The sequence below is a fragment of the Salmo salar genome, chromosome 21 (assembly GCF_965601325.2).
Source record: "Salmo salar chromosome 21, fSalSal1, whole genome shotgun sequence".
NCBI classification, from domain to species: domain Eukaryota; kingdom Metazoa; phylum Chordata; class Actinopteri; order Salmoniformes; family Salmonidae; genus Salmo; species Salmo salar.
This window is the reverse complement of record NC_138311.1, coordinates 13,370,187-13,514,365: the sequence shown is the minus strand read 5'-3', so window position 1 is coordinate 13,514,365 and position 144,179 is coordinate 13,370,187. Positions and strand designations below refer to the sequence as shown.

The following is a 144,179-nucleotide window of genomic DNA, read 5'->3' as shown; positions in this document are numbered from 1 at the left end:
ACTAGTTCAACATGCTTGCCGATTCAAGAACAAATTGTAATGTGGTTTTAAGTCACATGAAATAAGAAAACTACATTTGTACACTTAGTTTCACTAATGCCACATATCTCTGAATGCTTATGTAAAGCCTATGCTAGCGACCTTTAATTAAATGTGACCAACAGGCTCAAATCGGTCTTATGTAGCGAAATTTGAAACTGTTATTTTTTTACATTGGATAAAAGAAGAGACTCAGAGCTACAAAATGGTATATCATACACTACAGTTGAGGAACAATGGGAAAGTAATTTTGCTTTGAAAGTTGATAAACTTGTAAACTCACTTTTGAGAAATGGCCTTTCAATGTTTTGGTACTACTATTGGAGAGCCCTTCTTTGTCTACACCCATTCAACATCGTTCACACCCTCTTAAGCTTTAGCCCCACCCATCTCTTTAAAGGTTGATCCGAATGTACTAACAGCAGCAGTCAAGCATCCAAGCCAACCTGCTAGCTACTTCCAGACATCTAAGTGAGAGAGAGAACAGCTCACTGAACATGACTCGCCCTAACAGAGCTGGTTAGGCTGTTATGTTATCCAGAGCGTTGGTGACTGCAACTGTGCTGTCAGATTGCCTGTTTGTAAATTCAGAGCGTTTTGTGTTCAGAGCGCACAGTGGACGTTCTGGCCGATGAGTTTACTGACACCGGTCATATTCAATGGGTGTGGAGCATTCGTAAATTCATCAGTTATTCTGCACCTCTCTGGCACACTCAGACGAGAGTGCTCTGAAATCGGAGTAGATGGCCAGACTGAATTTACAAACGCACCCGAAATGTTTACTTGCATAGTGGAGTCTTTTGTTAATTAAGACATGTAGCTAGCTACCTAGGTAAACAATGAACCATAATCACAACTCATGACATTACTACCCTGCATGAATCTGCAGGTAGCTAACCAACCAGGTTCAATGTTAGCTAGCTAACATTAGGCTGTAGCTAGCCATGCAAATAGCTCATACATGTAACGTTAGCTAGCGAGCCAGCCAGCTAATGTTAGCTAGGTAAACAATGAACCATAATCACAACTCATGACGTTATTACCCTGCATGAATCTGCAGGTAGTTAACCAATCAGGTTCAATGTTAGCTAGCTAACATTAGGCTATAGCTAGTTAAGCAAATAGCTCTGAGATACGAATAATAATGTCATACACGTAACGTCTAGGTAAACAATGAACCATAATCACAACTCAGGACGTCACTACCCTGCATGAATTTGCAGGTAGCTAACCAACCAGGTTAAATGTTAGCTAGCTAACATTAGGCTGTAGCTAGCCAAGTAAATGGCTCTTTCTGTCAAAATTAGAAACATGTAATATCTGATAATGTAGCTATTTTACCCGTATACATCATTCATGGTTGGACGCGTCTCCTGTTAGATGCCATGGTTGCCCTTAGTTTGAAGATGTAATCCAGAAGCTATCATACTCGAATTCCACTGATTTCAAAACTCAGTTTTTCAGAAAGTGGAGAGCAACACTTGTGCAGTTTTAATACACAAGACATTTTTTTAAAAGCTGTGTTAGACAGGATTACCTAGACATACTGACCAGCTCAAATAAAACAGAAGCGTGCTATATGGCAGAGCAATCCAAACTCCTCTCTCGGCATGTCCAGCACACTCATTATCTCAGCCAATCATGGCTAGCAGGAAGGTTGCTGACTTTTTCTTAGGATAAACCAACTAGGCTCGTAATTTAACAATTTTATTTGTATTTACAGATGGCATACAAGTTTGTTATTAAGGCACATGAAAGTTCACAAGTTCGAGAAGACATTTCTGCCAAAAACGCATTTAGATTTTTTTTTTACGTTTACGTTCAAACGGCCCTCCTTTGAAACAGTGACCTGCGACATACGCCTAGTTTCCTGAAACGGGTCACAAATACCTAAAACAGGAATGGCAACCAAAAGTTAAAATAGAGACATTTGTACATGGACATATTTTACTCACTGGAACCAGCCAGTGGAGGAAACCATTTGAAATGGGTAGAGTACAAGACGAGACATGGTTTGTGTTCAAAGTTGACATTTTCAAGCTTCTTTAGAATACATTAATGCGTTACACAGAACGTCCTCTGTTAACACACTTTCCAATAATTTGCATCTATACAAAGCCCATTAGTTCATGCATTACTTAGCCACAGACTAGTGAATAGGCAGCTTTTATTGGCCTAACTAACACAGAAACACACCTCAACAACTGTTTGAAGCAATCAATATGCCATACAGTGTTTTGAGTCCAGACCTGGGTTTAAATACTACTTGAAATCTTTCAAATACTTAGTGTTTGCAGAGTCTGCCTGGAGTGCCAGATGGGCAGGGTTTGCAACTGTGTTGAATATTCTAATGGTTCTATTAAGCCAGGCAAGCTCAATCAACCACAGATAAAATATTTGGAATAGTATTTGAACCCAGGTCTGTCTGAAACATGTCCATCCCAAATGTCATTCATAACCTCTCTAGGCTAGGCGGGACGAATTCGTCCCACCTACGTAACAGCCACTGCTATCCTGTGGCGCGATTTTCAAAACCTTAAAAATCCTATTACTTCAATTTCTCAAACATATGACTATTTTACAGCCATTTAAAGACAAGACTCTCGTTAATCTAACCACACTGTCCGATTTCAAAAAGGCTTTACAACGAAAGCAAAACATTAGATTATGTCAGCAGAGTACCAAGCCAGAAATAATCAGACACCCATTTTTCAAGCCAGCATATAATGTCACCAAAACCCAGAAGACAGCTAAATGCAGCACTCACCTTTGATGATCTTCATCAGATGACAACCCTAGGACATTATGTTATACAATACATGCATGTTTTGTTCAATCAAGTTCATATTTATATCAAAAACCAGCTTTTTACATTAGCATGTGACGTTCAGAACTAGCATACTTCCGGGGAATTCGCTAACATTTTACTAAATTACTCACGATAAACGTTCACAAAAAGCATAACAATTATTTTAAGAATTATAGATACAGACCTCCTCTATGCACTCGATATGTCCGATTTTAAAATAGCTTTTTGGTGAAAGCACATTTTGCAATATTCTAAGTACATAGCCCAGGCATCACGGGCTCGCTATTTAGACACCCGGCAAGTTTAGCACTCACCATAATCATATTTACTATTATAAAAGTTTGATTACCTTTTGTTGTCTTCGTCAGAATACACACCCAGGACTGCTACTTCAATAACAAATGTTGGTTTGGTCCAAAATAATCCATCGTTATATCCGAATAGCGGCGTTTTGTTCGTGCGTTCCAGACACTATCCGAAATAGTAAAGAAGTGTCACGAGCATGGCGCAATTCGTGACAATAAAATTCTAAGTATTCCATTACCGTACTTCGAAGCATGTCAACCGCTGTTTAAAATCAATTTTTACGACGTTTTTCTCGTAGAAAAGCGATAATATTCCGACAGGGAATCTCCTTTTCGGCAAACAGAGGAAAAAATCCCAAAGGCGGGGGCGGTCGGGGTCATGCGCATAAGCCAGTGTCCCTTGATCGGCCACTTGAGAAAGGCGATAATGTGTTTCAGCCTGGGGCTGGAATGACGACATTCTGTTTTTTCCCGGGCTCTGAGCGCCTATGGACGACGTGGGAAGTGTCACGTTAGAGCAGAGATCCTTAGTAAATGATAGAGATGGAAAACAAGTTCAAGAAATGGTCAGACAGGCCACTTCCTGTAAAGGAATCTCTCAGGTTTTGACCTGCCATTTGAGTTCTGTTATACTCACAGACACCATTCAAACAGTTTTAGAAAATGTAGGGTGTTTTCTATCCATATGTAATACGTATATGCATATTCTAGTTACTGGGTAGGAGTGGTAACCAGATTAAATCGGGTATGTTTTTTATCCAGCCGTGTCAATACTGCCCCCTAGCCCTAACAGGATAAACTGACTGGTCATCACTTAATTTACCCACCTGACCACTGCAGCGGACTGAAACGCTGTATGCTGAACATACTCAAACCAAACACTCTTGTTTTCGTCCAGGTTCACTGTCAACAAACCAATGTTTTGAGTGCCTTCTATACTTAAGATCTGCTTGAATCTCTCTCCTTTGCCTTCTTATCGACCATCCCCAAGTCTCACACAGCTTTTTAAAACAGCACTTGTAAACTTACCTGCTCCAACTCCCCTGGGTGCAGTCGGTTCATTTAAAACCCATTGAATTAATTATTCAAGGGTATTATTTCTCACATTGAATCTATTTCCTGCATCAGCGATGCTGATAATGGCTCCCAGAAGATTTGGGGGTGCCACGCATCCCTTGTTTATTACACACACTGCCTTCATAAAAGCACCACTGATAAATACTACACACTAAAATCAATGTTCAAAGGTCCAGCAGTGTTAGACATGCTCTGGAATTTTGGCGACTACTAAGTATGTTTTTTAAATCTTCTGCTTTAGGCTGGTTGTGTTAATGTGTAGTTCATACATGCATAATCTATGAGCAGAATTACTATTACCTCAATTTGCCACAAAATCGCTAAAGGAATAGTTTGTGATTTTGGCAATGAAGCTCTTCCCCAGAGTCAGATGAACTTGATACCATTTGCATGTCTCTGTGTCCCGTATGAATGAAGTTAGAGGTAGTTTCACAAACCAATGCTAACTAGCATTAGCACAATGACTGGAAGACTAAAGGAACAGCTAGAAATCTAGTCTTTGAACTAACGCTAGTTAACAATTGCGCAACTTCCTTCAAACTGTATGCAGACATAAAAATAGTATCCACGAGTTCATCCGACTGTAGCGAAGTAGACAAAGGGCTTCTTGCAGACAAAGTCCTGAACAAACCCTTTAAGACAGGTATTCCCAAACTGGGGTACGCGCAATGCCGTCGGGGGTACGCCAAATTAAAATATATATATATATATATATACTGCTCAAAAAATAAAGGGAACACTTAAACAACGCATCCTAGATCTGAATGAAAGAAATAATCTTATTAAATACTTTTTTCTTTACATAGTTGAATGTGCTGACAACAAAATCACACAAAAATAATCAATGGAAATCCAATTTATCAACCCATGGAGGTCTGGATTTGGAGTCACACTCAAAATTGAAGTGGAAAACCACACTACAGGCTGATCCAACTTTGATGTAATGTCCTTAAAACAAGTCAAAATGAGGCTCAGTAGTGTGTGTGGCCTCCACGTGCCTGTATGACCTCCCTACAACGCCTGGGCATGCTCCTGATGAGGTGGCGGATGGTCTCCTGAGGGATCTCCTCCCAGACCTGGACTAAAGCATCCGCCAACTCCTGGACAGTCTGTGGTGCAACGTGGCGTTGGTGGATGGAGCGAGACATGATGTCCCAGATGTGCTCAATTGGATTCAGGTCTGGGGAACGGGCGGGCCAGTCCATAGCATCAATGCCTTCCTCTTGCAGGAACTGCTGACACACTCCAGCCACATGAGGTCTAGCATTGTCTTGCATTAGGAGGAACCCAGGGCCAACCGCACCAGCATATGGTCTCACAAGGGGACTGAGGATCTCATCTCGGTACCTAATGGCAGTCAGGCTACCTCTGGCGAGCACATGGAGGGCTGCGCGGCCCCCCAAAGAAATGCCACCCCACACCATGACTGACCCACCGCCAAACCGGTCATGCTGGAGGATGTTGCAGGCAGCAGAACGTTCTCCACGGCGTCTCCAGACTCTGTCACGTCTGTCACATGTGCTCAGTGTGAACCTGCTTTCATCTGTGAAGAGCACAGGGCGCCAGTGGCGAATTTGCCAATCTTGGTGTTCTCTGGCAAATGCCAAACGTCCTGCACGGTGTTGGGCTGTAAGCACAACCCCCACCTGTGGACGTCGGGCCCTCATACCACCCTCATGGAGTCTGTTTCTGACCGTTTCAGCAGACACAGGCACATCTGTGGCCTGCTGGAGGTCATTTTGCAGGGCTCTGGCAGTGCTTCTCCTGCTCCTCCTTGCACAAAGGCGGAGGTAGCGGTCCTGCTGCTGGGTTGTTGCCCTCCTACGGCCTCCTCCACGTCTCCTGATGTACTGGCCTGTCTCCTGGTAGCGCCTCCATGCTCTGGGCACTACGCTGACAGACACAGCAAACCTTCTTGCCATAGCTCGCATTTATGTGCCATCCTGGATGAGCTGCACTACCTGAGCCACTTATGTGGGTTGTAGACTCCGTCTCATGCTACCACTAGAGTGAAAGCACCGCCAGCATTCAAAAGTGACCAAAACATCAGCCAGGAAGCATAGGAACTGAGAAGTGGTCTATGGTCCCCACCTGCAGAACCACTCCTTTATTGGGGGTGTCTTGCTAATTGCCTATAATTTCCACCTGTTGTCTATTCCATTTGCACAACAGCATGTGGAATTTATTGTCAATCAGTGTTGCTTCCTAAGTGGACAGTTTGATTTCACAGAAGTGTGATTGACTTGGAGTTACATTGTGTTGTTTAAGTGTTCCCTTTATTTTTTTGAGCAGTGTATATATATATATATATATATATATATTATAATAATAATAATTTCTTCCCATTTTCAAACAGTCCATTTATAATTTTAAACCATTTAAACCAATAAAATTAAACCATCTAGTGTTCAGCGAAATAACACAATGTCAAATACAGGTAGCTTAATGAAATAATTAACATCCAATCACATTAATCATTACTCTCTCGCAGGAATTCCACTAACGATCCATATGTAGCCAAACGTTGCTGCTGCTCATGTTGGTTTCTGTACTGATGGCGCAAAGGCCATGACAGGGAGACATAATGGAGTGGTAACGCGTGTGCAAGCAGTTGCTCCCGACGCCATTTGGGTACAATGCAGCATTCACCGAGAGGCTCTTGCTGCCAAGGGAATGCCTGACAGCTTGAAAGACATTTTGGACACTACAGTGAAAATGGTTAACTTTGTTAAAGCAAGGCCCCTGAACTCTCGTGTATTTTCTGCACTATGCAATGATATGGGCAGTGACCATATAACACTTTTACAACATACAGAAGTGCACTGGTTATCAAGGGGCTTAGTATTGACACGTTTTTTTTTTTAATTGAGAGACGAGCTTAAGATTTTCACAAAACTGCTTGTTGCAATTACGCAGGTTCTTTCTCAAAACGGATGACACAAACAACTGGATTCGTTATCCCTTTCATGCCCTGCCTCCAGTCCACTTACCGATATCTGAACAAGAGAGCCTCATTGAAATTGCAACAAGTGGTTGTGTGAAAATTTAATTTAATCAGAAGCCACTGTCAGATTTCTGGATTGGTCTGCGCTCAGAGTATCCTTCCTTGGCAAATCGCGCTGTTAAGACACTGATACCCTTTGCAACCACGTACCTATGTGAAAGTGGATTCTCGGCCCTCATTAGCATGAAAACTAAATACAGGCACAGACTGTGTGTGGAAAATGATTTAAGACTGAGACTCCAATACAACCCAACATTGCAGAGTTATGTGCATCCTTTCAAGCACACTCTTCTCATTAACCTGTGGTGAGTAATTCACCATATTCAATGAACAAATAAGGTTTTATATGTAAATGGTTAAATAAAGAACAAAATTATTGATTCTCATTATATTATTATTTGTGCCCTGGTCCTGTAAGAGCTCTTTGTCACTTCCCACGAGCCAGGTTGTGACAAAAACTCACACTCATTCTTATGTTTAAGAAATGTATAGTGTGTGTGGCAGGCTTACAATGATGGCAAAAAAACAACATTTGAGAGTGCGCTGACCCTGGTGCTAGAGGGGGTACGCAGCTGGAGGTTGAATGTTTGATGGGGTACGGGACTATAAAACGTTTGGGAACCACTGCTTTAAGACATAGGCTGAGATATTAGGCCTAACACTACTCAACTTGCATCAGTTGCCTAGCCTAACCAGACATTTTTACAAAATACTCTGTTTTATACAAAACTGATTATTGAAGTGCATTGCCACTGATAGCTACTGGCTGAGACAAACAATATAGCAGAAATGTATATACTGAAGGTATCATTTGATTACAGATGGTTGAGATTGTGTTAATGTCCAGTCTGAATGCTTCATAACACTAGACTCTCTTAGGGCCATGTTCTTCCTTTTATTTAGACTGTGTGCTTTTGACTGGATGGGACAACAGTTTAAATGAATTATGAGGACTCAGCGTGAGAAATGAGGTGGTCAAGACTGTTGAATCACTGAGGCGAGAAACAGAATCTGCCCAAATGGAGCCTCATTACTAAAATCATCTTTAAAATATGCATGTGAACATGTGACTACCAAAAGACTGCAGAGTATTGCAAACATGGTTGCTTACACAGGGCTATATCTTGTGGTAATTTCAAGTAAGTTTAACCTGTGAATAGTTTATTATACTTACTTATAGCATCTCCCTAAAGTCCAATTCCTAAATTTGAAAGAAATCAATCAACAAATGGTGGAACTCATAATATAATAGAAAACAAAATCCCATATGAACTATAAATGGTATGCTTATGATGGAGCAAAAACGACTTTCTCTACAAACATTAACAGCAATAACGTGTGTTAATCCGAGGACAATCATTTGCAATGTCAATTTCCAACACAAATGAAGGCTTTCATAAATTAATGCATGTTTTCTCCAAATGAACGTACCAAATGAATCGAATGTCTTATCACCAACTGATTATTTTAAGGGTTTTCAGAACAATGCAAATAGGAATACACCCCGGAGAATAAGATTTTGCATTAAACACAACATTCCCGATCAGAATAACATTTTTATCAACAGGGCACGGGGAGAGCATTTCATTTAGAGAGAGAATCACTCCATTTCTAAAAATCACACTGGAATTATATGCAAAGGGTGGAGAGAGAGGGGGGCACAAAGAGAATAGAAGTGTGTGACAGAGTGGAAGCAAAGATAGAGAAATAGTGGTGGGTAAAAGAGAAAGAAATGAGAAATTGCTTTATACAAAGGATTCATTAAAATACCTCTAGTCTGTGCTCGTTCAAATAGACAGCTAGAATGGGTTGGCAATGTAGGAGTGCGAGTGGGGGCTCACCTACAAGATTAGGCCAACATTATCTTACTCCCAGATGTAGCGTCCCTATTTGCATCACAGAAAGTAAAACATTTGCATCTTATACAGTACCTTTTCTAAAATGTTGTTAAAAATCTACTCAGCCTTGTGTTGAATATTCAAAAACATTTACGAATGCACTTTTGCTAGGCATAGGCCATATCAATAAAGTGTTTTTCCATTAGTTCTCACCAATGTACTTTTCTTATTTTAAAATGTTTGGTACATTTTGTGTTATGAGGGAGACTAGCCAATCCTTATTATTTTGTAAGTGTTACAGTAACCAGGTTTCCATCCAACCATTTCATGCAGATGAAATTTGTCGTTAGAACTTCCTAATGTCGACAAAACAAAATAAGTTAGACAAGGAGGGATATTTATTTTGTTGGTGAAGTAGATTATGCGACAGTGGAAACTCATTTATGAGCAAATAATGATAGAATGACATAATGATGCAGTAAACTTGGGAGTCACGAGATGTTGTAGCCTACTACTACCACCACGACATGGAAAAGCATGTCGAGTTTTTTGTCAGATAGAATAAGTTATGATGAACTACATAACCACCATAAGTTATGAATAAGTTAAGTGCACAATGATAAGCTTCAACCAAATTTCCAATAGAAGCCTACCTTCTATCATTTGAATGATGCTGGTGACATGATCTGTGCTTGGGATTATTGACTTTTTTTTATTACAAAAAGGGATCTTGGTTTTATCCATCATATAACCAAGCCTGTCCACTTTACCAGCAAACTTGTCTACAGAGCATGCGTCAAATCGAGATTGGGCAAGTATGCCATTTATCGCAACAGTTTGCGACAAAACCATCCTTAGAGTTGAAAATGCAATGGATACATATTTGTTTACACAATCCCCCTGCCGAGAATGCTAATGGACATTATGTCACTGTTTGAATGACCATTTGTTTATTTGCTTTCTGGAGTCATGCTGTCTGACTCTCACACATCCTCGCCCTTTCATTGTAAGTAAAAATGTATTCTTAACTGACTTGCCTAGTTAAATAAAGGTTAAATAAAATAAATACCTAAAAATTATCCCCCTCACGTGAGAGATTGATATCTCCTCCAGCTCATGGCTTCAGCCAATTGGACAATAGCCATGTGTCTCACCCCTGTACACGCTCTAGCCATGCATGCAGTCTCTCCAGGTCCTGATTGGCTAGCCAGCCTGCCTCACACTCTCCAAGGGAGTAAATATTGCCAGGTACGGTGTTATTCCAGTCTGTGAGTGTGGGTGTATATATGTGCATGGGATGCGTGGACACAGAAAACATACCCATGTTCATCTTCTCCTGTGTGTGATTAAAGTTCCTGTGTGTGTTAACTCTTGGGCTCCTTTATTCCCCTCTAACCGGGGGCGGTGTCAGTGAGTCACAAACCAGTAAAATGCGTAGAACTGGGTCGCTGTCTTTCAACATTAAAAGTCTGTTTGATGGAAACACGTCTGGTGGGAAAATGCACATATTTTTCTATGCAGACTTTAGAATATTCTCGCCAATTGGATGGAAACCTAGCTAGTGGTAAACTTTAATTCCTAGGTAAAATCTCTACAAATGTCTCAAAGAGGCTTTCTAATCCGTCTAATAAATGGTGTTATTGACTTAAAGTCAATAATCCAAAATCGATATAAACAGGATAGTAAGACCCTGGCAAAACATTCTGTTCAAACTAATAAAGTGTTCAAACAATGTCTGAGCTTAGCTCCAAATGAACAAATGATGAAGGCACACCTGTATCTCAAATTTAGAACTAACCAAACAGGGAGGCTTGAGATCTGACTTATACTCTAAGGTCTCATATCACATCAGAATTTGGGGCTCTAAATTCAACTGATTCAGAGCCTGCTAACTACAGTTTGTGTAATAGAGTAATTCCAAAAATGAGGGTGGGAAAAGCCTTTGATACCAGCAAACATGTTATTTTTTATTACGAGTCGCGTAACGTCAACCAGACACAACAAAGGTTTGAGCAAACATTGTCCTAATCACTGAGACCACACAACCACACACTAAAACAAGGTACTGACACCCCTAGAATAAATAGGCCTACCACAGTGTCCTCTACTGGGTGAAAAAACTATATCCCACATCGCCTCGGCGCTACAGGATCAGTATGCACATGTATGGAGCTACAGGATCAGTATGCACATGTATGGAGCTACAGGATCAGTATGCACATGTATGGAGCTACAGGATCAGTATGCACATGTATGGAACTACAGGATCAGTATGCACATGTATGGAACTACAGGATCAGTATGCACATGTATGGAGCTACAGGATCAGTATGCACATGTATGGAACTACAGGATCAGTATGCACATGTATGGAGCTACAGGATCAGCATGCACATGTATGGAGCTACAGGATCAGTATGCACATGTATGGAACTACAGGATCAGTATGCACATGTATGGAGCTACAGGATCAGTATGCACATGTATGGAGCTACAGGATCAGTATGCACATGTATGGAGCTACAGGATCAGTATGCACATGGATGGAGCTATGCAAACGCCATCTGAGGGCAATGATTTAAAAAAAAAGACCACAATTAAGGCTGCATTATTAATCAAACAATAAGCCCTGCTCTGGCAACTTTCTAGAGATTGAAACATCAGATTGGTTTGATTTGGTTTTGTATGCCAATGTTGAGAATCAAGAAACAATGTACAAAATGATTTTATAGCCTGTAAAATGCACGGTCAATGACTATTATGTCATCACCCAAGATATTTCATGCAGTCAATACAAAGGCTATAGAAGTAGCCTAGCTGGGTCAACATCAGCCTATCCCAGTTCCAATTTATCAAAATAGCACAGTATGTTATACATTTGTCTAGGGTTTGCAACTATTTCAAAGTCTTAAAACAATAAGGCTCCCCCAGTTTGCCTCTCTCACAAGGCTTATACAATATGTTTTTTAGGGTGACGTAGACATTTCATATTTTTCTGCAGGAGATGTAGGCGTATGAACAGTCAGGTTATAGGGAAAATAGCATGGTCACTTTGCTAAACGTGTTATCCAGGCGCCAAGGTGTAGGACCTCAAAAAGCGTTGCTTCTTGTTAAAAAATATGAAGGGATTTTGAACATACCCCTTGTGCTCAATCAGAGCAGGGTAGCTGAGATTTGTTAGTGAAGATAACTATAGTTTGACAAGGCATCAATATAACACTTATCATATAGGGTCTGTCTGACAGCTGCTGCCAGCAAAGAAGAAAAATACATCTCAGAGGACACCAAGTTCCTACGATGCTTTAATCTTAAAATGTAGAGAATGTACAAAATGATGATCTTATGGAAATGATGCAAATAATAACACTACCATCTCCTATAAAGAAGTGACAGCATTACATTCTGCAATCAAACTAATGGTATTCCTTCTTAAGAATGATGGTGTGCATGCATTAAAGCAGCATACATTAACATCTGCTTATAAGAACATCCACCAAAGGAATTACAACCCTTGCATTAGGCCAATTTACAATTCAGTTATAGGCTGCTATGCTGTTGTAACCCCTCTGCATCTGCCAGTACTATGGATATGGAAGAAAAGACTCAAAACCTCACCAAATTAACCTTAGACTAGGCCTACTGAGTATGTTTACAGGTTCACAGCCAACCTACATAATTGAACACTAGACCCCATATTTTCTTGCACTGCAATAATGCCCATTATAACATAATTCATATAGCAAACAAAAACAATGTAGCCTGCATATTTCATTTACCCTTACCTGATTTGGTGGCGGGAAGAGTAAGATGTTTGCGAAGTTAGTTTCAATCCCAACAAGGCTATTAAATACTGCAATAGATTTTTGTTCATCTCCATAAGAAGTGCTTGTAGGCTAATAAATATCCTACCTTTGTAGACTCCTCGCGGTTAACGCAGAGCTGACTGACTGGCCTAGCTTCCAGACCTCGTGGTACAATGCGAGCTGACAGTTCTGGGTCTGTTAATAGCTGTTAATACAGGTTAGTAAAATCATAGGCTAGCTAGCCATTGCAATAAAAACTGTTTTCCAGCTACACGTGGCAACATGAGGAACACGGGGTCAGTGACTACAAATAAAAAATAATCTGAAGACCAACTAAAAAAAGTAACTTTTCTTTACAAAAAATTGGAGGATATTGTCATAGATTGATTCTTTTGGGATAATGGTGCCATTTGACAATACGCATTAGCCCAAAAGCCGGCAGGTGGCGATATTGAGTCGCGTCATTTTACATGATTCAATCTCGCCATCTGCCGGCTTTTGGGCTAGATACCCACTTGGACGTCACTAGTTACCACAGTCAGTCATAAACCCCGCATATTTCTACAATTTCTCTTAAAATGTGATTTTAAACCTAACCATAACCACACTGCTAACCTTAAATTAAGTCCAAAAATAAAATGTTGGTTTTCATGAATTTTGACGATAGCCAAGTTTGACTTTGTGGCTGTGTTATTTAGTGGAAACCTACGCACTGGGGACGGGGATTTTTCGGCACCAACCGTTTGTAAATGTTTGTTGCAGCTGTGTAAACTAAAAGCATATTTCTTGTCACTTCGATAATATCCAGCAGCAAGGGCGTGCGCTTTGTAGTTATAACGTTGTATGTTGAGTGGTGAATTCCTAATATGTATTCGTCATTAATGTGATATTATATCCGCATTTGTGGACATGTTTTATTTGTTAGCCATCGATATTGAAACAAGTGAAAAGTAGGCTATTTTAAGGAATAATACATGCGAGGCCATGTGTTATGACATTTTTTTATTAAAAAAAAGTCATAGCACATGGCCTCGCATGTATTATTGCTTTTATATAACGGTTACCAGCATAAAACATCTAGATTATTTCCCAAACCATCAATTTTTCAACAAAACGTGATGCTACATTCACTAACACTGCTTTCTGCATGTATAACATTAACGCTGGGCTCAGGTTGCTGGTCCACTCTCTCTCCTTGTTTAATATCTTTAATATCCTCCTCTTCTTGTTGGCACAATTCATTAAACGTTAGTGGATAAAACAAATCAAAAATAACTTTAAAATCATCCATGACGAGTTACAGGTGCTAAGAATAGTAGCTGTAAAAGTAGTAGTGTGTTGCTAGGTAACGATGTTAAGACGATGTAAAGATGCCACTTTATAAGAAGGTGGCCATGTGTATGTTGTCTCATATATCATGGGCAGGAGAGGCTCCAGCAATGGGAATTCCAAACCACTTGTTGTATAATACAATATTAATGTTCATTCATGAAATAACCTACTTGTTCAGGTGCATTTTGGATTATCCCAGTGTTAGGGATGGGCAAAGGGATGGGCCAGAAACATAAAACATCTATTTTCTATTTTTGTTTTAAATGTTTGAATGTTCTAACTAGTTTTCATTGGAAAGACATGAAGTGTTTTTATCGAAAGCAAGCACTTTTGCATGGGAAAACAGAATCCTATAAATTACTACACATGCTTTATTATGTAACTATTGTTTTGAGCCGACTTGGACAGAGCTGGGCAAAACACCCGCCTACACAGGCGCCCAGGCAAGATGAATCAAACCCTCTTATTGGTTCCCTAAAGCAGGTATTGCTGAAGTATCCTTCATGTGTATTTTACCAGTAGGTCTATGGTCTCATGAGTCTTCTTAAGTATCCCCTGTGGATAGGCCAAGTACCCCCAGGGGTCCTAGTACCCTTGGTTGGGAACCACTGCCCTAAAGCATGCTCATTTGACAGCATGCTTCCTACCTAAAAGGTAGAATGTTGAACTATTGTTTGTTTTAGGCCATTGCCCTATGCTTCTCTGAATTGAGAATTAATTTACTTAGATGCATACTTTTCTATCATCAGTGAGAACAAGAGTTTCTATTGGACAAATTCAGGTAGGCCCCTCCTCATTTCGTTCTGATTACTTCCGTTTGGTTCTGTTTGGTTCCTAGTGAATACAACCCTGATGTTAACTTTCCATAAGCTAATGCTGAGTTTGCAACCAAGTGGGAAGTGGGGAATTTAGCACATATAGGACTGGGAAAAGGCACCTCGAACGGCCCTCCAACTGGTAATTACTAGTGAGAAAACTCATTTATCATCCTGAGCTCATATTTCTCCCACATGCTGACCTCACCTACTAAGGTAATTACCTTGATAAAAGCATTTTCGGCAGTTAAATGTAACAGCAAAACATTATTTATAAAAAGCAAAACATTATTTATAAAAAGCAATCTATTAATATGCACTCTAAAAAGAAAAGGTTCCTGGAGTATCCTTTAGGGGTTCTTCAAATTGAAACTGTGGGGGAACCCCTATAAGTTCCTGAAAGAACCCTTTAAAAGAAAAAGCCCTTTTAATGAATCCTCAAAGAACCTTTTGAATAACCTTTTGGAGGTAATTTTTGAACAACCCCCCTCCCCTATTATTATTAATAATAATACACATAACAATAGCACAATATTTTAGTTGTCAGTGTTTATTATGATTTTAGTGGCAAAGCAGAAAAAAATTATATGTGGTAAACTCCCAGCAGAGCACCATGTCCAATATATCCTCTGGGGTATTGATGTTAATGTGTTGTTGTTCTCCTTATCCGTAGCCAGAATGATTTTGCAGTAGAAGCCTATGGGATATTAATTTAAGAGGTTCAGTAAGGGAGGAGGATGGTAAATGTGCTCTGCATAACATACCAATAGACCAAAATACAAAACAATAAAGAATAAACGAACCGTGACGACAATGCAGTGCTAACCCCCCAGTCACGCCCTGACCTACTCGACCATAGAAAATAAGGACTCTCTATGGTCAGGATGTGACAGTACCCCCCCCCCCCCCCCCAAGGTGCGGACTCCGGACGCAAAACCTGAAACCAAAAAGTGAGGGTTAGGGGGGGTGTCTAGTGTCGGTGGCGGCTCTGGTGCAGGACGAAGAACCCTCTCATCCCGCGGATCCGCCAGCATCGGAGGCGGCTCTGGTGCGGGACGAAGAACCCGCTCATCCACCAGCATCGGGGGCAGCTCTGCTGTGGGCCGAAGAACCCGCTCATCCTACGGATCCAGCCCTGGACCCAGACTGGATGCTTTGCCTAGACTGGGCACCAACGCAGAAGAAGACTCTGGCCTTGGAGCTGGAGGTCCCAGACCGTTGACCGTCTCAGGATGTTCCGGACCATGGGCCATCTCAGGAGGTTCCGGACCGTGGGCCGTCTCAGGAGGTTCCGGACCGTGGGCCGTCGCTGGAAGCTCTGGACTGGGAACTGTCGCCGGAAGCTCTGGACTGTGAAGGCGCACTGGAGGCATGGTGCGTGGAGCCGGGACAGGTGGCACCAGACTGGTGACACGCACTTCAGGGGCGAGTGCGGGGAGCAGGCACAGGATATACTGGACCGTGGAGACGCACTGGAGGTCTGGAGCGTAGAGCTGGCACAACGCGTCCTGGACAGATGCCAACTTTCGCACGGCAAGTGCGAGGAGCTGGCACAGAACGTACCGGGCTGTGGATGCGCACTGGAGACATCGTGCGTATCACCACAAAACATGGTGCCTGACCGGTCACACACTCCGTACGGGGAGTTGGCACAGGACGTACTGGGCTGTGAAGGCGTACTGGAGACCTGGTGCGTATAGCCGGCATCAATTGTACCAGAACTTTAACACACTTCTCAGGACGAGTACGAGGAGCTGACTCAGGTGGCCTCGGACGGCTAACACGCTCCTCAGGGCGAATGCCGTGCATACTACGCCAAACCAACAGCTCTCTCATCACTCTCCTCAACTTTCGCCACCCATTCCTCGCTCAATCTGTCCCAATATTCCTCCTCGGTCTCTGAATCACTCCTCGGCTCCGCCGACCACTCCATGTGCCCCCCCCAAAAAACTTTTTGGGGCTGTCTTTTGGGCTTTCTCTGTGGCCGCGAACCCCGGTGTCGTCTCTGTTCTCCCTTCTCTCCTTGCGTCTGCTGTGACTCCTGCCAAGGAAGGATCTACTGTCCTTCCATTATTTCCTCCCAGGTCCAACTTATCTTCTCCCTGATCTCCTCCAAAGACCAGGATGCCATTTCCTCCCAGACACGCTGCTTGGTCCTGGTTTGATGGGATATCCTGTCACATTCGTTGGAATGATCGGACCAAAGCGCAGCGTGAGTAGTGTTCCACATAATTTATTAGAAAGTGAAACTTAGCAAAATACAAAACAATAACGAATAAACAAACCGTGACAACAATGCAGTGCTAACAGGCAACTAAACTTAAACAATATCCCATAACCCACAGGTGGAAAAACATGCTACTTAAGTATGATCCCCAATTAGAGACAACGATTACCAGCTGCCTCTAATTGGGAATCATACACATCACCAACATAGAAAAACATAGAAAAACAAACCTAGAACCCCACATAGAAATAATAAACTAGACTAACCCCCCATTCACGCCCTGACCTACTCTACCATAGAAAATAAGGACTCTCTATGGTGAGGACGTGACAGATCTTTACATTGTTCAGTTAAATGCCTGCACCTGCTGTCCTTTCAAATTCAAATCTAAATGTTTCAGTTGGGCAGTTAGGTTCCTGCAAGAACCCCCACCGACTAAGGAGGTTCCTCGATGAACCCAACCTCCTATGGGGTTCTTGGAAGAACCTTTTGGGGGTAATTTTCAGTACCAAGAACCCTAAGCTTCTTCAAGAACTTTCAGGATCTTAGAAAAACCCTTGTTGAACACCACATTTTTTGACAATAACAATAATTTGTTTACAAGCATGACAGCTGTACTTTTAGTTTATGGTTTACGCTGCTTGTTGGCCAATCGGCATTTCTCAATGAGTTCAAAGCACTTGAATATATAAAAGCATTATTTACGACTTCACTGCTGGTAAATTCCCACCTCCCACTTGGATACGAATGCAACATTAGCCTGGGACTTGTAAATAAGTGAATGCCCAGTTAAATTAATGTTTGTGTGTAGGCTACAGGATTTAAATGTTGGCACACTACTCCACTATGCCATTTTGCTTTTGTTCAGTTCAGAACATTACAGCCCCTAAAAAGATGTGACAAGACAAAATGTTGAATGGTACACATTATGGCTTCAGACATGTCACTCGAGACACATTTGAAGATGCATTCCATTCTAATGCGTCAAACTAAAAGACATGTTCATGTGTGAATGGTCGTGAGATGTTATGGCCAAATCTTGCAATTCGCATGTGCACATTTCATGTCATTGTATATTCTCTTTTTTTGTTCTCTCATTATACACATTTGGAACATAGAATGATGTCTAACACAAGCCTTGTCACTTTGGTCTTTTCTTCATGCCAGAATTCATTGAAGTAGTGAAAAACTATGATGCCACCAGGAAGAAATGGCTACATGCGGAGCTGGAGCTGAAGAGACACAAGGAGCTGCTGGTGAAGTCAGACATAGCCCAGGCTGCCCTGGAGGTTAAACTGAAAAGAATGTCGCAACCAGGTCAATGTGGAGATTAAGAAGCGCTATAAGGCTGAAGCAGACTTTCAGCACTTGGTATGGATCCATTTAACTTTGATAGGCTGTCCTATTGGAGCTCATGATTTAGACTTTGAGGTCAAGAATGACTGCCACATTATCATGGTACGTGTCCGATTGTTATTAGCACCATCATCTCAAACTTCCCAACATGCTTCTCATAAACTGAAGCCAGTGACAGTTTGTTGATCAACAAATGCATGGTTTATTTGGTAAATGTTGTACTTTCTGCAGTCTGTAAGATGATGGGATAAACTTTTACTTTAAATGTCATACAGTACATTCGGAAGGTATTTACTTTTCCCACATTGTTAACTTACAGCCTTATTCTAAGATGTATTAAATCGGTTTTTTCCTCATCAATCTACACACAATACTCTATAATGACAAAGCAAATATCACATTTACATAAGGATTCAGACCCTTTACTCAGTACTTTCTTGAAGCATCTTTGTCAGTGATTACAGCCCCGAGTCTTCTTGGGTATGACGCTACAAGCCTGGTACAAATGTATTTGGGGAGATTCTCTCATTCTTCTCTGCAGAGCCTCTCAAGATCTGTCAGGTTGGATGGGGAGCATCGCTGCACAGCTATTTTCAGGTATCTTCAGAGATGTTTGATCTGGTTCAAGTCCGGCTCTGGCTATGTCCTGTTGGAAGGTGAACCTTTGCCCCAGTCTGAGGTCCTGAGAGTTCTGGAGCAGGTTTTCATCAAGGATCTCTCTGTACTTTGCCCCGTTCATCTTCCCCTCAATCCTGACTAGTCTCCAAGCCCCTGCCGCTGAAAAACATCCACACAGCATGATGCTGCCAGCACCATGCTTCACCGTAGGGATGGTGGCAGGTTTCCTCCAGACGTGACACTTGGCATTCAGGCCAGAGAATCTTGTTTTCTAGGTCTGAATGTCCTTTAGGTGACTTTTGGCAAACTCCAAGCGGGCTGTCATGTGCCTTTTACTGAGGAGTGGCTTCCATTTGGAAACTCTACCATAGAGGCCTGATTGGTGGAGTGCTGCAGAGATGTTTGTCCTTCTGGAAGGTTCTCCCATCTCCACAGAGGAACTCTGGAGCTCTGTCAGAGTGACCATCGGGTTCTTGGTCACCTCCCTGACCAAGGCCCTTCTCCCCCAATTGCTCAGTTTGGCCGGGGGGCAAGCTCTAGGAAGAGTCTTGGTGCTTCCAAACTTCTTCCATTTAAGAATGATGGAGGCCACTGTGTTCTTGGGGACCTTCAATGCTGCAGACATTTTTTTGGTACCCTTTCCCAGATCTGTGCCTCGACACAATCCAGTCTTGGAGCTCTACAGACATTTCCTTCGACCTCGTGGCTTGGTTTTTGCTGACATTGACTGTCAACTCTGGGACCTTATATAAAACAGGTGTGTGCCTTTCCAAATCATGTCCAACCAATTGAATTTGCCACAGGTGGACTCCAATCAAGTTGTAGAAACATCTCAAGGATGATCAATGGAAACAGGATACACCTGAGCTCAATTTCGAATCTCATAGCAAAGGGTCAGAATACTTATGTAAATAAGCTATTTCTGTTTTTTATTATTCATAAATATGCAAACATTTCTAAAAACCTGTTTTTGCTTTGTCATTATGGGGTATTGTGTGTAGATTGATGAGATTCTTTTAATTTTTTTATCAATTGTAGAATAAGGCTGTAACTTAACAAAATTAGGAAAAAGTGAAGGGGTCTGAATATTTTCAGAATGCACTGTATACCCTCACAGCAGCGACAATTGCAACTGATGTGTGATATACTGGTCCACGACAGCAAGTCCAATGCATTCCAGAATGATGAGCAGGGATCCATGCTGGCCAACTTCAACCACAGGGGAGCCAATGTCACCCAACATAAGAGCAAACGATAGGCTACTACAAGTATAGTCATATCCCAGTTCTTTTTTAAATGACCTCATACTTTATTCATTTGGGTTTTGTTTCTATTGATTTCTCATTCGATTATCTGTCATCGACGAGTCTTCATTCCCGTCTCACTCTGATATTAGTTATGATAGAACTGATGATGACACTTTATCACTGAAAATCCACATTTAAAGCAAGATTAAATTATTTTATATGTACCCTATATGACAGTGTAAAAGCTTGTGGCTTGTGGATGGTCCGTGTATCACTCTTTCACGTAGTGTTTCAATGTGTACAGGTCCTGGATGTAACAGTGGTAAACCACTTAAGTCGAGGGCAAGAGAAAAAAGGGTAGGTGTGGACCAGAGGAGGCTAGTGGGAGGAGCTATAGGAGGACGGGCTCATTGTAATGGCTGGAATGGATTTAATGGAACGGAGTCAAACGTTGTTTCCATATGTTTGATGTGTTTTGTTACCAATCCATCCTCCCACCAGCCTCCTATGGTGTGGACCTCTTGAGGTTGAAGTTATGATTCATTTTGATAGATCTTTGACCCATGTTCTGCACTTTTGGGCATTTCAAGCTATCTTCCATGACACCGAATGCAGGTGCTCCCACTGGAAAGACAGGAAGAGTAGGTGGTCGCTCAGAAGATCACCTTGGGGGAAGACGAGTGGAAAAGGTAAGCAGAGGCATAATGTGGATTTGACCCATACTTTTCATAAAAACAAGGCTGCAACATGGAGGTCTATGGATTGGTTAACTTTAAGAATTAGAAAACAATTCACTGGGGTTTCAGTTTCAACCACATAAAAACGATTAACTGAATTGTTCAAGTTGAAAATCGATTCTTTGTCCTTTGTTTCAAAATTGATGCTTCTGCTTTTACACTAAATCTTTTACTAATAAGTATTGGCCTTCACAATGCAATAGCAGTCCAGTTATCTGAATGTTATTTGAACCACCTGGAGTGGAACTAAGTTATTTTATACCAGGGAGACAGTTACTTGGTTCAGCCAGTCTATCTTAAGCCCTTGGCCAAAAACATGTATTTATTTTTTGTTCAAACGTATAGATTCATTTGATCAGCCGGTCGTTAGAATTTACGTGTCTTTGAAAATAAATCATTAGACATTGTGTGGGATAGAAAGAACCTTACTGGATAATCAATTAACAGAGAACCCTTAATATACACCATGATTTGTCTAGTGTTACAGTTACCAAAACATTAATGCAGAATCATCTGATGTGTTCCTGGCCATTGTGTCCCTGTAGTTGGGCCTAGTGTGTTGTCACTTCCTATTAGCTGGCGTATTCATCAGGCCCTCTGCTCAGTGCACAGAGCAGCACACCCATCTGCTCAGGTGGAAATAGCACAGGACCATTCACATTGTCTGCATCACAAATGGCACCCTATTCCCTATATAGTTAACTACACTATATATACAAAAGTATGTGGACACATTTTTTACATTTTTTTTTTTTACATTTTAGTCATTTAGCAGACGCTCTTATCCAGAGCGACTTACAGTAGTGAATGCATACATATCATTTTATGCATTTTTTTTTATTTTATTTTTTTATTTTATTTATTTATTTATTTATTTATTTTTTTTTTTGCACTGGCCCCCCGTGGGAATCGAACCCACAACCCTGGCATTGCACACACCATGCTGGCGTTGCAAACACCATGCTCTACCAACTGAGCCACAGGGAAGACACCTCTTTAAATTAATAGATTCGGCTATTTCAGCCACACCCATTGCTGACAGGTGTATAAAATAGAGCACACAGCCATGCAATCTCCATAGAAAAAACATTGGCAGTAGAATGGCCTTACTGAAGAGCTCAGTGACTTTCAATGTGTTACCGTCATAGGATGCCACCTTTCCAACAAGTCAGTGCCCCACTCAACTGTAAGTGCTGTTATTGTGTAGTGGAAATGTCTCGGAGCAACAATGGCACAGCCGAGAAGTGGTAGGCCACACAAGCTCACGGAACGGGATCGTCAAGCGTGTAGCGCGTAAAAATTGCCTATCCTCGGTTGCAACACTCACTACCGAGTTTCAAACTGCCTCTGGAAGCCACGTCAGCACAATAACTATTCCTGTTTCCTGTTTCAACATGACAATGCCCCCGTGCACAAAGCTATGTCCAAACAGAAATGGTTTGTTGAGATCGGTGTGGAAGAACCTGACTGGCCTGCACAGAGCCCTGACCTCAACCCCATCGAACACCTTTGGGATGAATTGGAATGCCAACTGCGAGCCAGGTCTAATCGCCCAACTTCAGTGTCCAACCTAACTAATGCTCTTGTGGCTGAACGGAAGCAAGTCCCCATAGCAATGTTACAACATCTAGTGGAAAGCCTTAACAGAATAATGGAGGTTGTAATAGCAGCATAGGGGGGGCCAACTCCATATTAATGCCCATGATTTTGAAATGAGATGTTCGATGAGCAGGTGTCCACATACTTTTGGTCATGTAGTGTATATACACTGGGTGTACAAAACATTAAGGACGCCTGCTCTTTCCATGACACAGACTGACTAGGTGAATCCAGGTGAAAGCTTTGATCCCTTATTGATGTCACTTTTTTAAATCCACTTCAATCAGTGTAGAGGTGGCAGGTAGCCTAGCGGTTAGAACATTGGGCCAGTAACCGAAAGGTCACTGGTTCGAATACCTGAGCCATCGAGGTGCCCTTGAGCAAGGCAGTTAACCCTAATTTCCTCCAGGGGCGCCTTACTACTAAGGTTGACCATGTAAAACAACACATTTCACTGCACCTATCTGGTGTATGTGACAATAAAACAAGTTTTATTAGAGGTTTTTTTAGTGCAGGAAGGAATATGGTATCCTCTGGGATGTAGCCTTTCTGACTGCCTCGGTCACATTTTTTCTCCTCCCACATGCACTGTAGAGATCACTTCACTCTGAGGGAGCAAAGACTATTCAGCACTGTGTGACTCACTCCATTAGCATGGGATCACCAGATTAGCTCATTAAATATGAGTAGGCCCACTCATTAATCTTGAAAATGGCAAGTGTTTCATACTTTTATTCAGGAAGTTGAGACCACGATTGTGAAAGCAACCCTCACAAACCCAGACACTTTCCGGCAAGAGCATTTGGAAAGGACAATAAAGCCTGCTTAACTCAATCCCTGTGGCTCAAGCTGTTTTTCTCCAATTCCCATGCAATAAAATTGTCAATGTTTCTGACTCCCAATGATGAAAGCACTGATGACCCTGAAACCACTGTGGAGCTCGACACCATAGCAGAGATGGAAATGACCACCACCACAGAGCCCACACTCAAACGGGTCTTCACTCCCACTTTGAGACACTACTTCCTGTCTAAAACAGCAAGAACTGTCTCATAGATACCATCTTCTCATGTTAAACTACAGCAGAAGTCAGAAGTTTACATACACCTTAGCCAAATACATTTAAACTCAGGTTTTCACAATTCCTGACATTTTATCCTAGTAGAAATTCCCTGTCTTAGGTCAGTTAGGATCACCACTTTATTTTAAGAATGCGAAATGTCAGAATAATAGTAGAGAGTGATTTATTTCAGCTTTCATTTCTTTCATCACATTCCCAGTGGGTCAGAAGTTTACATATTAGTATTTGGTAGCATTGCCTTTAAATTGTTTAACTTGGGTCAAACGATTCGGGTAGGCTTCCACAAGCTTCCCACAATAAGTTGGGTGAATTTTGGCCCATTCCTCCTGACAGAGCTGGTGTAACTGAGTCAGGTTTGTAGGCCTCCTTGCTCGCACACGCTTTTTCAGTTCTGCCCACAAATTTTCTATAGGATAGAGGTCAGGGCTTTGTGATGGCCACTCTAATACCTTGACTTTGTTGTCCTTAAGCCATTTTGCCACAACTTTGGAAGTATGCTTGTGGTCATTGTCCATTTTGAAGACCCATTTGCAACCAAGCTTTAACTAACTGACTGATGTCCTGAGATGTTGCTTCAATATCCACATCATTTTCCTCCCTCATGATGCCATCTTTTTTGTGAAGTGCACCAGTCCCTCCTGCAGCAAAGCACCCCCACAACATGATGCTGCCACCCCCTTCCTTCACGGTTGGGATGGTGTTCTTCGGCTTGCAAGCCTCCCCCTTTTTCCTCCAAACATAACAATGGTCATTATGGCCAAACAGTTCTATTTTTGTTTCATCAGACCAGAGGACATTTCTCCAAAAAGTACGATCTTTGTCCCCATGTGCAGTTGTAAACCGTAGTCTGGCTTTTTTTATGGCGGTTTTGGAGCAGTGGCATCTTCCTTGCTGAGCGGCCTTTCAGGTTATGTCGATATAGAACTCGTTTTACTGTGAATATAGATACTTCTGTACCGGTTTCCTCCAGCATCTTCAGAAGGTACCTTGCTGTTGTTCTGGGATTGATTTGCACTTTTCGCACCAAAGTACGTTCATCTCTAGGAAACAGAACGCGTCTTCTTCCTGAGCGGTATGACGGCTGCGTGGTCCCATGGTGTTTATACTTGTGTACTATTGCTTGTACAGATGAACATGGTACATGCAGGCATTTGGAAATTGCTCCCAAGAATTAACCAGACATCTGGAGATCTACAATTTCTTTTGATTTTCCCATGATGTCAAGCAAAGAGGCACTGGTTTTGAAGTTAGACCTCGAAATACATCCACAGGTACACCTCCAATTGACTCAAATGTTGTCAATTAGCCTATCAGAAGCTTCTAAAGCCATGATATAATTTTCTGGAATTTTCCAAGCTGTTTAAAGGCACAGTCAACTTAGTGTATGTAAACTTCTGACCCACTGGAATTGTGATACAGTGTAATAATAATAAGTGTAATAATCTGTCTGTAAACAATTGTAGGAAAAATGACTTGTGTCATGCACAAAGTAGATGTCCTAACCATCTTGCCAAAACTATAGTTTGTAACAAGAAACTTGTGGAGTGGTTGAAAAACAAGTTTTAATGACTCCAACCTAAGTGTATGTAAACTTCTGACTTCAACTGTACATAGTGACTCTTGAATAGAAATTGTTAATACTATTTAGAATATGTATGTAACTTTTAACCGTCTGGGCTCTATTCAGTTGATTAGTCCAGAAATGTGTGAGCCATGTCGGAAGAGGATCCGGTTCAGATAGATGGCCATGAAGTCCAGGGACTGCTTTGTGGTAGCTCATCCCGAATGTAAACAGGGGTGCCTGGACTACTCAGTCTCTGCCTCATGTGGAGCTCATGGATCTGAAGTACCTCAACTCAATATTCCCAAAAGTTCCAACCTTGCTTTGTTCTGTTTGTTAAAAATAAGCATTTCTCATTCATTTGCAGGACACGTTAGAGAGCTTTGCCCCACCTAGCCAGCCTAGGATCCATCAGATAATTGTTCAGTGCGTGAATGAAATTGAGAAAAGAGGATTGGAGGAGCAATATTATTCTCAATCTGGAATAGTTTCTATTCAGACACATTTATATTTGACTAGTTATCAACATGTTTGACTTCCTCCTCCCTCTGTTGTTGCAGAATGGCATTTAATGTGTTGCTGGGGGTGAGCGTATGGTGAAGGAGCATGCCCAGAGTGGATGAGATCCACATCATTTCCTGAGGAAACTGAAGGAGTCTCTCATCACCTTCAGGCTGCATAGAACCTTCATGGAGACCTGTGGTATGTGATCACTTTTAATGACAGGGTTGGGGTCAATTCGGAATTACTGAATTTAATGAAATTCAAACAATGAATTTGAATTGGCTACACCTCACAGCAAGCATAATTTGAATTGCATTTAAATTGAAGGAAACAGAATTGAATTCAAAGCAATTCAAACCAATTTAACTGAGATGTGAAACATGAAAGTCTCATTCAGTTGACAAATCTTTTATCACAAGGATAGGCCACAAGGATAGGCCACAACAAATATAGACTATGATGATGTGTAGAATAAATATGCCTTTTGAATTTTGTTTTACAGTCATCAGGGAGTTGTCAGATATTACAACAATAACCATCTACCCTAAATGGATCAGGTTAACGCATTCTCCAACACTTGGTACCTAAAGGTTTGCGAGGCGATTTTGAGATGCTCATTAAAAATCCATCCAAATGCACTGCATCAATCATTATATTCATGTAGATGACATAGCTCAGATACTTTAGTGCGGCTTCAAACCAGAGGCCAAATCACTGTAAATGTTTGAGTGCAACACTCAGAAATACTGCTTTACACACTCAGGGTCGAGTCCTAACTTCCACTTAATTCAAATGTTCACTTAGTCTCTCAGTGACATCCAAATGCATGGTTATAAAGTGAAAATTCTACTTAAGTGGAAGTTATGCTTTGGCCAACACAATGAACAGCCACAGGGTAATTTCTTAGGGTGTGACCAATTCAAAAATGTAATTGTAATTAAAGGACCCCCCAACCAGAGGAAGTTGCCGCCACTATTTTAACGTAATTTCCTGTCCTAGAGAGGAAATGCACGTTTAGGTTCCACCTTCGAATTCAGAATTGACCCTAACCCTGTTTAATGATAATCAATTACCCTATGGCTGTTTATAACTTCCACTTAAGTAGAATTTTCACTTTCTAGTCATGCATTTGGATGTCATTGGGAGACTAAGTGAAAATTTGAGTTGAGTGGAAGTTAGGATTCCTCCCTGAGTGTGTGAAGCAGGATTTCTGAGTGTTGCACGCAAAGTGATTTGGCCTCTGGTTTGAAGCCACACTAAAGTATCTGAACTATGTCATCTACATGAATATAATGATTGATGCAGTGCATTTGGCAGTAATACTCATGGATGGATTTTTAATGAGCATCTCAAAATCGCCTCGCAAACCTTTAGGTATCAAGCGCTGGAGAATGTTTACACTTAACCTCATCCATTCAGGGCAGATGGTTATTTCCTTGTTGTAATATGACTTCCTGATGACTGTAAAACTCCCTGATGACTGTAAAACAATCAACACTCAATATTTCTCCCAGCCCAGTTTGTCTACTTCCAGCATATTAATTTCAATCTTATTATATATGGTCTTGAGTGAAGAGTAAGTGGTAATTTGTGGCATGCTGGGAATGAGCCCATTTAAATCAGTCTCTCTTGCTCTCTGCCTCAAAGCCGATTGACTTCAGGACATAACACCAACCCTTTTGTAAATTGCATTGAGATGTCTGAAGGAGCCCAGGGCATATGCCATCCACAAAACGACTAATGCTACAAAGAACTATAATGTATCTCTAGAGGCCTTCTGAGTCATAATGGAGTGAGTGAATCAACGAAGAGATTATAATTGCCAGAGGGAGTGTAGATTTTGAGGTATAACGTTATTGTATGTCTCTCAGCATTTTTTCTGCTGTTCTTTGTCCTAAGGGCCTCACTGATGGGTTGTGTATCGCTTACAGATGATGACAACAGCGCAGCAATCATTTACCAGGCCATAGCAGATCTGCCAAAGCCTAACAGAGACACACTGGCTTTCCTCATGCTGTATCTGCAGAGGTAACACCTAAGGGTGATGGGATACCTCTCTGTGTCTTTAGAGTGATTATTATTTTTTCTCCCTGAGAGGGTACTATTTCCTCAACTTACAGTTCCATAAATGACGAATTCCATAACTTATCAGGAAATTGAGCAAAATTGGACAACTGAGATGCAGGTTATTGCAAGAGTAAACAGGAAGTTTATATTCAATAAGAGGTTAATGTCTTCTTAATAAGTTCATTGCACACTGCCTTACTGCCCACTGTTGAGTCCTGCAGAGCCCCTTGTGTCAAATAGACCAGAACAATTTGTCCAGGATGTTTGGACCAACCATTTTGGGACATGGAATGGCAGATCCCTTCCCCACGACCCTTATGAGAGAAACAAACACTAAGCCAAAGGTGGGCACTGTCTTGTGTATAAATGTCATGCAATTGTGATCTTCACTATTTCACAGTTTCAATATTAAAAAAATAAAAAATCCACATTGAGTATTTCCATTGATCTGGTCCTTTCAGTGCTGAAACATTTCTGCAATGTCACCCATGTAGACGCATGCAATATGTGTAATGCCTCTGCATTTGTGAACCAGGTTACTGTTGATTTCATCATCTCTCTCAGATCACAGGCTGAATGCTGTCGTTCCCTGCTGAGAACTGGAAACGCCACCTCATGGTGTAGAACCAGGTTATATCAGTGATCGATGCCAACGTCAGCCACAGCATAGACAGAGGTAAACAAACAACCTGGACGCCAACACTCAGCTGCTGTGTGCTATTGAAAAACTCAGTCAATGACTACTCAACAGAACCTTGCCGAAATGTAACTGGGGTCATGTGTCAGTTTTAATGTACATGATGCTGGATTATGACAAAAAGCTGAATCCTCATGGTGCCTCCAACACGTATCTACCATCTCTTCAGATCGTCTGTTTAACCCGCCGACTTCCCGAGCTGAGTAAATACCCTAAGACTCCTACCAGTGGTTCCCTGAAGGGCAGAATGAAGAATGCCTTCAATACGCAAGACCACTTTTTTTTTATTAAAATTGTTTTTGAAATCATAAATAATTTTGTGGATGGCATGACAATTTGCTACCTTTTCTCATTGTTCTTGTTAGAATTGAGTTTTTTGCAGTAGCAGGGCAAAGACACGGTTAAAAAGTTATTTACATCCCTCGACTGATATCACTGTGGTTTCCTGACTTCTTTGAATTGGATTAGTTTTGTGTGGATAGTTCAGTGGAATGAAGAACGTTGGTATGTTCTTGGGAAAATAAAAGCACTTCACATTTGACTACATATCTTTGTGTAAAAATGTTAAATATTATATGAAATGTTAAGTATTGTAAAAATGGAGTATGATGGGGAAGTGTACATTTGAGGAACTCTCAGCACTAATGCATGACAAACACAATTGGGTAGCTGTGATTGAATAAACTTCATTATGAAACATTTCTGCATGATCGTGAGAATCAATGTTTTTTTTATTAAACTTGGAACTGACGGTTGCAATTGTTACAAAAAACACTTTTAGTAATTAAAAGGTAAAAACTCACTCTGAACCATAAGTGATTAATTAAAGCCAAAATCATTCCATTTCTAAATGAGTCACGCGGGAACAAAATTGAATACTGGTTAACTATATCCCATTATGATTGTTATTTGTGACAAAGTACAGAATCGAAGGCCAGAATCTCCAGGTCACCTGTTATGTTCAAATTTCAAGCAAATATTTCTTGATTGCTATTTAAAAAGTGGAAACTGGCGATTGGTACATCCATTTTTGGACTTTTGCAGATTGCTCCTTTAATCAAAAGAAACATGAGACGGTCAACAATGTATTTCAGAGAAGAATGTCAGAATAACTCTTGCAATTAAAATGGTCACATTTTAAAATCAAAGCACTCATGTTAAAAGGCCCCCAAATTACCACTCATAATTAAACAGTTTGTAACCCATTCCTTTTATTTTGCAATCTTATAAAAAGTCTGCAGCTGATTAGTTTACATTTTCAGGATGTAATTTCTGAGTAACAAAAGGTTAGCACCACCACCTAAAGTAAATAATGCCAGCAACCCCATGCCAAAATATGACCATCATTTTATAATTCCCCTTACATGGTAGTGAATCCATCATACAGAGCTCATTATAGGGCTAGTGCAGAAATGTAACAGTTGAAATTAATTTTATAAAACGTACGTTTCATAAAAGTGGTGGGATGACATTCAGACGTGTCGAAGTAATCAAACCAACCAACGCTCATCATCAGCCTCCCAAAGCATCTCAAATGATGGTAACGTCAGTTAATGCATAAAGGCAAAACAAAACACACAATATCAAATCTAGAACTTTCCAAACACCTAAATAAGTGTCATCTCATTTTTATATATTTATCTTATGTACAATAACCCAGAGGCAGTGGCATTGTTCAAGCTAAAATCCTTCATTTGGTTTGACACTAAATGAACAGAGCACACAGAAAATTAACTACAATATAATTTGGTTTTTGAAGCTCCGGTTGAGGTCTTTGTATGGCAGAACAATTGAGTTGAGTATGATTACCTCGGCCGGGATAGTTACATTACAACCTGAAAAAAATTGCAATATTAAAACATTGTAATGGTTACATGCTCCAAAAATCAACATGTATCCAATACCCTTTTCACACTATTGCCCTGAAATGAACTGTGCTCAGATATTTCCTTTTCAGCTAGTCCTTTCCAGCACAGTTACAGCAACTACGGTGGATGCGTAACCAGCCCAGCGTTATACGTTTTAGGCAACTTACCAAGAATGGTGATTGATGGCGTGAGTTTTCCATCTCTGAAGAGTGTTTCACTATCTATTTTGGCATAGGGATCATTTGGATTGGGGTCACTGGGAGTTCCTTCAACTCTGGCCCACTTGCCAATAGTGCTGTCCCATCCCACTATACAGTTCAACACACAACTGTGATCCTAAAAGAACCATATGAAAATGGAATTAGGTCGGTGTCAATTATCAATCCTTTAAAACAAGTGGACATAATAAATAAAACATGATCTGTGAGCTATGATCAAGGGAAGAACAGCCATTTCAGCATTTATTTTTTGACTGAGGAACTGGCCAATTCTTTTCAAACAATAATTTGCCATAAAGGCAAGGTAGGCCACTAGTAACTGCTTGCCTGTAGAGTAGCCCCATGGAGAATGATGGACTCCCTCACTCGCACCCCAGCCCCGATGGTCACACCTGTGCCTATGGAGACGTTGGGACCCAACTATAGAAAGAGATTTATTTAGATGTTTTATTAGGTATCATTTATTGTCTTTTGTTGTTGTAGCATGTAGTGTCTTTGACTGTTGAGGAGTTGAATTGTATTGTGCAGTATATACACTACCGTTCAAAGGTTTGGGGTCACTTAGACATTACCTTGTTTTTGAAAGAAAAGCTAATTTATTGTCCATTAAAATAACATAACATTGATCAGAAATACAGTGTAGACATTGTTAATGTTGTAAATGACTATTGTAGCTGTAGCTATTGTAGCCAATTTCCTCCTACAACAGGACAATCACCCAAAGCACAGCTCCAAACTATGCAATAACTATTTAGAGAAGAAGCAGTCAGCTGGTATTCTGTCTATAGTGGCCAGCACAGTCACCAGATCTCAACCCTATTAAGCTGTTGTGGGAGCAGCTTGACCGTATGGTACGTAAGAAGTGCCCATCAAGCCAATCCAAGTTGTGGGAGGTGCTTCAGGAAGCATGGGGTGAAATCTTTTCAAAGAAAATGACATTTCTAAGTGATCACAAACTTTTGAATGGTAGTGTATGTAGGTAAGTAGTAAGAGCAAGGATAAGCACTTACCACTGCAGTAGGGTCAATATTGGCTGTTGGGTGAATGTAAACATTTCCTGGGACAACAAAAAATAAATAATTGGTATAAATACACTTGTAAAGACAGCCAAAAACTTCAAAAGGTAACAAAAAGGCAAGTACTGTACTATAACCTACCACTTATTCTAGGCCCTCCTTCCTTGTTTGTAGCCAGTCTTTCAGGGTGGGTTTTATGGTACTGGTTGAGGTACAAGCGACTGGCGTATATTGCAGACCTGTCTTTTTTTTTTTTTTTTTATACAAAAAGCAAATTGTCAATGTGGAAATGTAAGATGACTAAAGGTTAATAAACTCAGCAAAAAAGGGAGAAAAAAAAAGTCCCTTTTTCAGGACCCTGTCTTTCAAGGATAATTCGTAAAAATCCAAATAACTTCCCAAATCTTCATTGTAAAGGGTTTAAACACTGTTTCCCATGCTTGTTCAATGAACCATAAACAATTCATGAACATGCACCTGTGGAACGGTCATTAAGACAAACAGCTTAAAGGCGGTAGGCAATTAAGGTCACAGTTATGAAAACTTAGGACACTAAAGAGGCCTTCCTACTGACTCTGAAAAACACAAAAATAAAGATACCCAGGGTCCCTGCTCATCTGCGTGAACGTGGCTTAGGCATGCTGCAAGGAGGCATGAGGAATGCAGATGTGGCCAGGGCAATAAATTGCAATGTCTGTACTGTGAGACGCCGCTACAGGGAGACAGGACGGACAGCTGATCGTCCTCGCAGTGGCAGACCACATGTAAAACACCTGCACAGGTTCGGTACATCCAAACATCACACCTGTGGGATATGTACAGGATGCCAACAACAACTGCCCGAGTTACACCAAGAACACACAATCCCTCCATCAGTGCTCAGACTGTCCGCAATAGGCTGAGAGGCTGAACTGAGGGCTTGTAGGTCTGTTGTAGGGCAGGTCCTCACCAGACATCACCGGCAACAATGTCGCCTATGGGCACAAACCCACCGTCGCTGGACCAGACAGGACTGGCAAAAAAATGCTCTTCACTGACGAGTCACGGTTTTGTCTCACCAGGGGTGATGGTCAGATTCGCGTTTTTCGTCAAAGGAATGAGCGTTACACCGAGGCCTGTACTCTGAAGCGGGATCGATTTGGAGGTGGAAGGTCCGTCATGGTCTGGGGCGGTGTGTCACAGCATCATTAGACTGAGCTTGTCATCATTGCAGGCAATCTCAACGCTGTGCGTTACAGGGAAGACATCCTCCTCCCTCATGTGGTACCCATCCTGCAGGCTCATCCTAACATAACTAGCATGACAATGCCACCAGCCATACTGCTCATTCTGTGCGTGATTTCCTGCAAGACAGGAATGTCAGTGTTCTGCCATGGCCAGCGAAGAGCCCGGATCTCACGTCTGGGACCTGTTGGATCGGAGGGTGGGGGCTAGGGCCATCCCCCCCCAGAAATGTCCGGGAACTTGCAGATGCCTTGGTGGAAGAGTGGGGTAACATCTCACAGCAAGAACTGGCAAATCTGGTGCAGTCCATGAGGAGGAGATGCACTGCAGTACTTAATGCAGCTGGTGGTCACACCAGATACTGTTACTTTTGTCCCCCCCTTTATCAGGGACAAAATTATTCAATTTCTGTTAGTCACATGTCTGTGGAACTTGTTCAGTTTATGTCTCAGTTGTTGAATCTTGTTATGTTCATACAAATATTTACACATGTTAAGTTTGCTGAAAATAAACGCAGTTGACAGTGAGAGGATGTTTCTTTTTTTGCTGAGTTTATTTAGTTTAGAGTGATCAATGCAATGATTAGCATATTTTGAGTTTCTGTAATACACAATTTCCAGTGTTCTATTTGTAACTCTGGGTGCCTGTTATTGGTCACTAGACTAGAAGCTGAATGTTAGGGATTATTCTCATATCTGTTGATAGTGATTGCCACCAGACTGGAGGTACAAGGACAAAAGACACATTATGTATGGTTTTATTGTATTGATGACATTCGGTGAACACTGTATAGTTCTGTAGCAACTGACAAAGTCACTGCCTTCTGGTTTTTAGCTTTTACAAGCCTCTTGAACTGGCGTTTACAGAACATTTGGTGATTTCTGATTAAGATAAGGGCCTGCTCATAGAAGGCCAGTTAGACATTTTCCTGTGCCTGTTGCAGCTCTTAATAAAAAAAATCTATCCGGCTTATTACCTTTACCTATGACTGGTCTCCTTTTTGTTCACCTGTAAATTCCTATTACACAGATTCAGAAGATGGTTGAGTATCCTACTCCAACATCTTCAAGTCCCACTGACCACACAAGTTATTCAAAAGATTGAGACGACCTACTCACCCTGCAGATTTGATTTGGCTCCAGATGGCAGGTGTTTTGTAGACATAGAGCTTGCCCTGCCCAGCCAGGGCTGTGAAGATGTCCTGTTCTAACCGAATGGCCTCAGCCCGATGCCAGCCGTTGCCATTGGTCTGCTCGTCTCTGTGAGGAAGAGGCCAATCTATGAGACCATGCTCTTAACATTTGTCTCTGGCCACGTTTGTTTTGCATCATCCGGTAGCCACATTTTAGACCATTCAATTGGATTCAAAGTGATAACTCCACCCACCCACCCAGAGCACCGGGCAATGCAAAACAAGCGTGCTAAACAATTCTCTAGTACAGTGTTTTCTAAATGTTAGTTCACAACCACTTCTGATTGTATTGTGACCTAAGGCTAGCTTGAAGGTCACAAGAAAGTTTGAAAGACTTTAGATGGGTCATTAACAGCACCAAAGTCACCAAAAAGAGTTGTCAAAAAGAGTAATTGATTCACCATGTGCCCAAGGATACAGGGTGGATTGTTAAAAGTTGATAAAGCACAGTAGTATTAAAATGGATTGTGAAAGCAAAAGTAATTTGACAAAAGAGGGATCAGAGGCAACATGGTTGACTTGAGTAATGGAACACATACTCAAGGAAGTCCAAAAATATTCTTATATCAAGGTCACACCAATCCCTTTGAATGGGTCCAAATTTTATATTTAAATATTTGATTGTGTGATTTACTACTAACAATTGTATAAATGTGTATGCCAACTCCTTCAATCTTGACAAATGACGATGATGTGCACATCAAAAGATAAGTGAGTGTGTGGCAAAAAAACCTTCCAAAACACACCTTGAGAGTGATTTATCACCCCATGTGCTAATACTGTGACTCAATGAAGAGATACGCTATTTAGATAGATATTTTTGTGTGACGTATTTGATTAATGCGTATCTCTACTCTAAAACCACACTGTGCAGTGGCCTAGTTGTACCGACTTACCCCTCATATGGATATCTGGTGATGGGGGACGGGAAACAGAATGATGGCAGGAAAGGGAAAAAGACAAATGAGGAGAAACAAGGATAGGAAATTATCAAATTTGCATGCACCACTCCCACACATAGAGATCCTAGGATCTCCCATGATAGGATCCCTGAGGGATCCCTCCCACTCACAACAGCATGTCCTGCTGGTTCTTCTGGAAGACTGCCCCAATGTGTTGGAAGATCTCCGGGGTAAACAGGTAGATTCCACAGTTGATGATGTCACTCACAAAAGTGCTAGGCTTCTCCACATAATGTAAAACCTGAAATAAGAGCAAGAGAAATACTTTCTGGATGAAGTAATAACAGTCAAAATTGTAAATATATAAGCGCGACTAAAATGTGCTGCATCACCTCATTCGTTTGCTGGTTTTCCACGATACAGCCATAATTCATGGACTGCTTTCTGTTTGCCTGCAAAATAAAGAAGAAAAATAAAACAAGTGAAAGACAAATAATGATATCCCATGGTCTCCAAGCAAATTCCCAACTTTTCCCTTTATTGTTGAAGGCTTAAGCCATAGAAATCATGGACGTCTCCTCACAGTTGTCCCCAGGATGACGAAACTGCTAGCCTCTCCGTGTTCCTTCTGGAAGTTGAGCATCTCTGGTAGAGGAAACTCGGAGCACACGTCAGCATTCATAATGAAGAATGCCTCAGGGCCACCAGATAGAATCTGATCTCTGAAATGGTAGATGCCGCCTCCAGTGCCCAAAGCAGCATACTCCTGCAAATACCTACATAGTTTCAACAAGTTTATCAATTAGACTACTGTCCATCCATGTGTTCTATGCTTTGTCTTATTATGACAACGTTGATACAAAATTACTATGATCCTCTCCTTTACCTGATTGAGATTTTGAATTCCTGCTGTGCGCTACACATGAATCTGGTAAGTTCTTCATTTGGCTGGTAAAAGCCAATTAGCAAAATCTCCTTCATATTTGGCACCTATGGGAAAAATGCAAACCATGTTTCTTTCTACCAATGATGAAGATAAGAGAGGGACATTTATTATTTTGTCAGTGCTAACCTACCTTTGCACATTCTTCAACGTGATGCTGAAGCATGGGCACACCAGCCACTGGAAACAAGGGTTTCGGGACCTCAAAGGACAATGGTCGAAATCGTGTACCTGTATGACAAGAACGGCAAAAGTCACCTGCTCAGTTGATTCTAATTACATTTTGATGACCTGTCTATCCTCAATCAGCACGCCAGTTCTTTCTGGAAATAATTAGAAGATACCTTGGGAAAAGTAAAGAAGCTATACTATCCTAGATTCTATTCTATGGAGTTGAAAGCACCCCTATTCTTTTATTTTCTATTCTATTTTGGCCTAGTGTTGAAAGCTCCCAACTTGTTCAATGTGACAATTCAAGTATCTAGCACAGAATGTCTATGCCAGGCTATCTTGACAGCTTGCTGTCAGCCCTTTTTCGACAACGCTTATCAGCAAAATTCTTAGATATGGCAAGCTGCACCTGAGGGTTTCCATGATCACGCCACGTCATTCATTAGCCTACAACTAGGGTGTATTCATTATGCAGATTATCTTGCAAAACGTTTTGCTCCAAACGCTCAACAACGTGACGGAGAAGCGGTTTTCTTAAACGTAAATTGTCGTTCATTTTAATTGTATGGTTTCCACGCGTTGCCATTAAAATCTGTAATAGTCTGCGAAGTATTTGGCACAAGCAACTATAGATTCGGCCATGCGGTGAAGTTGAGTGAAGTCCGCTTTTTTTTTATGAAGAGAGACACGACTTAACTTCAACTTCCGTTTGTGAACCAAACGGAACTCAACAGCGTTTGGAATAAACTGTTTCTGTTGCAAAAAGTTTTGTAACAGAATTGTCGTAACGAATACACCCCTAGGCTAGCCCTTCAGAGCCAGGCTAGCTAACAGCTAGCTAGATATGTGGCTCTAGATAGCAGAACTGGAGGAATTAACATTTATGAATTTGCAAATTAGTAATTTACTTAACACTCACCTTTCTGTGGGCCTCCAATGAGAATCACAGATTTCAGCATCTTGAATTTGTTGTAGCTAACGTTAGCTGTCTACTAGTAATCTGGATCAAATCCTGACTTTCTTGTCTTCTTCCTGTTTGTTTGTTTTTGCTTAATACGTCATCACGCAAAACTGAGGATTGTGGGAAGTAGTGTTTTGCCATATCAGAGGCATATCAAATAATGAGTGGATGAATGCTGTAATGTTATATTCTGCTAGTTGTGACATGAATTATATTTTATTGTAAAACTTTAATGGGGGGATTACAGGAATTTATCCTGCTCACCATATTCTCTTCTTCCCACTACTAGGATTCCTTCATGTCTCTCCAAAGCCAGTTCAAATCAGGTCAAACACCTGCTTCACATTGATACCTGTTGTTTCACATCATATTTATGCATGAAAAATGCCCAACGTCAAAGAAGATCATGAACTTCAATAAAAGAGAACTACACATAAACAGATACAATAACAGAGGAGTTTACTTTCTTATTTGCTCATTAAAATGTAACCTGCAGTAAAATAATCTCCCAAGCGGTTTCTAAAGCACATCTTTTCCACATTAACTATACCATATGCAAATCCACAGATAGTGTTTGTATCAAACGAATGGAACACCATACTCTGCAATAATCATAAAATGAGATGCTCCGATACGAGTCTCTTTGGAGAAGTTAGGCCTCTTCAGCACTCCAAATGTGCAATTAGAGAGACATGCTTAGAGCAGCAGTAAGCATGAGGTTGGATCTGCTGCTATTCTTAACTCCTAAAGCATGTCATATATGACTTGAATTTGAATAAACCAGCACATGTAAAGTACTCTATCTACCCATTTCCCTACCCTTCACAAGAACAAAATGATTAACCACTAGGGTGCAGTAGCATAATAAGATTATGACATTTCAGGATGGCAGTAGTGCATAAGTTTAGTTAACGACAATGCAAAAAGTCACCTCCAAAATGTTTGGCACCTATGATAAAGATGAACAAAAAAATATAATACCAGTAGTAAGCTGTCATTTTCTAACATGTGGGATTCTATTTTTCTCTATAAATGATTCAATGGAATTAAACAAAATTAAACATCTCAAATAAAATTTGTAAAAGTAGCCAAAAACGAAGTGTCATAATTATTGGCACCCCTGTTTTCAATACTTTGTGCACTGAGACTTTTCTATAATGTTTTATGAGATTGGAGAACACATTGGGACAGATCTTAGACCATTCCTCGATACAGAATATTTCCAGATCCTTGATATCCTTTGGTCTGCGTTTAATGACTGCCCTCTTCAATTCAAACCACAGGTTTTTAATGGGGTACAAGTCAGGAGAATAAGATGGCCATTGCGAAATGTTTATTTTGTTGTCAACTAACCATTTCTTTGTGGGTTTTCATGTGTGCTTGGGGGTCATTTTCTTGCTGGAAGATTCACTTGCGGCCAAGTTTTAGCCTCCTTTTTAAATAAACTGTCATTTTTGGGCACATTCTTACCATAATTCTGTAAACAATTTAAGATCTTCATACTGTATATCTGGTACACCTGCGTCATTTGGTTTTGTATTCTACATCACTGTAAATATATATACACACACACTACCTTTCAAAAGTTTGGGGTCACTTAGAAATGTTCTTGTTTTTTAAAGAAAAGCACATTTCAAAAAACGCTGTGATCTCATACAAACACCAGTCTCAACTTCAACAGTGAAGAGACGTTGTACCAGATCTTCAGTTTCTTGGCAATTTCTCACATGGAATAGCCTTCATTTCTCAGAACAAGAATAGACTGATGAGTTTCAGAAGAAAGGTCTTTGTTTCTGGCCATTTTGAGCCTGTAATCGAACCCACAAATGCTGATGATCCAGATACTCAACTAGTCTAAAGAAGGCCAGTTTTATTGCTTCTTTAATCAGAACAACAGTTTTCAGCTGTGCTAACATAATTTGCAAAAGGGGTTTCTAATGATCAATTAGCGTTTTAAAATGATGAACTTGGATTAGCTAACACAACATGCAATTGGAACACAGGACTGATGGATGCTGATAATTGGCCTCTTTACGCCTATGTAGATATTCCATAAAAAAAATCTGCCGTTTCCAGCTACAATAGTCATTTACAACATTAACAATGTCTACACTGTATTTCTGATGTTATTTTGAAAGATAATTGCTTTTCTTTCAAAAGCAAGGACATTTCTAAGTGACCCCCAACTTCTGAATGGTAGTGTATATACAGTTGAAGTTGTAAGTTTACATACACTTAGGTTGGAGTCATTAAAAAGTGTTTCTCAACCACTCCACAAAATTCTTGTTAACAAGCTACAGTTTTGGCAAGTCGGTTAGGTCATCTACATTGTGCATGACATACTCATTTTTCCAACAATTGTTTACAGACAGATTATTTCAATTATAATTCACTGTATCACAATTCCAGTGTGTCAGAAGTTTACATACACTAAGTTGACTGTGCCTTTAAACAGCTTGGAAAATTCCAGAAAATGATGCCATGGATTTAGAAGCTTCTGATAGGCTAATTGACATCATTTGAGTCAATTGGAGGTGTACCTGTGGATGTATTTCAAGGCCTAGCTTCAAACTTTGCTTGACATCATGGGAAAATCAAAAGAAATCAGCCAAGACCTCAGAAAAAAAATTGTAGACCTCCACAAGTCTGGTTCATCCTTGGGAGCAATTTCCAAATGCCTGAAGGTACCACGTTCATCTGTACAAACAATAGTACGCAAGTCTAAACAGCAAAGGACCTTGTGAAGATGCTGGAGGAAACAGGTACAAAAGTATCTATATCCACAGTTAAACAAGTCTTATATCGACATAACCTGATAGGACACTCAGCAAGGAAGAAGCAACTACTCCAAAACCCCGATTAAAAAGCCAGACGACGGTTTGCAACTGCACATTTGGATAAAGATCGTACTTTTTGGAGAAATGACCTCTGGTCTGATGAAACAAAAATAGAACTGTTTGGCCATAATGACCATTGTTATGTTTGGAGGAAAAAGGGGGAGGCTTGCAAGCTGAAGAACACCATCCCAACCGTGAAGCACAGGGGTGGCAGCATCACGTTGTGGGGGTGCTTTTATGCAGGAGGGACTGGTGTACTTCACAAAATAGATGGCATCATGAGGAGGGGAATTATGTGGATATATTGAAGCAACATCTCAAGGCATCAGTCAGGAAGTTAAAGCTTGGTCCCAAATGGGTCTTCCAAATGGACAATGACCCCAAGTATACTTCCAAAGTTGTGGCAAAATGGCTTAAGGACAACAAAGTCAAGGTATTGGAGTGGCCATCACAAAGCCCTGACTTCAATCCTATAGAAAATATGTGGGCAGACCTGAAAATGTGTGTGCGAGCAAGGAGGCCTACAAACCTGACTCAGTTACACCAGCTCTGTCAGGAGGAATGGGCCAAAATTCACCCAAAGTTTTGTGGGAAGCTTGTGGAAGGCTACCTGGAATGTTTGACCCAAGTTTAAAGGAAATGTAAATGCAATGCTACCAAATACTAATTGAGTGTATGTAAACTTCTGACCCACTGGGAATGTGATGAAAGAAATAAAAGCTGAAATAAATCATTCTCTCTACTATTATTCTGACATTTCACATTCTTAAAATAAAGTGGTGATCCTAACTGGCCTAAGACAGGGAATTTTCAAAAGCAAGGAAATATTTGGCTAAGGTGTATTCCGACTTCAACTGTATATATTGTGGCGTACAGCAGGTCAGCCACCAGGGGGAGACTCATTGAGGCCTGGTGACAGACAGAGTATACATCACGAGGCAATGGCTCCATCTGCTGGACATGCCAGGTCTCGACGGGCTCTCCGGCCAGGACTAATTGGGGCTGATTCTGAGCTGGTGAGTAGTCAAGGGCTGATTGCTCACCAGCTGTGCAAGGCCCATGAAGCTGCCAGAAGGGCAGCACACAAGGGAGAGCAGGGGAAGAAAGGACTCCCGTATAGTTGAGGACGGTTGCAGAGGTATGTGCAGGGAGTTCAGTTTTTGTGCCCAACAGGAGACAGCAAGACCCGGAGCCCAGAAGACGGTATCTGGGAGAAGGTCTCATGGGGGAGACCTATCCTTTTCTTTTTGATTTATTATTTAAATAAACACCCTTGAAACCGAGCTAATCATACTCTGTCCGTGTCTGATCTGTTTTAACGTCTTGACCAAACCCCTAGTCTGCCACTATATATATATATATATATATATATAAAACTCAGCAAAAAAAGAAACGTCTCTTTTTCAGGACCCTGTCTTTCAAAGATAATTCGTAAAAATCCAAATAACTTCACAGATCTTTATTGTAAAGGGTTTAAACACTGTTTCCCATGTTTGTTCAATGAACCGTAAACAATTAACTTCTATGGGCTACGTGGGACGCTAGCGGGACAGAGCCAGTGAAATATCAGAGCGGCAAATTCAAAAACAACAAAATGTCATAATTCAACTTTCTCAAACATACAACTATTTTACACCATTTTAAAGATACACTTCTCCTTGATGTAATCACATTGTCCGATTTCAAAAAGGCTTTACAGCGAAAGCAAAACATTAGATTATGTTAGGAGAGTACATAGACAAAAATAATCACACAGCCATTTTCCAAGCAAGGACGTGTCAATAAAACCCAAAACACAGCTAAATGAAGCACTAACCTTTGACAATCTTCATCAGATGACAGTCCTAGGACATTATGTTACACAAAACATGTATGTTTTGTTCGATAAAGTTCATATTTATATCCAAAAACAGCATTTTACATTGGCGCGTGATGTTCAGAAACTCTATTCCCACCAAAATGTCCGGTGAATGTGCACATCAATTTACAAAAATACTCATCATAAACGTTGACAAAATATATAACAATTATTTAAAGAATTATAGATGGACTACTCCTGGATGCAACCGCGGTGTCAGATTTTAAAATAGCTTTACGGAGAAAGCACATTTTTCAATATTCTGAGTATATAGCTCAAACATCACGGCGAGCTATTCAGACACCCGCCAAGTTCGAGGCAATCTAAACTCAGAATTAGTATTAGAAATATTCTCTTACCTTTTCTGATCTTCGTCAGAATGCACTCCCAGGGCTGCTACTTCCACAAGAAATGTTGTTTTTGTTCGAAATAATCCATATTTATGTACAAATACCTCTGGTTTGTTCGTGCGTACAGATCACTTATCCAAAGTCATAACGCGCGAGCGCGGAACCAGAGACGAAAAGTCAAAATGTTCCATTACCGTACTTAGAAGCATGTCAAACGCTGTTTAAAATCAATCTTTATGGTATTTTTAACGTAAAATTGTGATAATATTCCAACCGGACAATAGCATATTCATTCAAGAAGAAAAAGAAGGAACGGTGCGCTCGTGTGACCACGCATATCCAATCCCTTTGTTGCCAGGCAGACCACTCAGTAACTGAGCTCCTATTATCTGCCCAGTGACAGGAGAATGCTCAAACCACTTTCTGAAGGCTGTTGACAGCCAATGGAAGCCTTAGGAAGTGCATAGTCCCCCACAGACACTGGAGTTTCGATAGAGAATCAAAGGAAAAACTACAATTCTCAGACTTTCCACTTCCTGCTTGGATTTGTTTCAGGTTTTTGACTGCCATATGAGTTCTGTTATACTCACAGACACCATTCAAACAGTTTTAGAAACTTCAGAGTGTTTTCTATCCAAATCTACTAATAATATGCATATTCTAGTAGTAACCTGTTTAAATTGGGTACGTTTTTCATCCGGCCATGAAAATACTGCCCCCTAGCCCAGACAGGTTAATGAACATGCACCTGTGGAACGGTCGTTAAGACACTAACAGCTTACAGGCGGTAGGCAATTACGGTCACAGTTATGATGACTTAGGGCACTAAAGAGGCCTTTCTAATGACTCTGAAATACACCAAAATAAAGATGCCCAGGGTCCCTGCTCATCTGTGTGAACGTGCCTTAGGCATGTTGCAAGGAGGCATGAGGACTGCAGATGTGGCCAGGGCAATAAATTGCGATGTCCGTACTGTGAGACGCCTAAGACAGCGCTACAGAGAGACAGGACGTACAGCCGATCGTCCTCGCAGTGGCAGACTACGTGTAACAACACCTGCACAGGATTGGTACATCCGAACATCACACCTGCGGGACAGGTACAGGATGGCAACAACTGCCCGAGTTACACCAGGAACTCACAATTCCTCCATCAGTGCTCAGACTGTCCGCAATAGGTTGAGAGAGGCTGGACTGAGGGCTTGTAGGCCTGTTGTAAGGCAGGTTCTCACCAGACATCACAGGCAACAACGTCGGCTATGGGCACAAACCCATTGTCGCTGGACCAGACAGGACTGGCAAAAAGTGCTCTTCACTGACGAGACGCGATTTTGTCTCACCAGGGGTGATGGTCGGATGCGCGTTTATCGTCAAAGGAATGAGCATTACACCGAGGCCTGTCCTCTGGAGCGGGATCGATTTGGAGGTGGAGGGTCCATCATGGTTTGGGGCGGTGTGTCACAGCAGCATCGGACTGAGCTTGTTGTCATTGCAGGCAATCTCAATGCTGTGCATTACAGGGAAGACATCCTTCTCCCTCATGTGGTACCCTTCCTGCAGGCTCATCCTGACATGACCCTCCAGCATGACAATGCCACCAGCCATACTGGTCGTTCTGTGTGTGATTTCCTGCAAGACAGGAATGTCAGTGTTCTTCCATGGCGAGACAAAGAGCCCGGATCTCAATCCCACTGTGCACGTCTGGGACCTGTTGGATCGGAGGGTGAGGGCTAGGGCTAGGGCCATTCCCCCCAGAAATGTCCTGGAACTTGCAGATGCCTTGGTGGAAGAGTGGGGTAACATCTCACAGCAAGAACTGGCAAATCTGGTGCAGTCCATGAGGTGAAGATGCACTGCAGTACTTAATGCAGCTGGTACACCAGATACTGTTACTTTTGATTCAAATTATTTTGACATGATTACTTAAACAACATTTTTCTGAGCAATTATATTAGTATAAAATTTGAATTTCACAATGTTATTTTGCATACAATATAGTTTAGGATTACTATTGTTTTAATTTGAGGTGACTGTTAGGTGACTAAAGAAAAGATGAAAATGCAACAAATACATCAAATCTTTATTACAATAAAATCCTGTTCATTTTCATCAAATAACCAGTGCTGTCAATTTTGTAGGTTTAAATATCAAACGTATCACTGGTAACTTGTAATTGACTCGTTCAATGCAATATAAATGATGTCTAATTTGTTGGGTAATATGTTCAGAAGTGTTGTAGGCATTATTCACCAATATAAAAAAGATTGAATATTTTTATAAACTAGAGGGTTTATGTTCAGTACCAGTCTAAAGTTTGGACACACCTACTCATTCAAGGGTTTCTTTATTTTTACTATTTTCTACAATGTACAATAAAAGTTAATACATCAAAACTATGAAATAACACATATGGAATCATTTAGTTAAACAAATGAAAATATATTTTATATTTGAGATTCTTGAAAGTGCCCACCCTTTGCCTTGATGACAGCTTTGCACACTCTTCTCTCAACCACCTGGAATGCATTTCAATTAACAGGTGTGCCTTGTTAAAAATTAATTTGTGGAATTTCTTTCCTTCTTAATGTGTTTGAGCCAATCAGTTGTGTTGTGACAAGGTAGGGTTGGTATACAGAAGATAGCCCTGTTTGGTAAAAGACCAAGTCCATATTATGGCAAGAACATCTCAAATAAGCAAAGAAAAATGGCAGCCCATCATTACATTAAGACATGAAGGTCAGTCAATGCGGAAAATTTCAAGACCTTTGAAAGTTTCTTCAAGTGCAGTAGCAAAAAACATCAAGCGCTATGATGAAATTGGCTCTCATGAGGACCGCCACAGGAAAGGAAGACCCAGAAGTTACCTCTGCGGCACAGGATAAGTTCATTGGAGTTAACTGCACCTCAGATTGCAGCCCAAATAAATGCTTTACAGAGTTCAAAGTAACAGACACAACTCAACATCAACTCTTCAGGCGAGACTGTGTGAATCAGGCCTTCATGGTTGAATTGCTGCAAAGAAACCACTATTAAAGGACATCAATAATAAGAAGAGACTTCCTTGGGCCAAGAAACACGAGCAATGGACATTAGACCGGTGGAAATCTGTCCTTTGGTCTGATGAGTGCAAATTTGAGATTTTTGGTTCCAACCGCCATGTCTTTGTAAGACACAGTAGGTGAACGGATGATCTCCGCGTGTATGGTTCCCACTGTGAAGCAAGGAGGAGGTGTGATGGTGCTTTGCTGGGGACACTGTCAGTAATTTTACTTAGAATTCAAAACACACTTAACCAGCATGGCTACCACGGCATTCTGCAGCGACACGCCATCCCATCTGGTTTGCGCTTAGACTGTCATTTGTTTTTCAACAGGACAATGACCCCAAACACATCCAGTTTGTGTAAGGGCTATTTGACCAAGGAGAGTGATGGAGTACTGCATCAGATGACCTGGCCTCCACATTCACCCAACCTCAACCCAATTGAGATGGTTTGGGATGACTTGGACCGCAGAGTGAAGGAAAAGCAGCCAACAAGTGCTCAGCATATGTGGGAACTCCTTCAAGAGTGTTGGAAGCATTCCAGGTGAAGCTGGTTAAGAGAATGCCAAGCGTGTGCAAAGCTGTCATTTTTAACCAAGTAAGCTAGTTGAGAACAAGTTCTCATTTACAACTGCGATCTGGCCAAGATAAAGCAAAGCACTGCGACACAAAAAACAACGCAGAGTTACACATGGAATAAAGAAGCGTACAGTCAATAACACAAATAGAAAAACATTTTAAGTCTATATACAGTGTGTGCAAATGGCGTGAGGAGGTAAGGCAATAAATAGGCTGGAGTAGCAAAGTAATTACAATTCAGCAAATTACCACTGGAGTGATAGATGAGCAGATGGTGATGTGCAAGTAGAAATACTGGTGTGCAAAAGAGCAGAAAAGTAAATAAAAACAATATGGGAGGAGGTAGGTAGATTGGATGGGCTATTTACAGATGGGCTATGTACAGCTGCAGCGATCAGTCTCCAGCTTCAGTGATGTTTGCAATTCGTTCCAGTCAATGGCAGCAGAGAACTGGAAGGAAAGGCAGCCAAAGGAGGTGTTGGCTTTGGGGATGACCAGTGAGATATACCTGCTGGAGCGCGTGCTACGGGTGGGTGTTGTTATTGTGACCAGTGAGCTGAGATAAGGCGGAGCTTTACCTAGCATAGACTTAAAGATGACCTGGAGCCAGTGGGTCTGGCGACAAATATGTAGCGAGGGCCAGCCGACTAGAGCATACAAGTTGCAATGGTGGGTGGTATAAGGCTTTGGTGACAAAACTAATGGCACTGTGATAGACTGCATCCAGTTTGCTGAGTAGAGTATTGGAAGCTATTTTGTAAATGACATTGCCGAAGTCGAGGATCGGTAGGATAGTCAGTTTTACGAGGGTATGTTTGGAGGCGTGAGTGAAGGAGGCTTTGTTGGGAAATAGGAAGCCGATTCTAGATTTAATTTTGGATTGGAGATGTTTAATATGAGTCTGGAAGAAGAGTTTACAGTCTAGCCAGACACCTAGGTATTTGTAGTTGTCCACATATTCTAAGTCAGAACCGTCCAGAGTAGTGATGCTAGTCGGGTGTGCGGGTGCGGGCAGCGAATGGTTGAAAAGCATGCATTTGCTTTTACTAGCGTTTAAGAGCAGTTGGAGGCCACGAAAAGAGAGTTGTATGGCATTGAAGCTCGTTTGGAGGTTAGTTAACACAGTGTCCAAGAAGGGCCAGATGTATACAGAATGGTGTCATCTGCATAGAGGTGGATCAGGGAATCACCAGCAGCAAGAGCGACATCGTTGATATATACAGAGAAAAGAGTCTGCCCGAGAATTGAACCCTGTGGTACCCCCATAGACTGTCAGAGGTCCGGACAACAGGCCCTCCGATTTGACACACTGGTGAACCAGTGAACCAGGCGAGGCAGTTATTTGAGAAATCAAGGCTGTTGAGTCTGCCGATAAGAATACGGTGATTGACAGAGTGAAAGCCTTGGCCAGGTCGATGAAGACGGCTGCACATTACTTTCTTTTAGCGTTGGTGGTTGAGGTGCACCCGTGACCAGTTCGGAAACCGGAGAAGCGGTGAAGCCATTCTTTTGTTGATTAACTTCAGTGTTTTGGGTTGTTGTCATGTTGCATCACCCAACTTCTGTTGAGCTTCAATTGGCGGACAGTGAGCCTTACATTCTCCTGCAAAATGTTTTGATAAACTTGGGAATTCATCTTTCTGTCGATGATAGCAAACTTTCCAGGCCCTGAGGCAGAAAATCAGCCCCAAACCATGATGCTCACTCCACCATACTTTACAGTTGGGATGAGGTTTTGATGTTGGTGTGCTGTGCCTTTTTTCTCCACACATAGTGTTGTGTTCCTTTCAAACAACTCAACTTTAGGTTAATCTGTCCACAGAATATTTTGCCAGTAGCGCTGTGGAACATCGAGTTGCTTTTTCGCGTACATCAGACGTTCAGATGTTTTTTTGGACAGCAGTGGCTTCTTCCGTGGTGTCCTCCCATGGACACCATTCTTGTTTAGTGTTTTACGTATCATAGACTCGTCAACAGAGATGTTAGCATGTTCCAAAGATTTCTGTAAGTCTTTAGTTGACACTCTAGGATTCTTCTTAACCTCAATGAATATTCTGCGCTGTGATCTTGCAGTCATCTTTGCAGGACGGCCACTCCTAGGGAGAGTAGCAACAGTGCTTAACTTTCTCCATTTATAGACAATTTGTCATACCATGGACTGATGAACATCAAGGCTTTAAGATATACTTTTGTTACCCTTTCCAGCTTTATGCCAGTCAACAATTCTTAATCTTAGGTCTTCTGAGATCTCTTTTGTTCGAGGCAAGGTTCACATCAGGTAATGCTTCTTGTGAATAGCAAACTCAAATTTTGTGAGTGTTTTTTATAGGGCAGGGCAGCTCTAACCAACATCTCAAATCTCATCTCATTGATTGGACTCCAGGTTAGGTAACTCCTGACTCCAATTAGCTTTTGGAGAAGTCATTAGCCTAGGGGTTCACATACTTTTTCCAACCTACACTGGGAATGTTTAAATGATGTATTAAATATAGACATATTATTAGTTGAAGCACACTGTGTTGTCCATTGTTGTGAAATCCAGGTAATTCCAAAGGGTTCACATACTTTTTCTTGACACTGTATACAGCAGTGGTGGAAAAAATACCCAATTGTCATACTTGAGTAAAAGTAAAGATACATTAATAGAAGATTATTCAAGTAAAAGTGAAAGTAACCCAGTAAAATACTACTTGATTAAAAGTCTTCAAATATTTGGTTTAAAATATACTTAAGTATCAAACGTAAATGTCATTACTAAAATATACTAAAGCATTAAAAGTAAAAGTATTAATCGTTTCCAATTCCTTATACACTGCTCAAAAAAATAAAGGGAACACTTAAACAACACAATGTAACTCCAAGTCAATCACACTTCTGTGAAATAAAACTGTCCACTTAGGAAGCAACACTGATTGACAATACATTTCACATGCTGTTGTGCAAATGGAATAGACAACAGGTGTAAATTATAGGCAATTAGCAAGACACCCCCAATAAAGGAGTGGTTCGGCAGACCACTTCTCAGTTCTTATGCTTCCTGGCTGATGTTTTGGTCACTTTTGAAGGCTGGCAGTGCTTTCACTCTAGTGGTAGCATGAGACGGAGTCTACAACCCACACAAGTGGCTCAGGTAGTGCAGCTCATCCAGGATGGCACATCAATGCGAGCTGTGGCAAGAAGGTTTGCTGTGTCTGTCAGCATAGTGTCCAGAGCATGGAGGCGCTACCAGGAGACAGGCCAGTACATCAGGAGATGTGGAGGAGGCCGTAGGAGGGCAAAAACCCAGCAGCAGGACCGCTACCTCCGCCTTTGTGCAAGGAGGAGCAGGAGGAGCACTGCCAGAGCCCTGCAAAATGACCTCCAGCAGGCCACAAATGTGCATGTGTCTGCTCAAATGGTCAGAAACAGACTCCATGAGGGTGGTATGAGGGCCCGATGTCCACAGGTGGGGGTTGTGCTTACAGCCCAACACCGTGCAGGACGTTTGGCATTTGCCAGAGAACACCAAGATTGGCAAATTCGCCACTGGTGCCCTGTGCTCTTCACAGATGAAGCAAGTTCACACTGAGCACATGTGACAGACGTGACAGAGTCTGGAGACGCCGTGGAGAACGTTCTGCTGCCTGCAACATCCTCCAGCATGACCGGTTTGGCGGTGGGTCAGTCATGGTGTGGGGTGGCTTTTCTTTGGGGGGCTGCACAGCCCTCCATGTGCTCGCCAGAGGTAGCCTGACTACCGAGATGAGATCCTCAGACCCCTTGTGAGACCATATGCTGGTGCGGTTGGCCCTGGGTTCCTCCTAATGCAAGACAATGCTAGACCTCATGTGGCTGGAGTGTGTCAGCAGTTCCTGCAAGAGGAAGGCATTGATGCTATGGACTGGCCCGCCCGTTCCTCAGACCTGAATCCAATTGAGCACATCTGGGACATCATGTCTCGCTCCATCCACCAACGCCACGTTGCACCACAGACTGTCCAGGAGTTGGCGGATGCTTTAGTCCAGGTCTGGGAGGAGATCCCTCAGGAGACCATCCGCCACCTCATCAGGAGCATGCCCAGGTGTTGTAGGGAGGTCATACAGGCACGTGGAGGCCACACACACTACTGAGCCTCATTTTGACTTGTTTTAAGGACATTACATCAATGTCGGATCAGCCTGTAGTGTGGTTTTACACTTTAATTTTGAGTGTGACTCCAAATCCAGACCTCCATGGGTTGATAAATTGGATTTCCATTGATTATTTTTGTGTGATTTTGTTGTCAGCACATTCAACTATGTAAAGAAACAAGTATTTAATAAGATTATTTCTTTCATTCAGATCTAGGATGTGTTGTTTAAGTGTTACCTTTATTTTTTTGAGCAGTATATTAAGCAAAACAGATGGCACCATTTTTATTTTTTTATTTACAGATAGCCAGGGGCACACTCCAACACTCCAACACTGCCAGATCAGAGGCAGTAGGGATGACCAGGGATGTTCTCTTGATACAGTGGAAAGTATTCAGACCCCTTGCCTTTTTCCACATTTTGTTACGTTTCAGCCTTATTCTAAAATTGATTACATTATTTTTCCCCTCATCGATCTACACACGGGGCAGCAGGTAGCCTAGTGGTTAGAGCGTTGGGCCAGTAACCGAAAGGTTGCTGGATCAAATCCCCGAGCTGACAAGGTAAAAATCTGTCGTTCTGCCCATGAACAAGGCACTGTTCCCCGGTAGGTCATCATTGTAAATAAGAATTTGTTCTTAACTGACTTAACTGACTTAGTTAAATAAAGGTTAGATTTAAAAAAATGAACACACAATACTCCATGATGACAAAGCAAAAACAGGTTTTCAGATTTTTTTGCAAATGTATAACCCCCCCCCCCCGAAAAATCACATTTACATAAGTATTCAGAACCTTTACTCAGTACTTTATTGAAGCAACTTTTGGAAGCGTTTCTCCCATTCTTCTCTGCAGATCCTCTCAAGCTCTGTCAGGTTGGATAGGGAGCGTCGCTGCACAGCTATTTTCAGGTCTCTCCAGAGATGTTCGATCAAGTTCAAGTCTGGGCTCTGGCTGGACCACTCAATGACATTCAGATACCTGTCCCGAAGCCACTTCTGCGTTGTCTTGGCGGTGTGTTAAGGATCATTGTCCTGTTTGAAGGTGAACCTTCGCCTCAGTCTGAGGTCCTGAGCGCTCTGGAACAGGTTTTCATCAAGGATCTCTCCGTACTTTGCTCCCAGTCCCTGCCACTGAAAAACATCCCCACAGCATGATGCTGCCACCACCATGCTTCACCATAGGGATGGTGCCAGGTAACACTTGGCACAGGCCAAAGAGTTGAATCTTGATTTCATCAGACCAAAGAATCTTGTTTCTCATGATCTGAGAGTTCTTTAGGTGCCTTTTGGCAAACCTCAAGCGGGCTGTCATGTGCCTTTTACTGAGGAGTGACTTCCGTCAGGTGGTGGGGTGCTGCAGAGATGGTTGTCCTTCTGGAACGTTCTCCTATCTCCACAGAGGAACTCTGGAGCTCTTTCACTTGACCATCTGTTTCTTGGTCACCTCCCTGACCAAGGCCCTTCTCCCCCGATTGCTCAGTTTGGTCGGGTGGCCAGCTCTAAGAAGAGTCTTGGTGTTTCCAAACTTCTTCCATTTAAGAATGATGGTGGCCACTGTGTTCTTGGCGACCTTCAATGCTGCAGAAATGTTTTGGTACCCTTCCCTTAATCTGTGCCTCGACACAATCCTATCTCGGAGCTCTGCGAACAATTCCTTTGACCTCACGGCTTGGTTTTTGCTCTGACATTGGCTGCTGTATTTAACATTCAGCAAAAAAAAGCTTGTGTCCCTCCTGGAATAGTCTGTAGGTATAAGAAATGCAAAAAAAATGTCCAGTGTAGGTTCCGTCCCTCTCTTCGCCCCAACCCGGGCTCGAACCAGGGACCCTTGCACACATCAACAACTGACACCCACGAAGCATCGTTACCCATCGCGCCACGAAAGCCTTTCCCCTTGCAACGCAAGGGGAAAGCCTACTTCAAGTCTCAGAGCGAGTGACGTCACTGATTGAAACGCTATTAGCGCGCACCACCGCTAACTAACTAGCCATTTCACATCGGTTACGCCAGCAAGCTATTCAAGTCTAGCTTTTCCTGCATGGCACTACAAGAGCTAAGGAGCATTTTTTAAAGAGAGGCCAGTAGAGCACAGGTACTTGCGTATTGCACAAGAGACAAAGGCTATAAGTTAAAAGTTTACTATGCATATGTCACGACTTCAGCCGAAGTCGGCTCCTTTCCTTGTTCGGGCGACGTTCGGCCATCGACGTCACCGGCTTTCTAGCCATTGCCGCTCCATTTTTCATATGTCCATTGGTCTTGTCTTGTTTCATACACACCTAGTTTTCATTTCCCCAATCAATCTACTTGTATTTAACCCTCTGTTTCCCATCATGTATCTGTGTGTCATTGTTTCATGTTATTGTGGTGTTTTGTTACGCGCCTTACTTTTGTTATGTTCCGTGTTTTGAGCGCGTTTGATTTATGTAGTGCTCTCGTTTTGGAACGAAAATAAAAGTGCGCCTGTTATCATTACTCTGCTCTCCTGCACCTGACTCCGCCTCGAGTACACCCCTTGACAGCATAACCCATCATTAATTAGATACATATCAGGCTAATACTCCCTTGAATTTATTTCCTGAAAATGGTAGACTAGGACATCTATATATATATATATAGCAATATATCAATCTAGAACAGGATTATCTATTTTGGATGCAATTTTAATGGAGTTGACGGAGAGAGAGTGCTCAAGCATGCACTGATTTAAAGCAACGATATTCGAGTGATGGGCTGTTTTAAAACTCTGCAGCTACAATTAAAAATAAAACATCTTTAAAATTAAAAATAAAGGTGATGCCAGGGGTTTTCAAACTGACCACCGAAAGCCATGTGGAGATGGGTAAATTAGACATTAATTATATTACTGTAGCATAGGCTATGCTGCAGCAAATGTAGGCCTACATGTCACAAGAATAAAAAATTCCACGACGAGATAAGTCTACATGCATTGTGAACTGCGCTGGCTGTCCCCACCCTGAGCGTTGATTCATCATACAGAGGCCGTAGAGAAACTAATTTCATTTCACGCCATGGTGTTCATATAAATAATTTACAGGTTTCTCGCAGTTATTTATCTCAAGAAAAGGGAGTGGTTTTGGGCGGTAAATCTAACCACGTTCCCGCCATTCAACCCTAATTGACACCGCCTCTAGCGTTGCAGTGGTCATAGACCCTGCAGACCCACAGAGAGTTGAGGTGGGTGATGGGTCATGGTTATGACTACTTTATAAATATTACTTTTTCTCTCTTGAACTAATACTCCCTCTTGAAATATTTGGGACACTATGAAGTCTATATCATGTTAATAAACAACACATATGGTGAGGTAGGAATACTACAGGCTATACAGTGGATTTCAGTAAATAAGTCACCATCCACAAGGTTATTTGGGCGATTGATGCAACCCAGAGCAATACACTTGTAGATGTAAATTTATGGATGAGCCTCTGAAAGGGCTTTTACTGACTGTCATAATGCCTCATTATCTCATATGTGGCACTTCCTCGGCCGGAATAAGACACTCTTTGATTGGATGTAGCCAGCTCTGGTGCCAATCTGGCCTCTGTCCCATATGCATACAATGATTGCTTAGTCTGGATTAGGCCAGGGGTTTTCAAACTTTTCTTGCCCAGAGACCCCCGCACAGGCAAACCAGTGACCCAGGACCACCATCATGTCAGCAAGAAAAAAAAAGAGTCACGTCTTGTCTTATCATTCGGTGAATGATACTGGCAAGTAGAAGTAATGAACGTTTTAAAATGAATACATTTGGTAGACAGTTTCATTATTTATACCTCCCCACTGTTCATTGGAAGAAGAAGTGTAAACTCTAACATAGTGTATTAGCTAGAAAAGAATCTTGGCGGCGTAGAGAATGTTCTTGTTGTAAAGCACATTTTCAGCAATTCTGCACACATTTCCATTGAACTGAGCTTTTTTGTTGTTGTTGCACTTTATAAGGTCATTTCTGGTCATTTAACACTGTTTGGCATGGCGCAAAGAGATAATTTGGCAGTTTTAAAGCTAATTTCCTGCAATTATACTAAACAAAAACATAAACGCAACATGTCAAGTGTTGGTCCCATGTTTCATGAGCTGAAATAAAAGATCCCAGAAATGTTTCATATGCACAAAAATTGTATTTCTCTCAAATTTTGTTCACACTTTTTTTTTTACATCCCTGTTAGTGAGCATTTCTCCTTTGCCAAGATAATCCATCCACCTGACAGGTGTGGCATATCAAGAAGCTGACTAAAAAGCATGATCACTGCATTATCACAGGTGCACCTTGTTCTGGGGACAATAAAAGGCCACACTAAAATGTGCAGTTTTGTCACACAACACAGATGTCTCAACTTTTGAGGGAGTGTGCAATTGGCATGCTGACTACATGAATGTCCACCAGAGCTGTTGCCAGATAATTGAATGTTAATTTCTCTACCATAAGCCGCCTCCAATGTAGTTTTAGAGAATTTGGCAGTACATCCAACCGGCCTCACAACCGCAGACCACGTGTAACCACGCCACCCCAGGACCTCCAGATCCGGCTTCTTGAGCTGTGGGATCGTCTGAGACCAGCCACCCGGACAGCTGATGAAACTAACTGGCTAAATAAAGTTGGCTTGCTGGCTAGCTACTTCAAATCAAATCAATGTTTATTTGTCACGTGCGCCGAATACAACAGGTGTAGTAGACCTTACAGTGAAATGCTTACTTACAGGCTCTAACCAATAGTGCAAAAAAGGTATTAGGTGAACAATAGGTAAGTAAAGAAAAAAAACAACAGTAAAAAGACAGGCTATATACAGTAGAGAGGCCATAAAGGTAGCGAGGCTACATACAGACACCAGTTAGTCAGGCTAATTGAGGTAGTATGTACATGTAGATATGGTTAAAGTGACTATGCATATATGATGAACAGAGAGTAGCAGTAGCGTAAAAGAGGGGTTGGCGGGTGGTGGGTGGCGGGACACAACGCATGTAGCCCGGTTAGCCAATGTGCGGAAGCACTGGCCATCTACTCCGATTTCAGAGCACTCTCCTCAGTTTGCCAGAGTGCAGAATAACTGATGAATTTACGAACGCTCAACACCCATTGAATATGGCCTGTGTCAGTAAATGTCTGCAAAAGAAAGTAATTAAATTGTTGCCAGCAGCACAGTGATAGTTAACAACGCTCTGGATAACATAAAAACAGCCTAACCAACTCTGCTCGGATGAGTGAAATGGTAAGTGAGGTGTTCTCTCATTTGTGTCTGGAAGTAGCTAGCAAGCTAGCCAACGTTAGTCAGTTTTCTTGGGTGCTTGACTGCCGTTGTGAGTTCAGAACTCTCTGATCAACCCTACTCCCCGGCCAGAGCGTCCAGTGTGGCTCAGAACGTTTGGAGATCGAAACGTTCTGAATTTACCAATGGACAATCTGACAATGCTCTGAATTTACAAATGCTCAGAGCGCACTCTTAGCGCACTCTGGCACTCCAGATTGAATTTACAAACACACCCTTAATATATGGTTCTGGTGTAGCCTATTTAGTGATTTAAAGTGCTGGGTTTAGCCACAGGCATGATATGGATGATAACTGATGCTTCTCTAACCCTTTAGGCAGTCCTTGAGGAAGAAAGGGGGATTTTAGAAGCAATCCTCTGCACACAAAAACACTGGTGAGAACAGAGAGCTTTAAATGCAAATTACCATGGATCTATTCAAATATTAAATGCAATGTGTTATTAAGTTCACATGTTCTGTTTAGGTTAATTTCCACACATTTATAATGTGATATAAAGTACCTTTTTTTATTTACATTATTCCGTTTTAACCCTAGGGACCACAGTGGGGGTGACAAAAGACTTAAAAAACTCCACAGCTCATGTCGTGTTTATGGGAATGCGACAGATAACATTCCTGGCCTCACACAGTAATACTTGGCTACAGCTGCTTAGTAAATCATGATTCTATCTTTGACTGCTTTTTGTTGTACCACATATGTTGTAGTGAAAATTCTAGTTATGGCAAACGTTTTATATGGAAATTGCATGTAATGTGCCCAATTCTGTGATTAAGAGCAAAAGGTAGTTGGAACGTGTCATTGATGATATTGAGCCAGAGGGCAAACATGCATTTGACTTGCTAAACAGAATGTCAACAGCAGTTTCCATAGCACTGTCTTTTAATTGGCCATCTATAGATATGTGGAGAATAATTTCTTCTTCTCCGATGACAAAATCCAATTATTCACTGTGGTATCACAGCTTCTCAGTGTCATTGGCTTGTACTTACCGTTTGAATCAGTAAATATGAATCCATTTATTCAGATTTAGGCCACATGAGTTACTGTATATCACTGGTGTAAAGTACTTAAGTAAAAACACTTGAAACTACAGCTTAAGTAGTTTTTTAGGGTATCTGTACTTTACTATTTATATTTTTGACAACCTTTACTTTTATTTCACTACATTCCTAAAAAACATAATGTCCTTTTGACTCCATATATACTGCTAAAAAAAATAAAGGGAACACTTAAACAACACATCCTAGATCTGAATGAAATAAATAATCTTATTAAATACTTTTTTCTTTACATAGTTGAATGTGCTGACAACAAAATCACACAAAAATAATCAATGGAAATCCAATTTATCAACCCATGGAGGTCTGGATTTGGAGTCACACTCAAAATTAAAGTGGAAAACCACACTACAGGCTGATCCAACTTTGATGTAATGTCCTTAAAACAAGTCAAAATGAGGCTCAGTAGTGTGTGTGGCCTCCACGTGCCTGTATGACCTCCCTACAATGCCTGGGCATGCTCCTGATGAGGTGGCGGATGGGCTCCTGAGGGATCTCCTCCCAGACCTGGACTAAAGCATCCGCCAACTCCTGGACAATCTGTGGTGCAACGTGGTGTTGGTGGATGGAGCGAGACATGATGTCCCAGATGTGCTCAATTGGATTCAGGTCTGGGGAACTGGCGGGCCAGTCCATAGCATCAATGCCTTCCTCTTGCAGGAACTGCTGACACACTCCAGCCACATGAGGTCTAGCATTGTCTTGCATTAGGAGGGACCCAGGGCCAACCGCACCAGCATATGGTCTCACAAGGGGTCTGAGGATCTCATCTCGGTACCTAATGGCAGTCAGGCTACCTCAGGCTACCTCTCCCCAAAGAAATGCCACCCCACACCATGACTGACCCACCGCCAAACCGGTCATGCTGGAGGATGTTGCAGGCAGCAGAACGTTCTCCACGGCGTCTCCAGACTCTGTCACGTCTGTCACATGCTCAGTGTGAACCTGCTTTCATCTGTGAAGAGCACAGGGCACCAGTGGTGAATTTGCCAATCTTGGTGTTCTCTGGCAAATGCCAAACGTCCTGCACGGTGTTGGGCTGTAAGCACAACCCCCACCTGTGGACGTTGGGCCCTCATACCACCCTCATGGAGTCTATTTCTGATCGTTTGAGCAGACACATGCACATTTGTGGCCTGCTGGAGGTCATTTTGCAGGGCTCTAGCAGTGCTTCTCCTGCTCCTCCTTGCACAAAGGCGGAGGTAGCGGTCCTGCTGCTGGGTTGTTGCCCTCCTACGGCCTCCTCCACGTCTCCTGATGTACTGGCCTGTCTCCTGGTAGCGCCTCCATGCTCTGGACACTACTCTGACAGACACAGCAAACCTTCTTGCCACAGCTCGCATTGATGTGCCATCCTGGATGAGCTGCACTACCTGAGCCACTTGTGTGGGTTGTAGACTCCGTCTCATGCTACCACTAGAGTGAAAGCACCGCCAGCATTCAAAAGTGACCAAAACATCAGCCAGGAAATAAGCATAGGAACTGAGAAGTGGTCTATGGTCCCCACCTGCAGAACCACTCCTTTACTGGGGGTGTCTTGCTAATTGCCTATAATTTCCACCTGTTGTCTATTCCATTTGCACAACAGCATGTGAAATGTATTGTCAATCAGTGTTGCTTCCTAAGTGGACAGTTTGATTTCACAGAAGTGTGATTGACTTGGAGTTACATTGTGTTGTTTATTAAGTGTTCCCTTTATTTTTTGGAGCAGTGTATATTCCCTGACACCCAAAAGTACTCGTTACATTTCGACAATAGTCTAATTCACACTCTTACAGTGCATTCGGATAGTATTTAGACCCCTTGACTTTTTCCACATTTTGTTACGTTACAGCCTTATTTTAAAATGTATTAAATACATTTTTTCCCCTCATCAATCTACACACTCATAACGACAAAAGTGAAATTGAGCTCAGGTGCATCCTGTTTCCATTGATCATCCTTGATGTTTCTACAACTTGATTGGAGTCCACCTGCGGTAAATTCAATTGATTGGACAAGATTTGGAAAGGCACACGTCTATATAATGTTCCACAGTTGACAGTGCATGTTAGAGCAAAAATTAAGCCATGAGGTCAAAGGAATTGGGTGCTGTAGAATATTCAATTCAATTTTCCATAGGGGGACTCCAATGAAGTTGTAGAAACATCTCAAGGATGATCAATGGAAACAGGGTGCACCTGAGCTCAATTTCAAGAGATCAACCGGCGATCTTCCGGCGCTTCCAGCACAGAGATGGCCGCCTCGCTTCGAGTTCCTAGGAAACTATGCAGTATTTAGTTTTTTTATGTATTATTTCTTACATTGTTACCCCAGGAAATCTTAAGTTTTATTACATACAGCCGGGAGGAACTATTGGATATAAGAGCAACGTCAACTTACCAACATTATGACCAGGAATACGACTTTCCCGAAGCGGATCCTCTGTTTTACCCACCACCCAGGACAATGGATCGGATCCCAGCCGGCAACCCAAAACAACGGCGCCACAGAAGGGGCAGATGGAGCGGTCTTCTGGTCAGGCTCTGTAGACGGGCACATAGCGCACCGCTCCCGAGTATACTACTCGCCAATGTCCAGTCTCTTGACAACAAGGTAGACGAAATCTGAGCAAGGGTTGCCTTCCAGAGAGATATCAGAGATTGTAACATTCTCTGTTTCATGGGAACATGGCTCACTCAGAATACGTTATCAGAGTCGGTACAGCCACCTGGTTTCTTCACGCATCGCGCCGACAGAAACAAACATCTCTCTGGTAAGAAGAAGGGCGGGGGTGTATGCCTTATAATTAACGAGACGTGGTGTGATCATAACAATATACAGGAACTGAAGTCCTTTTGTTCACCTGACCTAGAATTCCTTACAATCAAATGCCGACCACATTATCTACCAAGAGAATTCTCTTTGATTATAATCACAGTTGTGTATATCTCCCCCCCCCCCCCCCCCCCCCAAGCAGACACATCAACGGCCCTGAAATAACTTCATTGGACTCTATGTAAACTGGAAATCACATATCCTGAGGCTGCATTTATTGTAGCTGGGGATTTTAACATGGCTAATCTGAAAACAAGGCTCCCTAAATTTTATCAGCATATCAAATGCGCGACCCGGGCTAGCAAAACCCTGGATCATTGTTATTCTAACTTCCGCGACGCATACAAAGCCCTCCACCACCCTCCTTTCGGAAAATCTGACCACGACTCAATTTTATTGCTCCCAGCCTATAGACAGAAACTAAAACAGGAAACGCCCAAGCTCAGGTCTGTTCAACGCTGGTCCGATCAATCGGATTCCACACTTCAAGATTGCTTCGATCACGTGGACTGGGATATGTTCTGCATAGCATCGGACAATAATATTGATGAATACGCTGATTCGGTGAGCGAGTTTATTAGCAAGTGCATCAGGGATTTTGTACCCACAGCGATATTAAAACCTTCCCCAACCAGAAACCGTGGATTGATGGCAGCATTCGTGCAAAACTGAAAACGCGAACCACTGCTTTTAATCAGGGCAAGGCAACCGGAAACATGACCGAATACAAACAGTGTAGCTATTCCCTCCGCAAGGCAATCAAACAAGCTAAGCGTCAGTATAGAGACAAAGTAGAGTCGCAATTCAACGGCTCAGACACGAGAGGTATGTGGCAGGGTCTACAGTCAATCATGGACTACAAAAAGAAAACCAGCCCCGTTGCGGACTACGATGTCTTGCTCCCAGACAAACTAAACAACTTCTTTGCTCACTTTGAGGACAATACAGTGCCACCGACACGGCCCGCTATCAAAACCTGCGGGCTCTCCTTCACTGCAGCCAACTTGAGAAAAACATTTAAACGTGTTAACCCTCGCAAGGCTGCCGGCCCAGACAGCATCCCTAGCCGCGTCCTCAGAGCATGCGGAGACCAGCTGGCTGGTGTGTTTACGGACATATTCAATCAATCCTTATCCCAGTCTGCTGTTCCCACATGATTCAAGAGGGCCACCATTGTTCCTGTTCCCATGAAAGCTAAGGTAACTAAGCTAAATGACTATCGCCCGTAGCACTCACTTCCGTCATCATGAAGTGCTTTGAGAGACTAGTCAAGAACCATATCACCTCCACCCTACCTGACACCCTAGACCCACTCCAATTTGCTTACCGCCCCAATAGGTCCACAGACGACGCAATCGCAATCACACTGCACACTGCCCTAACCCATCTGGACAAGAGGAATACCTATGTAAGAATGCTGTTCATCGACTACAGCTCAGCATTTAACACCATAGTACCCTCCAAACTCGTCATTAAGCTCGAGACCCTGGGTCTCGACCCCGCCCTGTGCAACTGGGTCCTGGACTTCCTGACGGGCCGCCCCCAAGTGGTGAGGGTAGGAAACAACATCTCCACCCCGCTGATCCTCAACACTGGGGTCCCACAAGGGTGCGTTCTCAGCCCTCTCCTGTACTCCCTGTTCACCCATGACTGCGTGGCCTTGCACGCCTCCAACACCAAGTTTGCATACGACACTACAGTGGTAGGCTTGATTACCAACAACGGCGAGACGGCCTACAGGGAGGAGGTGTGGGCCCTCGGAGTGTGGTGTCAGGAAAATAACCTCACACTCAATGTCAACAAAACAAAGGAGATGATCGTGGACTTCAGGAAACAGCAGAGGCAGCAGCCCCCTATCCACATCGACGGGACAGTAGTGAAGGAGGAAAGTTTTAAGTTCCTCGGCGTACACATCACAGACAAACTGAAATGGTCCACCCACACAAACAGCGTGGTGAAGAAATCCGTCTTGTCACCAAAAACACTCACAAACTTTTACAGATGCACAATCAAGAGCATCCTGTCGAGTTGTATCACCGCCTGGTACGGCAACTGCTCCGCCCACAACCGCAAGGCTCTCCAGAGGGTAGTGAGGTCTGCACAACGCATCACCGGGGGCAAACTACCTGCCCTCCAGGACACCTACACCACCCGATGTCACAGGAAGGCCAAAAAGATCATCAAGGGCAACAACCACCCGAGCCACTGCCTGTTCACCCCGCTATCATCCAGAAGGCGAGGTCAGAAAAACAGCTTTTATCTCAAGGCCATCAGACTGTTAAACAGCCATCACTAACATTGACTGGCTGTGCCAACATACTGACTCAAATCTCTAGCCACTTTAATAATTAAAAATTGGATGTAATAAATGTATCACTAGCCACTTTAAACAATGTCAGTTTCTATAATGTTTACATACCCTACATTACTCATCTCATATGTATATTCTGTACTCTCTCATATATTTTTATGTACATATTCTTATTCATTCCTTTACACTTGTGTGTATAAGGTAGTTGTGAAATTGTTAGATACTTGTTAGATATTACTGCATGGTCGGAACTAGCAGCACAAGCATTTTGCTACACTCGCATTAACATCTGCTTACCATGTGTATGTGACAAATAAAATGTGATTTGATTTGATTTGAAGTGTTTTAGAAAAGGGTCTGAGTACCTATGTAAATAAGGTATTTGTTTTTTATTTATAATAATTTTGCCACAATTTCTAAAAAAAAGAGTTTTTCACTTTCTCATTATGGGGTATTGTGTATAGATTGATGAGAATTTTTATTTAATCTATTTTAGAATGAGGCTGTAACGTAACAAAATGGGGAAAAAAGGTAGGGGTCTGAATACTTTCAGAATGCACTGTATGGCAGTTATTTATTCAGACCCATAACCATTCAATCAATCTGCGTGAAGAGAAGTGAATTCTAGACTTATATTATTCAAGTAAGTCATTAGAATGATGAAGATAAGGACAACAAAACGTGTTTCATTTAACTGTTTAAAGCTGCAAGGAATGATTCAACAATAGAGAAAGTAGAGGTATGCCAATAACATTAGGGGAAATATTATGAAAGGTATATACTGTATATGTATCACCCTACTAATTATACATAATTTCAAAATTAAAATCAAATTCGCTAGTCTAAACTTGTAACTTTGTAGGCCGTATGTGCTGCACCAGAATCACATGTTCTCTTCTGCTTTATCATGGTTTGAGTGATGTGCGTAATTCCAGTCCATATAATACAGTATAATACAATACTTTACAGTAATACAGTTCACACTCAAAAAGGTTAGCCTACTGGAGCTGGTTTCATTTATTTACCCAAGAGAGCATATAGCTAGCTACATATATGGGTTTTTATGTTTTTATGTTGTGCATAATGTGCGGTAGTCTATACCATATATGTATTGGATAACAGCACAATCATTTGGGCTTTTTGGGGCATGAGCTCATTAAATGTCGTTTATAAAGGGCTCATAAAATGTATTTTATATATGGCTCAGGTAGCATCAGGTTTGAATTTTCATGCTGATCAAAGCTCTAATCAAATCCAGACATATTTATATGATGTATAATGCTTTTGAATGACACAGTTTTGGCGGGAAATACCGGGTTACACTCAAGAAAAGTGATTTATTCTTGGGATGGAACATTTGTAAAATACCGGGCAAAAAAATCAACCCTAGTGTCACTGACAAGGTAACTGTAGTTATCAGACAGCACTGAAATGGGTATTATTTTAATATTTGTAGACAGTGGCGATTTTAGCATGTAAATCTTGGTGGGACAAACTCCCCAGCAAAGCCACTCCACAAAACAACACTAAACAATGCATTAATTGCACTATAACGGTGACAAACGGTGCCCACAAACTGTTAGGGCCTACATAAAGCTGTCCCAACAGCAGAACTTTCTTTTCAGCGGAGTCTTGTCTGGCAGCAAAACAGTTCATTCAGCCTCATTTACTGCCTTTTAAAAAAACTGCGGATATGGCTGACTTGCTTAAACAAATGTGGTTTCTACTGACAATTGAGATGTACAAACTATTCCATAAGGAGACGACAAGCGGATTAGATGCAATCCGTAATTTCGATGAGACATTCATGAGCGAGCGACGACGGACGTAGTCAATATAACTATTTATTCAGCACTTTTGAAATGTACAATGACCAAATTTAGAACATGGGCCATTCTTACACTATTCTCCTTGTACAGCAAGTCAGAACCGTAAAATAAATAAAGGGGGCATATAAGCAGACAATGAAATTTCTTACATTCTATTTCTTTGGGACTGTCTGGAAAGGACCTGATGACTGACACACAGGAATGTTCTTGCAACGTTCCCATGAAACGTATTTAGAACATTATTATCTTATATTCTGAGAACATGGCAATCATGTTCTGTGTATGTTTGGTGGGATGTTGATGGAATATTCTCCTAACCCTCAAACTGGACACAGCTCAGGAATGTTCTTGCAACATTCCCATGAAACGGGTCTACAACATTAATGTTAATGTTCTGAGAACATTTTTTTTTCGTTTTTTTTTTATTTCACCTTTATTTAACCAGGTAGGCTAGTTGAGAACAAGTTCTCATTTACAACTGCAACCTGTCCAAGATAAAGCAAAGCAGTGCGACACAAACAACAACACAGAGATACACATGGAATAAACAAACATGCAGTCAATAATACAATAGAAAATGTCTATATACAGTGTATGCAAATGAGGTAGGATAAGGGAGGTAAGGCAATAAATAGGCCACAGTGGCTAAATAATTACAATATAGCAATTAAACACTGGAGTGATAGATGTGCAGAAGATGAGTGTGCAAGTAGAGATACAGGGCTACAAAGGAGCAAAAAAAATAAAAAAAATAACAGTATGGGGGATGAGGTCGTTGGATGGGCTATTTACAGATGGGTTATGTACAGGTGCAGTGATCTGTGAGCTGCTCTGACAGCTGGTGCTTAAAGTTAGTGAGGGAGATATGAGTCTCCAGCTTCAGTGATTTTTGCAATTCGTTCCGGCCTTCCCTGTAGCTCAGTTGGTAGAGCATGGTGTTTGCAACACCAGGGTTGTGGGTTCGATTCCCACGGGGGGCCAGCACAGAAAAAAAAAAAAATGTATGAAATGTATGCATTCACTACTGTAAGTCGCTCTGGATAAGAGCGTCTGCTAAATGACTAAAATGTAAATGTAAAAAATGTTCCAGTCATTGGCAGCAGAGAACTGGAAGAAAAGGCGGCCAAAGGAGGAATTGGCTTTTGGGGTGACCAGTGAAATATACCTGCTGGTGCGCGTGCTACGGATGGGTGCTGCTATGGTGACCAGTGAGCTGAGATAAGGCTGGGCTTTACCTAGCAAAGACTTATAGATGACATTGAGCCAATGAGTTTGGCGACGAATATGAAGCGAGGGCCAGGCGACGAGAGCATACAGGTCGCAGTGGTGGGTAGTATATGGGGCTTTGGTGACAAAACGGATGGCACTGTGATAGACTGCATCCAATTTGCTGAGTAGAGTGTTGGCTATTTTGTAAATGATATCACCAAAGTCAAGGATCGGTAGGATAGTCAGTTTTACGAGGGTATGTTAGGCAGCATGAGTGAAGGATCCTTTGTTGCGAAAAAGGAAACCGATTCTAGATTTAATGTTGGATTGGAGATGCTTAATGTGAGTCTGGAAGGAGAGTTCTGTCTAACCAGACACCTAGGTATTTGTAGTTGTCCACATATTTTAAGTCAGAGCCGTCCAGAGTAGTGATGCTGGATGGGCGGGCAGGTGTGGGCAGCGATCGGTTGAAGAGCATGCATTTAGTTTTACTTGCATTTAAGAGCAGTTGGAGGCCACACAAGGAGAGTTGTATGGCATTGAAGCTCGTCTGGAGGTTAGTTTTCACAGTGTCCAAAGAAGGGCCAGAAGTATACAGAATGGTGTCGTCTGCGTAGAGGTGGATCAGAGAATCACCAGTAGCAAGAGCGACTTCATTGATGTATACAGAGAAAAGAGTTGGCCTGAGAATTGAACCCTGTGGCACCCCCATAGAGACTGCCAGAGGTCCGGACAACAGGCCCTCCGATCTTTCACACTGAACTCTGTCTGAGAAGTAGTTGGTGAACCAGGCGAGGCAGTCATTTGAGAAACCAAGGCTGTTGAGTCTGCCGATAAGAATGTGGTGATTGACAGAGTCAAAAGCCTTGGCCAGGTCGATGAATACAGCTGCACAGTGTTGTCATATATCAATGGCGGTTATGATATCGTTTTGAACCTTGAGCGTGGCTGAGTTGCACCCATGACCAGCTTGGAAACCAGATTGCATAGTGGAGAAGGTACGGTGGGATTCGAAATGGTTGGTGATCTGTTTGTTAACTTGTCTTTCAAAGACCTTAGAAAGGCAGGGTAGGATAGATATAGGTCTGTAGCAGTTTGGGTCTAGAGTGTCTCCTCCTTTGAAGAGGGGGATGACCGCGGCAGCTTTCCAATCTTTGGGGATCTCAGACGATATGAAAGAGGTTGAACAGGCTAGTAATAGGGGTTGCAACAATTTCGGTGGATCATTTAAGAAATTAGAGGGTCCAGAATGTCTAGCCCGGCTGATTTGTAGGGGTCCAGATTTTGCAGCTCTTTCAGAACATCAGCAATCTGGATTTGGGTGTAAGAGAAATGGGGGAGGCTTGGGCAAGTTGCTGTGGGGGGTGCAGGGCTGTTGACCGGGGTAGGGATAGCCAGGTGGAAAGCAAGGCCAGTTGTAGAGAAATGCTTATTGAAATGATCAATTATCATGGATTTATCGGTGGTGACAGTGTTTCCTAGCCTCAGTGCAGTGGGCGGCTGGGAGGAGGTGCTCTCATTCTCCATGGACTTTACAGTGTCCCAGAACTTTTTGGAGTTTGTGCTATAGGATGCACATTTCTGTTTGAAAAAGCTAGCCTTTGCTTTCCTAACTGCCTGTGTATATTGGTTCCGGACTTCCCTGAAAAGTTGCAGGGTATGTTAGGCAGCATGAGTGAAGGATCCTTTTGTTGCGAAAAAGGAAGCCGTACGCCACAGGATTTTTTTGTGCTGGTCAAGGGCTGTCGGGTCTGGAGTGAACCAAGGGCTATATCTGTTCCTGGTTCTACATTTTTTGAATGGGGCAGGCTTATTTAAGATGGTGAGGAAAGCACTTTTAAAGAATAACCAGGCATCCTCTACTGTCGGAATGAGGTCAATATCCTTCCAGGATACCCGGGCCAGGTTGATTAGAAAGGCCTGCTCGCTGAAGTGATTTAGGGGGAGTTTGACAGTGATGAGGGGTGGTCGTTTGACCGCAGACCCATTACGGACGCAGGCAATGAGGCAATGATCGCTGAGATCCTGGTTGAAGACAGCAGAGGTGTATTTGGAGGGCATGTTGGTTAGGATGATATCTATGAGGGTGCCCATGTTTACGGATTTGGGGTTGTACCTGGTAGGTTCATTGATCATTTGTGTGAGATTGAGGGCATCAAGCTTAGATTTTAGGATGGCCGGGTGTGTCCCAGTTTAGGTCACCTAACAGCACGAGCTCTGAAGATAGATGGGGGCAATCAATTCACTTATGGTGTCCAGGGCACAGCTGGGGTCAGAAGGTGGTATATAGCAAGTGGCAACAGTGAGAGGCTTGTTCCTGGAAAGGTGGATTTTTAAAAGTAGAAGCTCAAATTGTTTGGGCACAAACCTGGATAGTAAGACAGAACTCTGCAGGCTATCTCTGCAGTAGATTGCAACTCTGCCCCCTTTGGCAGTTCTATCTTGTCGGAAAAAGTTATAGTTAGGGATGGAACTTTCAGAGTTTTTGGTGGTCTTCCTAAGCCAGTATTCAGACACGGCTAGGACATCTGGGTTGGCAGAGTGTGCTAAAGCAGTGAATAAAACAAACTTAGGGAGGAGGCTTCTAATGTTAACATGCATGAAACCAAGGCTTTTATGGTTACAGAAGTCAACAAATGAGAGCGCCTGGGGAATGAGAGTGGAGGTAGGCACTGCAGGGCCTGGGTTAACCTCTACATCACCAGAGGAACAGAGGAGGAGTAGGATAAGGATACGGCTAAAGGATATAGGAACTGGTCATCTAGTGTGTTGGGAACAGAGAATAAAAGGAGCAGATTTCTGGGCACGGTAGAACAGATTCAAGGCATAATGTACAGACAAAGGTATGGTAGGATGTGAATACAGTGGAGGTAAACCTATGCATTGAGTGATGATGAGAGAGATATTGTCTCTATAAACATCATTTAAACCAGGTGAGGTCCCCGCATGTGTGGGAGGTGGAACTAAAGGGTCCATCAGCGGACCGGGGCTAGCAGAAGGGCCTTAGAGGGACATCGCAATGGAAGAAATCAGATGTAGCCCCTTCGTGCAGTTATGTCGGCAGATCAGTCGTGATGGATCAGCAGGGCTCCGTGTAGTAAAAGGGTCTAGGCCAATTAGCAAAATAGGTATAGTTGCCCCAAAAAATTGGCTGATGGACTTCTTCAGCTTACAGTCCGGTGTGCTCTAGAAAGCTAGCCGGCCACAGCTAGCAAGCTAGCAGATGGGCATTCAGGGGACGTCGCAATGGGGGAGCCAGTTGAAAAACCCCCTCGGGCGGATTATGTCGGTAGTGAAGGATCGGCGGGGCTCCGTATCGACAATAAAACGGGTCCAGGCCAATTGGCAAAATAGGTATTGTAGCCTATTCAGACCTCTTCAGCCAGCCGGGAGATGGGCCTAGCATAGGCTAGCTCCTGGCTAATTGGTGCTTGCTGCGGGACAGAGACGTTAGCCAGGAGAAGCCAATCGGAGAGTAGCTAGCTAGCTGCGATGATCCAGATGAAGAGGTTCAGAGCTTGCGGTAGGAATCCGGGGATATGGAGAATAAGAAGTCCGATACGCTCTGGGTTGAATCGCGTTGTACAGACTGGCAGGAGCTAAAAGTTAGCTGATGACCGCTAGCAGTGGCTAGCTGACTACTAACTAGTAGCTAGTTAGCTGGCTAGCTTCTGTTGGGGGTTCCGGTTCAGAAGTAAAGAAAATAGCAAATCCATACCACATTGGGTGAGGCGGGTTGCAGGAGAGTATGTTGAAGTTGGGTTTAAGAAAAATATCAAAAATATATCAGAAGAAAAAATATATAAAAAGATATATACACGGGACACAACAAGACGAAGAGAAAAGACTCCTGAACGCTACGCCATCTTGGATTATAGCAATCATGTTCTGTATATGTTTGGTGGGACATTGATGGAAGAAAAAAAAATGGTATGTGGATGAAGGTCATGCTTAGGCAAATAAAGTATAAAGGGAAATAAATGCATTTAGCTATTTCATTAAATGTTTTTAGAAAAGGGGCGTTTTTTTGTACCGGTGTAACAGCCCCCCCCCCCCCCCCCCCTTCATGTGGATGAAGGTCATGCTTAGGTGAATAAACTATAAAGGGAAATAAGTGTTATTCACTTATTTAATCAAATGTTGTTTTTAGAAAAGTGACGTTTTTTTTTAAGTACCGAGGTAACATCCCCCACCCCTCATGAGATAACTGGCCCCCGGTAGAAGATTACGCCATAGGGTTTCACACAAGTGTGTTAAAACCCTTTCAATCTGTTTTATTTACAAATTCTTTAGTAAGTAATACGTAAAAGCTACGTCTAGTTGTTTATAACCGATGCAATAAACTAAACAAGTCCATCCTTTCAACATGCAACATGACAGGATCCTGTTGGCGAGGTACATTTACTGGTGTCTCTTATCCAACTACCATGGTTTCTTCAACTTTACTCCCTTCTTCCCTCTTCTCAGGCCCTCAGGACAGCCCGCTAGACAGCCCTTACTCTTGCCACCTCTGTGTCCTTCAACCTAACAGGGCACTTCAGGAATGTGTGTGCATGTTCGCCAACACAATTGCAGCATTTCACCTCAACTGGCATACGATACTCCTTCCATCTACATACACTTGACACATGCCCAAATATTTTAGATTTATCACACTACATCGGATGGGCATGAAGACTCATACAGGGTATCTTACATAACCCAAATATATGTGCGAATGGAGAGACTCTTCTTCAAAGAACAAAAGAATGGATGGAGTGGGCTTCCGGGTCAGTTGGCATGTATCAACCACTGTATCTACGTCTTCAGTTACATCCTTTGCACCCAATTCTAGTGCCACTCCAGAGATAGCCCTATTGATAGGCACCCTGCTTCGCAGATCCACACATGACACATTCCAATCTGATATTTTTCAGGTGCAAAGCACACTCCTGCTCCTTGGACAAATAAAACAAAATACGTCCACTTCTTAACCTCACTGACACAAGCGTATCCAACGCATCTGCAATTTTTGTTTGCTGCTGTAATCCATTCCTTCTCACGCTCATCTCCGCCATCAGTTTCAAACAAAACATCCGCATCCGTCATCTTCTCTGCTACCCTGTCCCCTCCTCCTAGTCATGCTGTGTTGTCCATGCCAACCACGAACCATAGCCAAGTCTGAATTCACATTTATACACATTTATATTAATTAAATATTGATTACACATACAGTTTAGAGCTGTCAAGTGAGAGCCAACAAGCAAAGAAACGGAAAACTAGCTAACCCACCCAAGGGTCCGGCAATGTGGTGATAGGTAATTAGCCCAGATCCATTTCGGTCACTATACCCCTATGGCTCCACTTCTACAGTGAAGTGATATCTACTGGTAGGGTATGAAATGTAACTAATATTGTAGGCTATCAAACCATGAAACATTGTTGACACATTCTTACAGATTAAGGGGAAATGTAACTATTTTGTAGTGACTAATTCAAAGGTTTCTAGTTGAAAGCTGGGTTATTCAGATGGATAATATATTGAACTACACTACCGGTCAAAAGTTTTACTACCCATTCAAGGGTTTTTCCTTATTTTTGATATTTTCTAGAATAATAGTGAAGACATCAAAACTATGAAATATAACATATGTAATCATGTAGTAACCAAAAACGTGTTAAACAAATCAAAATATATGTTATATTTGAGGTTCTTCAAATAGCCACCCTTTGCCTATATGACAGCTTTGCACACTCTTGGCATTCTCTCAACCAGCTTCATGAGGTAATCACCTGGAATGCATTTTAATTAACTGGTGTGCCTTGCTAAGAGTTCATTTTGTTGAATTTCTTTCTTTCTGAACGCGTTTGAGCCAATCAGTTGTGTTGTGACGGGGGGGGGGGGGGGGGGGGGGTTGTACAGAAGATAGCCCTATTTGATAAAAGACCAAATCCATATTATGGCAAGAACATATCAAATAAGCAAAAAGAAACGACAGTCCATCATTACTTTAAGACATGAAGGTCAGTCAATACGGAAAATTTCAAGAACTTTGGATAAGTTCATTAGAGTTACCAGCCTCAGGTTACCTGCACCCCAACCACCACCATCCGATGGACCATACCCAGCTCAGTCCTCAGCTCAATACCCAGGACAAGCAGGGTACCGTCTGGGCTATCCTCCATCCTGGAGGCCCTATTCCATTCCTCTAGGAATGCCAACCTCCAACCCAGGTTCTGGAGCTATGTAGTACAAAGAAATACTGTTGATATGTGAAGTTTGCCAAAATAGTTTTACTTGGTCATTACTGACTTCATGTCTTAACTCACTTATTTCTAATGCAGTGGAATATGAGGAATTTGCGTATTCTACTGCATGGGAAAGCACTTCTACTCGAGATGCATTCATCTGAAAAGTATGAGAACTTATACCTTTTACACATTAAACTCATTTCTACTTATACTTGCTGTTATCATTATCTTATATCTTTATCAGGTATATATTTTGTCACTGTATCAATTGTGGCTGTGTTAACATTTGTGTAAGTGTCAACAATGTATTGTATTATTTCTGTCTTACCATTTCATATTAATGTGAGCTGTTTTCTGTTTGTGTTTTCATTTTTTTTTGTATTTGTGTAATGGTAACATTTTAACATTTCATCTATCTTACAGTGAGGAAGTACGTGTTTTTGTAATTAAAAACCCAGTTGTGTATTGGACATCATTGTAAGTACTTCATATTTCATTTAGCGTCCTTACTACCTTCATTACTCATTAATTATTACTGAATTATATAATATCGTAACACATTTTTACATGACAAACTTTATGAGGTTGAAATATTTTTTACCTATCATAGTAATAGATGGTTTTTCTTACAGCACATTTTTTTTGTCAGCTACTGTATTCTTGTCTGCTGCAAAAGGCCAAGATAATATTATCCATGCCCTTTTCATACTGTATATACAACAGTACAGTGTTAAACATCGGAGATTGATATTTGATCTTAATAATCTGTGTTTAGGAGTCGCTTTTCTTTGAACTTCGTGCTGCTGGCTATTTTTGTCAGTAATGATTGCACAAAATAATCTCTATCATGTTTTAACCGATGATAATACATCATGGAAATATATGTACAGTATAGATATTTTAAGACTTTATTGTTTTATATTTCATATTTTAGAAAGTGGCCATGTCCTACATGACAGAAACAATATCAAGGTTTGTAATAGGGTTTTAATATATATATATATTACATAATGCTACTACAAATACTCATGTAAGGTGCAGTGTAATTTTTGTTTTGTCACTCAATCTACTTTGAATTTCTTGCAGTTACTATGACACAAAAGGAGTGTTTCTGACCGATGGAATAACAACAATTGTGTGTATAATTGTCACTATCTTCTGCATTCAAACTAAGGTGCATGTAATAACCTTGCCTCTTGAGAACCTACAGCGTAGCTTGTGAGAGTGTCTTTGTTGTCAGTGTCAAATGCCTCCTTTGTCTAGGATTACAACGGGCGACTGTCTTTAAAATATTCATGACATTTTGGGTAAGATCTTGCGCAATTCCTCCTTATGAAACCAATGATCTAAATAGCATAAATGTATGCTTATTGTACTGTTACACATTCCATGTGTAACAGTACATTCAATGATGTGAATAACATGTAGCTATGTCTATGCTCACGTCAGGTGGATTTTCCTTGTGGGGGACTTTTCGGTAATCTTGCCATCGTAGTCTTAGTTACAGGGATAATCATCGCCATAGTACTATCCTTCACGTATGTAAGTGCCTCGGTGTTGTCAAATGTTGAACTACTGAAAAATAAAGCTGAAATAATAATATGCATGGATCTTTTCACATCAAATGCACTTCAATAGGAAGGCGTATCTCTATTTGTAAGTACACTATATATACAAAAGTAGGTGGACACCCCATAAAATTTGTGGATTCGGCTATTTCAGCCACACCCGTTGCTGACAGGTGTATAAAATCGAACACACAGCCATGCAATCTCCGTAGACAAACATTGACAGTAGAATGGCCTTACCGAAGAGCTCAGTGATTTTCAATGTGGCACCGTCATAGGATGCCACCATTCCAACAAGTTCATCAAATTTCTGCCCTGCTAGAGCAGCCCCGGTCAACTGTAAGGGCTGTTATTGTGAAGTGGAAACGTCTAGGAGCAACAACGGCTCAGCCGTGAAGTGGTAGGCCACACAAGCTCACAGAAAAGGACTTCCAAGTGCTGAAGCACGTAAACATCATCTGTCCTCGGTTGCAACACTCACTACCAAGTTCCAAACTGCCTCTGGAAGCAACGTCAGCACAAGAACTGTTTGTCGGGAGCTCCATGAAATGGGTTTGAATGGCCGAGCAGCCACACACAAGCCTAAGATCACCCTGTGCAATGCTAAGCGTCGGATGGAGTGGTGTAAAGCTCACCGCCATTGGACTATGGAACAGTGGAAACGCATTCCCTGGAGTGATGAATCACGCTACACCATCTGGCAGTCCGACTAACGAATCTGGGTTTGGTGGATGCCAGGAGAACGCTACCTGCCCGAATGCATGGTGCCAACTGTAAAATTTGGTGGAGAAGGAATAATGGTCTGGGACTGTTTTTCATGGTTCGGGCTAGGCCTCTTAGTTCCAGTGATGGGAAATCTTAATGCTACAGCATACAATGACATTCTAGACCATTCTGTGCTTCCAACTTTGTGGCAACAGTTTGGGGAAGGCCCTTTCCTGTTTTAGCATGACAATGCCCCTGTGCACAAATTGAAGTCCATACAGAAATGGTTTGTTGAGATCTGTGTGGAAAAACTTGACTGGCCTGCACAGAGCCCTGACCCCAACCCCATCGAACATCTTTGGTATGAATTGGAACGCCGACTGCGAGCCAGGCCTATCACCCAACATCAGTTCCCAACCTTGTAGCTTAATGGAATAAAGTCCCCGCAGCAATGTCCCAACATCTAGTGGAAAGCCTTCCCAGAAGAGTGGAGGCTGTTAAGCAGCAAAAGGGGGACAAACTCCATATTAATGCCCATGATTTTGTAATGAGATGTTTTATTTTTATTTAACTAGGCAAGCATCTGCTACAAGACCATGGTGCTTGCCTACGGAGCTGTGAGGGGAACGGCACCTCCGTACCTTCAGGCTCTGATCAGGCCCTACACCCAAACAAGGGCACTGCGTTCATCCACCTCTGGCCTGCTGGCCCCCTACCTCTGCGGAAGCACAGTTCCCGCTCAGCCCAGTCAAAACTGTTCGCTGCTCTGGCACCCCAATGGTGGAACAAGCTCCCTCACGACGCCAGGACAGCGGAGTCAATCACCACCTTCCGTAGACACCCGAAACCCCACCTCTTTAAGGAATACCTGGGATAGGATATAGTAATTCCTCTAAACCCCCCCCCCCCAAAAAAAAAGATATAGATGTACTATTGTAAAGTGGTTGTTCCACTGGATATCATAAGGTGAATGCACCAATTTGTAAGTCGCTCTGGATACGAGCATCTGCTAAATGACGTAAATGTAATAAATTATTTTTTACAATGACGGCCCACACAGGCCAAACCTGGACGATGCTGGGCCAATTGTGCGCCGCCCTGTGGGACTCCCAATCACGGCTGGTTGTGATACAGCCTGGATTCAAACCAGGGTGTCTGTAGTGATGCCTCTAGCACTGAGATGCAGTGCCTTAGAACACTGCACCTCTCGGGAGCCCATGTTTGACAAGCAGGACTCCACATACTTCCCGTGTGGCTCAGTTGGCAGGGCATGGTGTTTGCAACGCCAGGGTTGTGGGTTCGATTCCCACGGGGGACCAGTACGGGGGAAAAAATGTATGAAATGTATGCATTCACTACTGTAAGTCGCTCTGGATAAGAGCATCTGCTAAATGACTAAAATGTAAAAAAATGTGTATGTAATAAATGTAGGCCTATACATACAGTACAGAAGGTCCTGTGTTTTCTTCCACTCGCAGGTCCCACGGCTTCACGTGCTATATGCTGCAATTGGAGCTGTCGTTTACACACTGGTTGAGTTCATTGAAAACCCTCAGTATTTCAGAGAGAAATTGAGATTTCTCTTGAACCAACCTGTATGGAATTAACCATTTTTATTTTGACATTTTTAGCACCGAGCGACTCATAGGAAAACGTGAGCTTTCATTCATGCCAGAGGAGTGTTTTTGGAGCACTTTCACTTTATGTTGACATCATCCAGATCTTAATTTTCCTCTTGCAACTAGTTGGCGCTTCCACAGAACAAAGGCAGGAGGATGACATTTGACCTGGTGTGAATCATCCTTCTATTGTATTTATTCACCCAATCTGTCGCTGCTCCTAAACAAAAAAAATATTCCCAGAATGGATGTTATGAATACATGACTTGACCTATGTATTTCTTTCAAAAACTTTGTCCTTACGTTGCCTTTTTTCCTGACAGTACACATTTAAAACATAATTAAATGTTAAAATAGCTCAATAAACAGTGTGCTTGCATGCATCCATTGATACTATATTACAAATGACAAGTATATTCTAACATTGCTTCTCTTAGAAATTGTTTGAGATATACATTTCTGATTATCAGAACCCCTCCTTAATCGAGACAAGTATATATCAGAAGGTTCCTGTAGTTCTGCAGTTCGGTCTGTGAAAAAGCAATTATTCCATGGGGACTTAATTACAACCCAATCACCAACCTAACTGATTTAGGAAGGAATAGAGGGGGGATGTAATGAAAAAAGCATGTTCTCATATACAGCTTATCAGTGTAGGGACTTTTCCAATTATGAGCCTACTGATGAGTTCTTGCCTTGAGTTGATTTCAGACACTATTCCTTTCAGGTGCCATTTCACCATGGTGCTTTTCCTGACAAAAAGCTCTTTATCATGTCCACCAATTATAAAAAAGTATAATGAACCCTGAAATATGTTTCAAACATGACATCAGCCGTCCCCACAGGTAATTAAAAGACTTCTACATTGTTTCTCAAGTAACCAGGCTTGTAGTGATAAAAACGCCGGAATGAATCAGCGGAGAAAAGGAAGCTCCTTAGCACATTGTCTATAGCAAAGAATGTGTTGAATACGATAGGGGTTGTTTCTTCCATAAAAGAACACAAAGAAAGTGAAATGTGCTTTTGAAGTTCTTAATACTTTTTACTTAAAAAAAAAAAACTATTACAACTTAAATGTCAGCAGACCATGATTATTTATTAGTCATACCTCTGTAGTGTGACAAAGACTGGTATCAAAGTTGATCAACCCCATAGAAAAGGGTTAAGACATACAACACATGTTAAGTAATCCATAGGTGAGCCTAAGCCAACACATCCCTTAATCATATTCCACTTCTGTATTGTGTATTAAGACTCTTTCTCCCTTATATTATCAATCTATTTCTTCATGTGTCATTTTCTATTACTGAATACGGTTGACCGTAGTACCCTGGCTTGATTCTCTATTTGTTCATCGCAGTAGCACTTCAGTGTCGTGGCACTAATTTCTCAACTCTGTCTGGTGTATTGGAGATGAATATAGATTCCCATGTCCTGCATCTGTCTCCAGTGGTGATGGCCGTTCAGGGGGTCAAGCGTTTGGGGTCACGGGGGAACATGGAGACCTGGCGGACATTGTGAAGACCCAGGTAGAGCATGCAGACTCTTTCCAGCCCTGAGGGAGAGAACTCACCGTCACCGTACACTTACAATGTTTTTCATAATGACTATATTTACAATGAGTATATTTAGCATATATTTACATCGGATTTCATATTGAGAGGGTATGGGTTTAGAATAAGTATTTAATGTCTTACCAATGCCACCACCTCCGTGTGGGGGAGCTCCGTAACGGAAAGAGTCGATGTAGGACTTGATCTTCTCCAGATCTGCATCAACAATTTACATATCAGCACCAGCCACCAGTGTAACATAGTAAAAATATGCTTATTCTCTAGCAATCGCTTGAGAGGAGGGAAGGAAGCTTGATTTATTGAGTGACCAATATTGCCGCCTTGAATAACAAGGCAGAGTTGTCTAATTACCAATGTTGTGGTGAATGGCCCTCTCAGTGAGCAGCTGGGCATCGTGGATCCTCTGAGCGCCAGAGAGGATCTCCTCTCCTCTCATGAACATGTCGTAGGAGTTGGAGTATTTCTGAGGAGGAAACATCAGTCGTATAACAAGTTCAATGAATGCCACAATGGTGTCATGAGCATGTGTTGTGTGTGTGTGTGTGTGTGTGTGTTTAGTGACGCGCATACTTTGTCATTGGGGTCAGGCATGGTGTAGAAGGGCCTCACTGCCAGGGGGTACTTGTCCAGCACATAGAAGTCAGTGTCATACTAACAGAAAGGAAACAGAGATGAGTTAGTCCGCTTTACAGCCAGAAATGACCTGCAGGTGTACCTACAGGTAACTGCCAAAAATAAAGGAAACACCAACTTTAATGTCTTAATAGTGCATAGGGAAACCACGAGCCAGAACAGCTTCAATGCACCTTGGCATAGATTCTACAAGTATCTGGAACTCTATTGAAGGGATGTAACGCCATTCTTCCAAAATAAATTCCATAATTTGGTGTTTTGCTGGTGGTGGAAAATGCTGTCTCAGGCACTGCTCCAGAATCTCCCATAAGTGTTCAATTGGGTTGAGATCTGGTGACAGCCATGGCATATGCTTTACATCAGTTTCATGCTCATCAAACCATTCAGTGACCACTCGTGCCCTGCGATTTGTTATCCTATGGGGGCACAGCCATGGTAGCCAAAATAATGGCCTACCCTGCATTTTTACACATGATTAACTCAGAAACCACACCTGTGTGGAAGCACCTGCTTTCAATATACTTTGTATCCCTTGTTTACTCAAGTGTTTCCAATATTTGGGCAGTTACCTGTAGACACAGAGAGTAATATAACTACATTTGTTGTCACCCCAAGAAGTCGATGCAAATGATAACATACCTTTTCTTTCACCAGACGACCAAGCAACTTCTCATTTGGAGTGCTGTGAAAATTGTTAAACATTTGACTTTAGATCAATTAAAAGATAAACAAGAAAAACATCAGTTCCCGACTTACAAACAAAACTGTCTTTATTTGAACTTTACTTTAAGGTGTTATCAACAACAGGTGTAAACGTAACACTGCTGCAAACTCTTGACCTGCCACAGACCTGAGGTCCTCCTCGTCTCCCATGTCCACCCCGGCCTCCCGGAGCATGGCCACGCCCTCCGTGTACTCCAGCCTCAGAGTGGGCTCCAGGAACTTGAAGGGCTCACTGGAGTACTGCTTCCCCACCGTCTGGATCTCAGTCTGGAACCTTGACAACACACACACACACACACAGATAAACAAACAAGCGAGCGCACATACACATCGCCGAGTCATTCAACGGACACCTGCTTCCTCAGCACTGATGCCGTGCCCTTTCAGCGGTGTACTTTCTATAGGGCGTCATCCATGTGTTCAGTTACAGCCCTGTAATAGGCCTTCTAAAGATTCAACCGTACTCATTCACTTTGCTTGCAAATATGGGTTAGAAGTGCATCACATCTTACTTGTCTCTGAGCCCTTTGAAGATCTGCACCATGGTGTCGGTGATGGACTCGATCACTTCATGGTAGTGGTAGTTGAACGCCAACTCAATATCCAGACCTACAAACTCTGTCAGATGACGATGGGTGTTGGAGTCTTCTGCTCTGAACACTGGAATGGAGAACATCTTCAGTTAGTATCAGCACCATTGTATTTCACTAAGAGGATTAGATCCATCACCCCAGAGGTAAACTAGACATCGGTGGCAACGTCTCAAATGGCACCCTATTCCCTTTATAGTGCACTATTTCGACCAGGGCATATTGGCCAGACATTTGAGACCGCAGTGGGGGAGAAGTCATTACTCCCCTGGTTATGTGTGGATCTGGCCAGGTGATGGCCCTGTTGAGCTACCTCACAGAGAAGAGACTGGGGACATTATGTAACCAAGCACAAGCCTGTGAGATAAATATTTCCTATAGCTCAACATGTGTGCAATCACAACACCATCTACATATGTATGAAATCATCTGTGTATATGTGGTAATCCGCCCAGGTTTAATATTGCGTATGTCACTTCTCCTGAATACTGTTTGTTTGTTGACTACATAACTAGCTACTGATGTATTCAACACAACAGTTTCATTAATTCCCATTATTGGATAGTGTTCATTGGGGAGTGAAAAGGGGTTAGGTGAAGGGCTTAGAGATGTTGTCTTTTCAATATATATCTTCTTATATTTGACACTTTATTCAGATGGCTTGAAACAAAAGGGGAGACAGTCAAGCAGGAACACAGAAGTAAGGGAGGACGCGAGGATTGAACCCTTGTCTCCGGTGGGGAGTAAAGTATATGAGCTTGGCGGGAAGCATTACAGCTAGACCACAGGTTCTGTCCTAGATATTGCCTTACCTGGTCCCACACAGAACACCTTGTCAAAGTCAGCACAGATACACATCTGCTTGTAGAGCTGGGGAGACTGGGCCAGGTAGGCGCTGGTTTTGAAGTAGGACACAGTGAAGACGTTCGCACCACCCTCACTGGCAGCTAGAGAGGAGAAAGATACATTTTAGTCAAACTATCCCAGAAGAGAAGCAACACATGACCCAAAATAATATTTTAAACTAACCTATGTGATAATTCCATTTCCTAACAATGTAAGCATTTCTCACTGTTAATCTACATCTGCTGTTTACGAAGCATGTGACAAATACAATTTGATTAGATTTTGATTCCAATTATTAACCATTAAAGAGATTCTACAGTGCTTTTAGCTAGTAGTTGTAAAAGTAGCGGTCATGGCCAAAAGTGGTCCCCGGAAATTGCGCATTAGTTCACAGCAGATATGTGCCCCACTTCATTGCTCTCTCACTCTCTAAAATGTTGTATATTTTTTTGTTTTTTAAACTCATTTACCGACTTCGATTCAATTATTTGAATTCCATTATGGGTTTTGTCTTTCTGTGAGCTCAATGTGCAGTTTCTGTAGAGATAAATCAGATCAAGCCTAAACTGTGCGATGTAGTAGTGAGTTGTAGTTTCCAACAGGCCAATATTCTACATAGTTTAGTACAGAAAATGTGGTAACGACAATGACCACAATCCATTGCGCGTTTGCCTACACGTACGGTCTGTAATGAGCTATAATAAGAACAGTGTGGGAAGACACGGAGAAAACTTGCGATCGAGAGGGATAGAAAGCAGTTGCTTCGTGAGAAATCGCTACCTGAAAATACCTGATCTGAGTGATTGATAGTTGGTATTCAGCAGTCATAAAAGTATGCCTTGTTTACTTTTAAGAACTTCTGAAATTGTGATTTTTGTCAGACAGCATAGGTAGCAGCTCTATAGAGATGAGATGACTTGGAATTAAATAATAAAGTCATCAAATAAAATAAATGTGAATAAATGATGGTTAATAAGTGATAAGCAGTAATGGGCACTACCCTTAATTTTGGATTTTTTTAAACTTGTATTTAATGTAAAAAAGAAGAAGATTGAAAGCGAAATCCGTGGTTATTTTTGTCGAATCTAACTGTAACCGAACGAACCTCAAAAAGCACTAACATTGACACATCCAGCCCAAAGCTGGAGGTTTAAAAAAAAAAATACTTAGTAGGCGCCACATTTCTGGAGCATGTCTCTAACTTACGTATGAGCCATATTTGACATTCACATCATAGTAGATCCTGTGATAGATGTTGTCCTTTACAGAAGAGTGGTCACAGAGTACATTTTGTACAGTGTACGTGTTATGGGTGTTGGCAGAGGAAAATATGTTTTTTTTGAGTAGTACACACTGTTGATACACAGCTGCTTGCACCTAAAAGGCGGCAATTTTAAATGTGTCAACGCCAGGCTGGGCTTATTTCATTGGCTCCTACAGTTGAGGAAGTGAAAGGAACACTTGTTACACCACAGCTCAGTACACTACACGAGGTAGTACATGTTGTGCTGTGGTGGAATGTACAGCAGTAAACAAGACTGTTATGTCTTACATTACTTTAAAGCTTATTTCTATAGCTAGAAAATATGACACATGCTCACTCGTTATGTGCTCACACTTGTGAAGTGCAGTTTAGCTCATCAATAAGAGCACGAATGACCAGACAAAATCGAGCCTGCACTGCTCCATAAGATAACTGGTAGACAGAATCCTACTGTGAATTATCTCAAGGGTATGTGAACTAGAGACCCTATCAGCAATAGAGGAATAAATGGCCTTTTGAGCTTGAATTTCTACATTGCTCACACTCTACTCCCCACCCTCCATTACCCAAACCCATCTGAACATGAAAGAGCATGTATCCTTGAGACAGTTTGCACTTTGCAACCAAAATAGTGGAAAAGTACCTCATCTTCCTACTACCTGTACTTAATACAAGTCAAGTAATAATCTAAAGGCCAATATTGTTCGACTTTATACTTTTAATTGACAAATCATGTCCAGTCTGAGACACAAGGGCACGTTGGTGGTACCTGATATGATTTTGGGGGTCTGGATCTCCACAAAGCCCTTGTTGGTCAGGGTGTCTCTAAAGAGCTGGCAAACTCCAGACTGCAGGCGGAAGATGGCATGGCTGGTTGTTGTCTACCAGAGGAGAAACAAGCAGAAACAACAAGAGTCAACAGAGGTATTACACAATGGCAAAGATGACTCAATAACACTGCTTTGTGTCACATCTTGCCTCATACAGTCTCGACACCTTTAATTTCATTAAAGGGAGTGGAAATAGTAAGGCTTGGCCTATTTCCAAATGGAACACTCAATTTTACCTTTTTATTGGACTTTTTGCCGTTGATTCAAGTTAGAGTAGGGTGCATTTCACACTAATGTAAGCCTTTAGAAAATAAACATGAGATATAAAGCTTTGTTCTCTTTTTAAAACCTAACATTGGCAAACAAGTTCATCTGAAATTCTCTATTCACATACAAATATATAGTCACATATAAAACCAGCTTTGAGCAATCTGGTTGTCTATACGGAGGTCAACTTAGTTGCATAGAAAATAACCCAATCATCAAAACAACTCGTGATGAGGCACGTCAATGAGCTGGGTATTACACAGGACATCTGGGAAAGAGCAGAGGAACGAACAGTTAAAACCCCCCCCAACACTATGACCGTTGGGCTACAAACAGCATTGTGTATAGGTGTGTTCTTTCTTAGTTCTCAGTTGACTCATTTCTTAATATGACTTGTGTTATTAGTAAGCATTTATTCAACCAGTTCTATCTGGTTTCATGCATCTACATAAAGCCAGGGTCGGGCACTTTGATAAATACAAAAAGCTCAACCTCCTGATTAAAAAAAGGCTCACATTTCTATCTTCTAGACTTTCCCAAAGTCCTGAATGGGAGTTTTCTGTGTGACTATCCCATTGTCAGACAATGAATCTGCAGACAAAGACTCTGGTCCAGTCAGACTTTAGTTCAGGGCCCTGTTAGAAATGGTCAACTGATATATTAGTCCATGAAACTGACCCCCCCCCCCCCCCCCCACAGAGCTCGTGGATTATATGTATAGTTGACAGAGGTCGGAAAATAACTACTGCTCTGATGAATAAAAACACTTCTGATGAACCCTAGAAAAAGACACTAGATAAATACCCAGCGAGCCAACCAACTGTTATGATAGCCTGAGTAGGAACTGACATATCAAAAGTATTTACATAACTCAAGGATTTCCTGTGTAAAACACCTCTCTACTGTGAGCAGATGGGCGGGCTGTGGTGTCCTCATAGATCACTTCTCTTTCGACATCCTCACACCAGGGTGGAGGGTATAAAAGAGAGTGAGAGCAAAATAGCTCAGTGCGTCACTCTGGTTGACATTCAAGCTCTCCAAACAAAGTGTCTAACGGGCCATGGCTTGTGGTTTTGGTCACAAGCCACCACCACTACTCAGATTGTGACTTACTGCTATTGTCAATCATTAGAGTGCAGCAATTTATTTTCAGCAAAATGTCTAGCTAGTATATCTATTTCTCAAAGGGAGTTAAAAATAAAAATCTGTGAACTAATCCTTCCATTTTCACAACAACTTGGAAAACCTGGTGTGTTAAGGAGCCGTTTTATTACTTTTGACCCTTGATTGTTGAGCCGGGTTTGGGGTCTGGTGTAAAAACCTGTTTATGGGTTTACTGTTCATTTAAGTGTGGTTGTGATAACAGGCCCAAGTCCATGCTCTCAAAGAGACATTGTGTAGAAACAGGTGTTGTGACAAAGGCGAGCGCTAGAGCTGTTTTCCTGCTGCTGCCACATTCAGTGTGGGCACCTCAGAACAGAGCACAACAATGAGACCTCTAGCAACACTTTCCTTTCCTCTCTGAATCCCTGCAGTTCTATACTGCACTCTACAAGCAGGCTAACTCGGTGCCTGCCTGCGAAAAGGGACATATGCCATGATTCTGTCACAAATGGCATCTCATCATTACAATATTTTTTTATACAAATATGTCTTCAAACTCAAACTCATTTATTTTTTTGTGTAATTCATTTGTCATCGAAGAAGGTAACACTGGCTTAAGAGTGATAGTGTAGAACTTACTCTGAGATCAATGACTCGGTTGTCCAGTCTGGTGTCCTGGTTGACTGTCGCTCTTCCATCCTGAGTAGACACACAACCATAATTTCACCACATTACAAAACATTGAAGTATTTAACACATCTGAAGAACATCGGAACAAGCTATTCAATTAGACAAGTGTGAAAACTGTACCTACAGTATGATATTCAAAACGCATAAAATGTTGTATATGTGTCCTGCAGTATATGTACACTGAGTGTACAAAACATTAGGAACACCTTCCTAATATTGAATTGGGCACCCTGGATTCACCTGTTCAGTCTATGTCATAGAAAGAGAAAGTGTTCTTAATGTTTTGTACACTCAGTGTATATCCATGTGTGTTTGTTTATAAGCAAAGCAGGTCTATAAGGTTTAAAAATAGAACAGGATAGCACACAATAAAAATAAATATTATAATAAAATGTAGTACAGCCGTAAATATACAAATAGCATGTAAACATTATTAAAGTGACCGGTGTTCAAAGACTATGTTCATGGAGCAGCAGTCTCTAAGGTGCAGGATAGAGTACCCGGATAGAGTACCCGGTGGTAGCCGGCTATTGACAGTGACTAAGGAGCAGAGTAGGGTACTGGGCAGAGGCCGTCATGTGGTGGCTGTTTAAAAGTCTGATGGCCTGGGGATGGAAGCTGTTTATCAGTCTCTCGGTCCCAGCTTTAAAGCACCTGTACTGTTGCCGCCTTCTAGATGGTAGTGGGGTAAACAGGCCATGGCTCGGGTGGCTGAGGTCCTTGATAATCTTCTTAACCTTCCTGTGACACCGGGTGCAGAAGTTGTTTTGTAGGGCAGGCAGTGTGCCTTATGATGGTGCGTTGGGCAGACCGCACCACCCTCTGGAGAGCCCTGCGGTTGCGGACGGTGCAATTGTTGTACCAGGCAGTGATACAGCCCGACAGGATGCTCTCAATGGTGCATCTGTAGGAGTTGGTGAGGGTTTTAGGGAACAAGTCGAATTTGTTCAGCCTCCTGAGGTTGAAGAGACGGTGTTGCGCCTTCACCACACTGTTGTGTGAAGGGACCATTTCTGGTCCACAGTGATGTGAACAACGAGGAACTTGAAGCTTGTGACCCTCTCTACTGTGTCCGAGTCGATGTGGATGGGGCATGCTCTCTCTGCTGTCTCCTGTAGTCCACGATCAGCTCCTTCGTTTTGTTGACGTTAAGAGGAGAGATTATTTTCCTGGCACCACTCCACCAAGGCACTCACCTCCTCCCTGTAGGCTGTCTCATCGTTGTTGGTAATCACCCCTACCACTGTTGTGTAGTCAGCAAGCTTGATGATTGAGCTGGAGACGTGTGTGGCCACGCAGTCATGGGTGAACAGGGAGTACAGGAGGGGGCTGAGCACACACCCTTGTGGGGCTCCCGTGTTGAGGATCAGCGTGGTTGTGGTGTTTGTTACCGTACGTCACGGTATTTGGCCATCATATTTCTAATGTTTATCATAGAAAGAATGTAGCTAGCTACATTTCTAATGTTTTGCTTAAAGTTAATCTTTCATTTTACCAGAAAAAAGTAGGTTGGCTACACTGACAAAAGTATCAGAGAAAAGTAGCTACACATCAGCCAGAGTGCTGTCTGCTGATCAAATGCCCATTTGTGAATTCTCATCCGAGTGGAGAAGTGCAACTGAAGCCCAAAATGAGTCTGATGCCGAGCAGAAATTACAGGAAGCATTTTAGATCTGCGTTTTATATTTTGTTTTTCTTATGTAAAAAAAACACAGAATTCTGCATTAACACGACCTCTAAGTTGAAGAAAGTTGAAACAAGTGGCTGAATAAATAAGGTGACGGCATTATATAGTGTTCACTTTCTGCCGTGTTTGAGAAGTCCAAGCCCATTGGACGAGTTATCTGTACAGCTGCCACTGCTTGATTTCCTTGAGTTTTTTTCTCCTCTCTTTTCTCGGCCTGTCTGCTCCTCCCCCCTCTTCTCCGAGCAGAGCCGGCAGGCCCGTTGCCCTAGCGACTCCAGACTCCACACAGACAAAGCGTGTACACAGTACTGTTCTTACTTCAGACAAGCATGTGTCAAATCTTTGTTCATTAGCACAATGTCTCTCGTTCACATTCACTTGTATATGTCCAAACTCACCAAAAATGACATTCGCTATATGTGTAACTTTATAAGCTGGATTGCCTGTCTTAACATTTTGTTTATTTTAGTTTGCGCTCGTTAGCATATTAAGCTAGCAGCCTCCATGGAAATTCGCTATTACTTGTGCTAATTTGTTAGCAGTCTGGAAATAGACACCCAATGGGCTGTTGATGCGTTTTTGGCACCCCCTTATGTACTAAGCCGGTAATACCGTAAATCCTGGGATGTGAGGAGGACGGTATGACGATATGAAAATCTGGATACCGCCCAACCCTACTAAACACCTTCACCCGTTTCAAGGAAAACAACACAAAGCCGCCGACGTGGGCCCCTGCCGCTCTCGAGGACTGTGTGCACCCGATCTACGTGGCCCATGTGAATAAGACATTTAACCCTTGCAAGGCTGCCAGCCCAGACGGCATCCCATGCCGCGTCTTCAGAGCATGCGCAGACCAGCTGGCTGGAGTGTTTACGGATATATTCAATCTCTCACTATCCCAGTCTGTTTTCCCCACTTGCTTCAAGATGTCCGACATCGTCCCTGTACCCAAGAAATGAGAAGGAAACTGAACTAAATTACTTTTGCCCCGTAGCACTCACTTCTGTAATCATGAAGTGCTTTGAGAGGCTATTTAGGGACTTTATTACCTAGATCTTACCCAACACCCTAGATCCACTACAATTTGCAAACCACCCCAACAGATACACAGACAATGCAATCACCATTGAACTGCATTGAATACGACCAATTCCAATCATATAAAAGATTAAAAGAGCACAGAAGCTCCTAAATATTAGAACACGATGCCCAAGGTTGTCAGGCTTCCTGGAACTCACGTGGGGTTAAAACGGCCTGTGAACACGGTTCACACATCCTGCTCAGACAGGGAGACACAGAGCCAGCCCTCCCCAACGGCAGGTGCTGTAACGGACAGACAGGCAGACAGGCCCAGCCCAGTCTCCACCCCAACGGCAGGTGCTGTAACTTAGTGACAGACAGACAACACCTGGGCCGCATCTGCAGCTGGGTTTGGCTAATTGCATAAACACTGACACCCTTCAGCTGTCTCTGAACTGAACCACGCTAGAGAGAGACAACCCTTTAGACAGACACCGACTGAGAACATGGCAGTATAGAACCAACACAACTCCAAAAGAACAGCGACAGGCCTTGAGTGTGGGGACCAAGTCATGTATTTTTCATCCAGTGTCTGTGTTGAACTGGAACAGTATTAGAAGAAAGGATCATCTCTGAATGCAATGAGTGACATTTGATCAGCTACAAAGGGCTGCCTGCGGGAGGCCCAGGAGCCCTGGCCCTCATCCTCACCTCATCCCCCTCTCCTTCCGGCCTCACACAATCCTCCAGCTGCAGGGGCAGACGAGGCTCGGCCTGGCTGATCACAAAAATCTGAGACAGGAAAAAAAAGGTTATTTATTTTTAAGAAGGGAGATGTTGGTTGAAATAGATTTACAGTGAGGGAAAAAAGTATTTGATCCCCTGCTGATTTTGTACATTTGCCCACTGACAAAGAAATGATCAGTCTATAATTTTAATGGTAGGTTTATTTGAACAGTGAGAGACAGAATAACAAAAAAATCCAGAAAAACGCATGACAAAAATGTTATAAAATGATTTGCATTTTAATGAGGGAAATAAGTATTTGACCCCTCTGCAAAACATAACTTAGTACTTGGTGGCAAAACCCTTGTTGGCAATCACAGAGGTCAGACGTTTCTTGTAGTTGGCCACCAGGTTTGCACACATCTCAGGAGGGATTTTGTCCCACTCCTCTTTGCAGATCTTCATTAAGTCATTAAGGTTTCGAGGCTGACGTTTGGCAACTCGAACCTTCAGCTCCCTCCACAGGCTGTCTATGGGATTAAGGTCAGGAGACTGGCTAGGCCACTCCAGGACCTTAATGTGCTTGGCCGTCTGTTTTGGGTCATTGTCATGCTGGAATACCCATCCACGACCCATTTTCAATGCCCTGGCTGAGGGAAGGAGGTTCTCACCCAATATTTGATAGTACATGGCCCCGTCCATCGTCCCTTTGAAGCGGTGAAGTGGTCCTATCCCCTTAGCAGAAAAACACCCCCAAAGCATAATGTTTCCACCTCCATGTTTGACGGTGGGGATGGTATTCTTGTGGTCATAGGCAGCATTCCTCCTCCTCCAAACACGGCGAGTTGAGTTGATGCCAAAGAGCTCCATTTTGGTCTCATCTGTCCACAACACTTTCACCCGGTTGTCCTCTTAATCATTCAGATGTTCATTGGCAAACTTCAGACGGGCATGTATATGTGCTTTCTTGAGCAGGGGGACCATGCAGGCACTGCAGGATTTCAGTCCTTCATGGTGTAGTGTGTTAACAATTGTTTTCTTGGTGACTATGGTCCCAGCTGCCTTGAGATCATTGACAAGATCCTCCCGTGTAGTTCTGGGCTGATTCCTCACCGTTCTCATGATCATTGCAACTCCACGAGGTGAAATCTTGCATGGAGCCCCAGGCCGAGGGAGATTGACAGTTCTTTTGTGTTTCTTCTATTTGCGAATAATCGCACCAACTGTTGTCACCTTCTCACCAAGCTGCTTGGCGATCGTCTTGTTGCCCATTCCAGCCTTGTGTAGGTCTACAACATTTTTGACATGCGTATTTTCTGGATTTTTTGTTGTTGTTATTCTGTCTCTCACTGTTCAAATAAACCTACCATTAAAATGATAGACTGATCCTTTCTTTGTCAGTGGGCAAACGTACAAAATCAGCAGGGGATCAAATACTTTTTTCCCTCACTGTACAGTTAGAGTACCTCTAAATTCACGGTACTTTCCAAGTTGAACTGCTGAGTGGAAAGGAAAGTACCACAATTCCAAAATCAGAAAGCAAATAAAGTCTCATACAGTTATCTTTTAACCAGTAGTTTCTCTGATTAATAATGAGAGTCAATGGCTGTCCCTTCGTCACATTAAGTCTGTTGGTCTGTGGTGTGGTCAGGAAGAGCATCAGATAGCCCTACCCTCTCAATGTGCAGCTCCACATCCTGCTGAGAGCAGCTCTCGATCTTCTGCTCCACTTTCCTCACCATCGCCTCCACGTCCACGATGCTCTCCTTGTTGATGCTACAGACGGGGGGATGAGAAGCACAACGCTTTGAAATCTACACAGTTCAACTGAAGTCAAACGAGTAGGAGGCTAGCTGAGAACTGAAAGTTTCCATTCAAAACCCTGATTGAAGTTCAAACAGTCACAGAAGTGTTTCAAGAGCTGAGCAAATTGTGTGTGTGTGGGGCCGGGAGGGGGGTAAACTTGGATATAAACAAAAAAAATTAAACAAATCACAACACTGACACTACTCTTCCTGAGGTAAAATGTCACAGGATCACGTTGTTTGGATGGTTTCAATATGACCATCTTGACAGATATATTTCCTATTTTCTTTTGATTGAATCAGTCTATTGGGACAACGTGTAAAAAAACAAACATGTGACACCGATATGAACTACAGTAAAACGCCAGTGGCCACACAACAATAAGACAGAGGTTAATCAACTATCTGAAAGATATGTTGAGAGAACACCAGAACAGGCCACCGCTGTCCTTTCTCACTGTTCTAGATCCAACAGAGCCTTATAGAAATATGATGAACTGTCAATAGCAATTGTGACATAGCATGGGGCCAGATGGAACAAGCCCAGTGTAATCCTTCACCTCTTCTCATTAAAAAGCAGTAACGAGAGACAGGACAGTGGTGAATGGTGATCCCAGTCAGTCCTCTGCAGCTGCCTCAGTCACAGACATCCACTACGAGGATCAGCTAGACAAATAAAGCCCACATTAATAACCTCCTCCCTCAAACACCCTGCCAGCCTGCCTGGGGACAATAAACACTGCCCATCAACTAATGAGTCATACAAGTAAGGCTTTTGATTGCCCGGACTAGTGTCTTGTCCACGGGCTGTACTTGTACATCAAGCTGCCTTACAATAGAGAAAAAGGAGATCCTATGGACCGCTCTGGCTCACACAAGGCTACTTACTATACTCTTAGCGAACAATGGACTATGTATTATAAAGATATGTGAAACCTTTCAATGCATTGTTTAATGTGCTCTAGTAAGAGAAAGAAAGTAAAATGAGATACATAGAGGAAATTGTTGATGGGGACGCAGAGGATACCCTAACCCTAATTTAACTCTGTATGGGGAAGTTGAAATACTATATGTGACAGGTGTTGCAAGCTCTTCTCTATATGTCACCACTAACCTTAATCAACCTTGGTGAATATGAAAGGACTCCTGTAATGCAAAGCTTACTAAGCCTCCATAGAATTCAAGGAACATAGAACATCAAGAGGCTTGATTTGAACAACTTGTTAGGGCCAATAGTTTTGCAGGTCAAATGATGTTGGGCAGAGTGCAATATGCATTGTGTGGATTGTTAAGATTGGGGGCAGGATGTTTAGACCTCTGTGGATTTAGTGCAGAAGCAGCGGGCCTCAACCCTGACTATACATTTGTCTTGAGTGTGCTTTGATAGAAGCTGGTTTATGACTGATGCTTAGTCATGGATAAATGGGTTATATCCCAAATGGCACCCTATTCCCTATATAGTGCACTACTTTTGATCAGAGCAGTCAAAAGTAGTACGTTATGCAGGGAACAGAGTGCTATTTGGGAAGGAGCCATCCATGGAGTAAGTGGTTGCATGCAATAAGTGCAATACAATCAACTGCCACATCAAACCACATGACATTACACAAGCAAAGGAAAAAGGAACCAAATCATTTCTACCAAACACACGATCTGATAGACAAGATCAAGCCAGAGCATTATTGTCCTTAAAGAAGTAAAAACCAGGGTCGTATTCACTAGGAACCAAGCGGAAGCAAATGGGCCAAAAACAGGGGCCTTGCTGAATTTGTCCAATAAGAAATGCTTGTTTTTGTTCTCGGTTGCAAAGAGTTTTGCTTCGGCCTGCACTAATGAATATGAGTCAGCTCTGAAGCAACCTTCAGATTGTATCCTTACACACAAAAGGTCGAGAGGAAACAGTGGTCAAACCACTCTGACACAACTTACAAGGTTGGTCAGAAGTTTCCATCAATGAGGTGGACCAGTGTGACTTGGGCCTTGGCCTAAATAACTTGTGTGGCCTTTATTTGTGATCAGTTTCCTTCCCTACCAATCTATGCCTGACATAGTCCTAGTTCAGCAGGAAACCAACAAGTGGCTGAGACCTGGTAAGAGCTTTTCTGGGGTCTTGCGAACATGTGACATTAAGTGGAATTCATTTTTATTACCTTTATTTAACTAGGCAAGTCAGTTAAGAACAAATTCTTATTTTCAATGACGGCCTAGGAACAGTGTGTTAACTGCCTTGTTCAGGGGCAGAACGGCAGATATTTACCTTGTCAGCTCGGGTATTCGATCTTGCAACCTTTCGGTTACTAGTCCAATGCTCTAACCACTAGGCTACCTGCTGCCCCAAATACGCATGGAAGGTGCGTCCCAATCGCTACATGTAAACAACTGGAGACACCGCCATTTTTGGAGGCAAAGCAGCGCTATTGTAGCTAGAATAAGAGTGTAGGAGTGAATGTTAAATTGTTAATAATTTTTGCTGGCTAAATGTGGGTCTAACTTTAAACAACTCACTTATTTACCGTTAATTAGCCACCACAAATCTCTTTGCTAGCCAATGCGACACTGTCTCCAAACCGCAAGGTGTCTCCAGTAATGTTAACGTTTTGACGTTTGTCTCCACTTTCCAAGTGTATTGGACTGATTTACTGATCACAAAACAAGTGGCGTTTGACCTATCTCGTCCTCCCGTTAACACTGCATTCACAGTTTGAAACGAGTGTTAAAGAGTCATTCATTACTGTCAGGTGCAGTCAAGTCAACTGAAAGAGATGAGAACATATCTCACATGCTTGGTATGGAAAAGTACAGTATCCTCTTATTGTTATGCTTTTCATAAAAAGCTCCAGTAATGGACTAACTTGACTCTGACCCCAGAATGACTAATGATGCTCAGGCTCTTAACTACGTCTTCAACTTTGATGTACTGTATATATTGTATCTACTCTGTTATCTGGGCAGGAACGGCTCCATCAAACACTTCTGTACTGTATCCCATCTGAAAGTGGACCCTTTTGTCGGGAGCTGAAAAATGAACAATTCTTTCAAAATGTGTGAAAATGAATCGGGAGCCCATTAGGATCCAGCTTTTCCCACCATTGTTTGTCGGGGGCCACCAGGAAATGCAGTCTTGTACTCACTTGGCGGCAAACTTCACCATCTGCTTGCTGGCACGCTCCCCCACGGCGACTAGGGCCTGCACGTTAAACTGCTGCTGACGCAGGACCAAGAAGCACTGCTTCCCTATAATGACCACAACAATACAAAAGACATCAGCTGGGTACCTCTAATTGGGCCTAGCAACTCCTAATGCACGTGTCAAAACAGGAGCCGTGGTTCTATACAATGCCAGGTCACTATCTCAGGTCAACATGGCAGAGGTCATACCTGCTTTAGATACCACTCTCACCCATAAAAAAAACTAAAATTTTCAATGCATTTCCAGGTAACTGTCAGAGAGCAGTGAACGGATGACCCTTTGAAGAAAGGTGTATGGGGGGATGTTGAGAGCCAATTCCCAACCACACACCTTGAGACCAAGGTAAATGAAGTTTGTCAACTATCATGGCAACATCAGAGACCACCCAAGTGCTTTGATGTGGTTTCCTCAGTTCATTGACTGGGGGGGGGGGGGGGGGGGCAGATTACAACAAAAAAATTCACTTCATCCCAGTGTAAATCAGGATGTTATTCTGCTCTCAAGGACATCCTTCACTGTAGAGCTGAATGAATGAACGGAGGGGTTTTCCTGGAAGGAAGCCGCCGCGAGATCACCACAATACGATGGTTTATTGATTAGCATATTGTTAGCACAGATGTGTACGTGCTCGATGTTTCGATTCATTCTGGATGGGATCCGACTAAGGCAAGGCTCACTGAGTTCATTGTATTAAAGCCTCAAACTCAGACAAGTTCGGAAAATGACTATATGTAATCCAAGTTTGCGGTGCCATTCAATTAACTGAGCTTTGGTCTGAGCTTTCAAACTTTTCAAAAAGGAACTTGCATGTGCCTGTGTAATACCCACAGAGGAATTTGTACTGAACAAAAATATAACCATAACATGTAAAGTGTTGATCCCAAGTCTCATGAGCTGAAATAAAAGATCCCAGAAGTGTTCCATATGCACAAAAAGCTTATTTCTCTAAAATGTTGAGCACAAATTTGTTTACATCCCTGTTAGTGAGCTTTTCTCCTTTGCCAAGATCATCCATCCACCTGACAGGTGTGACATATCAAGAAGCTGATTAAACAGCGTGATTATTCATTACACAGGTGCACCTTATGCCGGGGACAATAAAAGGCCACTCTAAAATGTGCAGTTTTGACACACACCACACCACAGATGTCTCAAGTTTTAAAGGGGGGTAATTGGCATGCTGACTGAAGGAATGTCCACTAGAGCTGTTGCCAGAGAATTGAATGTTCATTTCTCTACCATAAGCCACCTCCAACGTCATTTTAGAGAATTTGGCAGTACGTCCAACCGGCCTCACAACAGCAGACCACGAGTAACCACACCAGCCCAGGACCTCCACATCCGGCTTCTTCACCTGCGGTTTGTCTGAGACCAACCATCCAGACAGTTGATGAAACTGTGGGTTTAAACAACTGAAGAATGTCTGCACAAACTGTCAGAAACTGTCTCAGTGAAGCTCTACTGCGTGCTCGTCGTCCTCACCAGGGTCTTGACCTGACAGCAGTTCGGCGTCGTAACCGACTTCAGTGGGAAAATGTTCACCTTCGATGGCCACTGGCATGCTGGAAAAGTGTGCTCAAGGACAGTTGGTGATCTGTTTGGTAAACCCTAAGGTTCAGTTACAGAGCCATTTAGATTAGAAGCAGTGGTATAAAGTACTTAAGTAAAAATACTTTAAAGTACTACTTAAGTCGTTTTTTTTTTGTATCTGTACTTTACTTATATTATTGACAACTTTTACTTCACTACATTCTTAAAGAAAATATAGTACTTTTTACTCCATACATTTTCCCTGACAACCAAAAACACTTGTCACATTTTGAATGCATAGCAGGACAGGAAATGGTCAAATTCACACACTTATCAAGATAACACTTGGTCATCCCTACTGCCTCTGGGCTGGTGGACTCAAACACACAAATGCATTTTTTGTAAATAATGTCTTAGTGTTGGAGTGTGCCCCTGGCTATCCGTACATTTTAAAAACAAGAAAATGATGCCGTCTGCTTTGCTTAATATAAGGAATTTTAAATGATATATACTTTTACTTAAGTATATTTTAGCAATTACATTTACTTTTGATACTTTAGTATATTTAAAACCAAATACTTTTAGACTTTTACTCAAGTAGTATTTTACTGGCTGACTTTTACTTGAGTAGCTTTCTATTAAGGTATCCATACTTTTAATTAAGTATGAGAATTGGGTACTTTTTCCACCACTGATAAGAAACCTGGCTGTGGCCTGAGGAAGTGTTATGAAGCTGGACAAAGATGGAGAATCTCACCTTTAGCTCTGCTGGTGTGAATCCTGGCACGCACCCAGATCAGCTGGTCAGCCTTCTCAGGTGTCAGCTTCTGGACACGCACCAAAACCCTGTCTGGCTCACAGGGCGGAAAAGAGCACCTTTCAATACAACTTAAAAGACCATATTACCCCCCCCCCACACACACACACACACACACACACACACACACACACACACACACACACACACACACTCATATTACGAGGAGAACAAAAGTCAAATATGAAACACTGCATAGAAGTCGCCCCATTCTCTGTGCTTTATGACAAATGGACTCGGCTTTGCCGTGTCACTCTGAGGCATGCTTAACGTTATTATGATCAGCTAGTTGAGACAGAGCGGCCTCATGCGCCCCGACGGCTGTGAGCCGCACATTTGGCTGAACCTGATTCCACCCACATGAAAGGCAGGCTGGCTGTCTCTATCATTCCTCATCCCCGAGGACAGGCATGCAGGTGAGAAGCAAACTTTGTTCTCTGCCATTGGAGCTGAAAGAGCAGGCAGACAGGTGGACGACCCAGTTTCTTTCACGTTTATCTGAGAGCAATGGCAGGCTATTAGTCACCACAATCATCTTTGATATCTAGGCCGTCTCTACTACTGCCACTACTGACGCCATGTCCCTGAGTCACTCAGATGTAATCACATTACTTAACAAGTAGTAGTAAACATGGTTGTTGAAATGGAGATATCCTCTGTATATAATATGTTTGTTTTTAAGAACAAAGAAGAGGAGGATGTTGCTGACTGTACTGACCCAGTTTCTGCTGGGACTGGACCATCTGGGGGACACCGTACCGATCCTTGGCAAAGTCCTGCACAAATAAGAAATAATCTGCTAAGCATTTAAATACAATAGCATTATAGGAAACATCAGAGGTGCATAAAATGTCATATTCCTTTAACATTCCACCATATAGAAAAGGTGTAAATCAATAAGTAATATCTGAAAACTGAAAAAGTGAATTGATCCTCCAGGATATTTACATCTTCATCTGTGCTTTGTGAGTCAGCAGCCTGAAAACAATAGAGGCAAAACAGTTAGTTAATGCAACGGGACATCCTGATAAATCCTGATAAAGGGCCTTGTATTGGAAACAGCTAGTGGACTGATATTATGACAAATATAACTGATAAACAATGGAACCTCCCTCCCTTGCCCGATTTTGCCCTCCGCACGTCACGTCAACAGCTGTGAGGGGCAGCGAGGCAGATAAAACCCACTGACCAGCTTGGCCTGCTTCTCAGCTTTCTTCGCCGCTTTCTCCGCTTCCTTCTGCTGTTTCTTCAGGCCTTTCTTCGACTGGGCCTGGTCCGCCTCCTCCGCGGCTCTGCAACAGGAAGTCCAGAACAACGCAAAACATTTAAGTCAACTTCCTAGGTCTATTTTTCCAGCTTCCTGTAGGAAGTTTTTCACCGGTTAATTCAAGCCATCACCACCTCTGGCTTGCTGTCCCAATGACAGGCTTTTAAGTTTGTCTACATTTAATCCTATTGTTTTCACATGCTTTCAAACACAGCAGTTAGCATGTGAACTCTGCGATGGAGCGGGAGAAAGGCGTTTACACTGTCACACAGTGAGATTAGACGGATAAACACAAAGCAGGTATGAGCTGGGGAGTAGAACAATGCTTTTACTATTCCTCTCTAATCCCCTCAAAGGAGAAAAGTCCTCAAAATGAATAGTAAATACGGATAACCTTGTTATGATAGCATTCATCTGGATAACTAGTGGTGCCTTTATTTGCAAACAATGTGTAATGCTGACAATTCAATAACTCAAGGGGAGCTGGACAGAATACAGTCAGTCTACTGTGAAGACAAACAAGGATGTGGACATTAATTGCTAACGACATAGCCTGGAGAGCAACATGGCTCATCAACCTAACAATGGACACATCTATTAGGGAACTAATAGGTTGCTTCAAATTCTAGGTCAATGGGATTAATAAGGACTACAAGGGTGTCAAGCCTGCAGTTGAAGTTGGAAGTTGACATACACCTTAGCCAAATAAATTTAAACTAAGTTTTCCACAATTCCTGACATTTAATCCTAGTAAAAATGCTCTGTCTTAGGTCAGTTAGGATCACCACTTTATTTTAAGAATGTGAAATGACAGAATAATAGCAGAGAGAATGATTTATTTCAGCTTTTATTTCTTTCATCACATTCTCAGTGGGTCAGAAGTTGACATACTAATTGAGTGTATTTGGTAGCATTGCCTTTAAATTGTTTAACTTGGGTCAAATGTTTCAGGTAGCCTTCCACAAGCTTCCCACAATAAGTTAGGTGAACTTTTGGCCCATTCCTCCTGACAGAGCTGGTGGAACCGAGTCAGATTTGTAGGCCTCCTTGCTCGCACACGCTTTTTCAGTTGTGCTCACACATTTTCTATAGGATTGAGGCCAGGGCTTTGTGATGGCCACTCCAATACCTTGACTTTGTTGTCCTTAAGCCATTTTGCCACAACTTTGGAAGTATGCTATGGGTCATTGTCCATTTGGAAGAACCATTTGCAACCAAGCTTTAACTTCCTTACTGATGTCTTGAGATGTTTCTTTAATATATCCACATAATTTTCCTCCCTCATGATGCCATCTATTTTGTGAAGTGCACCAGTCCCTCCTGCAGCAAAGCACCCCCACAACATGATGCTGCCACCCCCGTGCTTCACGGTTGGGATGGTGTTCTTTGGCTCGCAAGCCTCCCCCTTTTCCTCCAAACATAAAGATGGTCATTATGGCCAAACAGTTCTATTTTTGTTTCATCAGACCAGAGGACATTTCTCCAAAATGTATGATCTTTGTCCCCATGTGCAGTTGCAAACCGTAGTCTGTCTTTTTTATGGCAGTTTTGGAGCAGTGGCTTCTTCCTTGCTGAGCGGCCTTTCAGGTTATGTTGATATAGGACTTGTTTTACTGTGGCTATAGATACTTTTGTACCGGTTTCCTCCAGCATCTTCACAAGGTCCTTTGCTGTTGTTCTGGGATTGATTTGCACTTTTCGCACCAAAGTACGTTCATCTCTAGGAGACAGAACACAATAATAATATTACTAACCAGTTAGGTGTCGCAAGACAGGAGGTGTTCTTCTAATACACAACCTGTGATAGTCAAGGTTTCATTGTACTCAGACAGTAAATGATCTACAGGAAATAACCCTGATCAAGGGAGAACGGTGAAATAAATAGCAATATAAACAACATTCATACCAGCATTAGATGACGTTGTGCACATGATTTTAAAAGAACGACCTGAAGCACCTACCGGTGTTTTTACACCATTTCCCGGTCCACTTGTTTTCTTTCGCAAAGGAAATCTTAATAGCTTTTTCACTTTAAAATATACACTACCGGTCAAAGGTTTTAGAACACCTACTCATTCAAGGGTTTTTCTTTATTTTGACAATTCTCTACATTGTAGAATAATAGTGAAGACATCAAAACTATGAAATAACACATACGGAATCATGTTGTAACCAAAAAAAGTGTTCAATAAATCAAAATATATTTTATATTTGAGATTCTTCAAATAGCCACCCTTTGCCACCCTTTGCCTTTTTGCACAATCTCGGCATTCTCTCAACCAACTTCATGAGGTAGTCACCTGGAATGAATTTCAATTAACAGGTGTGCCTTCTTAAAAGTTATTGAGGTCACTTGATAAATTCACATCAAGATGTAGATGAAGGGGAGGAGACAAGTTAAAGAAGTATTTTTAACCTGTTTGGGATAGGGGGCAGTATTTTCACGGCCGGATAAAAAACGTACCCGATTTAATCTGGTTATTACTCCTGCCCAGAAACTAGAATATGCATATAATTAGTAGATTTGGATAGAAAACACCCTAAAGTTTCTAAAACTGTTTGAATGGTGTCTGTGAGTATAACAGAACTCATATGGCAGGCCAAAACCTGAGAAGATTCTATATGGGAAGTGCCCCGTCTGACCATTTCTTGTCCTTCTATAGGCTCTTTATCGAAAATACAGGATCTCTGCTGTAACGTGACATTTTCTAAGGCTTTCATTGGCTCTAGGAAGGCGCCAGAACGTGGAATGATAGCTCTGCAGTCTCTGGGCGATAAACAGCAGGGGTTATGGAGAGTGGTCCTTCTGAGGACAGTGGCACTGGCACACGCGTGCATGTGACGACTCCATGTTTTTCTTTCAGTGTTTGAACGGATACAACGTCTCCCGGTTGGAATATTATCGCTATTTTACGAGAAAAATCGCATAAAAATTGATTTTAAACAGCGTTTGACATGATGTTGACATTCCATTACCGAAGTACGGTAATGGAATACTTTGAAGTTTTTGTCACGAAACGCGCCGGCGCGTCACCCTTCGGATAGTGACTTGAATGCACGAACAAAACGGAGCTATTTGGATATAACTATGGATTATTTGGAACAAAAACAACATTGGTTGTTGAAGTAGAAGTCCTGGGAGTGCATTCTGACGAAGAACAGCAAAGGTAATCCAATTTTTCTTATAGTAAATCTGAGTTTGGTGAGTGCCAAACTTGGTGGGTGTCAAAATAGCTAGCCGTGATGGCCGGGCTATCTACTCAGAATATTGCAAAATGTGCTTTCACCAAAAAGCTATTTTAAAATCGGACACCGCGATTGCATAAAGGAGTTCTGTATCTATAATTCTTAAAATAATTGTTATGTTTTTTGTCAACGTTTATCGTGAGTAATTTAGTAAATTCACCGGAAATTGTCGGTGGGTATGCTAGTTCTGAACAAAACATGCTAATGTAAAAAGCTGTTTTTTGATATAAATATGAACTTGATTGAACAAAACATGCATGTATTGTATAACATAATGTCCTAGGAGTGTCATCTGCTGAAGATCATCAAAGGTTAGTGCTGCATTTAGCTGTGGTTTTGGTTTTTGTGACATATATGCTAGCTTGAAAATGAGTGTGTGATTATTTCTGGCTGGGTACTCTCCTGACATAATCTGTTTTGCTTTTGCTGTAAAGCCTTTTTGAAATCGGACAATGTGGTTAGTTAAAGGAGAGTCTTATCTTTCAAATGGTGTAAAATAGTAATATGTTTGAGAAATTGAAATTATAGCATTAAAGGTTTTTCATATTTCGCGCCAGGTGCTACCATTGGATATTGGTAGCGCCTGGCGCTACCATAAGAGGTTAAGCCTTGAGAGATGGATTGTGTGTGTGTGCCATTCAGAGGGTGAATGGGGAAGACAAAAGATTTAAGTGCTTTTGAACAGGGTATGGTAGTACGTGCCAGGCGCACCGGTTTGTGTCAAGAATGTCAGCACTGTTAGGTTTTTCAAGTGCAACAGTTTCCTGTGTGTATCAAGAATGGTCCACCACCCAAAGGACATCTAGTCAACTTGACACAACTGTGGGCTGCAGTGGAGTCAACATGGGCCAGCATTAGGGTTGCAAAGGGTCGGAAACTTTCTGGTAAATTTCCCAAAAATGTCTTTCATGGGAAGTTAAGCACGGGAATTTGGGGAATTTTGCTTAAATTCATCAAAGGTTAACAGTGAACCTTTTTTGTGGGATACACAAGGCAATCCTAGGTCTTGTAGCATATTTTGGTTAAACTATCCCCAATTCAATGGAATTGCAACCATCTGCATGCACATGTGAAGCGCATTATTCCATCACATGTACAGCTGATTCTCAAGCTCTTGCACACTGATGAGATTCTATTGAGCCCACACTATTACAAGTTTTGATTACAATACTGGGTGGGGTGAATATATTTTATGACATACATTCTTTTTTGTTTACCTGTAAATAGTAGCCTACAGCAAAGTGTGTTTAAATTAACTTGTTAACAATTTCTGCTAGTTAGTTTTTGCTACCATGTGGGTTTTAGCTTGCTTGAGCCTGCTCACTGAGGAGTGATAATTCACCTGTTTCCATACATATTTCATTTTAAAACATTTGTCTTACAAAGGAGTTGTTTAATCTAACTGCTTAACTATTTATCTATACATGGAATTGTTTTTACAGGAAAATGCTACGGGCACTATCTGATGTGTGGAGACATTTCACTGCAGCTAATGTAGAAGGAAAAGCTGTGTACATTTGCAAATACTGTGCCAAATCATATGTGAAGAATACAACAAAGATGCAGAATCATCTGGCCAAGTGCATAAAGTTCCCTCAGCGCTCACAACAAGCAACCTCTGACAAAAGTCCTCTACTTCTAGTCGAAGTGAAAATGATGAATCAGACACCTTATCGAAACAGCTCATGGTCCTCCTGGAATCAGAAGTATTTTTGACTCAATGGAGGAACGTAGTCAGAGAAATGCAGATGAATATCTTGCTCGAGCTGTGTATGTAACTTGTTCACCTCTGATGCTCACAGGCAATGTGTATTGGAAGAGATTTCTGAATGTTCTTCGCCCAGCATAGACCCTTCCAACCAGACATGCTTTATCTACTCATTTGCTGGATGCAGAGTTCAAGTGAAGGTCAAACAAATCATAAAGAAACAGACTGTATTGCAATCATCTCTGATGGGTGGTCGAATGTTCGTGGGCAAGGAATAATTAACTACATAATCTCCACCCCTCAACCAGTATTCTACAAGAGCACAGACACAAGGGACAACAGACACACTGGTCTCTACATTGCAGATGAGCTGAAGGCAGTCATCAATGACCTTGGACCACAGAAGTAATTTGCACTGGTGATAGACAATGCTGCGAACATGAAGGCTGCTTGGTCTAAAGTTGAGGAGTCCAACCCTCACATCACACCCATTGGCTGTGCTGCTCATGCATTGAATCTGCTCAAGAACATCATGGCACTGAAAACAATGGATACACTCTACAAGAGAGCCAAGGAAATGGTTAGGTATGTGAAGGGTCATCAAGTTATAGCAGCAATCTACTTCACCAAGCAAAGTGATAAGAATAAGAGCACCACATTGAAACTGCCCAGTAACACCCATTGGGGTGGTGATGTCATCATGTTTGACAGTCTCCTGGAGGGGAAGGAGTCTCTCCAAGAAATGGCCATATCACAGTCTGCCGATATCGACAGCCCCATCAAGAGGATCCTCCTGGATTATGTATTTTGGGAGAGTGGTAAGCAGCCTGAAACTCCTGAAACCTATAGCAGTAGCCATTGCACGGATTGAGGGAGACAATGACATTCTCTCTGATGTTCAGACTCTGCTTGCAGATGTAAGAGAAGAAATCCGTACTGCCCTGCCTACTTCACTGTTGCTCCAAGCAGATGAAACTGCAGTTCGGAAATACATCAAAAAGCGTGAAGACTTCTACCTGAAGCCCATACCGCAGCGTACATGTTGGACCCCAAGTATGCTGGCAAGAGCATCCTGTCTGGTGCAGAGATCAACAAGGCTTATGGAGTCATCACTACCGTGTCTCGCCACCTTGGCCTGGACGAGGGCAAGGTTCTTGGCAGTCTGGCGAAGTACACTTCCAAGCAAGGGCTTTGGGATGGAGATGCAATATGGCAGTCGTGCCAACATATCTCATCAGCCACCTGATGGAAGGATGTTTGTGGATCTGAGGCTCTTTCCCCTGTTGCCTACATCATCCTCCAAATCCTACCAACATTAGCCGGCTAAGAGCGCAACTGGTCCTTATTTGGGAACACACACACCAAAGCACTTAACAGGCTGACCAATACAAGGGTTGAAAAATTCGTGGCCATCCGGGCAAATTTGAGGCTTTTTGAGCCTGACAACGAGCCATCCTCAACAAGGTTGGAAAGTGATAGTGAAGATGAGGCCTCAGAGTCATGTTCAAGAGGTGGACATTGAGGAGGTCCAGGGAGAAGACATGGAAGTCTGAGAGGAAGACAACGAAAGCTTTACTTTCTAGACTATCATTTTACAGATGTATGTTGAAAACGTTTTTTGGGAGATGCGATGGATCATTCAATATTCCCTTTCTTTTGTTGTTCAGTGAAATCATCCCATGTGAAGATTCAACTCATTTAATTCAAGTTCAATTTGTAACTAAATTATATATATTTTTAAATTATACTGGAAGGATTTAATCATTTGCAATTATGTCTACTTATGATAAGGTAAAAGGTTTATGTTTCTGTCTCCATTTGACATGGTAAATATATCCAATGCAAAAAACATCTACATTTAAATGGTATTAATAATAATTTGCATACATTTTCATTAATTCCCATGGAAAGTTTCCAACTCTGAATATTCCCCAAAATGTGCAACCCTAGCCAGCAGCCCTGTGCAACACTTTTGACACCTAGTAAAGTCCATGCCCCGACAAATTGAGGCTGTTCTGGGGGCAAAAGGGGGGTTGCAGATCAATATTAGGAAGGGGTTCCTAATCAAAATCAAATCAAATGTTATTGGTCACATACACATATTTAGCAGATGTTATTGTAGGTGTAGCGAATTGCTTGTACAAAAAATGTTCTGGGCTAATAATGTAAGAAATAACGCACAAAAAAAACAAAATACAGCAAAGTTGCTTAGGAGCTAGAAGCAGAGCTGCCATATCTGTCGGCACCATCTTGTTCTTGTTTGGTATACTCAGTGTATGTCTGCTGCAGAGAGACAAGAGAGAGCATGACAAAATATAAGTCAGGGGATAAAAAAAAGTGCTGAAAACATGTTGGCTCACAATTAAAAAGATGGAGAACAAGCTATAGGATGAAAAATACCAGAGATTTGTCGCAGGTACAGCCAACTAGCGCTAGCTAACGCTACCTACAGTAGCAAAAAAAAAAGATGTAATTGTAGCGATTTTTCACCCCCATCAGAGTACATTACATTATACTGTACTCTACTCATGTGGGCTCTACTGTAATGAACTATACTCAACTTTTCTTTACTGCGCTCTACTCCAACTGTGGTTTGTAACTACTATGATTTCCCATTGTGGCCAATTCAAATGTAGTCATTTTGTTACAGATTATTCGGTCACTAACGATTTCGTAACAGGGTGATGAGTTTTAATCATTTGAAGGGGCAGTGCAGTTTTGAAAAATTATATTTCCACACTATGGGATCAAAATAATACTGATATTGTGAAAATTATGATAATGCCCTTTTTGTGTAAGGGCTGTTTGAAAAAAAAATGCCTGGAATTTCAGCCTGTTCAGATGGGATGGAACTTTGGCCACATGACGTCACAATGTGATCTGATTATAATAGACCAATGACTGTTTCTACGGGTAAGGGACTGGGCTCTAGACCACCCTATCAACCAATCAGGGCTGTGTATGTAAATATCTTTACATTTGTTCCATAACCCACACAATCAGACAGAGCATTTCAATGGACAAAGGAGCCTCAGGGAAATAAATGACTAAAAATATAGATTTTGGAATTATTTTTCATTAAATAAACACACTGATTTATTCGATATACAGTGAGGATTTAAAAATACACTGCTTGGGGGCTTTAATAATTCATCAACAAAGTTTATAGTGATACAATTGAACTAATTGGAAGGTCTACCTGTACTTGTTACTTCTGTGAACTTTCATAATCCTCCCTCCTAATGGGGGAGAGAAAGTGTCTTCTCATTCTGTTGGTAACAGAATGACAAGTCACTAGGCAATAATTCCTAAACTTACGAAGGGAAATAACTTCTGCAAAAATAAATATATGTTGATATTAGTTGGCAGGGGGCTTTTACTTCAACATTATTGTGTTTTGATGTACTTTCTAATACCTTAAGACTTTTTCTAGTAGATGTTTTTTTCAGACTCCTTTTCCATCTGTGTGACCAGATAAAGGCTTGCTTTATTAATAATTTTTAGGATTGAAAAATGGTTGAAAAACATAACTATGCCTTCATTTCCCAAGAATATAGACTCTTAGCTTTCATTTAATACCAAAATGGATATGCTCCTATAAACTTCACATTGGTGCTCATGAGGTCTTTTACATGGAAATGACCATTTGGCAATCTTTCACCCAAACTCAAAATTCCTGACATTGAATTATGTGGCAAATCCTTATATTCTGTAATACGATCATAGCAACCCCTGGGAACCATACGAGTATGTCAATAGACAATATAGCCAGGATGAGTGAGGGGAATTAAGCACATTTACACCCATCTACATATCCAGTGGCATTAACACACAATGAGAGGAGGAAATTGGTGGTAGGACCCCTGACCAGGCTGCAATACAGTTAATGGTGTCTAGCTTCACAGATGACATATTCCTCCAAATGGAAGACTCAGGGAGTCAGTCTAAATATCTTAACAGGTGCCATCATGCACAGATGAATATAGTACTGTTCATTAACAGAAAACAAATAATTTAATTAGGCACAATACTCATTCTTAACTTTCATCATGAATAGGCCTAGGCTACTGTACACATAGGCCTAGGCTAACTTTCACTCATTATTACAGTGTTTCCACTTTTTTGGGACTGCTGCTGCCCCCCATGACACCTTCCCTCTGCTGTCAAATCACTTCTGGACTAGCCTACACCTGCTGTGAGCATGGTCTTCATTACATTAACACTGCCAATTGTAGTTGTTTAATGCACAGTAGATGCAAATATATACAGTACCAGTCAAAAGTATGAACACACCTACTCATTCAAGGGTTTTTCTTTATTTTTACTATTTTCGAATCATGCAGTAACCAAAAAAAGTGTTAAACAAATCAAATTATATTTGAGATTCTTTAAAGTAGCCACCCTTTGCATTGATGACAGCTTTGCACACTAAGACAGCGCTACAGGGAGTCAGGACGGAGAGCTGATTGTCCTCACAGTGACAGCCCAAGTGTAACAACACCTGCAAAGGATTGGTACATCCGAACATCACACCTACGGAACAGGTACAGGATGGCAACAACAACTGCCCGAGTTACACTAGGAACGCACAATCCCTCCATCAGTGCTCAGACTGTCCACAATAGGCTGAGAGGCTGGACTGAGGGCTCGTATGCCTGTCGCGGTTTTGTCTCACCAGGGGTGATGGTCGGATTCACGTTTATTGTCGAAGGAATGACCATTACACCAGGGCCTGTACTCTGGAGTGGGATCGATTTGGAGGTGGAGGGTCCGTCATGGTCTGGGACGGTGTGTCACAGCATCATCGGACTGAGCTTGTTGTCATTGCAGGCAATCTCAACTCTGCGCGTTACAGGGAAGACATCCTCCTCCCTCATGTGGTAACCTTCCTGCAGGCTCATCCTGACATGATCCTCCAGCATGACAATGCCACCAGCCATATTGCTCGTTCTGTGTGTGATTTCCTGCAAGACAGGAATGTCAGTGTTCTTCCACGGCCAGCGAAGAGCCCGGAACTCAACCCCATTGAGCACGTCTGGGACCTGTTGGATCGGAGGGTGAGGGCTAGGGCCATTGCCCCCAGAAATGTCCAGGAACTTGCAGGTGCCTTGGTGGAAGAGTGGAGTAACATCTCACAGCAAGAACTGGCAAATCTGATGTAGTCCATGAGGAGAAGATGCACAGCAGTACTTAATGCAGCTGGTGGCCACACCAGATACTGACTGTTACTTTTGATTTTGAACCCCCCTTTGTTCAGGGACACATTATTCAATTTCTGTTAGTCACATGTCTGTGGAACTTGTTGAGCTTATGTCTCAGTTGTTGAATCTTATGATCATACAAATATTTACATGTTAAGTTTGCTGAAAATAAACGCAGAGAGGACGTTTCTTTTTTTTGCTTAATTTATACTGTATTCTATCCTATTCTACTGTATCTTAGTCTATGCCGCTCTGACATTGCTCGTCCAAATATTTATATATTCTTAATTCCATTCCTTTACTTTAGATTTGTGTGTATTATTGTGAAATTGTTAGATATTACTTGTTAGATATTATGACACTGTTGAAGCTAGAAACACAAGCATTTCGCTACACCAGCAATAACATCTGCTAAACACGTCTATGTGACAAATTTGATTTGGTGCATGATGGCACGGTCAGAAGACATTAGCATGCATGCATGCATGCATGGTTAGCTTGCTAATGCTAGCTAGCTCCTACTAACAAGTTAGTTCACTGTCGTTAGTTGCTAACGTTAGCTAGCTGTCAAACTTTAACTGTAGCTGCTATTCTTGACTTTTTCTATGTAAAAATGGCCAGTTATATGTTTTCAATTGCCTAGCTAGCAAACTAACGTCAGTGTATTTATTGGTACAAAACGGATAAATTCAATTGCTTTAGAAATCACCTGCATTAGCAAGCCAGATGCTAACATTAGCAATTAACGTTAAAACATTGAGAAATGAGAACGCTGATCATTTTCTCTTACCCTTGGACAGCGTCTTTAGTCATGACACTTATCGTTATTTTGGGAAGTTAAGGTGGCTAGATATCAAACGTTTCTTGACTAGTATTCCCTGACAGTCACCACATCATCTGTTCATAGAGCATGGTTTGGTGGTAGTAGAAGGACCTGATGCACAGGGAAAGAGTTTCACTCAATCCGGGTAGAAACTGTGGCAAAGAACAATAGTTCCGCAAGAGCTGTGGAAATCTCTCTTTTTTTTATGATATTGAAAGATCGATAATATGGATGTTTACACTTTTTATTTAAGCAATAAGGCACAGGAGGCAGTGCTATATCATAAATACAGTCCCAGGTAAATGGAATTGTTGCGCCAGAGCAGTCAACCCATTTACCTGTGAGGGCCAGTCAACCAATTGACCTGTGACTGTATTCATGATACAGCACTGCCTCGCATGCCTTATTGCTTTTATAAAACTGTTACCAACATATTTAAATAACAATGATTTACATATTTGAATTAACGTTATACCATGGCATTGTTGAATAGTTGTTTCTGATTGGCTTGAAGGTCATTCTGGAGCGTGCATTATTTCCATATAACACACAGTATATTTGTATGGTAGAATTCAATGGCTATAGGTCATATGAAAATGCCAATATACCACGCCTAAGGGCTGTTCTTATGCACAACGCCATGGTATATTGACAATATACCATAAACACCCATCATGCTATTATAAACTGGTTAACAACATAATTATATTAATACAAATAAATGTTTTGTCATACTTGTGGTATATTTAAGCAATAAGGCCAGAGGGTGTGTGGTACATGGCAAATATACCACGGCTAAGGGCTGTTCTTAAGCACGACTCAACGCAGAGTTCCTGGATACAGCCCTTAGCCGTGGTATATTGGTCATATACCACAAACCCCCGAGGGGCCTTATTGATATTATAAACTGGTTACCAATGTAATTAGAGCAGTAAAAAATAAATGTTTTGTCATACCCATGGTATATACGGTCTGAAATTCCACGGCTTTTAGCATTCAGGGCTCGAACCACCCAGTTTACAATTATATATTTCCCTATAACACACAGTGTATTTCAAATCAAATCAAATTTTATTTGTCACATACACATGGTTAGCAGATGTTAATGCGAGTGTAGCGAAATGCTTGTGCTTCTAGTTCCGACAGTGCAGTAATATCTAACTGTTTTTCAGTCTCTCGATCCCAGTTTTGATGCACCTGTACTGACCTCGCCTTCTGGATGGTAGCGGTGTGAACAGGCAGTGGCTTGGGTGGTTGATGTCCTTGATGATCTTTTTGGCCTTCCTGTGACATCGGGTGCTGTAGGTGTCATGGAGGGCAGGTAATTTGCCCCCGGTGATGCCTTGTGCAGACCGCACCACCCTCTGGAGAGCCTTGCGTATGAGGGCGGTGCAGTTGCCTACCAGGCTGTGATACAGCCCGACAGGATGCTCTCGATTCTGCATCTATAAAAGTTTGTCAGGGTTTTGGGTGACAAGCCACATTTCTTCAGCCTCCTTCACCACACTGTCTGTGTGAGTGGACCATGTCAGTTTGTCTGTGATGTCCACTGCTGTCCCTTCAATGTGGATAGGGGGGTGATCCCTCTGCTGTTTCCTGAAGTCCATGATCATCTCCTTTGTTTTGTTGACGTTGAGTGAGAGGTTGTTTTCCTGACACCACACTCCCTGTAGGCTGTCTCGTCATTGTTGGTAATCAAACCCACTGTTGTGTAATCTGCAAACTTGATGATTGAGTTGGAGACGTGCATGGACACGCAGTCGTGGGTGAACAGGGAGTACAGGAGGGGGCTGAGCACGCGCACTTGTGGGGCTCCAGTGTTGATGGTCAGCGAAGTGGAGATTTGGTTCCTACCTTCACCACCTGGGGGCGGCCCTTTAGAAAGTTCAGGACCCAATTGCACAGGGCGGGGTTGAGACCCAGGGCCTCCAGCTTGATGATGAGCTTGGAGGGTACTATGGTGTTGAATGCTGAGCTGTAGTCAATAAACAGCATTCTTTCATAGGTATTCCTTTTGTCCAGATGGCATAGGGCAGTGTGCAGTGTGATGGCGATTGCGTCGTCTGTGGACCTGTTGGGGCGGTATGCAAACTGAAGTGGGTCTAGGGTGGCCGGTAAGGTGGCGGTGATATGATCCTTGACTAGTCTCTCAAAGCACTTCATGATGACAGAAGTGAGTGCTACGGGGTGGTAGTCATTTAGTTCAGTTATCTTGGATACAGGAACAATGGTAGCCATCTTGAAGCATGTGGAGACAACAGACTGGGATAGAGAGCGATTGAATATGTCCGTAAACACACCAGCCAGCTGGTCTGCGCATACTTTGAGGATGCGGCTTGGGATGCCGTCTGGGCCAGCAGCCTTGCGAAGGTTAACACGTTTAAATGTTTTACTCACGTCAGCCACGGAGAAGGAGGGGGGGCACAGTCCTTGTTAGCGGGCCGCGACGGTGGCACTGTATTATCCTCAAAGCGGGCAAAGAAGGTGTTTCGTTTGTCTGGAAGCATGACGTCGGTGTCTGTGGCATGGTTGCACGGTAGAATTCAATTTCTATAGTTTTACATGTTTTGTTTATGTTGCAAATCATGGAACAGACCTTCCATGTCATTCATTATTTTTCCATAGAATGCATAGCCCCTCGTTGATTATCCATTCCATGTTCTATGTTTTTATTTGATTCAAATTTTTTACCTTTATTTTACTAGGCAAGTCAGTTTGGAGAAAATTCTTATTTACGATGACAGCCTACCCAGGCGAAACCCAGAGGACGCTGGGCCAATTGTGCGTTGCCCTATGGGACTCCCAATCACGGCCGGATGTGATCAAATTAAATCAAATCAAATTGTATTTGTCACATGCGGCAAATACAACAGGTGTAGACCTTACAGTGAAATGCTTACTTACAAGCCCTTAACTAGCAATGCAGTTTTAAGAAAATACCACAAAAAAAAGTACGAGACAAGAATAACAAATAATTGAATAGAAGCAGTAAATAACAATAGTGGGGCTATATACAGGGGGTACCGGTACAGAGTCAATGTGCGGGGCACTGGTGTCGAGGTAACTGAGGTAATATGTACATGTAGGTTTAGTTAATAAAGTGACTATGCATAGATAATAACAGAGAGTAGCAGTAGCGTAGAAGTGTGTGTGTGTGTGAGGGGGGTGCAATGCAAATAGTCTGGGTAGCCATTTCATTACCTGTTCAGGAGTCTTATGGCTTGGGGGTAGAAGCTGTTTAGAAGCCTCTAGGACCTAGACTTCGCGCTCCGGTACCGCTTGCCGTTTGGTAGCAGAGAGAACATTCTATTACTATGGTGGATGGAGTCTTTGACAATTTTTACGGCCTTCCTCTGACACCGCCTGGTATGGAGGTCCTGGATGGCAGAAAGCTTGGCCCCAGTGATGTACTGGGCCATATGCACTACCCTCTGTAGTGCCTTGCGGTCAGAGGCCGAGCAGTTGCCATACCAGGCAGTGATGCAAACAATCAGGATGCTCTCGATGGTGCAGCTGTAAAACCTTTTGAGGATCTGAGGACCCATGCCAAGTATTTTCAGTCTCCTGATGGGGAATAGGCTTTGTCATGCCATCTTCACGACTGTCTTGGTGTGCTTGTCACGACTTCAGCTGAAGTCGGTTCCTCTCCTTGTTCGGGCGGCGCTTGGCGGTCGGCGTCGCCGGTCTACTAGCCATCGCCGATCCACTTTTCCTTTTCCATTTGTTTTGTCTTTGTTTCTACACACCTGTTTTTCATTCCCCTTATTATTGGTCAGGTATTTACCCTGTTTCCCCCATGGTGTTGTGCGGGATTGTTTTATGTCATGTTCGGTAATGTTGGTGACTGGTTATTTCGACGGGTGCTGTTTTTTGCCCGTGCGTAAAAGTTGATGTTTGTGTTTGGGCAAGTGTAGTGTTTTATCTTGCACCATTCATTATTCTGAGTAAAGTTACGTTGCTCCCAATTCTCTGCGCTCCTGCGCCTGACTGCATACACCAGCTACACCCACCATTATGCCAGTGCTTGGACCATGTTAGTTTGTTAGTGATGTGGACGCCAAGGAGCTTGAAGCTCTCAACCTGCTCCGATAGTGCCCCGTCGATAAAAATCGGGGCATGCTCGGTCCTCCTTTTCCTGTAGTCCACAATCATCTCCTTTGTCTTGATCACGTTGAGGGAGAGGTTGTTGTCCTTGCACCACACGGTCAGGTCTCTGACCTCCTCCCTATAGGCTGTCTCATCGTTGTCGGTGATCAGGCCTACCACTGTTGTGTCATCAGCAAAATGATGATGGTGTTGGAGTCGTGATTGTGTTAAAGTCGTGCCTGGCCGTGCAATCATGAGTGAACAGGGAGTACAGGATGGGACTGAGCACGCACCCCTGAGGGGCCCCCGTGTTGAGGATCAGCGAGGCGGATGTGTTGTTACCTACCCTTACCATCTGGGGGCGGCCCGTCAGGAAGTCCAGGATCCAGTTGCAGAGGGAGGTGTTTAGTCCCAGGGTCCTTAGCTTAGTGATGAGCTTTGAGGACACTATGGTGTTGAACACTGAGCTGTAGTCAATTAATAGCATTCTTACATAGAGTTGAAGTCGGAAGTTTACATAAACCTTAGCCAAATATATTTAAACTCAGTTGTCTACAATTCCTGACATTTAATCCCAGTAAAAATTCCCTGCTTTAGGTCAGTTAGGATAACCACTTTATTTTAAGAATGTGAAATGTCAGAATAATAGTAGAGAATCATTTATTTCAGACTTTATTTCTTTCATCACATTTTGGCCCATTCCTCCTGACAGAGCTGGTGTAACCGAGTCAGGTTTGTAGGCCTCCTTGCTTGCACATGCTTTTTCAGTTCTACCCACAAATTTTCTATAGGATTGAGGTCAGGGCTTTGTGATGGCCACTCTAATACCGTGACTTTGTTGTCCTTAAGCCATTTTGCCACAACTTTGGAAGTATGCTTGGGGTCATTGTCCATTTGGAAGACCCATTTGCAACCAAGCTTTAACTTCCTGACTGATGTCTTGAGATGTTGCTTCAATATATCGACATAATTTTCTACCCTCATGATGCCATCTATTTTGTGAAGTGCACCAGGCCCTCCTGCGGCAAAGCACCCCCATAGCATGATGCTGCCCTTTACGCACCAAAGTACATTCATCTCTAGGAGACAGAACGTGTCTTCTTCCTGAGCGTTATGACAGCTGCGTGGTCCCATGGCGTTTATACTTGCATACTATTGTTTGTACAAATGAACGTGGTACCATCAGGCGTTTGTAAATTGCTCCCAAGAATGAACCAGACTTGTGGAGGTCTACAACTTTTTTTCTGAGGTCTTGGCTGATTTCTTTTGATTTTCCCATGATGTCAAGCAAAGAGGCACTGAGTTTGAAGGTAGGCCTTAAAATACATCCACAGGTACACCTCCAATTGACTCAAATAATGTCAATTAGCCTATCAGAAGCTTCTAAAGCCATAACATTATTTTCTGGAATTTTCCAAGTTGTTAAAAGGCACAGTCAACTTCTTACCCACTGGAATTGTGATACAGTGAATTAAAAGTGAAATAATCTGTCTGTAAACAATTGTTGGAAAAATGACTTGTGTTATGCACAAAGTAGATGTCCTAACCGACTTGCCAAAACTATAGTTTGTTAACAAGAAATTTGTGGAGTAGTTGAAAAACCGAGTTTTAATGACCTCCGACTATGCTGTATTCTATTCGACTGTATTTTAGTCAATGTTACTCCGCCATTGCTCGTCCTAATATTTATATTTTTCTTAATTCTTTTACTTTTAGATTTGTGTGTATTGTTGTAAATTGTTAGATACTGCACTGTTGGAGCTAGGAACACAAACATCTGTTAAATATGTGTATGTGACCAAAACAATTTGATTTGAGCATGTGATCTACACTATATATACAAAAGTATGTGGACACCCCTTCAAATTTTTGGATTCGGCTATTTCAGCCACACCCGTTACTAACTGGTGTATAAAATCGAGCACATGGCCATGCAATCTCCATAGACAAACATTAACAGTCGAATTTATGCCCTGCCAGATCTGCCCCGGTCAACTGGAAACTTCTAGGAGCAGCAACAACAGCTCAGTGTAAGGGCTGTCTGAAGAGAGAGTGGACCAAAACGCAGCGGAGTTAGTGTTCATCATATTTAATTATAAAATGGAACACTATACAAATACAAAATAAGATACTAACAGCCAACAGTCCTGTCAGGTGAAACACTGAACAGAAACAATTACCCTCAAAACCCCAACGGAAAAACATGCACTTATGTGTGACTCCCAATCAACCACAACGAACTTCAGCTGTGCCTGATTGGGAGCCACACACGGCCCAAAACAAAGAAATACAAAAACATAGAAAAATAACATAGAACGCCCACCCAATGTAACACCCTGGCCTAACCAAAATAAAGAACAAAAACCCCTCTCTATGGCCAGGGCGTTACACTCAGCCACTAAGTAGTAGGCCACACAAGCTCACAGAACGAGACCACCAAGTTTTTTTTTCACCTTTATCTAACCAGTTAGGCCAGTTGAGAACAAGTTCTCATTTAGAACTGCGACCTGGCCAAGATAAAGCAAAGCAGTGCGAAGCGTGTAGTGTTAGTGCGTAAAAATAGTCTGTCATCGGTTGCAACACACTACCAAGTTCCAAACTGCCTCTGGAAGCAATGTTAGCACAAGAACTGTTCGTAGGGAACTTCATGAAATGGGTTTCCATGGCCGATCAGCCACACACAAGCCTAACATCACCATGCGCAATTGTCATGTAGGATATATTTCATCTCCAATGTTTTTTGAAAACAAATACATTTGCACAATGAGCACTTGTTGTCTCTCAAATACATCACTACAGTTATTAGTTAGCTAGCTAGCAAATTTTAGCCATATTAGCATTGACATGAAATCAGTCAAAACACCTCGAAACAAGACATGGTATCAAAAACAAGATGAAACTATCTGAAACGACTCACTTAAGATTCCCTACATTGCATTTTTTGGCATTGTTGGTAGCTACCTGGCCAACCAGAATCACAACAACATATGGACTTCTGCCCCATTCAAGGTGCTGTCACGCCCTGACCTGAGAGAGAGGGTTTGTTTCTCTATGTGGTTAGATCAGGGTGTGGGGTGGGCATTCTATGATGTCTATTTCTTTGTTTTGAGCCGAGTATGGTTCCTAATCAGAGGCAGCTGTCTATTGTTGTCTCTGATTAGGAATCATACTTAGGCAGCCTTTCCCCCCCACCTGTAGTTGTGGGATCTTTATTTTGTACTGCTTGTTAAGCCTACAAGATGTTACAGTCGTATTCATTGTTTGTTCCTTTTGTTTGTAGTGTTCTGAGGTAAATAAATACTACGATGAACACTTACCACGCTGCGCTTTGGTCCACTCCTTTTGACGATCGTCACAGGTGCGCATTGTACAATAGATGTACACATCTATTGTACCAGTCATATTAAATCAGGTACAGCTCAAGTGTTTGAAATAAATGAGTGTCAAGTAGTTTGTGTTTGACCCAGGTCCAATACAAAAAGATGTATACAGCACTGTTTTTCCCCAGTGTGTGACCCCGCTGACCTTTTCTTTTACATTAATGAGTATTTTGAGTATTTTCACAGACTGTTGGCCACAGGAGCTCCTGATGCAGGAAACAGTCTTCCTGCTGGTCACTTCCCAACTAAAACAATGTAACCGTTAATAATAGGTTAACACCCCAGAGGTACCTTGTCTGTTTGTTTTACCAAAGCCCCCAACTCACAACACTATGTCACACTTCCATAAGGTTAATATGAAGGTGGTCTTGCTATTCCCCAATAATGTCATCCGACAAGTTTCACCATAGCTAAAGATAGAATCTTGCAATGGAATTGATTTTTATACAGTATGTCCGTCGATTGGAACCTATCAACAGTTGAATGCATATTGATAATGAACCCAGGTTAGACACAATGTCCTGTGCATGTCAACAGCTTCAGCCTTTAACCCCTCAAAAGGGCAAAACATCCAAATGTTGACTCAAAATGTTTTGTCAAACGCTTACCTTAAAACAAAAAATATTTAAATTTCAAATCATTGATTTGTGTTGTAATCAAGGTACATCTAAATTATTCCGTCTAAATTAGAGGATAGTGATGATCGTGATGGTCATATTAAAACTGAATTGTTCTTCTGACAAAATAAGCAAATCATTTCTGTATCATTTCAATACAATATATTTCCGATTACATATCAAAGGAATTGATATTCCATCACCAAAATCTTTAGATGGTGTATAAACAGAAGTGCTTGATCAGTGACAAGCTTTGTAGGATGGTATGAAGTTGGGGTATCCTCTAAACTAGTCCGGAAGCCTCCCATCTGTCATATAGAGCAGAGGTTCCTAAACTTTTTAACTCTTGGCCCCTTTCCAGCATTGGGAAACACTGTTCATGACACAAACTGTTCACACCCCTCTTGTTGGTGGAGAGAATTTTGCAGGTTTAAAGCTTATTTCCTGCAATTCTCTGCATTTTGCCATGTCTAATGTGAATTGATGTGATATTTAAGTGGCAAAAAAAATACAATATCTATGGGCTAAAAATCCTAAATATAAAAACATTAGCTGACATGGGCTAGTTGATCTGGACATTTCTGACAAGTTCTAAATATCTCTCTAAGGTATGCAATGGCTAACATAACAAGATGAACTACCCAATTTTGAAATTGCACTTTGTGCATTCCACTATTACAATTTTCAAGAGTAAGTTTAAAGCCAGACTGAGTTCCTTTAAAAAAAATATGTATATTTTTTTTGTTGTGGGGGGGGGCGCCCTCCCTGTCCACCCCTCGCCCCACAGTTTGGGAACCACTGATATAGAGGTATCCAGGTGAAGGTTAAGAACCAGAAGTGGTGAGCCCATCTGAACTCAATGGAGTGTGAATGGCACAGTTCTCCTTCAGCTCATTCAGGCAGCTGAGCTCTTATGCTAAATTGGTCCAACACATTCCAACACATTAACAAATGAAAAAGCCCTTCTTATTTCATCCTGTTTTATTGTGAGCAGACTATAAGAACCTAGACAAAAAAATAAGCATAAACTTCTGGGACAGATGGGGGTACTTGATACCTTTTTTAATGTAAAGATATGGTAATGCATCCTAGTTGGACTCTGGTGAAATGACTGTGAACACCACAATGCAGTGAAGCCATACAGCTATTTCATTTGCCATGGCATCCTTTGTTGTGGCTGCCATGGCAGTCTCCAACTTGATCATCAGCCTTTCATCATTTCAAATGAATACATTCACCATTCACCAATGGTTTAAGAACGATTAACGTGTCTGTCTTCTTATTCGTTTCAAATTCTATGGGCCTACATGAAGTCCATGAAAAATTATCAGTGTGTTCCCTATTGTATTATTATCACAACTTTTTTTCTTTAGCCTTTAGATGAAATCCATTATTAATCTCAATCTTTGTTCGTCAACATCAACAAAGGACCAATCTGGGATTGGTTGGTGGACATCGTTCAGCATCTAATCATAAACTCAGTTTAAAAATGACATTGAGTTGAAACACACTGAGCCATTACGCGCTCAGTACATTATTGGGGGAGGGGTGCAGTCGGTCTTTTAAAAACATTTTAGGCTAACTAAACTAAACACTCATTATTCTCTTACTCCAGCAGAAGCCATATGGGTGCTCATTCTGACTCAACCTCAGAGCTTTTGTACTGCCGCGGCTGATTAAGATGTAAAAGTTCACAGATGTCCTTGCAATTACAAGGCTCTCTGGTCAGTCCTCCTCAGTCAGATAAGGTGGAGGCATTTGTGTTGGAGACCTGACACACCTCCCCCCTCTACTCAGACCTCTCCTTGCCCCCCAGGGAACATCAGTCACCCACTTGCAAGAACATTTTTGGGGAATAAATTAACACCACACAGCCATTACATGTCCTTTCTCAAATTTTTATTTTAGAACACTTGAACAAAAATGCAATGACTTTGAAATGATACAAACACTTAATAACAAAATAATAATAAAAACCGTTCAGCATGAGCGACAGCAATAAATAATAACTTCTTATCGCACAACTTAAGTGCGAACACAAAGGCAAACAACTATGTACAGATCTTTAAAAGAAAACAGATAGTATCCCGTAGCAGGTATGAAGAAGAATTGCATGTCCCAGCATATTGCTAGAACAATGCATCCTTTATAATGATCTGCAAGGAAATGTAGCAGGAGTAAAATATACATTTGACAAGTCAATGGCCACCAGGCTCTGCCTGTAGATTTAAATCGTCTATGTACATACAACCATTTGATTTACGGAGAACGAATACTCAAGTGGCAACTACAAATAGACAAATCTTTAAAAACTGTACAAAATGTAGTTAGTCCCTGAAATTATAGCTTAGTTTTAACCTGAAGGTTAAAAGTCATAGGTTGGTGACTGTTAACTGGACAGGGCACTTGAAGACTCAGATTCAGTTGACACAGATGAAATGGGTCCTCTCTTTTTTGTCAGTATCTTATGACTTGATCTACTGCTGAAAGTCAGTGCATTCCGGGCAGATTTCTTAAACTTAACACCCAGGAAAGCATAAAGGATAGGGTTGAGACAGCAGTGAAAGTATGCCAGAGCCTCTGTGATTGAGATCCAAGTCTGCAGACTCTGCTCCAGGGCACAGCTATGGGAGATCACATTGAGCAACATCAGGGTGTCCACGAAGATCCCCACACAGTACGGCAGCCAGCAGCTGAAGAAGCACAGGACGAGGATGACAGTGGTCTTGAGAGCCTTTCTCTTCAACACCTGACCCTTGGACCCCTGGGACAGCTTGGCGATGATGATGCAGTAGCAGGTGAGGATGACCAACCCGGGAAGGACAAAGCCTACTAGAATGTGCTGGAAACGGAACCCCGCCATCCAGTAGAAGCTAGTTTCCTGGGGGTAGATGCGTTGACAGATGGTTCTGGAGACTCTATTCTGAGCTGTGGCAAACACTGTGTCAGGCACAGTGAGAATCACTGCAGGTAGCCATACAGCTACATAGATCACTCTGTCTGCAAGAAACGTCCTGGTGGTTTGACTATTGGTGGCATGCACCACTGCCAGGTACCTGTCCACACTGATAAAGGCCAGAATGAGGACGCTGCTATACAGGTTGATGGTGTAGATCATATGCACAGCGGTACAGAGGAAACCGCCAAAGTACCAACTGCTGGCCGCATCCACCGCCCAGAAAGGCAAAGTGAGGACAAATAGGAGGTCAGCCACCGAGAGATGCAGCCTGTATTTATCAGTCGTTTTGACCTTTTTCTGGTAGCCCATCACTATCAATACCAGTCCATTCCCGACGATTCCTAACAGGAATATTATTCCGTAAACTGTCGGTAAGAAGATCCTTTGAAAATCATCACCACTGACTCTGTTGCACGGCTCCTCATAGCCCAAGTCATAATCCCCTGATTCTTCCGAGCTGTTGTCGTTGTAAAAAATGATGGTCTGCAAAAATAGGGGGAGAAAGTGTAAGTTTATAATAGTTTATAATACGTCTATTAAATGTAATAATTAGCTGTTTGTGAAAATATAATGTATGCCTATTATAGGGCTACATCTGCTCTATTTGAGAAACTTCCATAATTCACTTGGAGAAAATGAAATACACACAAAAATAGAAGTCAATTATTGACGATATAATCTGAGAAACATTGTCTAATTGATTCTACAGAAAAACGATCTATAGCCCTATCCCTATATTACATCTATAGAGTATTCGCTACGTTTTTGAATGACTGAAATGGTAAACTCACCTCGTAATAAGTAGACATCGTGACTGAAAGAGAGCACTGTTTCTCCGCGGGTGCAGTGTATGAGCAACTTTGGTGACCTGAAGCTTCGAATGCGCCTAAATAGCCTACTCCCCTTGCAATAACCCCTTGCGCTCCTCCCAAAGGCGGAGCCCTTGGTCGCGTGTGACACCATGCCGTTTTTAGGGTTATCACAAAAGTGGCCGACGCCCCCTAAATGTGTAGACTATGAGAAATCTAAGTAGCCCGTATTTTACATTGGACCGATTCTACGCATGATTTTGAATGACGCCTAAATTGGGGTTTGGAATCTCCGTGCACGGTGCAGCTATGTATTTTTCTCACAATAAATCAGCGATGCTCCTCTCAACATTGATTTGGAGTGCTGTCAGGCATTTGCTGTGATGTGATTTGTCTGATAACAGTTTTCTCCAAACCCAGCCGCGACTCTTTCCACAGGTTGTCACTTTCTAAGTAGGCTACTGTTGTGTCTACACTTTCCAAGTGCTGATTGACCCAACGGGTTTGAAATATCCCTCTCTCCCTTATGTACTCATTCCCAAGACAGATCATAACCCTGAACTCCATTCTTCTCGCCCTTTTTCAACCAAAGTACTCTCACCATCTCTTATTTCAGTTGAAGTAATCCCCAGCAAGGGTTGGGTGATGACAAGGGGGCAGGTCACTATGATCTTTAGTGGAAAAAAATGGTCACTCTGTAACCAAATAGCTGAGTATAGCATGCAAAGTTATCCTCTTTGAAATCTGATATGACTTATTGATTCAATGACTCCATCCACTTCACCAGTTCAACATATGTGGGTTGTAAAGCAAGTGTTTTTATGCACCATACCAATCCCATCGAACACTATACATAGTGCAGAGTGCAGACCACCAGTTGATGTGGATAGGAGAAGAGGAAGCAGTTTTATTAGGAACCCTTCTAACAATTTTTTTTTCTCACTTTGGCTCAACTCTGTTTTCTGCAGGTCCTGGACTCCTGAGGAGAGGGGCCGGAGAGAGAGAGAGATTGCCCAATGTATGGGAATGGATGTGCTGCTCTTATCAAAGCTAGCCACTGGCAAACAGTTGTTTTCTGTCCCTTTGAAATCGAAAGCTATGGTTGAAGAAGTGCTGATGGATTAAATGTAGAGTAGTGTCTTCCTACATCAAACCCCACACTCTAAAACCATTTCACGCCACACGCAATAATGAATAGAGATTGCAGAAATATTTACTGCAAAAAAATGGTAAATTCCTCCTTTTGGAGGAAGTGAATGCAGATTTGAAAACCTTGTTCTAGGGCTCATAGAAGGTAAAGAAGACCATTACAAACACGTTTTGTGCCTTCAGTACAAATGTTTACCCAACTATTCATTGCATTTTATGTACACTCGTGTTTTAGTAGATAATCCACCATGCATGGAACAACAGAATTTACTGTAAAATACATTAGTCTTGCCCACATTGTTTCTAGTGACCCTTGCATGTAAATTAACCCACTTTGGTTTTAGAGACCCTAATGCTAGATTGAGAGATATAATGTTTGTGGAGATCATTAAAAAAATATAAATGTACTTGATATTTTCACTCTCTTTGTTGTTTTCATTGGCATGCACTTTTCTTTTTTGCACAATCTCGAATGTTTTTCTCTTCCAAAAGACTGCATAAAAAGTCTGCAGGTCTGCAAACCCCAGTGTAAGATGCAGGAGCTTGCAGATAGCATTCGGCAATCAGAATACAAAATAACTATGAGCTACTTACAATACAAATCAGAAGTGTGAACAGCCGTAAGAGGGCTCTTCAGTCAAGAATGGGTATTAAAATGAAGTAAGAATGCAGGGGAGATAAAGAGAAGAATAAGCAGAGTCTTGTAGAGGTTGAGTCAACAATGGTTGTTTTCCAGTCACAACTCATCCATGGCCCACAGCAAGTTAGCAGAGAACATTTTCATCATGATTGAAGCACTCCAATATCACCTTCACATTTTTGTTACCACATAGAAAATGAGATACACCCTTTGTTGTTGACTTTTGGGTTTCCACCCAAAATATAGTGTTTTTGAAATATGCTTTTCATCTGTCTGTAAGGAATGCCAACTGGTTGCAGCATATTTAAATGGGTGGGTCTTCAATAAAAGTGTTTTGATTAATTACACAATATGGTTCTTCCATGGATATTTGTCTTGAATGCAAGTACATACCCATTTGATTCCTATACTGAAAAATTAGGAATACAGTCTGGTTTACAGAGCTTTTCATTTTCTCTCTGTTTCTTGTGTTCTCTTTGCCGATAGGTTGATTTACCGACGTAAAACATCTGTTAAAGACTCTGGTTTATTTTGTTGTTTGTTTCAACATGTCTGAACATTAAGGTATTCTCAGTATTCATATTGGAATGTACAACTCCAGTATCTAAAATGATTTTATCGGGGTACTACTGTTCTTCATGGTCTGTGGAGTCTTGGGGGAGGGGAAGCTGTTTGCCATCTAGTAGGAGGTAGTAGGGATGAGAGATCCCTCATGCTTGTTTTGGCCTGCTCCCTGTGCTTTTGTGCAAAGTTTGTCTCCTGTAAAGAGAGATGAGGTGAATAGAACCTGAGTAGGTCACACCTCACCCATGAACAGTGGTGATGTTGACAATTAGTCATAAAAACAAGCATGTTTGGCTTTACATCGCTCCGAGTAGCTGAAGTTAATCGGAATTAATGTAGGAGGGTGCCAACAAAAAATGTAATTCCTCATTAAATTGGTACTGAAAAATCTTAAAGATGACATTCTTCTTGTGTAGATTTTTTTTTGTTCAGAAAGCTTCCGGAATGCATGTTTGAATGCTTGTGTTTATAGAAAGCCCTAAAAATGTAAACAATAGACCCGCTTTAAGGACAAAGGTTGTCCTTATCTGAGGAAGGCACCTTCAGAAACGTCCTACTTGGGTGTGGGGTGACTGTATTGACTTTAGGAAAGTTCCTCCACTGACATCATTGGTCAAGATATGCTGGTCAGCAGGGCCTTTGCAGTATATGAATCACCTGTCTGTCAGAAATATGACTTATTTCTGAAGTTCTGTTGAAGAAAAACAACAACTTAAACCTTAGGTATGAATTGGAATGTTTCAGACAGTTGTGAAACAAGAGGGGGAGACAGGCAGGTGGGGGAAATAGTGGGAGGATGAGGATAGAAGAACCCGGTGAGGGGATACATATGTGTGGTTAGAGCTGGGGAGTGTTTACAGCTACATCACAGACTCTGCATGTGAAGTTCTGTTTTATCAATAGAGCAGATTCTCTTTAGAAACAAATATGTATTCTGCTGTTTTTTGAACAACAGCCTATTTGCGACAGGAGGAACGCACCCAAACTTGCCTGAACAAAAAGAGGTTTTGGTTTCACCACCTGTTTAGGGTGAGACCTGTCTACAGTATATCATTCTTACAAGCCAGCTCGTTGTTGCTGCTGGCCGAGGAACAGCCAGACAGACTCTTAGCTGATGTTTAGCATGGTTCCTGTCACAGAGTTGACAGTCTACTTCAAATCAAAGACTGTCTCTGATTCATTGTTTAAATCTACAAATCAGTAATATGCAACATATTGGTGAAAGAGCTCATTGGGAATAAACTAACACATTCGGCGTAACTCATTGTTGAAAAGTACTGTATTATTGCATTTTGCTGTGATAGCAGTTGCCTACATCAGAACTGGCAGTGAAAGTACAAGTGAAGGCGGTGTCCATCCTTCACTTCATGCTTATAAGCGGTCATTTAGCGCTTCTCATACAGAAATATAAAGAGACCTGTGTAAAGTCAGCAAACACAACTTCCTCTGTATAGGTGGGGTCAAACATGAAGTGGTAGGTTTTCAGAACATCTCTTCCTCTACCTTTCTCTACATCTATCAGTTCTGTATAGAGCCAAGTTATTGTGGAATGCTCTGCCACCAGAGGTTACTCAAGCAAAAAGGAAGTTTAGGTTAAAAAAAAAATATATATATATTCTATCACAGTGCCACTCCTCTTTCTAAATATCTAATTTAACTGTACTGTATATAAGAATACAAATATGTGTATATAAATACTGTGTAAATAGTATTTTTGTTGTCTCTTGCTGTCTTTCCTATATCTAAGTCTTGTTATTTTTTAAATATGAATTTTGTGTAATATCGTATGTTGTTCTTGTCTATTACTGTTCTGTACTTTGTAATGTATTTGTACGTTTTATGTGGACCCCAGTAAGAGTAGCTGCTGCATGTGTTGTAGCTAATGGATCCTAATAAACTAAACCCTGATGACACAAATCCTGCCACTGTGTGACCTGACATGGGTTCACTCAGTAGTAGAAGCTTGAAAAAAGGGATGAGCCAATAAAATTGAAATAGGTGACACTTCCCGTGAGGCTGTTGGGGAAGTGTATATCCAATTGGCTTGGAGCCCAAGTATAAGCCACAGCAGTGGTTGAGAAACGTAGTGTTATGTTTTATAAGGGAAGGGTGTTTTTATGTGTGTCCATGATAAATGCAACACGGGTTCCCTTTCCTTTGTTCCTAACGGCTAAATTGTGGTTTGCGGTGTGCAATAGCCTTTAACAAACACCCAGTCTTCTTTTGTGAGATCTCAAATACTACAGTTGATATTACAAAAATAGACCATGCAGCTCAAAGAATTCAGCATTTAGGCCTACCCCTTTCTATGTATACATTCATTTCAGTGGTTTATAAAATAATTCTAATTTAGTTATTTTTGTGCTCTAGAACACTGGTTCTCAAACCTGGTCCTGGGGCTGCACATTTTGTTTTTTGCCCTAGCCCTACACAACTGATTCAAATTAAAAACTCATCATGAGGCTTTGATGATTTGAATCAGGTTTGTAGTGCTAGAGCAAAAACAAAAATGTGCACCCCTCTGGGTCCCCAGGACCAGGATTGAGAACCACTGCTCTAGAAGATAACTGTTTTCTGCTTCAATATTCAATGAAGGACAGGTGATTTAGCATATAATTCAATAGCTCCCCGTCAGTCTGAGTGATTCTCCTTCAGTGCTCCTCTTTCCGTGGGCAGCAGGAGAGCTCTTTGCAGCACCTATTTGTGACAGAAGGCAATGAAAGGGATCACCGCAGACTGCCTTTCAAGATTTCACTAGTCTGAGACATCCATATGGCCCGGGTAGCTTTTAGAGTATAGGGAAGGCCCCATCCAATGTATAGGCAGGTCAGCACTGCCCTGATCTACTTAGATAAGAGGAACAATAGTCCAGATGACAGTAGATAAGGTTTATAGACAGTCTGAGGAGATCAAGTCATAAACCTGCTGTTAATCCAGACTTAATTCAAATCCCCTGCATTAGCACTCAGTGAGACATCAACATGCGGATAAGCCTCACTATTGAACACATTCATATCTTCATTATCAATTGGTGCATTGTTACAGAATACATGAAATGATGCTTTATTAATTGAAAAGGGAATAGATGTACTTCAGTATAGCAGAGTGAACATAAATAAAAATAAAAAAGTGTTTTGATTTAAGATTGCTTGTCACTGTCCTTTCTCTCGGACGAGAACAAAAATAGCTTTAAAACATGGGAATCATGTGGTGAGCATGGATACATCTGACTATTTGCACATTGTTCCACATTAAGATGAGATCTTCATTAGCTTTATACATGTTATGTAGATGGAGCATTTTTAACATCCTCTCTGCAAAGACACAACGTTACATCAGATCTGTCACCTCTGGCGTTTGCTTTCAGGCCTGATTTATAGCTCCACTCATCACGGTCGGACTGAGCCCATTAACTATTTAACTCTGATGGAAATACAACATAATTGATAATTCCTCTCAAGGCATGACCCTTTCAATGAGTAGATAGTTGTAATATACTATGTTATGGCATGGATCTGTCCCAAACACTAGAAAACAAAGAACCAATGGATGGATATCAGCCCAGCCAGAGAGACACTTTTTACTTCTGCTCTGGGGCCTTGAAGTCTGAAAGGCGACACAGAGGGTCCTTCTTGCCTGAAGCGAGAACAAAACAAATAGTTGTTTTATTTTTATTTTCCTGTTGTCTCTAGGAAAGAGTAATAGAAAGTAAAACAGGCACCTGGTTTGTTTTTGCTCTCTTTCACAGGAAGTGAGCTATAATTATGAGCTCCCAAGTGAAACTGTACTCCTAATTATAGTGCGTTCAGTCGTCTGGTGCTCCCAAGGAGCCAGTATGAATGGGTTGCCAGCTGGGGTTTGTGTTTGAGTAGGAACAAAAGCAGTTCCTCAGACTGATTATTGGCAATGTTCATTATTTCACTCAATTTCTTTGACGTGAATGCGACAGTTGATTTAGGCGTCCTCTTTAGAACTCAAACTAGCAGAAATGCACAGTGGTATGATACAACACTTTTTTGTTGTATTCCGGAAGAATAAGGTAGTTTCCCATGAGAATAATACAATTGGTGGGTTTTAAAGCAAAGTAAACAACCCCCTCTCCCTCAGTGGTATAGTTTCCTCCTTGTGTAGTCTCTGTGGACAGATCCTAAAGGATCTCACTCTGGGCCCGAGGGCTTTGTAATCTGCTGGCTTTTGGTTTATTTTCCCAGAGTTTGAGGCACAATAGATATATTTTCTTGCTAAATACTTAAGATCCCTTTGCTGATATGGAGGGTTTATTTTCCTTGCTTGCTCCCCTGAATCCTTAGAGGATTGTTTTTGACTAAATATAGATCTGGTGTAAATAATACATTTGGGTTTTCTGATCATTGACCAGTGTCCTGTCCCACTTGTTGATTATTTGATAGGGATAAGTTAGGCCATTTAAAACAGGAGGTAAAGGGTGGTTTACTGCTCATTGACCAGTGTCCTGTCTACCTTGTTGATTATTTAATAGGGATAAGTTAGGCCATTTAAAACAGGAGGTAAATGATGGTTTACTGCTCATTGAACATCAACATCTCTTTTTATGGAACACAAACATAGCCCTTTAATGAGTCAGAGCTTCTTCTTTGGTTGGTTAATTGTTTAATGAGGTGCAATTTGTGGAAAACTCAGCTCAGATATATTGGCAATATCTGTGTGAAATGTATTTCTGAAGTAAATCTGTTTTTACTCATTAGATGTGAGGTGCAGGTATTTTGAGAAAGAAAATAGGACTGTCTGGAAATGTCCCATATGTCTCTGTTTGTTGAACTCTCTCATAAGACTCCTGAGCTTACGGCAAGAATTAAATGATCTTTTATCTATCTTCCAACCTCGAGATAATCAAGGATTTTACAGAGCTTGTCAGCAGCCATGTATAAACTGATACTGTATTGACTGATTGTCATCTGTCAAGGACCCAGACACTTTGATATTTGTTTTGGGCTATAGGCATCTAAGGCAGACCAAAGGCTTATCAAGTGTCAGCAGCAGACACTCTCTGTTATCAGCTGCATCTACATTGCTGTAAGAGCTGGGTCCTTCAGTTATCTTTGTCTACAGTGGTCATGTGTTTACTTTGGTCCTGTATCAAGACAAGCCTTGTGTATTTGCTTGTTTTATAATACATTAATACACTGTAGCTACCACATACGCTATACATCTGTGTCATTCCCATAGTAGAAATATCTTGTATCAAAACATAATGTAAAAACATTTGTGTGCCTGTTTTAAGCACAATGATCCAAATGGGTCCCGTTTGGTCAGGAATCGCACAGAAATTGTACATATGTAGTTATAGCCATGTTCATGAAGCAGAGATTCCTTTATATTTCACACTTATTTGTATCAAAGGTGATTGTTCAGAACAGGCTGCCTGCCAACTTACAGTACTGCAGTGAAACCTCCGGACACTCATCATTCAGTCATCGTTCACCTCTCCAACAGAGGGCACAGCCGTCGGCTTTCACTCTTCCTTCAAATCAAATCAATGTCTGTTCCATCATGGAGCCCCATTGCTTCAGGGGCTAGTTAGGATCAATCTGCAGGGTATTGTCTTGCAGGGTGATGTCTGTTCACTAGCTAGCTGCTTATATCTGGGACTGAGGCACGTGTGTCTATAGACTAATTGAATTATCAGGGGTAGCACGCTCCCTTGGGATATTTCCATATGGTTTCATATGTATCTGACAATATTAGGTGACTAGAAGATATATGGAGCGTTGGGCCAGTAACTGAAAGGTTGCTGGATCGTCTCCCTGAGCTGACAAGGTAAAACTCTTTCCTTCTACCCCTGAACAAGGCAGTTAACCCACTCTTCCCCACAAGGCTGTCATCGTAAATAAGAATTTGTTCTTAACTGACTTGCCTACTTAAATAAAGTTGAAATAATATTTTTGTATTATTACATTTTATATATCAGAACTGTCTTCTGTGTCTTAGTGGAGATTCTCAGTGCATATCAGGTAGTCCGAGTCCTTAGACGTTATTCAATTATTGTGATTATGACCCAAAGGTGATCTTTTATGTATTTCAAATAACTTGCTTTTGTCCTCTCCTGTGACCTCCAACACCCCAGTATGTCAGTCAGTACATCAGTCTTACTCGCCTAACAATGTCCAAAAAGAGTTACTCAACCACAGACTCTGCGCCTGTGCCTCTCCCTCAAGACAACAGTCTCCCATTTCCAAGCTATTCTTTTTAGCCATGATTCATTGAATGTAGTACTTTTAGTGCCCACGGGCAGGTTTTCATAATAGGCAAAAGAAAGGTTGTTTAGTAAATCATAATTTACCTCAGGCCACTTCAGGGCATTCTCTCCAAAGGGATTGTGATGGCATATTCCCTTTGTAACTGAGAGTAAGATGAATACAATAAATCACATCCTAAAATGAATACACTTTGCATTCAGTTACATACTGTAATGTTGGGCCTCGGACAACTATTTCCTTTGTTCTACTGCTGCAAAAATGCTCTTCTCGTTGTTTAATGTAGGATCAGTGTGGCAATATCTCATTCCATCCAAAAACAAGGTCCATCTTTATTTCAGAGGGAGATAATCCAACAAAAATCCAATCCAGGAAGAACATATATCCTTTTCAAATATCAACCATATGAACAAATGGTGCAAACAGACTTTCTGTTCAACATACGGTTGTGAGAATATACCCATCACTACCCGTTTATGTTATTGGCATCACCAGTTAATCTTAGCCCAAACAAGCACATAAACACACAGTGAGATATGCCTCAAGATGGGTGCAGACATGCAGCTTTTCGTTTTACAGTCTTTTGTGACCAACTTTTTATTCAGTTTTGTCATTGTTAGAATGCCACCTTTCTAACAAGTCAGGTCATTAAATTTTTGCCCTGCGAGAGCTTCCCCGGTCAACTGTAAGTGCTGTTATTGTGAAGTGGAAACGTCCAGGAGCAACAACGGCTCAGCCGTGAAGTGGTAGGCCACACAAGCTCACAGAACGGGACCGGCGGGTGCTGAAGCACGTAGCGCGTAATAATTGTCTGTCCTCCTTTGCAACATCATCAGCAACATCATCATCAGCATACCACCCTGCATCCCACTGCTGGCTTGCTTCTGAAACTTAGCAGGGTTGGTCCTGGTCAGTCCCTGGATGGGAAACCAGATGCTGCTGGAAGTGGTGTTGGAGGGCCAGTAAGAGGCACCCTTTCCTCTGGTCTAAAAAAATATCCCAATTCCTGAGGGCAGTGATTGTGGGCATTTCCCTTTGTACGGTGCCATCTTTCAGATGGGATGTTAAACGGGTGTCTTGACACTCTGTGGTCACTAAACATCCCATGGCACTTATTGTAAGAGTAGTGGTGTTAACCCTGGTGTCCTGGCTAAATTCCCAATCTGGCCTTCATACCATCATGGCCACCTAATCATCCCCAGCTTACAATTAGCTCCTTCATCCCCATTCCTCTCCCCTGTAACTATTCCCCAGGTGGTTGCTGTAAATGAGAATGTGTTCTCAGTCAATTTACCTGGTAAAATAAGGGTTAAATAAAATAACACTGCCTCTGAAAGCAACGTCAGCACAATAACTATTAGTCGGGAGCTTCATGAAATGGGTTTCCATGGCCAAGCAGCCGCACACAGGTGTAATAGCACCATGCGCAATGCCAAATGTGTGTGATGTAAAGCTTGTCGCCATTGGACTCTGGAGCAGTGGAAACATGTTCTCTGGAGTGATGAATCACACTTCACCATCTGGCAGTCCGACGGACGAATCTGGGATTGGAGGATGCACCAATGAATAGTTCCAACTGTAAAGGTTGGTGGAGGAGGAGTAATGGTCTGTGGCTGTTTTTCATGGTTCGGGCTAGGCCCCTTAGTTCCAGTGAAGGGAAATCTTAATGCTACAACATACAATGACATTCTAGACCATTCTGTGCTTCCAACTTTGTGGCAACAGTTTGGGGAAGGCTTTTTCCTGTTTCAGCATGGCAATGCTCCTGTGCACAAAGCAAGGTCCATATAGAAATGGTTTGTGGAGATCGGTGTGGAAGAACTTGACTGGCCTGCACAGAGCCCTGACCTCAACCCTATCGAATACCTTTGGGTTGAATTGGAACGCCAACTGCGAGCCAGGCGTAATCGCCCAACATCAGTTCCCGACCTCACTAATGCTCTTGTGGCTGAATGGAAGCAAGTCCCCGGAGCAATGTATTAATCCAGGGCTTTTGATTGGGGAAGCAGCGAACCCTTGCCGTGGGGACAACGCTGCCAATGAATTTCCTAATGAAGCCAGTGACAGAGATGCTTAGCTCAATGTTATCAGTGGAGTCTCGGAACATATTCCAATCAGCGCTAGCAAAGCAGTCCTGTAGCATAATCTCTGATTCTGGTGACCATTTCTCAACAAAGTGAGTCACAGGTACTTCCTGTTTGAGTTTCTGCTTGTAAACAGGAAGCAGGAGTACGTAATCATGATCTGATTTGCCGAATGGCGGACGAGGTTGTAACAGTCGTCGTATGGAGTAGACCAAGGCGCAGCGGGTTGAGTGCTCATATTTACTTTTATTGAACCCATAAAGAAAACAAGAAAACGAACGAACGACAAACAGTCTTGCAGGCTAAACACAGCAGTGCAAAAACAACTTCCCACCAAACCCATTACAAAAACACCCTCTATATAGGACCTTCAATCAGAGGCAATGAGAAACAGCTGCCTCCAATTGAAGGTCCATCCAATAACCCTAAACATAGAACTAAAAAGACTAGACCAGAACATAGAAATATACTAACATAGAACATAACCAAAAACCCCGGAACACTCTAAACAAACACCCCTCTACCTAAACACATAGCCCAACAAACCCCGAAACACTCTAAACAAATACCCCCTGCCACGTCCTGACCAAACTATAATAACAAATAACCCCTTTCCTGGTCAGGACGTGACAGAGGTAAGGCCTTGTATGCTTGCTTGTGGGTAGAATTGCAGTGTTCTAGGGCTTTATTGCCTCTAGTGGCATTGAAGACGCCCCCCACGATTTCCCCGACTCCACTTTCCTGTCTGCCTGGTGAATGGAGAATCCATCGAGTTGGATAGTATCTGTCCAAGAGCCATGTTTCAGAAAAGAAAAGAATATTGCAGTTTCGAGAGTCCATCCATCTTATTTTCAAGTGACTGTATATTGGCCAGTAGAATGGAGGGAAGAGGTGACTGGTTTTCCCTTCAACTTAATCTCACCAGAAATTTGTGTTATTTCCTTCAATTAACAAATTGCCTGGGCCAGGGGTTCCACGCATAACAAGAATAGTAGAGGTGAAATTGGATCACCTTGTCTGCTGCTTCTAGTGATTCTGAACGGAGCAGAACAGATATGGCCTGTTATAACTATGTCTGAGGGATTGGCATATAGTACTTTAATCATATTAATAAAATTGGAGCCAAGTCCCATATGTTCCAAGACAGACCAGAGATATGACCATTCAAGCCTATGAAAAGCTTTTTCTGCATCGAGAGATAATACAGCCAATGAGCTGTTGTTTCTGATGAAGCATCTAAGATATGTAATAGTTGACGGAGGTTATCCGAGGATAAACGCTTTTTAACAAATGCACTTTGGTTTGTGTGTATCAATTTGGGTAAGTAAGTCTCGAGACGGGACGACAACATTTTGGAAAATCTGTGTTTATCAAAGATAGTGGGAACACTGGGTGGCATTCTTACCTTTTTTTTTATAAAAGTGAAATTAGTGCTGTATTCACATCTCTCTCAAATTAATCTTTGTGAATGGCTCTATTAATAATTTCAATCAATAGTGGACCTAATTGATTCCAACATTTTAAATAGACATCAGGAGGAATACTGTCCCATCCAGGTGATTTGCCTTTACTCATGCTATCCAATGCCTTTTTGAGTTAATTGAGAGCGATTTGGGCTCCCAGCGAGGTGGCTTCCTCTGTTGAGATTACCATGGAAATAATGGTGGATTCTTACTCGATGGATGGCAAATTCTGCTCTCTGTCTTATCAATAAATTAAGCTCCGTCCTGACTTTGGAAAGAGTAATAGCTACCTTGTCTAAAAAGAGTGTTTGCTCTAACACAGTTAACAACATTTCCAATTCTGATATCTTCTTTAATTGTGATTTATTCAACCCATGTCACGAATCCCACCGAAGGTGGCTCCCCTGCCTGCTCGGGCGGCGCTCGGCGGTCGTCGTCACCGACCTACTAGCCGCCGCTGATCCTATTTTCCTTTTCGTTTGGTTTGTCTTATTGTTTGCACCTGTTCCTCATTTGTCTTTTGATTTTGGTTATTTAAGCCTGGTTAGCCCGCCCAGTGTTGTGCGGGATTATTTTAGCGTCAGGTTGTGTTTTTGTCATTGGATGTGCTGGCGATTTACGACTGGTATATTGTAGGCTGGCTGTGCACCTGTTTTGGGCACTTGGCATTTTTTCCACGCCGTTTGTGTTGGCGTTGTTCGTGTTCTGTTTTTGATTGAAATAAACACAAAGCTCCGTACCTCTGCTCTCTGCGCCTGACTCCTACCACCACTCCTAGCAATCGTGTGACAACCCATATGCAAATGCAGTTGCATTATTTTCTATAAAACCTTTGGTGGCATCCCATAGAATCCGGGGGGTCATCGACTGAATGACAGAATGTAGAATTTTGCAGTAATGACATTTTGTTATAATAAAATGCTGAAATGCCCTGTTGGGGCTCGTTTAGGGGGGATACTGACATTTGAAGTTGGCAGTAGTAAGTGTGCTGGTCAGACGAAGCTCATATGTGGGATTTCTATTTTTTTTATCAAAGAAAATAGATGTGTAGATAAGAGTATGATATCAATTCGTGAGAACGATTTATGCCTGTTTTAGTAGAAAGTGTACTCTTGCTTTAGGATTATGTGCTCGCTAAGCATCAATAAGGTTGTAATCAGAGTATATGCTGGAAAGCCTTGGTTGCATGTGGATTGTAGTTGATCTTATTACATTTGTCCAGCGTGTAAAAAAAATATACAAAAAAAATAATGTATGCCTGTCCCAATAAACAGATGGAATTCAGTTAGTTATAACGATATGCTGTTCAGAGAATCAAAAAACGTAGTATCATATGAATTTGGATCATACACATACATTTTCTTTCCATTATGGATACATTTAAGGAAAGTGATTCTGCCTTCTTGTTCTTCGCCTTTTCCCAAGATGGTAATTTTGAGTTTCTTATGTATCATTATGATTACACCTTTAGTTTTGTTTGGGACTGATGAAAAAGCAGCCAGTTTGCACAAATTGTTCTCTGTTCTATTTTTTACAGTCTCTCCTGACAAAACTCCTACTAAACAGTCAGCAGCTGTTACCTCGATGACAGTGGTGTCCCACAGCTTGTTGTTGTTGTCTGTCTGCTTACTCATTACTGATCACACCACAACTTTGCCTTTACTTCTGTCTGTCTGCTGAATGATGTGTGTCCTCTGATAGATGAGCCAGATGCTGAGAGCCGAAGGGGCTGCTGTGAAATCAATAGGCCTCACAGATTGATGAGTCACTATCACACAGACTCATCTACCCCACGCCTTTGCACTTCCCTGATCTTGGTTTGTGTAAGAGCTAGAAGAACAAGAAAGACGAACCCAGCTAACAACAAACGTTCCCACAACAAGAGAGAATGTTCCCTTAAGAGTCTCATTAGTTCATTACCTAACGTTTTCAGAGGAATGTTCCAATGATGCTTCAAACAGAACTTACCCAGAACGTGGTTACCAGGTTCTCAGAATATTCAATATTAATGTTTCATTGGAACGTGTTTTCTGAGGGTTAGGAGAATATTCCATCAACGTCACACCTAACATACACAGAACATGGTTGCCATGTTCTCAGAATATAAGATATTAATGTTCTAGACACGTTTCATGGGAATGTGGCAAAAAAAAGTAATGTGTCCAGTTTTTTGTGGGTTAGGAGAATATTCCAACAACGTCCCAACAAACATACACAGAACATGGTTGCCATGTTCTCAGAATATAAGATATTATAAGATATTAATGTTCTAGAAAGGTTGCAAAAACATTCCTGTGTCCAACAATGTTTTGGTATTTTTTTAATTAATCCACTGTTTATACAGTGCCAAAATGTTTTGCATGTCAGCAGTCAAGTTTTCAAGATATAATATTTGTCACTTGCCACATCATCATTATATAGTTTTTGAGTGGATTGTACCTTTCAAGTGAAAATTCTCCTAACTCAAAATGCAAAACATGCTAAATAGATTCTCAGGCTGTTTTTAGCTAACATACTGTACATAGAATGTTCCCGTAACTAACGGAAAACTGGACACTCAAACACCAGGGGAACATTACAGGTAACATTACAAAAACGTTCTCTGGGAAGTGAGTGTACTTCTTTTTGTGTCTGCTGCATGCACACTGTCGAACTGATGACAGATTGTGTCAAAATACTCTTCCTGTTTACACCATCATTAATTGTCAGAGACCATTTGGAAATGAAGGATCTGTCTTATCAGGCTAAAATCAGTAGTCTGTAAAAAGGTAATAGTTTACCAAGGGAACTCTAAAAAAGGTCTCCTACAATACTGTGGTATACAGTGGAACTAATCCTGTGGAAACAAGTGGCGAGTTTCACTTCCCATGAATTAACTAAACCAAACAATCTCTGTACCGACGGCATTAACCCTTATAGAAAGAGACACTGGATAAATATTTAATGGCTCCTCATTAGTGCGTTCCTCTGATTTGGTCATTGTGCTTGTATAGTACCCTTTATAAGGCAGATGGCCTGTTCTCCCAGTTGAGGATGGGGGAGGAGGGGGGATGAAGTGTGCCTGGTCTGTAGTCAATGACCAGTTCTTAGCTCAACAGGCCACAGACACAAAGGCCAAAGGCATTAAGGCGGTGACATCCCCAGGTCACTGTGAAAGCCTACGAGTGGAGCCCGGTCAGTGTGCTTTGTGGCTCTGGACAATGCAGGACGGCATATATGGAGCAGGGCCATACTCAGCTCAGTGTGGCAACCCTCCTACTGAGAGGCTTTACACCAGCTGTTCATTGAGCAGAAAAGGACATATCCATGGGTTGCGTTACTACCAGACGATTGGTGTGCAGTATTTATATTTGTTCAACTGAAATTAGGAATACTCAGTTTAGCCACACATTCGAGGGACTACAGAAATTAGACATTCAGAAAATACACAGTTCAATAATTTGTTTTGGACCGGTCAACTGAAAACTGTCTCTGTGATGGTAAGGGAAAGATTACCCTGGCTGACCCTTTCAAAGATGATGTGTTTACTCAGTGTGTGTCAAGTTATTAGTGTAACTAACAAGCTCTCACAGGTGCCTAACTTTAACCCTTCAAGTGACCCGCAAATAACGTACATAAAAGAGTTGCAAATGTGAGTAAATGCTCTTTTACACTGTCACCGTGGTTCATCCATCCAAACCCTGATAAGATTTAAAGCTTGGGCAAGTTAAAACAGTAGACTTTTTAAGGTCATCAGTCATTTACAGATTATATCACCATCTAATTTGTGAAGATGACACAATGTCAGACCTCTGGTTTTGCTTTTAAAGTAATATATAACACCACTGAAATATGTATAATAATTAAAGAGGTGGTTGGAATAGCATCAATCACAGTGAAGTATAGTAGGCCTACTAGTTCTAAATGACAGTGGTGAAAAAAGTACCCGATTGTCATACTTGAGTAAAAGTATAGGTACCTTAATAGAAAGTTACTCAAGTAAAAGTGAAAGTCAGCAAGTAAAATACTACTTGAGTAAATGTCTAAAAGTATTTGGTTTTAAATATACTTAAGTATCAAAAGTAAATGTAATTGCTAAAATATACTTAAGAATAAAAGTAAAAGTATAAATAACTTAAAATTCCTTATATTAAGCAAAGCAGACTACACCATTTTCTTTTCTTTTTTAAATTTACGGATAGCCAGGGGCACACTCCAACACTCAGAGATTATTTACAAAAGATACATTTGTGCTTAGTGAGTCCGCCAAGCCAGAGGCAGTAGGGATGACCACGTGTTCTCTTGATAAGTGCCTGAATGTCACGACTTCCGCCGAAGTCGGTCCCTCTCCTTGTTCGGGCGGCGTTTGGCGGTTGAAGTCACCGGCCTTCTAGCCACCTCCGATCCACTTTTCATTTTCCATTTGTTTTGTCTATGTCTTACACACCTGGTTTCACTCACCCAATTACCTGTTTATTATTTAACCCTCTGTTCCCCATGTTTGGTTGTGAGTGATTGTTTGTTGTATTGTGGTCCGTATTTGTGGGCTTGGTAATTCTCTTGTATGTTGATGACTTTGAGTAAAGTTATTTTTATTTACTCATCTCTGCTGTCCTGCGCCTGACTCCTCTGCACCAGCTACACATAGATCCTTACAGTGAATTTGACTATTTTCCAGTCCTGCTAAGCAATCAAATGTAACGAGTACTTTTGATTGTCAGGGGAAATGTATGGAGTAAAAATCGCAATATTTTCTTTAGGAATGTAGTAAAGCTAAAGTAAAAGTTGTCAAACATTTCAACAGTAAAGTACATACACCCTAAAGTAATACTTTAAAGTATTTTTACTGAAGTACTTTACACCACTGCTAAATGATAAGAGGTATATCTTGACATTAGGACCCACTGTGGTTGACACAAATATAATTGTTAACATTGTTGGGAGAAGTGGTTCTAAGAGAGCACAACTCAAAACACAAAACACTGGAAACAAGGTGTCACATGAAGTTCGATGTTGTTTTTGAGTTTTATTCTTTAAGAACAATTCTCATGCTGGGTTTCAAACATGTTCTTCCCGGTTTCAGCTAAAGCTGTCACTATAGATTCTTATTAAGTTGAATTTATAACGCAGTAAATTAGATTCTAAGCCTCCCTCTCGGGTCACTCTAGGGTTGGACATATGACACAGTGACCATTAATCTCTGCCCCAGCGACCCCTTGTCACTCTCTAATGCCTGTGATTGGTTAACAAAGACAGATCAGGGTCAGACCTGGTTGTTTTGACTTCAGTGATAAAATGACTCTGCCTGTTAGAGGTTCACCACCCCCTGCTCCAAGTCACAGAAACACACAAGTAGCATGTGCATTACCACTTAGACAACTGTCTATTGCATAATTATGTGTGCACTGTTGTGTTTTTGTTTGTGTATACTTTTCACTTTCTAAAGAGAAGCACCAAAAACACAGAGACAACTAACTGAAGACCTGGCAGGGAAAACTATGTAAAGAATCACCCTTGGGTGGTATTTTATGACGCCTAGACCTCTGTTGTAAAAGAGAATCCTGTCTGTGCGGTGAGTGCTCTTCTATTCACATTTATCTGTTGTATATTATGTGGAAGGACTGAAAGCCATTGGAGGAATTGCCTGTGTGCGCCATTGTATCTGATATGAATTATGTTTCAGGCCACGAAGAGAAAAGCCAATAGATGGTGCTAATCTTTTCCTTTATTTATTAATTTCTATAATAATTTAGTATCTACATAACTCGTGCATACTTCTACTGATCTAGGATCTTAATAACAACTAATTCGTAACATATAGTATGAATTGGATTCGTAACACATATCATAAGAATTGCAAAACCAAAAAATGACAGAAAATAACATATCATATGAAATGGATGATGTAGTACACAATTTGATGACATAGTACACAAAAAAAGCGGGGAGAGAACATTCCCCTTTCCTGCAGTCAAATGGCCTAGTGGCCTCATGGGTGGAATATTATAAATATTTCTCATAATTTCATATTTCAAAAACATTATTTCAAAAAATATGCAAAAATCCAGTGTTTCTATGTCAAACGGTTTTGTTATACAGTATTTCAGTCTTCTGTTATGTATATAAAGTGTAGTATTAGGATGCAAACTCAACAATGAATACATTTCAACCCTATATCTGACATAATGCAGGTGTATTCTTTTTTTAAGCCCATAACCATGTATGTGAGGTGTATACTTTTGTTTCAAAGTATATTTGTTAAGACTACCAAGAAACACTGATTTAGCCCACTGCAGTAAAAGGTTAATGTCAAACAGAACTTACCCAGAACGTGGCGGCCATGTTCTCAGAATATCTAATATTATTTTTCTAGACATGTTTCATGGGACATTGCAAAAACCTTAACGTGACCAGTTTTCCGAGGGTTAGGAGAATATTCCATCAACATCACACTAAACATACACAGAACATGGTCGCCATGTTCTCAGAATATAAGATATTAATGTTCTGGACACGTTTCATGGGAACGTTACAAGAACATTAATGTGTCCAGTTTTCTGATGGTTAGGATAATGTTCCATCAATGCACATAGTCCAGGTAGCCATTTGATTAGCTGTTCAGGAGTCTTATGCCTTGGCGTAGTCCTCCAGCGATTTTTTTACTTTTACTATTGAAAAGTGATATCCCAGGTATAAATACAGTAAAGTACACACTAAAGGGTAACAAAAATGAGTTTTGAGCAAAATAGTGCAAACTTTAAAGAGTAGGGCATTCAAGGAGTTGGTCTGATGGGAATCCGTGATGTCATCGGCCTCCCCCCTTGGTTGAGGAACAATAGAGGAGCAATAGAGAACAAAAGAGGAAAGGCCCACCACCCACTTGTGCTATGCCATGACTTACCGTGACCACCTACTGAGATTTGCCTTTTGTTAAGTAAATCTGGTGTTAAATAAGGTGAAAATGAGACTGGAGTTCCACTCCCAACTCCCAATCACAGATGCTGCTCCCGAGTGGCGCAGCAGTCTAAGACACTGCATTTCAGTGCCTGAGGCATCACTACAGACACCCTGGTTCAAATCCAGGCTGTATCACAACTGGCTGTGATTGGGAGTCACACAGGGTGGTGCATGTTTGGCTGGTGTAGGCAGCCAATGTAAATAAGAATATTTTCTTAACTGACTTTTCTAGTAAAATAAAAATTATGTTCTAGACATGTTTCATTGCAATGTTGCATTAACATTCCTCTGTCCAACAATGTTTAAAACACAGGAAATTCTGCCATAGTCCCCTGGAGGCTGTTGGCTTGCTCAAATCAAATCAAACTTTATTTGTCACATGTACTGAATACAACAAGTCAAATCAAATCAAATCAAATCAAATGTATTTATATAGCCCTTCGTACATCAGCTGATATCTCAAAGTGCTGTACAGAAACCCAGCCTAAAACCCCAAACAGCAAGCAATGCACGTGAAAGAAGCATGGTGGCTAGGAAAAACTCCCTAGGAAAAACTCCCTAGAAAAGCCAAAAACCTAGGAAGAAACCTAGAGAGGAACCGGGCTATGAGGGGTGGCCAGTCCTCTTCTGGCTGTGCCGGGTGGATATTATAACAGAACATGGTCAAGATGTTAAAATGTTCATAAATGACCAGCATGGTCAAATAATAATAATCATAGTAGTTGTCGAGGGTGCAACAAGCACGTCCGGTGAACAGGTCAGGGTTCCATAGCCGCAGGCAGAACAGTTGAAACTGGAGCAGCAGCACGGCCAGGTGGTCTGGGGACAGCAAGGAGTCATCATGCCAGGTAGTCCTGAGGCATGGTCCTAGGGCTCAGGTCCTCCGAGAGAAAGAAAGAAAGAGAGAAAGAGAGAATTAGAGAGAGCATATTTAAATTCACACAGGACACCGGATAAGACAAGAGAAATACTCCAGATGTAACAGACTGACCCTAGCCCCCCGACACATAAACTACTGCAGCATAAATACTGGAGGCTGAGACAGGAGGGATCAGGAGACACTGTGGCCCCATCCGATGATGGGGCCACAGTGGCCCCATCCGATGATTAATTGTTCAGCAGTCTTATGGCTTGGGGGTAGAAGCTGTGAAGGAGCCTTTTGGTCCTAGACTTGGCGCTCCGGTATCGCTTGCCGTGCGGTAGCAGAGAAAACAGTCTATGACTTGGGTGACTGGAGTCTCTGACAATTTTATGGGCTTTCCTCTGACACTGCCTATTATATAGGTCCTGGATTGCAGGAAGCTTGGCCCCAGTGATGCACTGGGCCGTACGCATTACCCTCTGTAGCGCCTTATGGTCAGATGCTGAGCAGTTGCCATACCAGGCGGTGATGCAACCGGTCAGGATGCTCTCGATGGTGCAGTTGTAGAACTCTTTGAGGATCTGAGGACCCATGCCAAATGTTTTCAGTCTCCTGGGGAGGAAAAGGTTTTGTCGTGCCCTCTTCACGACTGTCTTGGTGTGTTTGGACCATGATAGTCCGTTGGTGATGTGGACACCAAGGAACTTGAAACTCTCGACCCGCTCCACTACAGCCCCATTGATGTTAATGGGGGCCTGTTCAGCCTGTCTTTTCCTGTAGTCCACGATCAGCTCCTTTGTCTTGTCACATTGAGGGAGAGGTTGTTGTCCTGGCACCACACTGCCAGTTCACTGACCTCCTCCCTATAGGCTGTCTCATTGTTGTCGGTGATCAGGCCTACCACTGTTGTGTCATCAGCAAACTTAATGATGGTGTTGGAGTCGTGTTTGGCCACGCAGTCATGATTGAAGAGGGAGTACAGGAGGCGACTAAGTACAAACCCCTGAGGGGCCCCAGTGATGAGGATCAGTGATGCAGATGTGTTGTTGTCTACCCTTACCACCTGGGGGCGGCCCGTCAGGAAGTCCAGGATCCAGTTGCAAAGGGAGGTGTTTAGTCCCAGGGTCCTTAGCCTAGCGATGAGCTTCGTGGGCACTATGGTGTTGAACACTGAGCTGTGTCAATGAACAGCATTCTCGCATAGGTGTTCCTTTTATCCAGGTAGGAAAGGGCAGTGTGGAGTGTGATTGAGATTGCGTCATCTGTGGATCTGTTGGGGCAGTATGCAAATTGGAGTGGGTCTAGGGTATCCGAGAGGACGCCTTTCATGTGAGCCATGACCAGCCTTTCAAAGCACTTCATGGCTACAGACGTGAGTGCTACGGGGTGGTAATCATTTAGGCAGGTTACCTTTGCTTCCTTGGGCACAGGGACTATGGTGGTCTGCTTGAAACATGTAGGTATTACAGACTCAGTCAGGGAGAGGTTGAAAATGTCAGTGAAGACACTTGCCAGTTGGTCCGCTCATGCTTTGAGTACACGTCCTGGTAATCCATCTGGCCCCTCGGCTTTGTGAATGTTGACCTGTTTAAAGGTCTTGCTCACTACCGAGAGCAAGTCATCCAGAACAGCTGGTGCTCTCGTGCATGCTTCAGTGTTGCTTGCCTCGAAGCGAGCATAAAAGGTATTTAGCTCGTCTGGTAGGCTCATGTAACTGGGCAGCTTGCGTCTGGGTTTCCCTTTGTAGTCCGTAATAGTTTTCAAGCCCTGCCATATCCGATGAGCGTCTGAGCCATTGTAGTAGGATTCAACCTTAATCCTGTATTGACGCTTTGCTTGTTTGATGGTTCGTCTGAGGGCATAGCGGGATTTCTTATAAGCGTCCGGATTAGTGTCCCGCTCCTTGAAAGCGGCAGCTCTAGCCTTTAGCTCGATGCGGATGTTGCCTGTAATCCATGGCTTATGGTTGGGATATGTACGTACGTACGGTCACTGTGGGGATGACGTTGTTGATGCACTTATTGATGAAGCCGATGACTGAGGTGGTATACTCCTCAATGCCATTGGATGAATCCCAGAAAACATTCCAGTCTGTGCTAGCAAAGCAGTCCTGTAGCGTAGCATCTGCGTGGGGGCGCATCTGACCTCTTCCGTATTGAGCGAGTCACTGGTACTTCCTGCTTTAGTTTTTGCTTGTAAGCAGGAATCAGGAGGATATAATTATGGTCAGTTTTAACAAATGGAGGGCGGGGGAGAGCTTTGTATGCATCTCTGTGTGTGGAGTAAAGGTGGTCCAGAGTTTTCACCAAAGTTTTTAGGACATCACCTTATGGTCCCCCAAAAAATCACTTGTTTTATTACACATCACCCTTTGTTACTGTTGTCAAGTACTTCAAGTCTCTGATTGGTGAACCACTAATTCATTCCAAGCTCTTTGTCTGTTGGCAATGTTATGGACACCCACACAGTGCTTTCAACATACAGCATATTTGGCATGCAATTACCTTGGGCATTTTCATTTATACAGTAACTATTATTCAACATGTCCTCACTTGGGATTTGAAATTACTACCTCTTAGTTCACGGCATTCCGATCTTCCTGCTACGCCACTATGTCTGTGTGAATGATTGATTTCACCTGTATTGCTACACTTTGCACTTCAAAGTAAATCTCAGCTCTGTTAAAGGTACTGACACAGACATGGTGGCTTAGCAGGAAGATCGGAATGCCGTGAACTAAGATGTTGTGAATTCAAATTAACGTAAATAATGTAATCATGTTTGTCAAATATGTACGTTGATAGCACTGTTTGTGTGTGTGGGTGTCCCTAACCTTGCCAGCAGACAAAGAGCTGTGAATGGATCAGTGGTTCACCAATCAGGGCCTTGATGGGTTTGGGGGAAAAAAATATTCAAGTGCAGTCGCAAAAACCATCAAGCGCTTTGATGAAAATGGTTCTCAAGAGGACCGCTACAGGAAAGGAATACCCAGAGTGACCTCTGCTACAGAAGACAAGTTCATTAGAGTTACCAGCCTCAGAAATCGGCAATTAACTGCACCTCAGATTGCAGCCCAAATAAATGCTTCACAAAGTTCAAGTAACAGACACATCTCAACATCAACTGTTCAGAGGAGGCTGCGTGAATCAGGCCTTTATGGTTGAATTGCTGCAAAGAAACCACTACTAAAGGACACCAATAAGAAGAAGAGACTTTCTTGGGCCAAGAAACAGGAGAAATGGACATTAGACCGGTGGAAATCTGTCTGATGAGTCCAAATTTGAGCTTTTTGGTTCCAACCGCCGTGTCTTTGTGAGACGCAGAGTAGTTGAACGGGTGATCTTTGCATGTGTCGTTCCCACCGTGAAGCATGGAGTAGGAGGTGTGATGGTGTGGGGGTGCTTTGCTGGTAATACTGTCGGTGATGTATTTAGAATTCAAGGCACACTTAACCAGCATGGCTAACACAGCATTCTGCAGCGATACGCCATCCCATCTGCGCTTAGTGGGACTATCATTTGTTTTTCAACAGGACAATGACCCAAGACACACCTCCAGGCTCCGTAAGAGCTATTTGACCAAGAAGGAGAGTGATGGAGTGCTGCATCAAAGGACCTGCCCTCCACAATCACCCGACCTCAACCCAATTGAGATGGTTTGGGATGAGTTGGACCGCAGAGTGAAGGAAAAGCAGCCAACAAGTGCTGAGAATATGTGGGAACTCCTTCAAGACTGTTGTAAAAGCATTCCAGGTAAAGCTGGTTGAGAGAATGCTAAGAGTGTGCAAAGCTGTCATCAAGGCAAAGGGTGGCTATTTCGAAGAATCTCAAATGTAAAATATATTTTGATTTGTTTAACACTTTTTTGGTTACTACATGATTCTATATGTGTTATGTCATCATTTTGATGTCTTCACTATTATTCTACAATGTAGAAAATAGTAAAAAGAAAAGAAAAACCCTTGAAAGAGTAGGTGTGTGTCACAAGTGTAGAGAAGAGTAGGCAGGAGACAGTCGCAGGTTTATAACTACTGAATTTATTAAAGCACCATATATAAAAGCGGGATGAAACCCAAAGTGGAAATTAATAAAGTACTCAGGAAATAGTTGGAGAAATACCTCTCAGGAAAACAAGCAGCATTTTACTACATGATTCAATATATATGTTATTTCATAGTTTTGCTGTCTTCGCTATTATTCTACAATGTAGAAAACAGTAAAAAATTAACAAAAACCCTTGAATGAGTAGGTGTGTCTAAACTTTTGACCGTACTGTATGTGGCCATATATAAACGGGCGTGTTTTTTCTAACAAAACAATGGCCAATTTGGGTCTCAGTTGCACAGTTTTTTGTAAAAACAAATAAGCTATGTCCGGTCCTCTAACTGTTTTTTTCAATTTGGCCCATGCGCTGTTTGAGTTTGACACCCCTGGGCTAACATATCTATTTATGTAACTAGCTATTTATTTTGTAAGCTAGAAAACACAGATTCTAACATTAGCTAGCTGCTGGGAGGATGTCATGTCATTGGAGGAGTGGATGAGTGACTGACTTTTTCTCCTTTTTCGAGGAGCTACAGCTAAAGATGCTGCAGGTGTCATTTGGTTAGATAGCAAGACATATGAATTACTTTGCTAGCTAGCTAGCTATGCTGAACTTGAATGACTGTTATCCACAGTTACCCTCTTAGTTGTCAATCAAATGTGTTTGGCATCGAATAAATAGGCAGGCAGGCAGGCAAGTTCCCATTCAGTTGTTAAAAGGTGATTAAAAAAAATATAAACCTGCAGCAAAACACCATGCAAAAGAGAAACATGTAGACCTATTACAGTAACATTTCAGCAGTAGCCTAGACTGGCTACTAAACTAGAACACATTTTGAGTGCACCACATTTTCAATACGGCCCATGTGCTGATTGAGTTTAACACCCCTAGGCTAGCGTATCTATTTCTGGAACTTCCTATTTATTTAGCATGTTAAAAACACGGAGTCTAATGTTAGCTGCTGGGAGGATGTCATGTCATTGGAGGAGTGGGTGAGTGACCGACTTTTTCCGCTCATATTGTTTTTCAGAGGCTACAGCTGGAGATGCAGGTGTCATTTGCTTGACGAGCAAAAAATGTGAATTGCTTTGCTAGCTAGCTATGCTGAACTTGAACGAGTGTTATAAACAGTTAGCATATCTCTTTCATGCTGACCAGACACGTCGCGTGCGCGAGTGTCGCAAAATAAATTTAGAAATCCATGTTATTCAATTATTGCACCCACACTGCTCGCACGCGCCAACGAGCGTCTGCGATGCCAAGGGCTAAAATAGAACTCCTTTCTATTTCTGACACAGATCGCGCTTAAAGTCCTGCCTCTCCCATCTCCTCATTGGTTTATAGAAGGAGGTACCCACGTGCCATCTCCTCATTGGTTATACCCACGTGGGTGATTGAAAGACGAACTGTATGAAAGTTTAGATGCCAATCACCATTTAAGTTCAAAGATGAAAAAGCCTGGAAGGAGGAGCGATGACTAGAAACGATTCGGTTGTAGATTAATTGTCGGAGTAGAGAAATCAAATAAAATGTATTTATATAGCCCTTCTTACATCAGCTGATATCTCAAAGTGCTGTACAGAAACCCAGCCTAAAACCCCAAATAGCAAGCAATGCAGGTGTAGAAGCACGGTGGCTAGGAAAAACTCCCTAGAAAGGCCAAAACCTAGGAAGAAACTTAGAGAGGAACCAGGCTATGAGGGGTGGCCAGTCCTCTTCTTGCTGTGCCGGGTGGAGATTATAACAGCACATGGCCAAGATGTTCATAAATGACCAGCATGGTCAAATAATAATAATCATAGTAGTTGCCGATGGTGCAACAAGTCAGCAACTCAAGAGTAAGTGTCAGTTGGCTTTTTCATAGCCGATCTTTGAGAGTATCTCTACCACTCCTGCTGTCTCTAGAGAGTTGAAAACAGCAGGTCTGGGACAGGTAGCACGTCCGGTGAACAGGTCAGGGTTCCAGCAGGTCTGGGACAGCAGGTCTGGGACAGGTAGCACGTCCGGTGAACAGGTCAGGGTTCCATAGCCGCAGGCAGAACAGTTGAAACTGGAGCAGCAGCACGGCCAGGTGGACTGGGGACAGCAAGGAGTCATCATGCCAGGTAGTCCTGAGGCATGGTTCTATGGCTCACGTCCTCCGGACACCAGATAAGACAAGAGAAATACTCCAGATGTAACAGACTG

At 42.0% G+C, this 144,179-nt stretch overlaps 3 protein-coding genes and 1 pseudogene across 4 annotated transcripts; 1 reads left to right on the top strand and 3 right to left on the bottom strand.

Annotated features, from left to right (window-relative positions):
* Positions 1-29,426: 29,426 nt before the first annotated feature.
* Positions 29,427-37,307, bottom strand: LOC106581839 (mannose-1-phosphate guanylyltransferase regulatory subunit alpha-A). 2 transcript variants are annotated; one of them, XM_014164245.3, is made up of 13 exons: positions 37,170-37,307; positions 36,213-36,310; positions 36,023-36,126; positions 35,720-35,912; positions 35,529-35,588; positions 35,307-35,437; positions 35,131-35,145; positions 34,161-34,301; positions 31,960-32,057; positions 31,813-31,859; positions 31,130-31,222; positions 30,752-30,920; positions 29,427-30,551 (listed from the first exon to the last, which is right to left on the bottom strand). In XM_014164245.3, the coding sequence occupies exons 1-13, from the start codon at positions 37,207-37,209 to the stop codon at positions 30,451-30,453; spliced, it is 1,290 nt and encodes a 429-aa protein (XP_014019720.1). In that variant the 5' UTR covers positions 37,210-37,307; the 3' UTR covers positions 29,427-30,450. The 2 variants fall into 2 exon arrangements, with proteins under 2 accessions (XP_014019720.1, XP_014019721.1); XM_014164246.3 differs by lacking the exon at positions 35,131-35,145.
* A 31,561-nt stretch (positions 37,308-68,868) lies between these two features.
* On the top strand, positions 68,869-74,940 carry LOC106581716 (protein lifeguard 3-like; annotated as a pseudogene).
* Positions 74,941-75,700: 760 nt separating this feature from the next.
* Positions 75,701-106,312, bottom strand: LOC106581840 (aspartate--tRNA ligase, cytoplasmic). Its single transcript, XM_014164247.3, has 18 exons — positions 106,134-106,312; positions 95,111-95,213; positions 94,870-94,899; positions 94,640-94,697; positions 93,862-93,954; positions 91,516-91,618; positions 88,253-88,355; positions 86,565-86,645; positions 83,096-83,155; positions 81,025-81,136; positions 78,958-79,092; positions 78,068-78,215; positions 77,683-77,829; positions 77,472-77,514; positions 76,770-76,850; positions 76,551-76,662; positions 76,323-76,394; positions 75,701-76,180 (listed from the first exon to the last, which is right to left on the bottom strand). The coding sequence occupies exons 1-18, from the start codon at positions 106,154-106,156 to the stop codon at positions 76,089-76,091; spliced, it is 1,596 nt and encodes a 531-aa protein (XP_014019722.1). The 5' UTR covers positions 106,157-106,312; the 3' UTR covers positions 75,701-76,088.
* Positions 106,313-116,126: 9,814 nt separating this feature from the next.
* LOC106581841 (C-X-C chemokine receptor type 4) lies at positions 116,127-118,154 on the bottom strand. Its single transcript, XM_014164248.3, has 2 exons — positions 118,000-118,154; positions 116,127-117,691 (listed from the first exon to the last, which is right to left on the bottom strand). Exons 1-2 carry the CDS (start codon positions 118,015-118,017, stop codon positions 116,639-116,641), a joined length of 1,071 nt encoding a protein of 356 aa, XP_014019723.1. The 5' UTR covers positions 118,018-118,154; the 3' UTR covers positions 116,127-116,638.
* Between the last annotated feature and the right edge of the window lie 26,025 nt (positions 118,155-144,179).

What these genes read in the sequence shown, in the direction of transcription:
- LOC106581840 (XM_014164247.3), bottom strand. Translation starts at nt 106,156, where the DNA reads ATGACTAAAGACGCTGTCCAAGG. An exon ending in CCAGTCCCAGCAGAAACTGG is followed by an intron (nt 93,955 to 94,639) that starts GTCAGTACAGTC and finishes CCTGTGAGCCAG; the next exon opens with ACAGGGTTTTGGTGCGTGTC. An exon ending in GGAGACGAGGAGGACCTCAG is followed by an intron (nt 77,515 to 77,682) that starts GTCTGTGGCAGG and finishes CAATTTTCACAG; the next exon opens with CACTCCAAATGAGAAGTTGC.
- LOC106581839 (XM_014164245.3), bottom strand. Translation starts at nt 37,209, where the DNA reads ATGCTGAAATCTGTGATTCTCATTGGAGGCCCACAGAAAG. An exon ending in CATTGGAGGCCCACAGAAAG is followed by an intron (nt 36,311 to 37,169) that starts GTGAGTGTTAAG and finishes CTTGTCATACAG; the next exon opens with GTACACGATTTCGACCATTG. An exon ending in ACGTTGAAGAATGTGCAAAG is followed by an intron (nt 36,127 to 36,212) that starts GTAGGTTAGCAC and finishes TTTTTCCCATAG; the next exon opens with GTGCCAAATATGAAGGAGAT.